The 144,179-nt window shown below is 42.8% G+C and overlaps 1 protein-coding gene across 1 annotated transcript; it reads right to left on the bottom strand.

The window, feature by feature from the left end:
* Positions 1 to 29,013: 29,013 nt before the first annotated feature.
* On the bottom strand, positions 29,014 to 118,990 carry zfhx3b (zinc finger homeobox 3b). Its single transcript, XM_056412684.1, has 10 exons — positions 116,507 to 118,990; positions 115,784 to 116,357; positions 112,714 to 113,210; positions 89,676 to 89,907; positions 55,610 to 55,717; positions 46,539 to 46,675; positions 45,777 to 45,977; positions 42,283 to 42,406; positions 36,184 to 41,736; positions 29,014 to 35,691 (listed from the first exon to the last, which is right to left on the bottom strand). The coding sequence occupies exons 1-10, from the start codon at positions 118,988 to 118,990 to the stop codon at positions 33,971 to 33,973; spliced, it is 11,631 nt and encodes a 3,876-aa protein (XP_056268659.1). The 3' UTR covers positions 29,014 to 33,970.
* Between the last annotated feature and the right edge of the window lie 25,189 nt (positions 118,991 to 144,179).

Genomic DNA, 144,179 nt, shown 5'->3' with positions numbered 1-144,179 from the left:
CACTGGAGTATTACTTTGCGAGTAGTTGCTCACTTCTTCGAATGTTCCCATCTCTCTCTAGTCTCACAGCAAGCCAAACTCAATTCACTAATTAGTTGACTCCAGGGAAAAAGGTAATATGATTCTTGATCTTTAAATGCAGGCAAAGCTTCTGAGCCCTGGTGTTCTTCAGTAATCCCATTAATCACCAAGATTCTGATAATATCAATTAATTCAGTAAACAAGTAAGTCTAGATTAAGTCCTTGCCCCTGACTCAATCCCTACATTAAACCACCACACAGATAGATTTAGCAGCTAATTGTTGTAAAATGGAGCTTTGTGGAGGATAATTCGGGGTTTATATACAGTGTGTAGTTGTGTTTATAAGGTGCAGTACACAAAGAATGATGGGAGTTAAATGTTAAACTAACAGACAGTCTTTGAAAATAAAAAATACATATTTCTTCGTTCAGTCCACCTGTGTTCTTTCATTGTATTAAGTTTTTATATTAAAATACTACTGTTGGTTTATAATGGCCCGAATGGTTTCGAGACAAAATACATTTCTGATAATGTCCTCCATTATGAAGCATCCAGACCTCTCAGGTCAGCTGGGAGCCCCCAGGGTCAAAACTAAACAGAGAAACAGCATACAGTTTTTATGCACTGTATAAAACTGAAGGTCAGCTGCAACTTTTACTTCTTTTAAATCAATGCTGAAGTCTTTTCCCTTTTTTCCCATTGCCTTTTATTAAAATATGTCTTACAATGCACTGTAACTTATATTCTTGTACCAGTCTTATTCTATTTAAGCTTTTTTTCTTTTCACTTAATTCTATTTAAATGTTATTTTAGAATGTTTTTTTCTTTTCAAATGTGTGGAAGAAAAAGCGTTTTGAATTGCCTTAAATTGGTCTTGCCATGCCCTTATAAGGGACAGCTGTGTTGTCAATTTGCCAATTAAAGATATCCCTCTTTTATTCACCACTGGGCTTTTTTTCCGAGTGAAAATAAGTAGGAATTTGAAGTAAAAACTAAAATCCGGCCTCCATGTTTATAGTTATATTAAATACATTTTAATATAACTAGACCTGTGGGTACATTTTAAGACCTTGTTGACACTTCGAAGAATTGCATCCTCTACTTTCTCAGACCAGGTTACTTAAATTCACACCGTTGCCCTAACGCAACCTAAAACATGTGCTGTAAAACTATTCGACTTCTTGGTCTCCAGGAACAAAGTTCAGGGCTGTCTGCAGTACTTAGCAGAGCAGTTTTTGGGGGGTTTTAACCTACCGTGAAAGGCATGCCTTCTCGTCTCAGTCCATTTGAGTGTAACACGCGAGGAATGCAAACTGACAAGCAAAAGTTGCCCAAAATACGTACTGTTGAAACCATTTGACTCCGAGGTCTTACGGTTAAATAAGAGCGGATGCAAGTCCGTTCTGCTAAATTCTGATGGCTATAAATGTTCATAAACTATACCACATCATTGATGACCACGTAAAGAAGACAACATCGTTTTTTAAACAGTACTCTGGCCGTAGAAATCATTCCGTCTGGTACTTTTTGCTTTAGCTGTGTGCGCTGCCGCGAGGTGCGTGCACTTCTCGGTGGGCAGACGGAACTGAGCACGACACCTGACAGCCCTGATTCCCACAGAGGCTTCACTCATCGCCTCCCGCCACACGGAGCAGTAACGCTACGCCTGGCGGTTATTTCCAGAGAAGGGCCTCTGCCACGCTTCAAACCCCTTGTCCTCCAACCATTCATCTGAAAAGGTGCATTTCCCCGTTAGCTAGGTAGCATCAGGGCATAAAGTGAGCATTGTGTAATGTCATCAAGCAGCAGCAGTCAGTGGGTCAACAAGCACGCAAACTCTTCTTCTTCTCAGATGACTCCAGAAAAGAATTACACAGAATCCCATACAGGCCTGTACAATGACTCTCATCACACAAACGTTAGCACGCCTCCTGCTTGGATACCTGTATTGAGAACTAAATGAAACGCCTCAGAGAATAGTGTTTCAAACTTTTTAAGGGCCTTAATTTACTCTAAATTGATTGACCAAGTTTTAATACCTTTTAAGACCCCTGCGGCAGACACCTTGCCGACAGGCCCTCTGATTCCCCGTCTTCATAGGAGAGGTATCCTATTGGTCCAATAAAGATCTGTTGGTTCTGCATGATGCCTTTCTCCAGCCGTATGCCGACTCGCGGGCTTTTAATTGGCCTCTTCTGTAGCTGTGAACCATAATGACTTTGTTCTGGGATTAAAAGCCTCCGTGTTCAGGCGAGGCGATTGCCTTAACCTTTTCTTGGCTGCGCTATCTCTCCTGCTACAACCTTCCCTAGCCCCAGATTGTTCTTACTCTCTTTTTCTTGTCCAGCCATCTCTCTCCATTTTTCCACCATCCTTTCATCCGCATTAACCCGTTACATGTTGGTTACATCTACATGTGTTACAGTTCTACCAACCTCCAATACAAAGTCACTTGACATCTTTTATTGCCAAATATCATTGCTCTATCAATATTTTTTGTTTTAAGTCAGTAAAAACAAATGTGAAATAGTGCACCTTAAAATAAAACATAAAACTATCAAATTTAGTAATTTTACATTCATAAATTAAACGTAAACAGGACTGTATATGCATAATGATAAGTATCATTTACAATGTAAAACAGTAGTTAAATAGTCAAAGGATATGAAAGGTGAAATGTGATGAGCTCAAGAGGACGATGCTCCCTGAGCCTGCTGCTGTGATCATCTGTGTAGTTTGAATAATTTAGTAATTCATTCAGTAATTTAGTTCGATTCTGCCACCAGGGGAATTTACGGAGGTTCTTGAGAACTGATTAAAGTACACAGTACTAAAGAGTAAAGGATAGTTAAGATTCCCCAAACACAACCAACATTTGTTTAGTGACAGGAAAAAAGACTGAAACATTGTTAAGTGTTATCCTGTGTGTATGTTTGTGATTTATTTTAAGTCAGGTCATTGCTTCAGAATGGCTGTCAATCTTCCTCAACGCCCCCCAACCCACTTCCCCTCCAAATGCCCAGACCTGGCCGGTGCTGAGTGATAGACTAATCGATGTGCAGCCTAATCAGCCAGCTTAACTCTAATACCCTGGACAGGTCCACATCATTATCATATCAGCCTCCGCACGTTTCGAGGTGACACGGAAGAGGCAAAAGATTAAAGACAATCTTGTAAAGAGGCAGCACAATTTTTAATGCGCTGACAAATCAAGAGAAGTCCGTGGAGGCTGGCAGCGGCAGAAGGAGCTTAAGGTAAAAAGGTAAAAAGAGAAACAACCCAAAAAAAGAGGAAACCCAGACAAAGACTTCAGGGAGAGGCTGCCACATTCTCTGTTTGAGGGCATCGTGCAGGAAGTTGAATATCAGTATTACTGGAATGCAACCACTTTCACAGGCACTGGTCCCTGCAGCCAGGCCAATGTAAGCCCATTACTGGGTGTCTATTAAAGTGAAGAGTTTGTATAACTTAAGCACATTTTTAGGAGAGCTCAAAGAACGTTCATAAATTATCTATAAACTGCTTTACACAAAATGTTTACAGGCAGTAAATGACGCATAAAAGAAGAAAGAGGTTTGAGGTTGACGCTGGGAGCTCGGGGCATGTACTTAACGCAATTATCTCACAGACCAACATGCGCACACACAACTTGATCTGGTGTTGTTTACACTTAGAAGTGGATGACTATAGACATTTGAAAAAAACTCAAATTAATAATGTGGACAGACACAATCTCTGCATGAACCAAACCTTATTTTAAAATTTCTTAAAGAAATCTGAACAATTTTGTTCATGCATAAATACGCAGAATTGCAAATCATCTTTAAAATGTGTCAACTTAAGTCCTGGTAAAAAAATAAAATATTAAACATTAAATTTAAAAAGAAAGATAAAATCCCTTTGGATTTGTTATATCATAGACAGTCAGCCCTGTTCAAATCTATATTTGAAAAATGTCAGTAGTGCTCCTATATGGGTGACTAAAGAAAAGTCCACAAGAGATGGCTGTTGGTCTTCAGGGCTTCAGGAAATAAAAAGCAGTATTACAAGTACGTGACGATAGCTATTGGCTGTTTTTGGTCAACGCATTTTTTTATGTTTCACTTCATTCAAAGTGCTACTATGTTGAAAATAAATGTCTCTATCTCTGAGTCAGGAATGTAACTCGAAGCAACGGCTCCACATCATCATTAATGTTTAAGATGGCTAACAACTGGGCTGTCAACAGCTTCCCAGATAATCGACATGTCAATCAATGACTGGTGTGAGGCCGGCTTTTAGAGGGTCCCTAAGGTGGCTGTTTAGAGCACGCTCAGTTTAACACAGTGGCAATGGGAGAGTGTAAACAGCGAAGAATATAGACTCCAGGATTGACTGGCTGATCAATGCCATTGATCATTTCGCCCACAGTGCCTCCACTTCTTTGCATGGGCTGCTCATTTCCCCCTCAGCCATCCCACTCTCAGGCGTAAAGCTCTGGATCACAGCTACCCTCGAGTCCGTGACAAACTAATGTAGCCTGCACACTAGAGGGAGACAGAGAGGGGGGGGCTCACACAAAATGACCATTTGGTTAACGGAACATGGCTAAGATATATTAAAATAAAATATTAAATACACAATATATATCCACTGCTTGTTTTATATTTTATTTTTTCATATTAGAACTATATGGACACTCAGTGATGGGATCAAAAGAGACAGATATTTTTTCTCAGAGTTGGTGCAGACCAAAACAGAGCTAAAAGGAGTGTTTTCAGTTTGTTCTATTGCACCCAAGTGGTACAAAATTATTGAATCCAACTGACAGTGTGCTGCACATATTTGTGATACTTAAAGGTCATCAGTCAAGGTGTTCTGCTGCTGAGCTTCAGGCATGAAACACTTTTCTTCTGTCTTCTTAGATGTTGTCTTATTTCCCCTTTAAGACTAACAATATCCCAATAGCTTAGAAGTCATTCTTTCCTGCTGCTGTCATACTTAAAAATACAACACTACTTCCAGTAGAAAATGATTGAATTTGCTCATGCAATATCAATGAAACTGCTCAATATCAATATGTTCTTGATGTGCAATGATGTAGATTCAACCGTTCGGTTATTTTCTGCAATTATCTTTATTTATATCGAAATTCTCTTGACATCCCGGCAGCGTTCAATAAATCAAAAGCAATGTCAAGAATAATCCGGTATGTGTGGCTGTTGCAGGTCTGTAATAATACGATATGTTTAGCGATGACAACAATGCTTTAATGAATAACTAAAAAGGTAACTAGGCTTCACAAAATAATGAGAACATTTATAGCGATGCTGATGTTAAGGATGCTGCCTGTAACTGAGTTTTTCACACACTGATAACGGGTGCTAATTCCTGCTCAGGATTGTTTGTCCTATCTGCAGGACACGTTCACCATACTGCGTTTCAATTAAGTTACATTTAGTGTCATAAAAATGACTGCTGCTCTGTCAACAATCAAGCAGAAATGTGTGCTAAATGCTCCATGTCTGAGAGGTATTTGCTTTTCAAAGAATCTTTTAGTGTTGTGGAAATAGAGACAAACTCAAAGTGACAGTTGGTACACCTAACTTAAACAACAAGGCAAACCTATCGGTTGGATTCTGCCTTGATGCCAGAGAGAGTCCACCACCTCAATCCTTGTACAGGCGGATATGTCCTGGCAGCATTCTCTATGAGCTGCAGACCCGACGTAAAGAAGCAAACACACAGCTATTTTCCCTCTTCTGATATACTGGTGGGGCTCCTCTTTGTGTCCGCAAAATTGGATAGTATATATAACTAGTTAGTGACACAAGAGTGACACCATCACCAGTTGTTTTTTAAGTAGACATGCCATCATCTCAGAAAATATGTGGCAGTGAGAACAGCAGGAGCATATTATGATCTGATAGACCGTTACAAATCCGAACAATCCAGCTGTGAACAATTTCACCAAACAATTGGTCTGGTCATTATAAAAATACTGCAAATAATGGCACATATAATACTCATAAGATCCATTACTAGACAATCAGATGGAGCCAGGATGGTGGCTATATATGTAACTACACAAAGTTTCATCAGTTCTAAATTCACGCTGAATTTTTATTCCTGCTCTTTTCTCGACGCATCCATTTCAGATGAGATGAAAAGGTAATATTCCAGCAATAAAGCTTGATTTACATCCCCTTCACTGTTCCCCCTCTTCCTTTTTTATTTTATCATTTAGCCAGGATCATATAACTGTATATCAGACACAAATGAAATCAGGTCCTATGCACATTAAGGCCATGTCTTTCTGCAGCTAACATCCCCTCCAACCCAACCACCCAGCAAGCCAAGGGCAGAGTCCCATTCATTTTCAGGCCCATTTCCTCCGATGATTAGGCGATCAATCAATCCCAGCATTCAATCTCATCAAGCAGACGGGATTATCTGCCCATCTTCCCCTCTGCCTCTTTCAACTCACTCCCTCCCACACACACACACACACAGCAGCACATTAACATCAGATCAAGTATCACCCAACACAAGCAGTCGACCACATCCTCTGACCACAAACAGACAGCTTCTCATCTTAGCCATATCTCACTCATCCACTCCATCTCCTCCAAGTGGCAGTGCTCACACACACACACACACACACACACACACACACACACTTTGTGTGGGTGCAAGGATTTCCGGCATCCTGCAAGATCAAATGTATCTAAAGTAGAAATGGTAGAGGTTAACTGGTAAGAAGTGGTAATGCAGCATGATATGTCTATTAAGCCTCTTGTAAATGACACTTCTAATGTTGTGGTTACTATGGTTTACCAATTGAAGTTGTGTTGTTGTTTATCTATCCATTGCTTGTCCGACCATTTTAAAAGTCAGATTGTTTTCAATCCTTTCTTTGTTGATATAGCAGGGCAAGCCGTGCATGCTTTTATAGCATGTTATTGCATTTGAGTGTGCCCCAATGGCTCGCTCAGGGCCGCCGCTCTGCACTGCTCTCATACAGCTGACAACGCCGTCCAGACTAACAGCGTCTCACACACTCAAGAGACATTTTCACAAAATAGTGTCATGACGAGTCCACGAGTGCTCAGCGTCTCCTCTCCACATCCATCTGTGTGTGCCACAGTATCGATGTACCTCAAAGCCACGTTTGCGGCAACATCTAAAGGCTGCAGTCTACGGGCCTCGGGAACCTTCTCACCAGCACTGCACTGCTGCGGACCTGACTGCAGCTCGTGGAGGCTTTCACTCTTTGCCCTTCAGGCCCTTCAGGCCCGCATCTGTTATGTTCCGACATAAGCAACGCCAAGTTATGACATCTCCATGACATGAACCGGGAAGGTCTCCCCAGACAAGTCTGTGTTCTTGGCTGAGATGGACGACATAGCAGTTAAATTAAAGACATACATTTGTACGGATTCTGGTTTTCTACAGTGTTGTTGTTTGTATCTGTATTTGTTTCTTGAATAAAACGCATTTTCGAATAGGCTTGGTGTGATTCATGCATGTTTGTTATCCTGAGGGGCTAAAGAAAAGGAAGAGGAAAAAATCTCTTTAGATCCCTACCCAACAAATGAATAGACCAAGAGTCAAATATTCGGATCAAGCCCAATTACTATGACACACCTAACTAATCACTGATGAAACCAACTGTTATGAAATGACTTAAATTAAATGCAGATCAGCGGTCAGTAATCAATGTGTGACAATTGATTTTAGGTTAACATAATTGTATTGTAAGGGCAATGTGTCCGAGAATCAATATTTTGCCACGAAACACACCATGAGGATGAAGGAACATTCCAAGAAACTCTGACGGTTTACTTAAAATCACTAAACAGGGGAAAGATATAGTGAAATAGGAAAAGGCAGCCACCCGACTGAGGTCATAATGAGCACAACACCAGATCCCAAAGCCACCAATATCATACGCAGACTGAAAAGACGGAAGTCTGCTCATCCTTTTGTTATTCTCTAGTGGAGATGATTATGGTGAAACATCAGATTGTGAAATGTTGAGGAGAACAAAATGAATTAGTAATAAATGTAGAGTGACTAAGAGCACCCACAGGAAAATGAAATTACTTGTTTTGCCATCACTAATATTTCTAGTTTTTCTTCTTCAGATAAGCACTTGGTAAAAGGGACATTTGGCTTGAAGCTAAAATATTTAATAATTTCTCCTTAATGGCAAAAAGCTTTTTGATGTTGAAAAGCTAATTTGTGAAACAACACTGGTGAAACTGTCATGCTTTCAAGACAAACTACCTTTTAGTAACCATGTGTTAGATTAATAAAGTGTCACGTCTGAAAGGCAGCATTAGCTTCCTTGCTTGTGCCGCATGAAGACAGGCTGCAATACCCCAGAAACAAGACCTGTTTTTTGCTTTTAGCAGGTTTAACAATACATTTCCCCGACCAGGCAATTCAAGTTTCATCTACTCTCTTAACAGAGAATCAGTATAATATCGGCGTGTATTAAAATGTCTGTGTTTCTGTACAAAGTTTGATTTCGAATCCATTTCTTTTCTTGGTGCAGTGTGAGGTCACCTGTGAAGCATCAATGTTGTGGGTCATCCATGTGGTCGTTGCTTGGCAGATCATCTGGAAGTCCTCCAGGATGTTTCATCTTTTCTGGTCACTGAGTGAGTGGCAGGATAACACTGATGCCCTTCCGACAAAAACATCAACATCACAGAAATCGGAACATCAAGACAACATATAATATACCTGAGAAAACACAAATAAATGATCACAAAGAAACTTGTATCCTATTGCAATAGCAGCCATATTGTCAAACTCTCTTTGGGACTCGTCACTGTCCAGAGAAGCTAAATCTGCTGCAATAAATGGCTTCAATAATGCAACTGAATCCTCCTCAGGCTTTGTTCTAATGCCATTGTTTTCTATAATGTGATGCGACCAACCAAGAGGGGCTTACTCCATGTTGCAAGTCTTGGTTTTTCCACTTTACCTGCAACATTTAAATTTCTCAAAGTTTCTCTTAAAACACCATAAACCGAGCCACAAACCCTGAAATTCAGATGGTGGAATTAGGTGTGCTATTGGGCAGTTATTTCTGACTGCATGGGTCTCAGGATGCCTACACATGATAAGCCGTCTGATCTGCACTAGCCGCTTGGTTAAATGATAAATGGACTGCGCTTTTCTAGTCTTCCGAGCACTCAAAGCACTTTAACACTACTTTTCATCATTCACCCATTCATACACTGATGGCAGGGGCTACCATTCAAGGTGCCATGCAAGGTGCCCATCAGGAGTATCTACTTATTCATACCCATTCATACACCGCAGGAACAGCCTGCGGGAGACATTTAGGATTAAGTGTCTTGCCCAGAGAGACACAGACATCGACTAGCGGAGCCGGGGATCGATTGAAGAACGGCCCGCTCTACCACTGAGTCACAGTTGCCCCAGAGGTTTGGCACAGAGTCAGTGCCCAGAGCTAATCTAAACAGTAATATATCATGGAACAATTTATCAACAAATAAAGAAAAACTGTATAATTCAAGCTAAATCAAAACAAAAGAATGTATCATTGTTTCTAAAATAACCCAATAATCAAAACAGCTCAGAGATTTGCTCTGTAATCTGACCTGATTTTAGAGGTCAGTGGTGAATTGGTTTGGATTGACTTGGTTTAAATAATATAACTTTGAGCCCAGTGGAAGGGTGGACATTCACAGCAAACCAGGCCATATTCCTGCCAAAGCAAACTACTGCAGATGATCATGTGTAGTTGTTTTTTGTACAGGTGGATGTGCTTATTTCCTTCAGTGTGGGTGGCTGGCGATAACGCAGGGCGGGGTGGGGTACAGGTGAGGATGTCAGGAAAAAAATGTGTTTGGCTGCATCACATCCTCTTGCAGAGCAGTCTTGACCTGCTGGGTGATCTTGATAGAGCCATGGTCTTTTTAATTCAAATGATACACCAACATCCCGCAGTATGCCTTATCTCAGTGAGGACCCAGTAATGTATTTGGGATTACAGAGAGAGAGAGAGAGAGAGACCTTATCACTATTTAACCTTGAAAAATGTATAACTATTGTAAAGAAGCCTGTACATGTAGCTAACTTACTTTGTACAACTCTGACTTTGTGGAATGAATAAATTAATACATTTCAAAACAAAGTCGTAAGCCTAATTACAAACTGAGTGTAACTGCATAGGTTAAAGGCAAGGGAAAGTTTACACACTGGCTTTTTTTAACATTTTAAAATCACTTAAACAAACTTAAAACAGCACACCAAGAGTCACATTTAAACAAAATAAGAATACTGATTTAATAACGCGTTTACTGTTTTGCATTTGGCTATCACATAAAACAGTGACGTTCCAATGCCGACGTGTGTTGTCGGCAGTGAACGGCGCGTGCACGTAGCCATGTTTTAGGTATTACTCTTTCATTAGCTGCTAGCTCACAATCACCACCGAGTATCTCTATACGCTTACCAATCGACGTCTTCCGGTAATATTGTTGCTCGGACGCCTTGACATCGTCCAGCCACGTGCTGCACGTTCACCCACGTCACCCACCGGTTCCGGTTCGGAGCTGCGCGCCCCGGTGCATTCCGGTCAGAGCCTGCGTGGGCCTCGTGCAGGTAGCTAGCTTGCCACCAGCAGCTAGCTGGAGAAGAGGGATGCTACTGCCCAAGGGCGGTTTCAGACTGTGCCCTCTTAGAGAAAGAAAAGTCCAATTAGCATCTCGTTTCCTGCCTTTCTATATTAATTTAGGAGTGTGTCTATTAAAATGGCTGAATATCTAAATGTACATACATATACATTTTAAATGTCTTGTTTCTTGATAATAATGAATAGGCTGCTGATGGATACAAATGAAATCATGACTTTAGTCATCATATTTTGTGAAGAGGAGTGTATTCCTTGGGGACAATGTGAATTATCTGGTCAGTAAAAGTGGCTCATAATGCGACGATGACGTGGCAACATCTTTGTTACAAACTAAGATTATTAAAAAGATGTCCCTTGGCAACTCATTATGCCATCAGCTCAGGCCATTTTCTTCCGAAGCCTTTAATTAAATTTAAATGATTAGCTACTAAAGTACAGAACAGTCAACAGTGACATGACTGAGCTTTTAAAAGTGCCAGCAGGCAGATGACTTTTTTTAATTTATTTTGTTCCTGTCTTGCTTGTTGGTCTTCATAATCTCTGTAGGCTACTCTCCTATTATTCTGTATAATTTCAGCTGCATTTATGAGTCCGATCATCTGGTGACATTAAAGAGGTTGACAATTGTAATGGTTAGACAGTCATCTAGTGTATACTATTATATTTTGGCATAGAATCAGGCTTGCTCTCATTTTAACATGTTCATTGTTTACAATTATGTTGATTTATCAACATGTGAAATGCAACAATGAGTCTAATTAGAAGATGCATCAGAAGACTCCACTTCCCCAATAAGGAAAGGAATTTCATAAAGGACAGAGTTTTTCTTCTTCTTTGTTTCCTACTGACTTGCTCCTAATGGATGTTAAAGCTAAACAAGTAATGTCAATATCTACATTAATAGATATGGGTAATTATTGGGCAACAATCGAACCAGGCCTGCTTTCATCCCACCTTGTTCATTGTAAACACTTTTTTTTGTAATTATTAACATGTAAAAGTTACCTCTGAATCCTAATAAAGATAAGTCAGTTTGTCAAAAGAGGAATGTGATAAAGCACAGATGTAGATATTATTCTGCTTTGAACCCACCACCACCACCTTGCTCTTAATGGATCTTAATTCTGAAATATGTTGGAATTGTAGCTTTAGTTAAATGGATAGACATGCGGAAAGGAAGCAATGTTTAGGTAACATCTGATTCTCGTAGGCTTTTGGGAACTAGAAACTAAAGTAGCAAGACATAAACGGAACACAAAAATAGTGTTCAGCATGTGAAATACAATACCATCACAGAATGTCACAGCTGAAGAAGCAATACAAAATACCTTTTAAATTAGGAAATGTGCAATAAAACCATAACGGGACCCTTACAGCCACGCTACAAATCGACTACATTTCTACCGCTGGCAGGCGCTCCAGACCACTTTACAAAGCGAGCAGTTCGCTGTCACAAACCATCAAAATCCCAAACAGTCAACTCAGCAATGTAAAGTCTCAACTTTGTCTCTTGCATGTAAAATCCCGGAGCAACTGACAACTGAAGTTAGATTTATTTCAGTATGTGTGAACGTATTTGGCCATTAAACTTGAATCTGACTCAGATTTCTCTATTTATTAATGAGTGTGAATGTCAAAGACAATATTTTGGGGACCAGCAGGCAGGAGATAAACCATCATGGGTTTGATGGTGGTGATGAGGAGGAGGCACATTATCTGTGCCTGTGGCTGGTTAACAACAAATAAGATGAAATAATTAAGCAGGTGACTTTGTGAGTCATGCTTGATGGCAAGATGTGTGAAACCTAAGCTCTCATTTTGTACCTAATTTGACACACAACTCCTTACAGACAGTATATAACTGTCTTCTGATGAAACAGGTTGTTTCACCACTTGTTTTATTTACATAGTGATATATATTCGCTTGAACAATAACATTAGTTTAAACATCACTTCAGGGGCACTTGAATGGCACTTACTTATGGTAATTTTGTAGTTTGGCTTTCTTGAAGAAACGTTACTTTCTTGATTCTTGTTGTTCTGAGTTTGTACTCATGGTTGAATGCACTTATTGTCAGTCGCTTTGGATAAAAGCTAAATGGCATGTAAAGTCATGTAATCTAATCTCTCTTCAACCCACAATACTTATAAAACACAGTTTTCCACCACACTAGTGGAGGTGCACAGTCACGTACCACACAATCATTGTGTCCATCCAAAGGAGGCACCGGGAAAAGAATGCTAAGAATTTAGATTTGTGTGATGAAGAAACAACATCTGTCCCGTGCATAATGTTCGGGGCTGTCTGCTTCTTTCCACGACATAGCAGGAGAACACGAGGGAATTTAGTTAAAACTTTGGCAATATTTTGGCGTTAATTATGTAACATAAACCTAAAGCAATATATATTGAAGCATTGGTGACATAATAGCTTTCTGAAGCCACTTGTATTGTAGCATTTAGATTATGTTACGCATCGTGTATTACTGTCGCCATGAATTTAGCCAGATGTTGGCAAAAGGGACGAAGCCTGTAGACCTGAGGTGAGATGAGCAAGTCCGTAATTGTGTGAAAAAACGCAACAAATCAAGCACATGCAAGAGACCTGACTTCTCTTTAATGGAGCAATGACTACAAAAATACAGATTTATTCTTGAAATTTTTTTTTTGAGGTGCTCCCTATTGACTTTATCATAATCACAGATTTTGGAGAAAGCCTCCAGCTGTCATTAGAAGTACTGCACCTTCAGGCACATGAGCATTGGCTTTACTTGGTTGTGGTGGTCGCTGCTCGGGCTGAAACATAGAGCTGAAACCAGCTCAACTCTGGCTGCTCATGAGAAGATCTGTGGTGGGCAGAGGTGTGCATGATATTATTCACAGCTGTGAAGAGTGTGACATTAGCATCAGCTGTGGTGGATGTGGCTTCAGCTGTTACAAGTGTGCATGGCTGCAACTGCCATAGACGGTTTTTATGTTCGGCATGTGTGCTTTTATGTGCACTTTGCAGACAGTTTGATTTGAAAAGTGTGAGAAAGACGATTTGTGTCACATTATTGAAAATTTACAATATTTCAGTTATTTGGTATGTGCAATGCTAAATATAAGCTAATTCACATGAGAGTGATGGAGAGCTTTAGAATTAGATAAATGTAACAGATTGTACTGTGTGTGAAAGAAGGGTGGATTATCAATCTGCTTTATATTTGAGAGTAATTAGAATTCTTAATTTCTCTTTGAAGCCCTGCAGAAAGACGCAGGGTGGTGGTGGGGTGACAGGTTAATTGAGGAATAATACCCTTCAGAATGATGGATTTTGGTGACTTGAGATGTCAGAATCCATTATAGGAAATTTAAATTTGCAATTAAAGTGGGAGGTTGGGTGAAGAATTCTTTCATTTTAATTCCCCCTTGCTCCCTTCTCTGTTATTATTAATGTTCTGCATTAAATGTCCGGGCCCTCTGTTCTCTGCTTTGGCACTCGCCCACCATCCTGCACAGTTTGCCAATATGAGGCTTAATTAATGAACTCATACATACAGTAATTCAAACCGTTTTTTCTTCTTCTTTCAGAACCATATTCCGAACTATGGGAACATTTCATGAAATAACTGAAAATATGCACCACCTCACGTTAACCTTTTTTTCTTTCCTGTGTTGAAAACTTTTTGAAATGTGATATTTAATCTTAGTCAAGTTTTCAGTCTTCGGCTACATGAACTCACTTTGACAAGACAGATTTTACTGGTAAATGACAGAGACTGTAATGTGATGCCGATAAGCAGTTGACTTCTGGTTCTGCAACACTAGTTTATTTACAAGGACATTTTGGCTTTAGGTGATGTATGACAACACTTGTGTCAATAAATTACTAATGTCAAACCTTTACCACCTGCCACACACTAAATACTGCCTACACGTCCTCTTGCGCATCTGATTCTTCTCCACAAATTGCAGTTCTAATTCAAATTCTCCAATGAACGCTTCGCGGCATTATCTGTTATCCACAGCTTTCTGAAAAACTATAACAAGATTTGGTAATAGTCCATAAAGACATATATTGTATGACCAACGTAATAGGAAAACCGTTTACATCAAACCTGAACTCATAGATTCAAAAAAATTGATTATTCAGTTGAGTTTGAAAAATCCAATATTTTAAGATATCATTTATAATATAGATATGATTAAAAGTTTATAATATAATACAGATTTCAGAGTTTTTTAAACTTTTAATCTTAAAAAGACGATATTTGGGAAACATTGTGAAAATTGGTGCAGTGGATGAATACATTCAACCTCTTTTCTTCCCTGTGAGGACTATCGGAAGCAGCAGCACATTTATGCCACTATCAGCTACTATATCACCAGTCAAAGTGACAAATGGTGGAGAAGCACCTCTCAAATATTCAGGGAGGGTGGAGTAGTGCAGAGGTGGCAATGGGTGATAGGGTTTTTCTCTATTTGACAGGAGAACTTGATGGAAAATTGGAGGAGAGAGAGATGGTTGGAGAAAAAGTGGAAAAAAGCTGTTTGGAGTCCGTTTGAACGTCTACATGACAATGTTTTAGAACGCAGAACAAATTATTGTCTTGTTGTCCTTTCCCTGCACTCCCCTCCCCCCACACACGCCCTCATCTCCCCCATCATTCGGACAGCTGGAAACAGAATTCATCCGATTCGTTCTGCTGCTTTTCTCTCTCCCAACTGCCCCGTTCCCCCCACCGCTCCCCAGGCCCCCTCACTGTCGTAATAGGATCTGCAGGAATCATTCAAAGGCTAGATATAATTTACTGCTTGCCGTGCACAATACCCCCTCCCGGTCTCACCCCCTTTCTCAATCGCACAAGGTGCCCTGCGGATGAACTAATCATACTTGAAATATTATTTCTGCTTCTTATTCCTATATTTTATGAACACCTCCTTTTTATGGTGCAATGGATTTAACCCCTGCCTAGTCACATACTCACTCCAGTCTGTGGAGGAAGAAAGAAGGTGGGTGGTTTGGTGTGGGTGGGGAGATATTGTGTTTTTAGAATAGAATAGCTCTTTATTGTTATTGGGCTTAGAACAATGAAAATATGTTTAGCCGCTCCTCAGCAGCAGTTTGCAACATAAAAGTGCAAGTAAATAAGTACCGTATCGTAAAAAACTTCAATTAAATAAGTACGGAATAGAAGCAAATACAAATTTCAGAAAAATTTACCCAGACAATCGATAAAAAATTATATGTCGATTTATTTTTCTGTTTACACTTCTCCCTTCTGTTTGTTTTAATAAATTCATATCAAATCGTAACACACTAATACCATATCCAGGAGCTTCAACAACAAAACCATGAAAAAATAAAAAACCACAGGATTCTTTCACCCATAAACTTCTTGCTCTCTTTAGGCAAGCCACATATTTGGACAAGTAACTCCTCTTCATTCATAATATATACAGCACAGTAAGTGCTCTCATGCAAAACCGCTAGTATTAGCATAGGAGCTATGCAGCTGTTTAAAATAAAAAAAGAAGCTCTCATGTTAAACAATGATGCATATACAGGACTGTCTCAGAAAATTAGAATATTGTGATGAAGTTCTTTATTTTCTGTAATGCAATTAAATAAACAAAAAGGTCATGCATTCTGGATTCATTACAAATCAACTGAAATATTGCAAGCCTTTTATTCTTTTAATATTGCTGATTATGGCTTACAGCTTAAGAAAATTCAAATATCCTATATCTAAATATTAGAATATCATGAAAAAGTATACTAGTAGGGTATTAAACAAATCACTTGAATTGTCTAATTAACTCGAAACACCTGCAAGGGTTTCCTGAGCCTTGACAAACACTCAGCTGTTATAAATCTTTTTACTTGGTCTGAGGAAATATTAAAATTTTATGAGATAGGATTTTAGAGTTTTCTTAAGCTGTAAGCCATAATCAGCAATATTAAAAGAATAAAAGGGCTATTATTTCAGATGATTTTGTAATGAAGAAGAATGACATTTTTGTTTTTTAAATTGCATTACAGAAAATAAAGAACTTTATCACAATATTCTAATTTTCTGAGACAGTCCTGTATATAGCAGGACCTTCCTTCCCTCCAATATTGAGTTTAATATTTTTTTTCATTTGAGGCACTTGACAATATGATCTGGTTGAAAGTGTGATGAAGAAAGACAGATCATAGTCCAACAGAGTTGGGTGAATGTGGAAAACTGAAGGTGACTTCTCTGGAAGTCTATTGATTTGGCACTTCGTCCATTGATCTTTTGTGGGACGAGAAGTCTGTATTAAGATGAATGTCCTTTAAACCTGTTTGGGATCTGATATCATGAAAGACTTTTTTCCTCCAACTTTTTAAATTGACTTGGAGGGAATGGATTCATAACAGAAACATGATTGTTTAGAAAAGAGATCTGCATGCAAATGTATTTTCTGGAGTTCAACATGAGTTCAATGTGAGAGCCCAAAGAGAGTAGTCTACACATAGCAGGTAGGAAAACAGAGGACCAAAATGCAACACACTTGGGTGGTAAAGGTACAGTTTAAAAAAGAAAAGAAAAGACAAATGAAAACGGGATCAGGTACACATGGATACAACCAGGAAACAGAGTAAACCAACAGGAAAAGATAGAACTGTAAATACACGGGAAACCATTCAGACAACAGGAAACAGGTGGACAGGAACACAGGTGACAACCAGGCTAAAGGGAGACAGGTGAAACTAATGAGGGTGGGTACTCACAAAGGCGGGAAAACACACAAAGGCGGGAAAACACACAAAGGCAGTCAAACGCAGCGCACATTTCAAAGTAAAACAGGAACCAAACAAAACAAAGCTCATGACACTACGTCAAACTAGCTTTTGAAATGTCAAGGGTTATATAGACAACAGCAATGAAAATATATTGTTTTTGTATCATAAACTATTCAATCATTGGTTTCACGATTTGGGTCATCCGAAACCTATTTTCCCTTCAGTTTACAACACCTCAGAATATTATTCTTATGAAAAAGGTCCCAAAGACAGAATATAAAGGGTACACCATATTTTAGTTTGTATTGGTTTAACAGTGGGTCATCTGCCCTTTCAAGCTTAAACTTGAAAGAGATGGGTCGGTAGGGATGCTCAAATTCCCATTCATGTGATTCCTGTCTCTACAAAAGGATTCTGCTGCATTTTCAGCGGCAACATCAAGAAGGAATATAAGAACATTTAGAAATCTATTTGACAATTTTGCTTGCATATCATATCTGGTCTGTGTGAGCAAATTGTCTTTGGTCAGTCAGTAAAAAAAGAAACCTGTCCCTAACCTATAAGAGACCTATACATTGTAAAGCGTTAATCCAAAAGAGATGAATACTTACAATTAACAACATTGGCTGTTATACTGTAATTGGATTTTGTACAAATCCGAAACATTGGTATTGGTGTCAGCTTTCAAAATGGAGTATCTTTCAAACGTTACTATCTAAAGTGCATTCAGTTTTTGAATTGCTGAGAGCTTTATAAGGCTTTTGTGCACATTGAATAGCGAACATATTAATGCTTCCTTTAAATATATTAGCACCAGGTTTCTCATTGTAGTGTCAGGGATTCAGAAGTAGCCGATACATAAAGTTAATCACAGATATGATGAAGCACCTGGACATCCAGCTGTAGGCCAGAAGCCAAACGGATATTGTCATAATATCCTTTTCTGGTCCTGTGTTCTCTCTTCAATGACGGTCTCCTGTAAAACTAATTCTGAACAGAATGTTTTAGTTTTTTATTTCCTTTACATTCAACACATTACTGCTTCCAACTGTGTAAAGCGCAAATATTGTTGAGATGTTCCACAGCGTGCTTTTTAAGCACTATTTATTTCTGCTAATCTATACGATCAATAACAGTCAAATCAACACTGCAGAGTGATTGTAGATTAGTGTCCTTCCATGACTTAAATGCAATTTAGAGTGTGCAGAAGGATGTATCTCACCAATGCATTCCCATGTCTTTAACATTGGCTTAATACATCGACTTTTCAAGTTGTTGTCCTAGTGCTCTAAACCATATACCAGTGGGGAATACAGCAATTAAAGATCAAAATAATGAGTGTATATGTGATTTGCAGCATTTCTGTATTTTTAGCAGTAATTATCTATTCTTAGGAATCACCCTGCTTGATTAAATGGAGTCTTAGGATAATTAGCCAAATGGCACGTTTTTTTCAAAGATGGCCTTCAACCTTTTCAAAGGGTAACACGAAGAAAAGTGTAACGCCTTTTATAATGTTCACTTACCACTTTATCTCTACACTGAACTGGCATCTACTCTAAGAACAGACAACATCATTACACTCTGTGCACTCACACAACCGCACCTGTAGGCAAACACATTGAATCTTTCTTTGTTGAGTATATGAACATATTGTCTGCGCAGATAAAGAAACATGTAAGTGAAAGAAAAGGTGGAAAGGGATAGAAAAAAGTAGAGGGGAAAAGAGATAAAATGGAAAAGCGAGAGAGGTAGACAGAAGGCAGCTACAGCTGTTCACTTGTACTTAAGGAGCACATTTACTTTCCATTGATTTCCAATGCTTTAGTCAGTTTCCTGCCACTTTTCATTGCAAGTACATGTGATCTCAGTTTAGCTGCTTGCAACAAAAAGGAGAAAGTCCAAAATGGATATTTTAGAGTCTAACACAACTGCTACAGGCTGTGTCTGCGACATCTTATATTATTCTTGGCAAGAGTATATCAAGAAAAATGGCTAATAGGCAACACGTTATTATTATTGAGAAGACAATGGCTTGATAAAACAACATGTGTCAAACTAAATACAGTAAAAGTGAAACCATACTGAACAGTTCTTCTAGCGGATCGTACCAGATGAAACTCATATATCTCCATACAAACACTGACCAGTCAACAGACAGCTCACTAACAGATGTGGTGTCCGACAGGCCCCATGAATCACTAAACATACTGTAGCTCTCACAAAAATAATGTTTCTACTGTTTTTTTCTTTACCTTGGATTCTGCCTCTTTCGTGACTATTTTCTGTGCACACCTCATACAGGTTTGATCTGTATCCCATTCCTCTTATTTTTCAATCTTCCACACATTTCACTGTTTTTCTTTAATGCAAATACTCATTCACCTCATTTTTATTTTGGTCTTTATTTCTGTTGTCTGCCTTCAGAGAGCATTGCCAACTTAATATTCAGTTTGAAATAGCACAACTCCAAACAAAGGGCATTTTCCCTAGCACATCTGCTTTCAAGGCCTTAACACCTGGAAGTAATAAAAGACCAACACTGAGAGAGAAGAAATAAGGTAGGATTATTGTTCTGTGCGAGGAAGAGATTCTGCTCAGAGAAAAGACAGCGAGGCATACGGCTACACTTTCACCTCAAACAACAGGCATAGAAAGCAGTCGCTGATTAACACTAAAATGAGAGGAGAAAGTAGATTTGAAAATGAGGTGCACTTTCATGCCGAGACAACATGTAGAAAGCTTCATCGTAAATGGAAATAAAATAGACGGGAATATTCCAAAGCTTCTGCGGTGCTATTACTCAGTTACAACGTTATTATTTTACTCCAGCTTAAAATGATACGAACTGAGAGAAAACTGCGTGGCATTTGATGAAACTCATTTATTGCGTTTTCTTTTTTCTCTGCTCGGCATTGAAGATGTGCATTTGTCTGCTTTCTGCAATTTCATCAGAGTTGTTAAGAAAACGAGATGCACAGGATGTCATCTGACTTTCCATCATAATTATCCTAATTAACTTCCTTTAATACGGATATTTACTATAAACACCGTACACATTTTTTTTAATCTTTGCATTCTGAAGCACACAGTCAATTTACAGAACGTATAGGAAATGCATTTCTAATTATTGAAGCGCCAAGAAAAGACAAGTAGGAGGAATGGCTTGGACAGGTAATTATTCCTTGAAGTCCAGACCCCTATTTCCATTTGGAGGCCAACTTCAAAGCACTGGGATTCGAGAAACATACAAAGACAACAGTAAATGTGCCTTTCCCTGGGTGTATGACCCAACAACGCCCCTGCACAGAGTATGCTGGCCCATAACATCCAGTACTATCCAAATAATGCACCCAACACTGAGGAAAGGGAGTAAGGGATCCAACACAGTCTTGCCCTTTCTCATTGCTCTCCCTCATGTTGACTGGAATGACATTAGATGCCAGCGCTTGTTTGTGCTCTAATGACAAGTAAGAGTGGACTGTTGTCTCCATGGCAACAGCCAAGGCTCAATACATCATACCTCGTTACAGTATCGTCAAGCTGGGACATTTGGTCAAAAATGAATACATCAAGGGAAGGGTAGAGGGAAATAGTGCGTTGTGGGAAGATTGCCCGGCATTTGTTATACGAGTTTGATAACTGTAGCATTTTAAATGGTGGTCTTATTAATTTCAAGCTGCAGCAGTTGGCAACAATTTGAAATGAATGTTCAGTGACCTTGGCTTGATACGCTGAGAGTACAGTATGATGTCTACACAAGGAAGATAGAGGGAAGGATAAAAAGGCAGACCAAAGGGAAGGATACATGTAGTTGTGTGGATGTGTGGATGTGTGTGTGTGTGTGTGTGTGTCTGTGTGTGTTGGGGGTAGGGCTGGGCTTGAGGCAGTGTGCTGCAGATTAATTGCATATGATTCACAATCATAGGAATTGTAGCACAACAGGTAAAACCGCGGTGTTTGGCTGACTGCTGTTAGCATGTAGGTTGTATTATATGAGCATAACAGTGTGCTCGGAGAATTAAAACAAAAGAATGAATGTGTTTCTCACGCTGTAGGACAAAAAGAGACACAAGGAAATCGTTTGGGCCAGATGCATGACTCCAGCCTTGCCTATATATCAAAATATTGCATTTTTATCAGACTTTTAATATACATTCTTTCCAGACAGGTCAGGTGCAGTGGCAGCTGTGGAGGAATGAACTCAATTCTTTATAGGCAAATTAAAGGTTGAGTTGTTATCTGAAAATAAGCTATTGTTAAAAGGGCCAGTCTCTCAGATCCCAACCTGACAGAAGAACCGCATTTGCAAAACAAATTTTTGCACAACAATGTAGGCATGAAACATAATCAAACACACTTCCATTTGCTTATTTCCCATTTGCATTTCACTTAAAACAGGCATTTGTGTCTCCCCTAAACATATCTGGTAAACATAATGACTGCTTGATTTCCAAAATATGAAAATACATTCTGGCTCATAACATTAGCCATCCTGAATTATGTTTAAAGAGCCAGACAAAGCAAGTAGGAATGTGCCTTCCTACTTATTTTATGGATTGACTACCTTTGCTTGCGTGTTCATATGGCAGGCAGAGTGATTCCCCTTCATTCATGTGGGAATAATTAGTAATTCACTCACTTGACAAAAAAAGGCCTCAGTGGGACCCTGTTTGATCTAATTATGGGATGATCTCAGGAAGACAATAGTCAGTGATGATAAGAGAGTCATTACTATTTTTATGTAATCAATGTTTAATATTTATCATTCAACAAACTCCTTTGGAGAAGGCTTTAATGAGGACTTATCTTCGCTTGAGTCCCTCTTCAGCATTCTCAACTCTCTCCAATTGACATTGACTGAACTCCTGCAGAAGACAGAAGTGTGGAAGGCTTTCTCCCAGAGGATCTGCATGAATCATTGAAATCTGTTCTTCGAGGGTTCTTGTTAAGGGTTAAATTGTTGATGTTAAATGGAATGTTGGATTTTGCTGGCTGCCTGCTAATTAGATTGTAATTACAGCAGAGCTTTGGGAGCCTGTCTGTTCCAATTAGAAACACTTTTGCAGCCAGTCTGCCTGACCTTTCTTTTTAAACTTCTCTACTTCAAATTAACGAATGATACATGCTCAAGAATAGTTCAATTTAGTATTTGTATCTAAACCGCCAAGACAACTGTGAGCACATTATTCATGTGAAATATTGATTTTCAGCTCACAGTCTCATAATTTATAAGTACAATGTGTTTTTTATGAGGGGAAAAAGGCAGCTTGGCACCTGTTTTGATACAGGTGAACCACCTGGTAGGTGTCCAACTTCAAAAACGTTAGCATATGTATTGAAGTAATGACTAAATGTGTTTTTATGCATATATTTTAAAGAACATCTGAGTGAACATATGGAGTGAGGAATTGGCCTGTGTCCCAGTCCATTTTGAACAGTGGTAGTTTGCCCTCCCTCTCACTGAGAGGAGCTCTCAGACTGAGGAGTATCTCAGGCATCCCCAGCACACCTGGTCTCCATTATCTCTCCATTTCACAGGCTTGCACCCCCTAACAGGGCAGCCTGGGAATGGGCCTGGCTCTTTCATCTTCCCATCATTATAGCAGCCAGCCCAGGGTCAGGGCCCAGTCTGACAGGCATTCCAGCAGCAATACACTGCAACTGATTTAGGTTAAGGTTTAAAACATACAAAACCCAAGTCAGAGAAATATTAATAAGAGCAAGACTCAAAGCAATTATTGTATTAAGAACTCCTTTCAGAGTTGCCATTCTCCCCAAAGCTACATGAAATATGAGGCTTCAACTTAAAGCTCAAACCCAGGCCTTAAACCCGAGCCTCTTTAGTGGCACATGTGCTCCGTCTCGCTAGAACATACAAAGATAGATAATTGTAAAATTTGTTGCTGACCAACAAAAAGGAAAGACTACAAGATAACTTTTTTACAACTAACTTCCCATTATGTGTAGTGATATCATGCGAAGTGTTAGGTGAATGATAGATGTACTCCCTATCCCTCTTAGATCTTGTCTGCAGAGGGACATTTGAAGTCAGATCAAGTAGAAGCCAAATTCTCAACTTTTTTTTTTAACTGTTAAAGGGATTTAACAGACCTCTTCATACAATCTGTGAAACACATTTGTGGAGAAAGGATACACCACCTGATGTTTCAGATCTGACATGGTCCACCCACTATCATTTTGCATATGGGAACAAAATGAGGTGTGATAATTGATCTCCCATGTACTCCAGTTCACTCTCTCACGACACTATCAGCACAGCTTTGTTTTAAGGCTGAAAACACTCTCAAGCAGAGCTCACCCGAAACCTTTTTAAGGCATCATCACATTGAGGTTAAAGAAATGACACCATGAGAAGCACTTTAAAGTGAAGTAAAATTACCCCCACAAATGATTTATTAAGGGTGAAAAATCGGGGGGTGGGGGGGTCGGACAGGATAAGGGCCGACGAAGAATAGAGAAGGACAAACACATTCCCAGCACATATTCTCTTCATTACCAGTGAGAGAGAGGGGGGGGGAGCCGATCATTCAATTACCGACTGCCGTCACAGGCTAATATTCCTGCCTGTCAGGGCCCATTCTGACTCAGTTTTGGGCAGAGTTCTTCTGATGGACCTCATTTCCTGTTAAACAGAACCAGAAGGTGCTATGAAAATGGCGAGACCTGATCCTGTGTTCAGGAGATGGGAAATGCTTCGGCAAGGCCCAGAGCCTGCCAAGACAACCTCCACACCTACCCCAGCAGGAATCCCATGTGGGTGGAAAGTGGAGAATAGGCAGATGGGTTTATAAGCCACTCACCAGCACAGGTGGGGGCTAACACTGATAGGTATATATTTTTTCTTGGCAAAGAGTATAAAGTGATGGCAGAACGTGTCGACCCACCTTGATCACGAAACGTAAGGTTATAATTCTAAAGAAACTGGGTTTTTCCTTTTTAATTTTTTCATCCCTTTGATCCTCACTCACCCATCATTTTATCTGACAGATTAGATTGAATTAGTCTGACCTGTCCTCAAGGCTGTAGTGTAATTTGCCTTTGACATTGAAAGGGGAAAAGACGATGTGGCCAGGCGCAGAGGTATATGTGGGGGTGGAAACGGGGGGTGAGTGGTATTGGTGGTGGGGGATCGGGGTGTGTGTGTGTGGGGGGGGGGGGGCTTTCAGGTTTGGTGGTAATATTCCTGTCTGTCAGAGGTTAACTTTAGACAGTGGCAGTGCAAGCTGCTCATGTGCAAAGGAGATTAGTTTAGCTCTGTCTCTCATTAGCTTAGTCGCAAATGTATCGAGTATGTCCACAGTGACACTTTGTTTCTTCAATGCAGTTCAACACAATTTTACACACAATTCTACATCCAATATGTTCCAAAAGCCTTCAGCAAGTTTAGAAATAGTGACAACCAGGGACGTGCGGTCAGGGGAGGCAGAGCCTCACCTGTCATCATGAATAAAAAAAGTAAAAAATAAAAATAAATATATAATGATAACATCAAATACATATTAATATTTGTCCACCGATCTTTATGTATGACTAATTTCGAACATTTTATAGTCAAAATCGCTGAATTTGCCTATTTCCTGTTCAAACACAGGATGAAACGAAAGTTGAGGCGACGAATCGAGCCTCACCTCTGATTGCGCAATCCATCACAAGCTGGGTTGATGCATGCAATTGGCCCGTGCGGGTTGCCGTATCTCTGCATGTCGCCAATATAATGTTTGCAGATATGTTTATTTGCCCTGATAATCCACAGTCTGGCTAAGGTCTTTTACCAATTACAGTTTAATGTTTGTAAGTGACATATTTAGATTTGCTGATGGGAAATAAAACCGCAGTGAAAAGGCGCAGGGTGAGGCAGATACTACTCTGCCTCACTGAAGGGGCGCTCGTGAGCCAACGGGTACTTGTTGCTGCTTCTTCTACGCTGAGGCGCCAGGCGAGTCAAGTCCGTTTGTTTTTGTATTTTGTTACGCCAGACTGCCAACATGGAAGAGGATTATATATCTAAGCTTAAAAATGTCTCAAAACTGGACTTTCAGTCAAAAGTGGACGTGATTAACACAGGTAGACCAACGCCGGAGTTAAAAGGTTTGCTTCAAACTTGTTCTTACCTTTACGTATCTGTAATATGTACCGTGTGCGTGTGTGTGTTGTGTGGAGAATGCTGATGAGACATGAAATAACCAGGAGCCAATTGAATAAGCTACCCTTTTGGGTTTATATATTTGTAAATCTGACACTAAAGGAGTCAGTGCCTCACCAACCATGAACCTCACCGCACGTTACTGGTGACAACGCTTGGTTTAAAGTTTTGCAATATTTCACCCAAATCTTTATCATACTGTATGATGCTATAGACACTTTTAGGTAGTTTCATCTCATCATGTTTTGTGGAGTTTGTGAACGCTGTAGAATAAGGCAGATTGGCGGGGTGACCCCTATCTTGGCTAAGATGGAGGCAAGATGCCCTGACTAGAGCAGTGTGGAATTGGATGCTGGGATATTGCGGTTCTCCTTACAGCTTCTGCTCGTCATTTTCTGCTCTTGTTGTGTCAAGTGGTGATCCCAACTTTATGCTGAACAACCATCAGAGAGCTATGTTTTTTAAATTTAAGACAAGGCCCAAGATGACATCAACACAACCACAGCTCTTGTAGTAACTTTGACGAGAATCATCCAACATTTGCACCATTTATTCCCTGAAAAGGTTCAAAACAGATACTATAGAGCTTTGAAACCCCCCAAAAGCCATTATACCAACACGGCAAGAAGCATGGTAACAGCACACAGATTGGGTTAGAGTTTACAAACAGAGTCTCTAATATTCTATCCCACAAAGCTGTGCTTGTCTTATATGTGCTACGAAAGAAGTAAATGTATTGGTATATCGAGGGCTATTTGGGATATGTAAAAGGTTGACTGGTCAGAAGAGACAAATGACTCTAGGAAGCTGTCAACTCCACCTCTGACTGAAATGACCGAGTTAGTGAGGTGCATTGAGAATGATAATTAAAGATGGGGCCAAAGATTGGCATAGTGGGTCCTGTACCTTAAGGCCAGGGGAGAATGGGTTTGGAAGCTCACATTGCCCAAGGCCCATGTTAGACTCAGGCACTAACCCAATTTCACACTGTGTGAGTGGGCCTGGCCTGTTTCAATGCAGCATCTGAGTGTGAGTGCCATCTGGTTCAGGCCTGTGAAGGAAATGGTCTTGCTTTTCTCACTGATCGGATTAGGGTGTTTTTAATTCATTCGGGATGTGCCCTTGCGTGTTAATTGGCTCAACATGGCCAATAATTCTTGCCTGTTGCTGGACACAGGATGGCCTTTTTCCTTAACCCTCCTGTTACCTTTATATTTACTGACATATTTTACCCTTGGGGTCAATATGACCCCAGCTATTAAAATCTCCAGAAAATTATTAGAATTAATATTGTTTTCCAAGTTTAAGTGTGAGGTACTTTATGTTTGTTTGTTGACTACCGAAAGAACACCGACATTAAACATTGAATCGGGTCAAATTGACCCGAAGGCGGCAGGAGGGTTAAATATTGAATCGGGTCAAATTGACCCGAAGGCAACAGGAGGGTTAAACTCCCTTTGGATGTTTGATGCTCATCAGATTGAAGCTGTTTTCATGGTTCCATTACAAGGTGACGTGATTTTCACAAAGTTCCTGAGTAAGTGTTACATTTATAAAATGTATTAATCAATTCTGCCATATTCTATGAGCAATAGAGCAGTTAAAAGATCGCAGACACTCCTGGATTACAAACCTACCTGAACATCATCTGTTACAAAATAAAATTGTCTTCACTTCATTGTTGTTTCTCCTGATTTCTTAACTGTATTCCCATATTTGTTTTTTATAAGAAATATTATGCAAACTCATCTACTTGACAACAATGCACATCAGTTAAAATGCTGAATTCACAACCACTCCCATTCGTGAGTAGTCATTAAAGTTGTGCCCATACTTGGATGAATACAAAATATTATTATTTTAAGATCGGATTTCTAATGTACATTCACATAAATTAATTTAAAAACTAATAATTCTTACTCCTCATAATAAATCTAATTTTAGGTTCCCTTTCTTCAAGCCAGAGGTTGTACACAGCCACCTCTAATTCAGAAGAAGTTCACAGTTGCTGCTCAACATGTATTAATTAGTCTAGGGCATTTACAGTCCCTACCAGCTGTCTGAGTATAAAGCGTAGGTAGATATCATTTCAGAGGCTGAAGGGATCTGAAAAGATCACTCTACATGGCATTGAAAATAATGTTACGGCATTCTAATTCAAACACTAAATATTTATATGCACAATCGGTAATATCTGACTTCTTCTTGGTACAAATTGACCATAACATATAAACGGGGGCTCACAAGTGCTGCTGATCAATGCCAGTCGCTCTGTTACTGCACCTCAATATCTGTTGAGAATTATAATGCATTTTGCCTGAAAGGCAGAGCTGGACTGACTCTGTTTTTGTTGGGAATGGTCCAAACTCCCAGGCCCCCTGAACTACCCACTACCTACTGTGCATGTTGTATTGTTTTCAAATGAACATTGGTGCAGCATTTCAAAGGTGGTGGGAAATTCACACTCGGAAAAAAAGGCACTGAATTTGTCAGACAGCTGAACACAATGATGTAGCTAATGTTAGCCACCTAAGCTAAACTTGTTTTTTTAATGTGATGTGCAGCCCAGCAATGCCACATATGCTTCAATTTTACACACATCTTGAAGGACTCTCAGTGGGCTCGTCTTGCAAGCTGTTTGCCAGTTTATATTGCAATTTAATGATCCAGTGCAATGCCTGTCCTAATGCTGCTTTCACAGCGGGAACAGCTGTATGGCTGCGTGCACCTGCTTCAAACCAAATGGGAAGTTGAATGGATGAACGGTTCTCGAAATATGCAAAGGACGCACACAAAAATAAAGGGACATCTGAGATACATTAGACAACATAACGATGCAGCTATGGGCTTACTTCTTAGGTACAGACAGTATAGGTTAGCTAACAGGCTGCAGGCTTGATATTTTGCAGGTGAATTTTTTAAATCATCATTGGAAATTGTGGAAGGGACCACACCACTGCTTCAGTTGTAGTTTCCAAAGCTTGCCACTAGGCGTTACTAGAGCAAGTTTGAGTTATTTTACTGATGACGTCTTTAAATTAGTAAACGAATATAATAGAAAATACAAACTCAACAATGCTAATTGTGTCACAGAATTACACACACTTCTGTGTTCTGATGTGATTCCTTGTAAATGCATCATCAGCGGTCCTTTCATCCTTAATGTGTCTACGGTTATTTTCCAATATTTGTTTTATGAACTATTAGTTGTAAAATTGATAACAAAAATGGTCTTTTACAATTTTTATATATATATATATATATATATATATGTGTATATATACACAAATATATCTGTAATACAAATGGAAAAAATGTAAGAAAATAACCAACAGACAAATAGTTTTTCTTCAATTCGCAGTTGAGAGAAAAAGCGGTCAAATCTCAAACACTTATCAAAGATGAATCCACACCAGTGCAATTTATGCTCATACTTTTTTAATGTATCACAATGAGCAAGAAACATACTTGATGAAATATTTTCAAAGGAGTATATTCAATTACCATCTACAATCAACTTAACTAGGACAACAAGGTTTTGTGACAAAAGTTTCTTTAAAAGTCTGAAGTTCCATGTGGTTGTATGTATGTTAGTTTCCATGTAATTTGGTACAGTTTGGAAATCTTCATCATATAATTACAGTAACAAAAAAGCTAACAAGACTACAGTATAGAAAAGACATCAAGAACAACATTTTTGGTTTAACTTGCTCTTTTTTGTACATTGCAAGGCTGTTTTTTTCTACCCTCGGATGGGCTGCCTGGAGCCACAGAGCCATGCTTATGAGGCTCGAAGGAGGAGTAATTCAAGGAAACAAAGAAAAACTAAAAGCATAAAAAAACATTGTGGCACCAGAAGTCACAAAAGGAACAGAGAGCTCCAAGTAACAGTTCATCTTTGAAGTTGGAGCAAATGGTTGTTTGGTTGTTTGTTTGGTTGTTAATTTTGGTTAATCCGCTTTTTTCGTGTAACTGCTTCTTTTAAGAATGACAGCTTTGAGAACCCATCCCCTCTCTCTGTTATTAATTTCACTTTTTATATAATCAACAGAGAGAGGGGTGAGCCGCCATTTGACTGGAGAGCTTAACTTGTCAACCAGAGACAAGCACAAGGAAATGAAACGGGTAGCAACATGAACTGGCAGAAATGAAGCAAGCGTGTCTGTCCATCCTGTCCTGAAATTTGGAAAATGTCCATCAAAGAGCAGAAGCAGAGGCAGAGCTGGAGAAAGAAATAGACAGACAGAAAGGAGAAGGAGGCAGCTGGAGCCACTTAAGTTCAGTTTCATCTAAGGACTTTCCTCTCAGTGTCACACATGTCCATTGGTTCCAGAGTCCATTCCCATTACAGAGTTGTCAGTAATCAAATAAGGAGGTGGTTTTAAAGCTGTTTTGAGCCTGCCTTTGGCTCCCATGCCCAGTTTTGGTGCGTCCACAGTCTCTCATGTCCTCCTAATGGGATCTCAAAAGTTTCCCAGAGTCCTTTTTTCATTTTTCATTCCTTCTTCATCTCAAAAACAAACAAAAAAAGTTGATGTCTTGTTTTAAATATATCTATATCTGTATACAGGTACACGTTCGTTTTCACAGTGGGCAAAAGATGACCTCTACAGCAAAACCTTGTCTTTATCTCTTTCTTTGTAAATGTCCATTAAAATCAAGTATTCCAATGTAAGTCAGTGGATCCAATTATCCACAATAGCATTTTGTGCCACAATAAAATATACACTTGTCTGGGGCACAACTTGGAACTTTTTTTCTTTTTCTTTTTGTTTCAACTGCATAAAGCTTTGGCCACATTCATAAATTCAATCAAAGTAAAAACTGCTCAGTGCTTCGGTAACGTTTCTGATCATTATCTTTAAATTTTGATTTTCTAAATTTCGGTTATTCATATTCCAGCTTTGTGGTTCAGTTTGTTTTGGTGTGTAACATACTTAAAAAGGCAAACAAGAAAAAATTGAATTGATGCTGGCTCTAATGAAACAGACAGACACACACACGCACACATACACACATACAAACTCACATACAGTCCATGCTGGCAGAATCTGATGTCGAGACCTCAACTTTGTCTTCCACATAAGAGCCTAAAAGATTACACTTTGGAAATAAGAGAGCAAACAGTATCTTCGAGACAATGAATATAAAGAACATTATCACACCATAAAGTGGCCAGGTCATATTTTTTGTTTTTGTTTCTTATTTCAGCAATTCAAATTAAAGTTAGTGTTAATTTATGATAATAAGTAATATACAGAAACTACAATACAAATACTTATAGGAAAATAACAATACATGTCTGACATTGTCTGAAAATGCAAAAAAATAAATCGAACATAATTAAGAAAACTGTACAACTTAAGAACTTTCCAAAACAAAGTACATGTGAACAGTATTTCAGGGAACTGGACTTTAGAGAAATAGCAAGCTTGCAGACCAATTTTCCTGACTTTCAACAGCATGCTGTAGTATTAACACCAAATAACATTGCTCTGCAAGACGAAGCACTTGAAACACACTTCTGAGATTGTGCCTTGTAATCATTAGGGCGAATATATTGACTATACAATAGTGGCCAAAAAGTAGTTTCAAAAACTAAATATGACTTCGTTGTGGTTTAGAAAATACAAGTTTTAGTTCATTGGATCATCAGTGAGAGGGTGAAAGGGTACCTATGCACATCTATTTCCATTGCAATACAATTAAGTGGGTGACTTCTTTGGACATGAAAGCATCTTTACTATTTGAAATCAAGGGACATCTTCAAAAATTCTCCTACTTTTTCCAGAAATAATGCTTTGGAATGAAGATATCCCTTAAAAACCTGTAATCTATTTGTGGAAGTGGCAACCTGTAGACACATGGGACAAATCACTAGTGGATTTTCCAGGAAGGGCGCATCGACACCACAGCAAAACAACCATCATTTCCCTCTGACACTAGTTGTATGTTGACTGACATAAATGTTACTAAACCTATGAGACGCATCAGTACCAGATGTAATATATACATTTTTTGGTAACCACTATTACTTGCTTTAACAAGTGAGCAACAACCTTGACTGGGTGGAGGGATTTTCAGCAATGTTCCATGCCAGCACAAAATGACATATGGAGGTCATGTTGTTCAACAACCAATGATGCAAAAATGTACAAAACAGTTTACAGTCACTTTAAAAAATAAGAAAAAAATAGATTGTGACAAAAGCAATTAAATGAAATAGGATCAGTCCTTGCTTAAGAAAAATCCATTGTGATATTTGGAATGCACTGTTCTTTACAAACGTTATAGATCATTGGCTTTAAACATGGGTCTGTTCAAAAACAAAATCGGCAAAATGTACTTTGGAACATATATTCACAGTCTTCAAAGTTCCGTTTTTGCAACAAGAAAAAAAAAAAGGTGTTGCAGAGGCAAGAAATTGGTTTATTGTTTGTTTTAGTTAAAGCTTAGCCAAAAGCTAAATGAGCATGCATCTAGTTATTTTATTTTATTTCAAAATTCTACATTAGCAGCAAAACGTATGTCCTTGAAGACCAGACCTTATACATTTTCTTAAAAAAATGGACATTTGAATGTGACAAAAAAAAGTCAAACAAAGATTAATAACCTCTATCTTACAAACTGCAATGGCTCTGTAACGGTGCTACTCCACAATGCAAGGACAAGGGCCCTTTTTGGTTTTTGGTATTTACGTAAAAAAGCCACCTGTTTGCAAAGAAGCAAAAACGGCAACTCTGATGCGTACGCCTTTATCTTTTAAAACTTTGTTTTATTTCTCTAAAAACAGCAACAAATTCTCAAGTATAAAGAAGCCTCTTTTCTCATATGTATGCACCAATGGTGAAAAGTGTTTAGTCTTTGGATTTTCTTTTTGTCTTAAAGCGTGAGAATTATTATTAGTATTCTTTTTTCATTTTCATTTATGACAACAACAATGTCAAAGTGAAAATAAAGACTGTAGCCACACTACATGAAGAAACAAAAGACCTGCTTTGTAGTGTACATATCTACAAACACAGGAGAGCAGAGAAAAATAAGTGCGAAGAGAGGAACAAGTTGAGTGAGAAATAGGAGTCAGACAGTGATAAGTGCACAAAGGTAACACACAAATTAAATTAAATTAAAAACTTTCAATATTTCACCCAGGATCTTTTTTGTGTTGGTTAGCACAATACCAATCTAAACCATAACATTTAAATAATTCTAAAAGAGGATCCTGCCTTGTCAGGAGGGGCATTTGGGTGAATGTTTCCCAAGAAGTTGAGAATAAGACAGAAACAAAGTTGAGATAAATTACCTGTCCATAATCTAGTCTATCGGAATGACCAAGACAACATCAAATGAAGCGTCTTAAAGTTGGACAATACAAAAGCTAAATGTACACAAAGTTTTTTTCAACCTACCATACTGTTTAAATTCATTTCCAATGCAACAATCTACTTAACACCAACAATGTTCATATCTATCATAAATACAGGAGGTTGTTTAAAAAAAAATCAAAATTCTTTTCATTGCCCGTTTTTATGCCTGCATTGCTCTCCTTGTCTGGGTATAATGGGATTGCGATTTCACCTCTTTAAAAGGATTTCCAATGTTAAAATCAGCAAATCATTTACCCTTTTTGAATGCCCAGAAACAATGCCATATTAAAATTTTTATTCAACTTAAAATGTACTGTTATTAAATGAAGTTATGAAAGAAAAAAAATGCTTATTTCCTGTCGGAAACAAAGGTTTAAAACACATATTTCTGTAACAAAAAAAACCCCTCTGTGAGCTGTTGACCTGAGAATAAAATAGACATTACATTATTCTTTTACTTTTGCAAGCCATTGGTATCTGAATGCTTAAATAGCAAGAAAACGGATAGACTATTCTCCCATACAGTACATACTGGCTTATTGTGACTGTGCTATTTATTAAGTAGAAATTATTACAAAACAAAGGGACAGCTTGTTGACTTGTTTTTCCTCAAAAGGGTTCTTGGGCCATTTGTCAACATTGAGGCAGTCCATTGCCATACAGTACAGCATTCCTCGACTATTACCCGAAACATAACTGCGGTGATCTTATTCTATTCTCATATATTAGTATGCATGTATTTCAGTTGAGTAAAACAAGAGAAAAGAAAAAAAAAGAAACAAAACGAAAACCAGCATGTTGATATGGGAAAACAATCCACTAACATTAACATTTTTGGTTACAAGCTTTGGAATTGCAGTTAGTCTTTACACATCTTTTTCTGAAATTGGTTTGTATACTTTTAATGTATTTTTAACATTGCTGCTTTTTGTGTTTTTTCCTTTTGTGGTTTTTTTTGTGGTTTTTTGTGTGTTTTTTTAAATATTGTCCATCACTGAAAGCTCTTTTACAATCTGATGGAGTCTGTTCCTACACTAGCAAGATTACTACTACAACTACTACTGTCTTTGACAAAGCCAGGCTGCTGCGGCTCCTCTGCCGTCCTGCTAAGCCTGTCTGCTGACTTCTGACTGCTGTCAGAGTCAGACTCGTCGGTAAAGACGTCTGTTGGTATCGAGGTCTGAACTCCTGAGGTGCTCAATGAACTTGAGGTAACCGTTGAAGGTGAGGACATTGGAGGAAAAGCGGAGGAAGAAGAGGAGAGACTGGCATTGGGCTTTCCAGCTAAAGCTCTGGAGAAAGGGGCCTGGGGCCATGGTTTGCCGGCAGCTGTGGTGTTGAGTGGGGTAGTTGAGGAGGAGCACAGGGAAGAGGAGACAGCAGAGAATGGCATGGTGGCTGATGTTGTTGGCGGGGGAGGAGGGCTGCTGATGGGATGACTGGCAGACTGCGAGGTAGATGCGGTGTTAGGATTGGGGAGGCAGGCTGAAGAGTGAGGTAATAAACTAGTAGCGTGCTCTTTGGCATTTCTGGCTGATCGCTTGATTGTTCTGTGTTTGTGCAATGCCGATTCCAGGTGTTGACTGAGTGCTTTCTCCCCATCCAATGTAGTGTCACAAGCCAGGCAGTCATAGAGACTTCCAGCCCCTGCACCTACGCCACCAGGGACACGCATCAACATATCTTGCAGGTTTGCCACAGGCTGACCGAAAAAACAGTTAGATTTAAGGTGGTTAATAGCCGATTCTTCCTTGGTGAAAACTATTTGACACTTGCGGCATGCCAGTTTACACTGCACCTTGGGGACGATGTACTGGTCTAGATGGAGGTCTACAGCTTTGCCATCCATCTCTTTCTGCTCAGAGGGTACTTTATTATGAGAGGATGAGGAAGAAGAAGAGGAAGTGGGGGGTTCCCTATGGTGTTTAGCCTTTTGCTGCTCTTTTTTCACTGGATCTTTGGCAGATTCTTTGCGATCCCCCAAGGGTTGAGAGGGAACTGGAGTTTGGCTCGCCTTGGGTTGCTGGATCTGCTGAAGCTGCTGCTGCTGCTGTTGCAGTGCATCCTGCAAGCTCTGCTGATATTGCTGGTAATGCTGCAGCAGGGATCCTGGAGACAGGCCCATCAGTGCTTGTGACAATGCTGGGTTGTAGGGGAAGAGACTTTCCATACCATACATAGGTTGCATGTAGCCCCCTTGAAGAGCTCCGGGGATCTGTGGGGAGTAATATGGGGAAAAGCCAGGCATGAAGTACGGCAGGAACTGGTTTGTGAGAAGGGCTGTAGGGTCTGATGCCAAAGCTGCCTGCAGCGCCTGAAGCTGGGCAGGGTCTACCACATACTCCATGCCAGGTGTGGGCATAGAGGTGGCAGGTACAGCTGGGTCTGGTTTCTCCTTCTTGGCGCTGGCAGCAGAAGTGGAAGGGGCAGGGGTGTTTCCAGTTGATGATGGGGTTGAGGACTTCTCTGTCTTTTCCTTTGACTTCTCCTTCTCTCTTACCCTCTCAGCATCACGTTCTTTGGGAGGCTCAGTTTGGGTGCCCGACTGGGCGGTTGAGGAAGTGGAGTTGGATGTGGAGGTGGGGCTTGAGTGGGAAGCAGACATGTTTGTCTGGGCTGGGCTGGACCTGGCAACAGACGATGTGGAGGGGGGCTTGTTGGGTAAGCCGGATGTGGGAAGGCTGGGTGAGGGAACACTGGCACCAGGCATGGTCAGGAGGTTTGTAGCTGAAATTTTTTCAAACACAGAGAAAAATGTAAAAGTTTATTTCTTTGATGCACAATTCATTTTGAAAGATAAGAAAATAATGAGATAACTTTTGTAATAATATACATACAGAAGAGGTTAATGGAAACGATAAGAATCGATCATGTAATCGTCATAAAGCCAAAGTCAGTCAGAGTGAGCCATTTCTTCCCTCTGTTGTGACATTAGTGGGCCTAGCAGTATTGACATTTAAAGGGATTCTGTACTTAGAGCTGTCAAAGATGGCAAAAGGCCATACTATTATGCTACACATTCTACAGTATTAGAGTGTAAATGACTACAAGTGACAGACTGGTTGATTGATTGATGAGAAGTATTGTGTTGTACTGTTATTACTAGGTTTCACATGTAAGTACAATATGTGATTACTGTAGGAAGTTTGCATTTCAGTTTTAAAACAGATCTGCAACTCTGTACCTCACAGTTTTGCTTTTATCCGAATGGATACATACCTGAATTAGATGAGTTAAAGCTGGAAAGAGAGGGGCTGCCAACCCCTGGCAAAAGGACAGGTGTGATGCCTTGCAGATTTGGATAAGCTGACTGTAGATTTAAAGCTTGCATTGCAGGGTTATCAAACAAACCCTGCTGCTGCATGGCCTGCTGCTGGGCCAGTCCCAACACTTCATTGGCCTTTTTAATGCGGTCCATCTCTTGCTGGGCCATCAGTTGGCGGACAGTGGCTGGATCAAAGTATTCTTTTTCCTTATCGATCTGGCTTCCAATGGTATCCTTCACCTTAGAGATGTGTTGTTGGGAGAAAATGTGATCACGAACCGAGAGGCGAGCACTGTACTTGACACCACACAAAGTGCATTCAGTCTTCAGGCCCTCATAAGATGTATGATTTATTCCAAAGTGCTTGGCCATGTTGAGCTTTGCCTTTTTCTCCTTGGCACGAGCATTTTGAAACCACACCTGAACCACTCTCTTTGGAAGTCCAATGTCATTGCCAAGTACCTCACATTCCAACATAGTGGGAGTCCTGTAGTCGATAAAGCAGGATTTCAAGAGTTTCAACTGGAGGTTCGACATCTGGGTTCGGAAGCGCTTTTGGCCAGGTCGATCTCCGCTGTCGATGCTCCTGGTACCTGAGGCTCCGGGACTTGGGGAGCAGGGATCTCCCATGCTTGATGTCTCACTGTGCTCAATTATATGTTCATTTTCATAGTCCTTAGCATAATAGCTTGTTGCAGGGCTTACCAGCCCAGAGGACATCTGGTCATCAGTTTCAAGGATGGGGGGTATGCCCCCAGACTTAGATAGGTAATCACCGCAATTTTGGCCGTGCTTTGCATCAGCACTGTCAAGATCAGCATTGGCCTCATCACCTGTGGTTGTGTCAGTGATGGCTGTATTCACAGAAGAGCAGTCATCGTTATCCAGTTTGCTGTGATCAAAGCTGAGGTTCACAGAGGACATAGTTGCGCTCTCAAAATCTTCCATTCCTTCAACTTTAATGGATGATGGACTCAGTAAAGCTCTGGGAGACAAATCCATGCCTTTGTTCACTGGTGACATAGATGAGCTTTGCCCATCAGTGTTTGTTGGGGCCAGTTGGGAGTAGCTTGATGTATCTAGAGCATCTATTTTTATTTGCATACCCTCCTGTTCAGGTAACATACCAGCAAGAGCTAAATTATATCCAGCACGTTTGGCTTCATGCCAATGACGAGATCGAATGTGTGCCTCTAGGGCAGTTTTTGCTTTAAAAAGAGCTCGACAAAAAGGGCACCTACGATGAGCTTGAGCTGGCCCAACTGCTCTAAACTGACCTTTTCTCTCTCTAGCTCTGGTATTTTGAAACCAGACTTGCACTACTCTTTTTTTTAATCCCACCTCATGAGCAATGTGGTCAAGCATTTTACGAGTAGGATTTGAATCTAACAAATACTTCTGGTAAAGAATCTCTAGCTGCTCAGGTGTGATGGTGGTTCTGAGCCGCTTGTCTCTCTGTGGTTCTTCCCCGCTATTTGTGCTGTCGTTCTCTCCTGGACTTGTGCCCGCTTTCTCCTCTAACTTCCTCTTCAGGGAGTTCATGGTGGAGGTGGGGGTTGACGGAGAGGTGGCAGAGCTGCTGGGAATCTGAGGCATTGCCCCAGAGAGTAGCTGACTTGCTAGTAGAGGATTGTTGGGATCAAATAGCATGAAAGACATATCAATTGGACGGTCTAGGAATTGAGGGTGGATGAATTGATTTTGCACAGAAAGGAAGTGTAATTGCTGGTGTTCCTGCCAATGCTCAAAGGAGGGAAAGCCAATCTTGCACTGCTCACACTGATACGGGATCATCTGTTGTGCAAGTTGTTGTGTGGCAGAGGACAGGTGTGCACTGAGGCTCACGTGAGGGCTTTCTGATGAGGCCTGGCTTGTCTGAGAGGCTGAGGGGCCACACTGCTGTTGTTGCTGAGAGAAGGATGGAGATGAATGTTTGATGGGCTTAGAACTATCTTGAATCTTCTCTTCTCTTTGGGATCTATGGTGTTGTGGTTCAGACTGGGGTGGATGAACAACTTCCTGCTTAATGGAGGTTTGGTGTTCTCGTGGATCAGCAGAAATAGCTGGTAACTGCTTGGGTTTCTCATCATAGATGGTTGAAGTCGATGCTGGTGAGGCCTCCTCTTTCTCAGTGGATGGGAGGTGTGAGAACGCTGAAGTGGAGGGTGGAAGTGGGCAGAGACTTGAAGAGGAGGGCAGTGGGGTGTGACAGGAAGAACCAGAGGGAGTATAAAATTCGTTATAATCCAGTGAATCCTCATTTTGGCTGTCATACTGACCATCCTCATCTTCATCTTTGTAACACAGCTTCTTTTGATGTTTTATTAGATCAAATATACGCTGGAAAACCAGACTGCATTTCTTGCACTGGTAGTTCAAATTTGAAGTGCGGATATAGCGATCGTTTGACAATTCACGTCTTTCGCCTTCTTTTGCCCCTTCACCCTGGTTTTCATAATTTTTCCTGGCCTTCTGGCGAGCATTTTGGAACCACACAACAATAACACGAGTGGGGAGGCCTAGTAGGTTGGAGAGCTGTTCAAATTCATCGTCTTTAGGATAAGCATTGGCGTCAAAGAAGTCTTGTAGCACTCTTAGCTGGTAGTCAGTAAATCTGGTCCTGGATGATCTCTTACTTCCATAGTATTCTTGTTTCTGAGGTTCAGGGGAAGGAGGTTTTGAGTCAACCTTTATGTCCTCTAAAGTTGTTGTTGGTGGGTTATTGAAATTGTATGGTGAGTCTTTGTTGCGCTGTCGCTCTTTAAAAAGAGTGTTTCTGAACCAGTGCTTGATGACTTTTTGTGGTAGTCCTGACTTGTCTGCCATCTCTTTAATCTGATCCTCATTTGGCGAATTGTTGATATCAAAGTACTGTCGCAGCACCCTAAGCTGGTCATCTGTGATGCGTGTCCGTGGCCTCTTGTTCTGTTGCTGCTGCTGTAGCATGGCTGGAGTAAGCTGTTGTTGATAGAGCTGGGCCAGGTCTGATGCCAGGTTTGGATCAATAGATTGTAGGTGAGGCTGCAAGGCCTGGAGAGACATGCTCTGCATCATGAGCGGCGAGAAGAGGGGCAAATCCATTGGTATGGGAATTTGTGCCATTTGAATTTGCGGCTGTGGTGTAGATACTGTTGGAGGTGTGAGTGAGGCAGCAGAGACAGGAATATTTGGTGTGGGAGCTCTTTGGGGTGGAGGAGGTGGAGGTGGAGGAGGAGCCTGTGGAGGAGCAGGAGCAGCCTCTGGTGTAGGTGGTCTCAGTGGATAGAGTTTATCATACTGTTCTCTGTATTCCTTGGCAAATCTCTCAAGGGATCGAAATGGAAAGAAAGCCTGGTGGATATGCTCCTGGTGACTCTTTAGAATCAGTATGTTTGAAAACAGCTTCCCACAGGCTTCACATTCCAGTTTCTCTAATCCCTCAATGGGGTCAACCACTCTTGTTATCCCACCTGGACCACTTGATCCTGTAGGTTCAGCTGTCTTTTTCTGAGCTTTCTGTTTGTTTTCATTGTACTGAATTACTAACTCAAACCCAAAATTTTCCAGTAAGGCTTTGGTTGCATTTCCTCGAGCATCTGAAGCAATTCTTGGTGGAGGCAAGCCAGTATCATGGTTTATGTTTATTGAAATATGCTGAATGTCCTTTTTTTCTCTTGGCTTACTGTCTGTAGAATCTTTGTGAAGATATTCCTCATTTTTGTCACTTTTGCTCTTCTCTCTTTGTAGCTCTCGATCTTTCTCATTCTGAGAGGAGAGCAGTCTCTGCTTTTTTTCAGCCTGCTGGAGAAGAGCTGCACTCTGCTGCAGCAATGCCATCTGCCCCTGAGCCTGCTGCTGCTGCTGCTGCTGCTGCTGCTGCTGTTGCTGCTGTTGCTGCTGCTGCTGTTGATGCTGCTGCTGAAAATGGTGATGCATCAATTGCTGCTGCAAGCAACTCTGCTGAGCCTGCTGGGCCGAGTTTTTTAGATCTTCCAGCAGTGATGAGGTGGATGATCCTGCAAGGCCAAGTGCTGAGGCATTGATGTTGATCTCCGGGTTCAGCTGAAATTCTGCTCCAGGGATGTAGAAAGGGAATAGCAACTGCTGCTGTTGCAGGGGGAGAAGTGCATCAGCTGTCATTGGGAAGTGCTGCAGAAGTGCTGGGTTGAACAGCTGTGATTGCAAAATAGCAGCCTGCTGCTGAAGCTCTTGTTGAAGCTGGGCTTGAGCTTGAGCCTGAGCCAATTGCTGTTGCTGCTGATGCTGTTGTTGTTGTTGTTGTTGCTGCTGCTGATGTTGCTGCTGTTGTAGCCCTCTAGCAGACAGCGTGTCAGAATATTTTGACTTTTTGACTTCATGGTTCTCAGATGCTAAGGAACGGCAGCTCACTGAAGAATTGCCCAGGCTTTCAATGCTGTGAGTCTGGCTCATATGGTTTCCTCCATGAATACTCTGACCTGTTTGAGGCCCAGAAGAACTGTTGTTTGTAGAGCTAGTAGTTGAGTTGCTAGCTGGGCTTGGATTAGATGTTGAAGTGCTGATGCTGGACCCCCCGCCACTTAAACCAGTAGCACTTGCAGAGCTAGGGATCCCTCCTGCTGCTTCAAGTTTGGCTGCCCTAGCTTTGGTCTGGTGTAGAACAGAGCGCATGTGGATCTCCAGAGTAGAACTCTGGCTATATGCCACATTACAAGTGCTGCACTTGAATGGCTTGTTGTCAGGGCTGCTGGTAGGCTCAGGCTGGCCAGTAGTGGACTCCTGAAGAGCCCTCTTCACCTTGTGCAGGTGGGAGACAGAGTTATAGTGGACCAGAAGAATGTTCTTCTGTGTAAAAGACTCTTTGCATACAGTGCACTTGAAAGGACGAGATGGATCCAAGAACTTCTCCATGGTAAAGTTGGGGCCCTTTCTGAATGGCAAAGCACGTTTAGGTTCAGATCCACACTCCTCTTGCAGTGAACCAGAGTCACTGCCTGTTGGGCTTTGTTTTTCCTCTGGGTCACTTTCATCACCCTCTTTATCATCTTCTCCCAGGCTTCCATGCTCTTCTCCAAGGGATGGGTCCCCCATTACCATAATTTCACCATTCACCAATAAGCCCCCATACAGCTGCTGGATATCAGCTTCACTCAGCTCCAGGTGGCTGGATTCTAAATGTTTCTTCAAGGCCTGTAGTGTTCTGAAGCTTCGCTGGCAGAGGCAACACATGGTGGCTGCCCTTATCACATGGTACTGTGAATGGAGCTGTAGTTTCTCCACAGTCTTGAAGGCCAGGCTGCATTGGTTACAACGGTATTTGTAGACATGGCGGTCTGACACAGGCAACTGGGGCCTTTTGTTGTGAACTTCATTGAAGTGCAACTGGAGGGAGTTGGAGGACTTGAACACTTGATTACAGCCTTTCTTCCAGCACAAGAATCCTGTTGCATCAGCCCTCTCCGACTGTTGATCTTCCAGAGGGGACTTACGAGCTTCAGCTATTTCTGTAGCGATTGACACTTTCTTCTCTGGGTCAGCATCTGATGCATCTGTGAATACATTAACCAAAAGAAGAGAGCAATTCATTAAGTGCCGACATTTGCAATTTTACATTTTTCCAAAGTAGGTAATATAGGACAATAAAGCAGTCATTGTGTTGGCACTCTTGGGAAAGTGTAAACTATGTAAGAAAATGACTTATTACAAGGTGCATGAATACCATTGTTAATATTGTCTTGTTGTGAACGAAGGCTTTAGCATGACAAAAGTGCAATGTCTGTCATATTACTGTCTGACCAAAATGTTTATATATGATTTTGTAAAATACTAAAATACCTGAATAATGCTTCTTTATTTTCAGACTAAGTACAAACAACTTACTTAGTATTGCCCCCATTGTATGCATCCACTTATAAAGGGATATTATTGAGTTAATCTCCTTTAGTGTACACTCAGCAATATGGTGATAATATGGTCATTACAGAAAGTATACATTACTACTGTAATTGATTTATGTGTTTAGAAGAAGAAAAAAATTAGCAATAATTTGTATGTGGAAAAAGTAATCCCCACATCTTGAAAAGTCAAATACTAACCAGCTTGCTTCTTTGTATCTTCAAAGTTAGAGTTGACTGTCGCATGAGGGGTGCTCTGGGACTCTCTCTCTGGACTAGGTACAGGTATGAACATGCTGACTGGCAGTACTTCAGATGCTGTTACCTGGAAAAACAAGCAAAGAAATTCCAGTGTAAATAATCAAGCTTCGTGATAATGCCGTTGACAAAAAAAAAAGTTTAAATAATTACAGGAAAACCACAGACACAAACAAGAGGATACACCAATCAGTTACCAAGAAGGTGTTAGACAAATCAGAAAGCTCAAAGAGCATTAGCTCGAAATGTCACTTAATGATGTGAATGTTAAGTTTCACCGTCCTGTGCTTTAGCATGCGCCTATTTCTGCTGCTGCAATTAGGATGAAGGACCTCATGTCATACGATATCTCAGCCGGCTAAAAGCTTCATGAGGGAGACTAATACAATTAGACCAATGACATTTAAAACAAAATATGACTTCTGTAATAAAAGGAGAAAAGTAGGTAAACTAAATCTAGCCATTTTAAATCTCAGCTTTAGCTTCAGAATTTTAAGTCGTAGTTATAACTGCAAATATAAAATAAATAATTGCTCAATTCGACTGTGTGCTCCTTAATAAAACAGTATAATCGAAACAAAAAAAGGCATTGCTGATAATAAGGTTTGCATTTTAAATGAGCTAATTCCAATATGTCAAGGACGAATAAGTATTGATTGAAAAAGTACAGAGAACACCCAATATATTCCCTGTTCTCGAAATAGAGTCAATCATTTGTGACAGAAACCTCTGTTAATTCTTGCTGCCCTCCCCTAACTTTTTTCACATGTCTCCTTCTGATAACTTCTTTTTACCCAAACACTTGATAATTCATCAACATCATTAATTAACGCTCCCTATATTTACAATAATCCTTGGCTGAAGCTGGGTGAGGTTATTCAGCTTCACTCCACATGCTGCATTTCAATTCATACCGTTCCACCATATCCCTCCTCTTTGCCCTTCTGTTTCAAAGATGAAGCTACATTTAAAGGCATTTTTCACATTTCACTCATAGCTTTAAGACGTATAGGTAGTCTTTTCAGGTCATATTTAAAAAATATGTCTCAAGTGATGGCAAAAGGAGAAAAAAAGAGTTTAAAAAAGATTTTTTTTAAATAGCTGACTAATTCTTATAGCTCAAACTCTGTTGTTTAATTTTATGTGCAATATTAATATATTATATATATATATATATATTTGCTTGTTTTTTCTAGCAATAAAGTCCCATGATCCCTGATGGGGTCTAAGGCTTCTAAGAGGTAAAGCAGTTCTCACTTTCCATCACATAGTACAGCATTGGTTTGGTTAGTATTGTCACAAATTTGACAGAAAATATCCATATTTCGTTCTTTGTTATTGCTACCTCTCTATCTCTTCAAAATGAAAAGTAGAACATGTAACAAAAGTCACAAAACCAAAAAGCAATGATTTACATTACAAAGTGGACAACGACTTCATTAGGCGATTAGTAGAAAGTGCAGGCTATCCCAAGGTCACTTTTAATTTGGACCGCCTAATTGGCAAACATAGTTCAAAATGGCTATCAGCTAGCCAGACTCAGAATTAATGAAGGACAATTATTTTTATTACCCCTATCTTACACAGACAGAAAATGAGACATATAGTGAGTGAAGAGGGAGGACTGTGACTGCATATATATACATGCATATACACACACGCACACACACACACACACGCACACACACACACACACATACTATATATATGTACTGCATATGAGACCGGCATGAGACACATGGGGTGGAGAGGAAAGGAGGGAGTGCAAAAACGAAAGGTGGATGAAGGGTTGGAGGGTGAACGCATCATTATGCATGCTTGGCAAGAAATAAAGGTAACCTATATCAGAATTAATTAGGCTGCTCTCCTTAGACATGTGAAAAGGATAAAGTATCTTTCCAGTTATAAAAAGGTGCTATAGCTTTAATGTGTGTTATATTACCTCTGTTCTATCACGGCCCTCTTGTAGTGGTTCAGTACATTACTACCTCTATAAAATAAATACATATCCCATCCACCATACTAATGTGCTTGCCATTTACTTTCTAGATGAGGATGAAGATGGCTTGGAAAAAGAAAGAGTAATGTTTTATTCTGTGATTGTCCAGCGGGCTATGTAGCTTCACAGCATAGAACAGAGAAAAGATTGACTCAGTGATTTACAAGCAGACAGGGTAAATACTATTTAATTTCCCTTTGATTAGCATTATAGGGAGCAAAGAAAGTTTTCTCTCTCGGTAGAAAATGGTGCCCCAGTGCATTGCAGCTAAGATAAATCTAACTTGAGTCAAATACCACATGACTCAAGCTACAAACAACAAAGAATCCTGCATGTTATTTCCCGTCGGAATGGACATGAACATTGACACTTTTTTGAACAGTGATTTCTTTTCTGCACAGTCTATAAATAGGTCAATTTTTAGACAAGACCTGATTTGTAGTGAATAATAACATTTCCATTGCTTCTGTGTGAATTTCATGAAGTGGGGAAACTGTTCATACCATTTTCATTAATCTGTGTCCCAATTATTTCAACATTTTCATCATGAAAAGCTTTGTTTTGACAAGTACACAGGTGATCAAAGACGTGGGAAGAAGTCAGTGTAGTAATAAATTAACTGGGAGCTAAGAGACTTGCTCATCTAGATATCATTAAAAAAATACAAAAACAGATTATGAGTTCCCCTCCCCAAATGACTGTGATTAGAAAAGAGCTGGAGAAAGGCTCTCAGATGATGGGCACATTAAGACAACGAAAAGAGAAGAAAAATATGCGTCTTAAAAAGGGCCAATCATTTTCAATGAGCCAATGGGATCGCCTGCAGCCTTTTTGCAATTAACAGCATTCTTTGTGTTTGATAAAGGACTGAATGTTGGCAATTTCGAGGAGGGAAGACAGGAATGACAATTGTTCTCACAGCTAGGCAGCCACTCAAGAATGAATGGTTGAGGAGCTATCTTCTTGGCATTACTGATTCCTTTCACTTGTCATTGACCTGACCCATTGTCTGCAATCTGACGGCCATGTGTGAAAATAGCAATATGTTGGGCCTATACAGCACATCTTCAACTGGCTGTAGTTTAATGTAAAGGACTTTGACGAAATTGTAATCAAATCTAAGATTGGTTCTATGTGTACAATACATCTTACCCAGACAGCATACATGTGTTCATCTATTGTGCTTTTTCCTACACTGCATTCCCTGACTTAAATACACTCTGGATAATGCATTTCCTTTCTCTTTCCTAAGGCGCTGGGTGACCAGACAATGTATACTTGCCCAACCAATCTAGTTATCTAACAAAATGTCAGGTTACCCTGAAATATGCAAGTTGGTAATGCAAATTATTCAAAAGCAAGAATGATAATGGGGTTAACACACCTCCAACCACCCGATAACCAATTGCATGCAAAATAAACACAACAAAGGACTTACTGAGGCAATAAGCTTCTCCACACAGTCAGGAGCCACACTGTGAAGGTGTGTGAGGTGGAACTGCAGGTGGGTCTTGTTGTTGAGCATGTCCTGGCATAATGGGCAGCGTAACATGGGTTGGACCGAGTGCTGCGTCATCACGTGCATTCTGAGACGATTCAGGTCTGTGTTGGTAAACTTGCAGTAGGGGCACTGGTACATCTGAGTGGTAGCGAGACGAGACAGAGAAGGGGGAAAAACAGATTCACAAGGGGTTAATGGGGTGAAATGGATGTGGTGAGCACAGTTGGCTTGCTTGAAGAGAAGCTGTAGATCAGGCGGAAGATTGGGGCCCCGCTTCCCTCAAGCAGGCAGATCCCTCTGATCACAGACAACTGTGTAATACTGAGCACCACTGGGTCTTGGCACCTACTTCAAAGTGCTCTCATCTGTCAAATACTATATTGATTTTCCACCTTATACACAATTAGCAGTGCAACTAAAGCAGAAAGGCTAACATATTTTTGAGTAGATTTAGAAAAAGAAAACCTGTATAATATAAAAAAGGGTCAGAGATAACTAACTTAAAATGATTAGAAGTATATTTTTACATTTCTTCTTTTAATTGGTGTGTAACTTTCAAGCTCATAATGAGGGTCTGGTATTTGAGGAAGAGATAACCTTTAGCAAGAGTCCCTTAATTCAAAGAGTTTAAAAAAACAGAGTTTTGAGAACATCTAAAGACATCAGTAATACCAACACGGTGTGGTTTGTAACTCTAACCTGCTCCGTAGCGCTCTTCTCCGCTGTCCTGGGACGCTTTGAGGAGAGCGGACTCTCGGACGTCTCAGACCGCGAAGACGGCCTTTTTGAGGGAGTTGGGGAATCGGACTGGTGGCGTTCCGAGTGGCCAGACACTGCTGCAGATTCACACAGAGGAACACAAACAGAGAAGGAGTTAGAGAGGAGAGCAGACATGTCAAGGCAAGGTGAGGACTCTGCACCCTGGGAGCAGTTCAATCAATAAAGGGCTTTGGAATGCCTTTCTTGAATGTGATTCAACTGTATTTAATGGGAATTGAGCAGATAAAGTGTTGTTATCCAACTCATGTCTCCCCATAAAAAAACACCACTTTTCTCTTGTCTTCCCATGCTGCTGCAGGGGAGCTGTCTCTTTCAATGCAGGCTTGTCAAGATATCAGGCAACTCCATAAACCACAAATGAAAATATTAATTTGCCACAGGGTGCAACTTTAGGTTTCACCACATATTTTCAGTCCATGTGAGTTTCTTAACTTGAGACAAGGTACATAAACATCTTGCGACCCCGTCATACAGCAAGAAGGGTAAAGAGATCACACCAGACTCGACTACACTACTTGTTTCTGTAATTACTTTTTACCTGTTTGACAGTTTATGGGCATTCATATTTCACATGCAAGTGACGAATGTCAGCTAATGTAAACAATCAAATGTTTGCAATCATGTGTTTTGCAATCAACTAAATGTTGTCCCAGTCGTCGCTGGAGGAATCCACATAGAAGAGTGAAAGAAAAGGGTCAAATTCGATCAGTTCTGCATCTGCAATATTTGTTATAATTTGAAAAAGAGTAATCAGGACATTTTTAAGGGATCAAGAAATAAATGCTTAAATCAAGCAGTGCCTGCAGTTTGACCCAGCTTGTAAACTCCTCAGTTTTTTGTCTCCAAAAGCGGAGGATTGCCAGTGAAATTCTCTGTTTCACTGGCATTTCTGTAACCAGCTAATCCTTCTCCTGTGTGTTGTAGTTTTGTGCAAGTGGGCGGTAACAAAGAGAATGAGAGGAAAGAAGATTAGTAAACCTATTTTCTCAAAGCTAGGTCACATATGACAACAAGCTTTCATTTAAAAGTTATTCAAGACATAAGAACATGCCATTGGGCTCAACGATGGCATCAGATTGAAGATTAGTCATACCCCAGCATATTCACAGGATACAGAAATGCTTCCGTGCTCAGTCTGTGGAAATGTAAAAATGGGTGACAGTTATTGTCGGGTGGCTGACAATCTCTGAAAAGATTTCCATTATAGTCACCAAAACAGCGACTTCAAGTGTTTTACTGAATCCCATGGCTGATCCTTTTAATGCAAACCGCACCAATATTAACAAAATATCATGTCTGCAAAGCAAGGCCTCGTGCAGGAGCCCCTGCACACCACATTCAAAACCACTCCAGAAACTAAGAGTTGGCACAAAAAAAGGCATCGCAGTTGAACACTCGGCTAAGCAAGGGCTTAGCAGAGGAGCCAGCATGGGGGAGCTGCAGTAACATCCCGCTTTGTCTCCAGTGGAAAGAATTCACTGTGAAACTTAAGCAGGTGTCTTCCCCACCCCTAACAAGCCCATAAAGAGTTACATTTGGCCTGATTTGTACAGTCCTGAAAGGGCCAATTGAGAACAGAGGGCATTGGTAGGGAAGGGGTTGTTGGTCGGGGGGGTCAGGTTAAGCAGGTCTGACCACGCTTCTGCTCCAGACATTAAAATGTCAGGTCTAATCAGGGTGAGGGCAGTTGAGCTGAATACCCAGTGGGGGACGTGGCCTTGGACAGAGCAGCCTGCGAGATCTCCTGGAGACACTGGGATCGGCCAGGGAGGCCCTATTAGGGTCCAGTCACAGGCAATCCTATTAAACACACCCGCCAATAAACAATGGGAATGTTAAATAAAAGGAGCCTCCCATTCCCTGACATTAACCTCTCAGTCATGGCACTGTCCTCCTCACCAATTCCTCCTCCTCCTAAACTCCACTTCAGTCCACTCCTACTTCCCCAGAACTCATCTCTCGAGGAAAACTAGGATGGTCATCTGTGGTCACCTTCACAGCTCAACAATCTGGTGGATCTTTTGACTGTTTACATGTGTGCGGGTGTTATACTTTTATTTAATAATGATAGTTTTCCCATTAGTTAGGAAACACTAGTTTTTGCATTTGTACTTTTTGTTTCATTTTCTTTTTTCATACAGACAATACAGGAGGTAAGTGTGGATTAAGTAGACACAAGCATCCTCTGAGTCTCCCAATTAAGAGGATAAACATAATTGATTATCAGTATATTCCACTTTTACATAAAAAATTGTGAAAATAAGCGAATACAAGTGTCTGTTTATGCTAAGGCACTAGAGAGCTGCTGTAGAAGGGGCCCAAACCGGCTCCAGCTCAGGATCTGTTATGTTTATGTTGTGTGTGTGAGTGTGTGTGAGAGAGAGAGAGATGAGAGAGAGAGAGAGAGAGAGAGAGAGAGAGAGCTTACTCAGACAGTCTTTCTCGTCATGGACAATTAGGACTCTATAAATCTGATCAATCGCCTTCTCCTGAGAATCCTCCAACCCGACACCATCACCGGCACCGTGACTAACATCCAACTACCGTATCAGTTTTTTTGTGTCAAAGGTGATGAAAAAGATGACCGCAACATTGGAAAAGCTTGGGATGAAATAGAGATTTTTGTCATCAGACACAGTCTAACATGGCGTATTGGAAACGTGTGTCCGAGCACAGCTTCGTAGATGTGAGACATATGGATCTACAATAAGAGCAAATCACCAATGACCAAAACATTAGATCTTGATGGAACAGGATGGACAACCATCACAGGAGCAAGGAGAAAGAACAGAAAAATGAGATATGCTATGGATGTCAAGAATAGCTTCCAACAACGACATGTGAGGTCGAGTTTAACTTTCTGATGTGATGTTGGGAGAGAAAAAATATAGTCGCAAAAAGTTGAACAAATGGGTATTGTTGATTTTATTAAAGAATAATTCCTGTTGTTTTTTCTTTCATAAATACTATTGCTGTAACTCTGGCAGAGTTCTTCTTGAAGTTATAGTCTCATCAATAGACCCTGTATGACTGTAAAGGAACTTTAGGACCTGAAACCACAGCACTTCACAGCATTTAAACCTCCGTGGTTGGCTAGATTACAAATGTCCCATTCACAAATCGTCCTCCACAGAGACCACTGTGGGTTCCCCCTCTGTCAGCGACCTTAATGTCTGTCAGGAGTCCGTCTTTTAGCTTGACCTCTTCTCCCTGGTCATTAGACACAGATCCCCCATCCACACCAAACCTCTTCTGACAGATACACAGGGTGGACTTTTGTTTGAAAGCACAAAAGGCTGGGCAGGAGTGGAGAAAAAAAACCTAAGAGCCAATTAGGTGATTATTAATTCATGCCCCTTTTCCGTAAACCAGAGGCTTTTGTGCTGTCAAGTCCCGTAAGTGAATTGGACTTTGGCACCTTGTCTCACCTCCCATAGCTGGACTGTATTATTCAAGCAGCAAAGGGGCTGTCAGCACACTGCACCGGTCTCTGGAGCAATCAAAGCCGTGTTGTGCTTTTAAGGGGAAAAAGATGCCTGCTTGACAGAGTGACTGACACAGCACGGACTGAATTAGACACAATAGGTCATCTGCCAGGGAAATCTTCTCGCAGTGTGATCACAGCTGCCATTAATTGTCTTTGTCCTTGGAGGAGGTTATCCATATTCTAAAGTGTGAGTTACAGTAAACTATATTTAAAGAAGTGAAGGATGGGAAAAAGCTTCCTGGTGTTTTTTCGAAGGGGAATTCCCCTCCTACTGAAAGATATGGGGTCCTCATCATCTGCGGAGCCTCTGCCCCCTCATTACCACAGTTCCTGTCTCACAGAGGCAGCTTCAGACCTCCGGTTGTAAAAAGCGTAACCTATCATCCAGTCCGTCCACGCCAGCGAGGCTGCATAACTTTATTGTCAGTTTGCCCAGAACAGCTACAGCCTGCCAATCACTTTAAACTGAAGCCAGTCCCAAATTCCTCTACATATAGAGAACCCAAAGGACCCTCAGTGGTACACTTTCTAAAAAGTGTGTCCTCTGTTCCCCAACTCCCTAAAACCTTTCCCCTTCACATCGTAGAACCCCACGTGATGTAGAAACTCCTTACCTCTATTCTCTCGGCAAGTTGGCCATTAATATGGAGATGATCCAACTCAGTCTCTGTTCTATGCTATCAGAATCAGAATCAGAAACCTTTATTTGCTACGTGTGTTGGACACAAAAATAATTTGACTTGGCGGCTGGTGTGTACATTAGACAGAAAAACAAAACAACAACAATCAACAGTCAACATAGTGCAAGAATTTAAATATTACATTTACAATGGTATAAGATAAAATAAAGTGCACAAACAGATAACAGTGCTATAGACAGGGTACTGTAAGTGTGTGTTAAAGTGTAATGTGTGTTAAAGTGACATGTGAAATTAGATGTTAAATATTAATATATACTATATTATACTATGCTAAAAATACCTTAATATTACCTTTTTCTCTTTCCATTTCTATCAAACATTTGAATCTATAGTCTGTGTCAGAGCCCAGAGCATCAAAGGGCAGCGTTCCATTTCATTTTATATTTCTCAGGTAATTATTGTGCGCAGAAAGAAACAACAGGAAAACTGAAACCTTGGACTAAGAAGCAGATATTGAAGCTACATATGAAATAATGTACTATTATTTATGAAGTTCAAAAACAAAACACTAAACTGTGTATTATAAGGATATTATGCAGTCTTACGACATGATTGCAAGAAAGACAAATTATTCTCGATGAAATTAAAAGGAGGTATTAATTAGCTGAAGCATTATTAATGCGCAGAACAACCGGATGACATGGCGTTCACCTGAACAGGGCGCTCTGAGACAGAACAGCACTGGTGCTTGCCTATAAGACACCCTGTGGTAAAACTTATAAACACCGAGCTTTCAGGGAGTTGGCTCACAAACAAGAACAATTTATGGCCTATTATCTTCAAAGACAAAAGGAATTACAATTTGAGGGATGACAAGCAATCGAAAGACGTGATATGAATATGTAAACATTTTCACTGCTTTGTCTCCGCATTTCTCATCTTACTTAGGGTTTAAAAGCAACAACAAATCACCACTGCACTGAATGTCTACCAGTTTAGAGTAACAATAACATAAACTTGAATAATTTGATTGTAACTCACCAGAAACATTAAATCTACATATCTGCATCGTGATACGGAGAACAATCCGTAACGTTTTACACACACAGTCTACGGTACACGCCTGAAATGTCGGCATGGCAATCGCACAACACCTACGCTGTGTTCAGTCTGAAATTCATAAAGATTTAATGATGTGTAAATAGAGATTTCACATATTTTCAATTTATTCATCTTACTCAGCACATGAGTGGCATAAACAATGCTCTCCAGTATAATTAAGTAAGAAAATAACATAATATAGACTATTTGTCCACAGGAAAAACCAGCAGTTAATCGAGTGCTGCATGTGACTAAAAGGTCGGTGCTCCACAAAATGCTCAAAATACTCCGACATACTTTAACAACAGTAACATTTGAGCCCGCTAACAAGGACACAGTCCAGCATGGCAAGTGATGGGGAAAGGAGATTCACTGCATACATACAGTACATGTGCCATGCGCACACAATATGTCCATGTTTGAATAAAGAAAGGCTGTAACATGGCTGAGATGATGGCATCTAAAAAAACAAAACAATGATTAACATTATAACCATAAATAAAAAAATCCCAATTTATTTGGCCTAAATAAACCCCAGCCTTATATAACTAACTTAACTTGGTCACTTGGGACGGAAAAAAATCGAGAACAAAAAGACAGAATAATTTACCTGTTAATAACTTTCAATACAACCTGTCTCAAATTCATGTTGAATGTGTCAAATCAAAGTGTCCAAGTCTGCAGATGTATTAACAATTCCCCTCCTTCCTCCTCTTCCTCCTCTTCCTGCTCTCTCCACCTCCACCCTGCCTTCCTCCTGCTGCATCCCCATACATTCAGCTGCTGCATAAATAGACCACCTGCCTTAATGAAGGATCCTGTTCCTATGCAGAAGCTCTTCCCCTTTGCCAGAGAGAGGAAAGAGCCTCATGACTATCAACTTATACATATTTCATACCGAGCAATAAAAATGACCCTTTGCATTACTAATCATGCTCAATGATAAAATTGCAGATATGGCCAACATGTACATCTTTGTCCAAATACATTAATATTTTAAATACTTCTACTTACTTTAACTGTAAATTTGTGTTTTATTCTCTCAGGATATATACTTATAATAATATACTGCATAATCACCAAAAAGTTACACCGTTTTACTTACGGTGTTGGGAGCATATGGCATTTATATATGTCTGAATGCCTGTACATGTAAATGTATGTATCATCTCTGAGATAAATAAAAAACAACAGAATAATGAAGGCATCTTTCAAGAGATGACAAGCTGAATACATATGCATTTTACAAAGGCGTCTGATGTACCTCTAAATGATTGTAATGAATACTGAGGAGCTGTGGAACAAGAAAGAGAAAATAAGATTGACAGTGTCTTTAAAAAGGAGGAAGCCTTTTTTCTGTGTTCACTAATGCTGTCTGTCTGACAGAAACTGTCATTTGTAAAGGTTCAATGTCGTGCTCCGCTCCAACAGCTACATGACAACGATGAGAAGAAAAACCTCAGTAGTTCTAATGATAGACCTTAGAAACAGCTCAGCCTCAGACAGAGGGAGACCGAGCACCTTTCAGATAAATAACAGGTTGGCCAGGACGCTCACACACACCGTAACAAACACACCTTTTGTGTGCTCGATGCAGAAGAATCTTCAGACAATCACTTGCCCAAACAAGCGCTCCTCTGTTTACCAATTGCATTGTGAGTCGTCCCCCCCCCCCCCCCCACCCCCACAAGATGTTTTTCTGCACTTGCTTCGCCTGGGTATTGCAATCACCAATCACAAAAAGTTTGAAGTACAGAAAAGGGGACCCTACCATTAAACTACAGCTGTCAACCTTCCGCTGACAACACAGCCTTGAACCCACCACCCAAACCCACACACCCACCTTTTCACTGACATCAAACAGAACCTGGTTCCCTAATACACATGCTATTTTTAACGAAGCGTTTCTAATAAGCTGCCGGGAAGCTGTACATTTTTCATATGCGAGCACATATTTCCTTTGTGAAAACACAGAAACACACTTATTTGGTGATTAGCGACTGACAGAGGGGAGGAAAGGTACTGAATATGCTTGTATCAAATTGCATGCCTTTCAAAAAGGAGGAATCCTAATGCGAGGAGTCGTCTTCCTGTGCACCACAGGTATGAGTGAATTATTAATCGGACAGCTCATTTTAGTGCTTTTTAAAGTGCTTTATTTTGATGTGCTAAAACATACTTTTAGCCATATTCAGTCAGACATGCATATCATTATTTCTTCCATCAAAGAAGAGTGTCGCCCTTTCAAAGAGCACAAACAACTCAGCCTCATTTAAAATAGAAGTTTGAATATCAAAGTCATTTTACAAAGGCTGGACTTCAAACACTGTGATGAAGTTTTTTTTCTCCGACACTTTCAAAGAAACTTAGGTATGCAAAAGGTCTGAATTGTTTTCCAGCTTTTAACCTGACTCGTGTGAATCAAAACATCCTGCAGTAACACATCAAGTTAGACAAGTGAGAAGCATCTCCAGGCCTGTTACTGTTCAGTGTCATCAGAACTCTCCTCTATTGAATTAGAGATGTCTTATCTGCCAACACACAGGCGTGCAAAGTCAATTGTGCATACAAAAGGAAAATGTAACTATATTTAATTTTCACAGATGTTTCAGATACCTGTCATCGGTCTGTAAACATTAACACTTTATATATATAACTAGATGCAGTGATGCACATACAGTGTACGATGTCGTGCTTTAAATTTTCAGACCATGTTGCATTCATGGCGAGGAGAGAACGCCGGGCAGCACAGCTTGAAAGGTAGCCGTCCACATCCTGTGTTTAAAGAAGTGTCAACATCTTTCACACATCTGACAACCATGGAAAACATATGGAAAACATATGAGCTATTCTTCTTTTAACAATTGTCAAAGAACTGCTCTAGTTTGAGTATCTTTAGTTATAGTACCCCCAACAACAGTACTGTGCAACACTGCTAGAAGAACCTTAACTGGAAGTGTACTTCTACATCATCAGTGATATCGTCTTTCATGACAAAATGTTTTTTCTGTTAAAACAATATCGGGCCTCCCAGACCATAATCATACCAAAATACCAAAACATGACTCAAAGTTTATAATTTGTTTTCACCATGTGGTGTAGTGATTGTCATAATAGGGCCAACAAACAGAGAGAAAACAATTCCACACATGCTGAACCATTCAAACTGGAATAACAGCCTAATTCTGTTTGCTCAAAATGAAATGTTCTTTTGGGACCCTGTGACCAGAGATTGTTCAGGCCGAAAACTCCTCCCCTCACCTTAAGCCCAACCCCCTGCTTAGGATTCACCACCTACACCTGTCAATAAAAATGTCGACAGATAACACCATCCTGATCTGATAACATTAAACACAAGTAAGTGTCGTCTGTGTGTGTGTGTGTGTGTGTGTGCAAAGTTGGGAAAAGGGCATTGCTATCACATGTGCAGGGCTCAACTGGAATTATACATGCAGGCCCCTCTCTTTACATCAACTATTGAGCAAAGACAAAACATGGGTCACATGTCACCTAAGCATATTATCTAAAGCGTAGTTGTTCCTAACTGTATCTGATGGGGTGTAATGCCTTTAAACCTGCAGCAGGAAAGTGGGAGTATTTTAGAGAGAATGTTTAATGCTTAAAAAGCCTCTGAGTGTTTTGTTAAAATAGGTTTACTTAAATCAGACACAAGTGCGGTTGTTCAGCACCATTCAGGTGCAGGGCCACATGTTTTCTGTGAATAGTTTCCTAAATGTGTGTGGTGTAAATATTGGCCTTACCTGTCCCTTTGGTGAGCTCCTTCTCCCCCCCACTTTCTCTGTCTTTGGTTTGGTCCTCCTGGTTTGTGGTGGTCTCACGAGCAGCCTCCACATCCTCACTCAGCTCTCCTGAAGGGGGAGGGAGGATGGGATATGTAAATCACCACACCATCAGAATTGGTGGAAGCACTTAAAGGGACGGCAGCGTTTTTTTCTATAGGAGCTTGCAACAATTACATATGCTGACACACAGTTGCAAGGCTAGCAGACAAAGAGGGCATAATCTGCTTTCTGTCCTGTGCCATCTGATCATCAATGTGAAATTCGTTTTGACATGTATTATAAAATCACAGTTATATCATCGGGGAAGATTATTGGCAAATATGTATTATTATAAAAAAAATTATATATCATTTTCATATAACAATTTTATTATTAAGTATGTATTGTATTGTATATTGTATTGAAATTAAATATATGTATCCATGTATTCAAGACCAGGCCAAAAATATGGTTTCCATATAAAAGACCTCATCTGAAGTGGGCAGATGGAAAAAAAGAAAGAATTAAGCAGTATCCTTCAATCTTATAGACAGGCCTTCATTTCCCCCTCACAAATAAACACAAACATTCATTACCATCCTGATGCACTCTGCTACTTTAGTTGCATATACAAGCATCATTTGACTTATCCATCTTGTTGTTGCAACAAAAAAAAAATCATAAATATTTAAAACTTTCAAAGCCACCATTCATTTTATTTTTATGCCACGTCAAAGGCAGAAATCCCCTGTAACCACCTTAAAAGCCTCAGCTCGATACATCAGACCATTTAGGATCATTGAAGTCCAAACAATGGATATCCGATAATGCCATTTGTAAGTAACACAGAGGAAAGATAGCAAAAACAGATAATAAAAAGGGCATCAATCTTGTTTATTTCCCTCCAGTGCCCCCTGAACATCCCCTTTGCCTGTTAAGTTTGTTTAAAAGTAGTGCGACTTGCATGCAATCGCATTGATTTGACAAGAGTAAACTAGGCCGCAGTCAATAGGCCCTATCAGTTATTATACACGTCAGCTAATTCTCAGCAAATGTACTTAAATGCTCTTTTGAAAATGCTTTCATGCTCAGGTCTCTACTCTATGAGTCATTGATATATTGACAATGCTACAACAGCTACTGAAATATCCTGTTCAAGTATTCCGGCCTGCAGTCATCACACATCCAGTCTTACCACTCCACATGACTACCCACAGCCAAAAACACTTTTACGACGTTACATTATCCGCAACCGTCACTGTTTATCCCGTCAGTGAAATATTGCATACATCGTATATGGAATTTTGACATAGTGTTCTCAAACTATATGTCATCATCACGGATACACTTTGAACGCTCACACATCTCTGAACCACAGCAAATGGTTTTCTCCACAACCCTACCCTGATGGATTGAAGTCTCACTCATAGAATATTCAGAAACAATTTCCTCCGAAAGATGTAAATAGAGATGCCTTGTGAAAGTAAATTAAAGACACATGGTAGATTTTGTTTTTGTTATTTGACATTTCATTCTCTGCCGTGTATGTAAAATGAAATTTTCTCTGTAGGCCCAAAATATCTACAACAAGTCTGCTATTTAAGCACATATAAAACGGTCTTGCCTGTTAAAGGTTGACTGAATACACACTAGGGTTGAATAAACATACAAGGCATTATGCATGCATAGGGGGTATTCAGTTTAAAAAAAGATGAAAGTCAATGGAATTTGTATTATTGGCAGGACAGGAGCAAAATCTTCCATTTCCTGTTGCTGATAGAAATGCTGTAGGACACAGCTTTCTGAGCCGAGTGATTGGTGCATGTATTGTGTTGTTTCACATTAAAGCTAAAAGCTGCTCCTGTGATCCAATGATCCCGTCTTTAAACAAAAATATTTAAAAGGGAAAACTGACTCCTTGTAAAAAAGCAGATTTAGGTGTTCTCTGGATCCCACACACATGAATACATTTTATTCTTTTATTTTCAACCATGTTTCTATTATGTTTCCAAGGCAACTCATGACTTCCATGCGGTGCAGCCCGTCCCGTGCTGGTGAGGCGGATCTTAAACATTCCAAGAAAACCAAGAGAACTCCTACTGAGTCCCAAAATCCCATCTAACTCCTGCCCGCATACATATCCACAATTGTGAGAATTAGGATACTGTAGAGCTGCATAGGTGCTCAGATTACACAATAATCCCCAGGTAAATGTGTTTACCTTTAAAAAAGTGGGGCAAGGTGTAATTTCTTGGCTATGTGACACTTGTAGTGAGACTAATTCCCCACCTACACATTAATATACACGTTATGCTTATTATTAAACATTACTGTGACAGACAGCCAATATTCTCATTCTGTTTATCTTCCCTCACCTACCCCAACTTCTTGCTCACATGTGCGCTGATATTTCTTCCTGTTTTCAAGACTTCTTTATTTAGATGTTTAATCAACGTATATGACACTTTTAGCACACACACAACACCCAGCGTCGTCTATAATGGATGCAGAAATGCAGACATTTAATTCCAGGAGCAGCGTTGGATCTTTAAGTCGCAAATCGCTTTGCCTATTCTTCATCTCATCTCCAACGGTGTTACAGAATGATTAAAGCCGGGCCGACCATAACTAATGAAAGGTCATGAGTGGCCTAAGAGTAGGATGCAAGTGAAAGAGACACTAACACTGTAGCCAAAGATTAACTCTGAAAATAGATGAGGAGAAACACTCAAAGCTATGGCAGCGGGCCATTTCTAACCCAAATCTGAGAGATGTTAAGGACAATAGCCTGAAGGTTGTCTTCTAATTAATTGTCTTCATTAACCATCCTAATACAATGATATGAAACAGTTCCATAAATCTAATCATGCAAGCTGAATAAGCCCATTGCTGACACAGAGATTACACTCATCTGTTCTGAGCATATACATATCAGCTTTGCTCTGCCGTACTCAGTGGGGACAGTCCATGGGCTCTCTGTTCCAGCATCTCACACACAGACACGGGCAGACGGACGTACGCACACACACACACACACACACGCACACGCACACGCACACGCACACGCACACGCACACGCACACAGACACTTAGCAGCCTTCCCCTCTTGTGTTTTGCCAGTGAGTGCAGATGCTAAATCCGGCCCATAGGTGTCACTCTATACAAGCTGGGAGAGAGCAACTTACACACACACATTAATGAGGTGTTGGGGGGGGTGGGGGTTGGGGGTTGGGGGGGGGGGGGCGAGCAGCAACAGACAGAAACACACAGGAACGGGAAAAGGGAAGAAATGTGTGGAGATGACAAAAGCAGATGCTATGCAAGAGAGGCGTCCGGTGAAGATGAGACACTGAAAACGGCAAGATTACCTTCAGATGCGAGATAGCAGCCGTCCTTTCCCCTGAAGAGCAGTGATTACACTAATGCTAATCAGACTGACAAGCACAAACGGCCTAATAAATAATTGATAGTAACCACTGCACTTTCCAGTATTCCTTCCGAGACTGTAGAGAAGAGCAGAAGCAAGTAATAATAGTCACTGTAGATATCTTTCACGAGGTCAGGCTCCTCCTCCATCCTTGGCCTCAGCAGAATACACTGCTATGATGATCACTGCCTTTTTTTTTAAAGTACATAATTCTAGTCCTACCTGAGAATGACTCCAGTTGTCCTCAACCAGCAGTGACGGTCTGCTCTTTTTATTTTTATTTTTGCATATGTACAGCATCTCATTCAACAACACCGTCTTGTCTGTCTCTCTTGTCTTTCATAAGTCCTGGAGAAGCAGCGCAGGGGGTGAGCGGAGCCTCTCGAGTCGGGCTGAGACCTGCTTCTCTCTCGCCTCTTGAGTGGAGCTGTGTGTCGAAGCTCTCATTACTCTCATTATGATTATTGTGGCTGTTGTTATCCTTTTAACCAGGTTTCACCGGGCCGCACTGCAAATCAGAGAGGTGTGCTTCCTCCCGCTTTATCCCGGGCCGGACAGCTTCCTTTTCTTTAACGCTGCACTGTCGGATAAAAAGCAATCTTATTTCACACTTCACAGACTATCTTTCTCCCCTACTTTTTTTTATTTTTAAATCCCCCCTCTTGCTCCCCCTCATCATCTCTTGCACCCCTTACTTGTATCAAAGTTGGCCTGACTCTGGACTAGAGGGTGCCAAATGAAAGTGACAGGAGGGTACCAGGGGACAATGAGACACGGGACCCATGCTGAGGGCTTTCATGCATTGTACGCTCCTCATATCAGCACCTCTGCGCCCCATACATAAGACCCCCCTTTTTAAGCACAACACACAGGAAAACACTGTGACCCCTAAGAAACCCCCTCTGCCACACACACACACACACACACACACACACACACACACACACACACACACACACACACACACACACACACACACACACACACACACACACACACACACACACACACACACACACACACACACTGACTCACTCACTCACAGAAGCTACTGCCTTATGCCCCTCATAAGCTACCTCTCATAAAACCACAACAGAGCAAAACACAAGCACAATCTAGAAGGGCTTTTTCTTATGAACACGCAATAAATCCCAACATGGTTCCATCAGTAAGCACACAGGCCACTGCACCATAAAGCATGACGCTGAGTTCAAATGTGGACACACGTTATGTTGGCCCAAAAAAAAGAAGCTTTTTAAGTAACATAGTGATTTGTGTGTTCATCAACCTGATGGATTCCAGATGTATTCGTTCATATGAACGGAGCGATCAATTCAAAAAGGCAAACAGTAATATTTAAAATGATTGAAAGTGTAGTCGAATACACATTATTGCTTATTAGAGTAGGAAAATGCCAGAAAACACATACAAACTCGAGACCTGCCGCACACACACACACACACCTACACACACACACACACACACCTACACACACACACACACGCACGCACACACTCACTCACTCACACCAAATGAAAGTGTATCTGCCGCTGTACTACTTTCTCACTCGTGCTCCCGCTCCCTCTCTCCCACACACTTTCACATTTTGAAAGGAAACAAGAGTCGGCTACCTCGGCGCTGCAAGTCGGAGTAACGTGTTAGATTCCTGACCTGTCTATGGGGGGACTCGCTGGCCTCTCCCTGCTGGCCCTGCTGTGACCTCAGGATCTAAATGTGAATGAATACTTTGTGTCTCCATGGGGCTGAGGGCAGGAGGGGGAGAGGAGGAGGAGGAGGGTAGCAGAGGAGGAGGTGCAGGAGATGGAGGAGGGGTACGAGGTTAGGGCAGCTAATAACTAAAAAAAACTTTAAACGGCAAGTTAATCACAAACAGCAGTGATAGCTCACAGTGCCTTAGAACAATATGAAGGCTTCCCCTCCTCCTCCTCCTCCTCCTCCTCCTCCCCCTCCACTCTCCAGGTGGTGCCTGCTCATCAAACCAGCCCCATAGGTCTTCCACACAACACTTAATTTGATCCCCCTTTCAAAGTCACTGCACACTTTAAAGGACGCTCAGCGCATTCAGGTCACACCGAGTCACACATAGCAGGCATGTATTCTTCAACAGAAAGACAATACATCAATGTGTCTCTTAATACTCAGTTCGTCAGAAACTGTTATAAGCACCGTGCGATGTATTAAATACGTTCCCGAACGTGTCATCTCATGGGAAATAATACTAATTAGAAATAGTCCTCGTGATAATGGCATGTTTAGATACATTGCAAATAAAGTGGATGAAGTAAGTGCCGCTCCAGTTCTTTTCTCTTTGTGTTTTACTTGGGTGATGAAGGAGAGGAGGATCTAGGTTAATGTGGCTACACAGGGAGTGAGCATTCAGGGACTGCTCACTCTTCTGTCCCTGCAGACCCACACACACACACACATACACCAACACGCGTATACACACACACACTACATCACGACTTCCCTGAGTGTCCAAGATGATGACCGCTCGATTGTACAAATTATGTCCACAATGGAAGATGCAGGCTGTACTTTTCCCTGCTAGGACGGTGGGCTGAAAGCCGGGATATAGGGCACACATATAACTGGGCAATACTCGCTCATCTACTCTGCCTGAGGGACATTGTCCTGCACAAAGAGTCACTCTGCCACTCTGCCTCTTTGCCAAGCCCCCCTCCCTCGCCCCGCCCCGTGCATCTATGCTTATTGTCTTCCACTGTGGCCTCCTCTTAAATCAAACTCCTTTTTATTAATGCATCTTTTTTCCCCTCCTTTTTCCTCCAGCTCACACTACAATGCCTTCACCTATTTGCAGCTATTCAAAGGGACACAACAGAATTGGGGTGGGTTGACGGGAGTGTGGGGGTGGCTGAAGGGGTGTCTGAAAAGAGAAGGGGGGGAGGGGGGGGGGAACCATCACCGCTGTCATGAAGGGCAATCACATCAACTCGGAAATATTCACCAGTGGGTTGGAAAATGCGATGGTACAGTTATGACAGGCGAACAGGCAACTCCCCCCACTCTAGACCACAGGCCCCCGCCCCTCTCTCCATCAGGGCGGAAGCACGGTGGACACTCTGAATATGTATAACCCGGAAAAAATTTATTGATTTTTCATTTGGCAAAAAAGGGACACAAAAATCCCATAACCTGAAACTGTCACAGCTCTTTTGTTCATAGCTCCTCTCTCCTGATGTTTGGCTTTTGCCACAAACTCTCTTTAATTACCAGGTACAGCGAGCTTCAGAGTCTCCACAGAGACACAGCCACATACAGCCTGCTGGGCTTAACAAGACAGCACACATCTATTATATATGACATACACCCAGCAGCTTTTGGTTCATATCTGACTAATAAGCACACTGAATATGACTATACCCACAGTTTGTTTTCTTATTAAACGCACAATATAGAGCAACAATCTTTCCTGACGAAACCCTTGGAAATAAAAATTAAAGCATGCCACATCAAAAACAGCACGTTCATTTGAAATACTGATGCTGGATTTTATTTGATGTGCTTTTCTGAAATGGTTCTGCCTGACATGAAGTTCTATAATCGATCTGGGTTTTTCGAGGTACGGGCAGGTGCTGGTATGTTTGTTTGAGTGTGCACACTTGTGTATGTGTGTGTCCATTAACAGGTACTTATCTGTTTATCTCTCCTTTTAGGCACTGCAGACCAGTACAGTGGACTGTCTGAAAAAGATCTCTGCCTGTCGATTTATTGAATGTCCCATTTGCATACCTTTGTAGTGCATCCTTCTGCCTGTGGACTGTTCTGTGGAGGTATTAGCTCAGAAAATCAATGTTGCCATGGTTGGATGTATGTAGCGCGTACCGTGGCGCGTGTTAGGAGTCCGACTCACAGCTCCCAAATGGGTCCTATTTAAATAAATCCTGCCTGCAGAAGCGTTCCTGCCAGCCCTCCAATCTTTGTAAACTTAAAGTACACAAACACGTTTCTTAGCACGCCCCGTCAGAGTGGGCTGGTATGCCGTTCTCCTCGGTGGTCATCTAGGTGCCTCCCCGTCTCCATCCACAGCCCAGGGCTTAACCAGATGTTTGTTTATGAAAGCGTACATCCAGATGAAACAGAATCCGACAAGGTTATGAATACCGATTTTGCTAATCAATTATATTCAAAGTACAGGGTATTATTGATGTGTGTTTAACGGCCTGCTAAGTTTGAGATTTTTCAGCATAGTTGAGATGAGAGGTGGATGGTGGGCTATCTATTACGCTTATTTTTACAGAAGTACCTCGAGCCAGTGTGTCTCGGGACCTCACTATAGATATATATATATATATATATATATATTCTTCTTTTCTTTTTTTCTTCTTCTTTTCTTTCAGCAGTGGATACACTGGGCAACTTTTCTTCTAACAACCACCCCGGCTGGTTGCTCATAGCTAATTGCTAAAGAAATCCAATGATTACATTGCACAGGCACTTTAAAACATCCATGAGTGCTACCACTTATTGAAAAAAAACAAAAAAAATCTTGCTACCTCTATCCATTCAGTTTCTAATACAAATCTAACACGGGGAGCTTTCTTTCACCATTTGTCTTTCTTTCTGTTCCTCTTTGCATAGCCCATCCATTACTTTCACATGAAATATGAAAAGGCAATATCCTCTCTGTGTTTGTGCTGAAGCGTAATGCGATTGTGATATCATTTATAGGAAATAATCGCAAACCTCTGTTTCATTTTCCAGTTCAAACAACCATGAAAAATTAGCCTTCAATGTCAGGGAGGACAACAAAGGGATGCACACAGACTATTGCTTCACCACTGCGCTTGACATTTCTCCCTAATAGAAAAATGGGTGGTTGTTTCTATCTTTCTTTTTCAATCTTTTCATTTGCTAACCCCCTTTTTTTCCCCCTAATTAAAAAGTTTCTGCACTCAGATCTTTGTAAATCCTTCGCGCGTCTTTATTCAGTCGGGCGGTTTAGAGGTGAGGAAGGGTCGGAGGGTCCCGTACACATTGCACCCTGCTCATTAGCACCCCTACCCTCTTTCTGCTAATGGCTACTGTTGGATGGAGATGTCGCCAGACAAGCACTACGGGGCCGAGGTCGCCGTGACTACCGTCCAGCAGCCTGATAGATAAATAATTCAAGACCTATCAGACTCCCTGGCAGCAGAGCAGTCCCAAAAACACACACTTAGGACACGGCTTGTAAAGGCTTTCCTAACCGATCAGCATTTAGTCTTTACAAATGATGTACAGCCAGATGTCTGGACAAGACCCCACGCAGTTAACCTTAGCAGAGGATCTTTTAAATTTAGAGAAATCTTTATTATTAGTGTGAGCAGCAAAGTAATGGTAATTGCTTTCTGTATTACTGCCATTAAAGGCTTAATAGGCAGGTTGTTTTCCCACTGTAATTATGTACAAAATAATCAACGAACTTTGCAGTGCAATTATTGGAGATGTGTTTAACCAACTTAATGTTTTGCTTGCGACAATAGGTACGGAAAAAACGAACAAAACAGATTATCAATACTGCAAAATACTTATTATTTTAGTTTGTGTGCAGGAATAGTAGACTACATCAACACTATATGCTCGTTGATACACCTTTATGTCTTCATATGTTATTATCAAGGCAGAAATGTCAATATTTATGTCTCAATCCAAACTGAAATTAAAACATTTACACGGAGAGTCACGTTTTCAGCACCTTTCTCTGGGTTAGAAGACATCAATGTTGTACTCTGTTCCTACTTTTTACTCTTTGGAGTAAGGAGATGTCTATTCAAATGACTTTTACGCTTTTCCTAGCATAATACTTCAGTCTTATTTGCATATTTTTAAAACTGGATTTCAGCTGGCAGTATGGCTTGTGATGCATATAATGAAATTTCCTTTCAAAAGGCTAATGAAAAAGACTCATCTCATGCAATTAGCCGCTCCTTTATTCACTTCTTATATTATATTAATTTATTATCACATAATTCTGGCAGCATCATTTATTTATTTATTTGATCATACACACACCTTACAGCCTTAATTACAAAATAGACTTGGAGCCAGATGATGGGATGCAATGGACCAACTCAACCATCATTTAAACTGGTTATCCCTCTAATCTCAGTGGTATACCCAGCCTGTATTAATCTGAGCCTAATCAGTATGCCAAATTGTTTTAGGATTTCAATTTTACCTGAGATTAAAAAATGCTTGACAGAGCACCCTGCATGACAGCTCCGTTTAATGCTGTAAAGGTTATTCAAATGGCCAGTTCAGTTGCGCCTACCCTCTCATGGTGGGTCAAATTGTAACTCTTTCTTATCATGGTCAGATTATTCGAAGATAGAGCTATCCAAACAACATCAAACTATACACTTTAAAGGCATGTGTGCGTGTGTGCAGTACACAAACTTGTCTTTGCCTGATTCCTCATGAACATGTCATAATACTGTGAAAGTGGGCTGAAAGCTCCTCGAGGGGTGGAACCGCGCTGCCCGCTGTGCCGCTCTCCAGAGAAAGAGACTCGGAGTGATTACAGTCAAACGCCGCTTCTCAGTTATCTTTGGCTCAGCCACCGGAGAGGGAGAGGAGGAGACAGGCATGGGAACAAAATGGAACTGATGATGTGGCTGAAATATGGGCCGGCTATTCTGAAATGACCAAAATGACTCGTTTGTTTGATACTCCTCTTGTAACATTTACCCCATGTTTAAAAATAAATAAATAAGAAAAATGAAAAACCCATGGCACTCCAGTAGCAATCACTGAGGCCAAGAGATCATAGGATGAGCACTGACACCGTCTGATGTCAACTGGCAACAAGACAGCAGTTTACAACAAAGTACATTCCTCCCCAAACACTGTCAAGAACCGCTCTGTAGGGGACGAGATATTATTAGAGACATTTCAAATGCCCTTGGATTCTGAAGTGGAGGCCAATTAAATGGCTTTGCAGCATCCATTTTGTGCCAAGTGAACAGGTATAAGCAGGAGGGGGAGGGGGAGATTTGATGGAAGCCGGGAGGCTGAGGGGAGAGAAAGCACTGGCAGGTACGCGTGGTACCTGATCGGCTTATCAGCAGATTCCACTGAATGCAATTTTTGATATTTTTGCATATTTGTGAAACATTACGATGACACAACATCAGATGATTTACGGTTACTTTTACCTTTACAGGAAATGCTTACGTTAATGTTGGATCCCATCTGAAGCAATTGCAACATGTTTTTTCTCACCCGCCTGCTCCTCAGTGCAGTGCTGACCGTGCATGTAGGCATGGAAATGAGCAGGTTGGTCAGAGACGTGGAGTTGGTAGCCTCGCTAAGGCATGGTCATGGATTAACAACCCCTATAGAGACCACGCCTGCTGCTAAATCGGTGCCGTGCTACACCACATCTCGCATTTCTATTGTATGCATGGCTGTGGTTGTTAGTGTTGCTGTTGTTTTTATAATAGTGCTGTTATTGTCCTCGCTGCAGAAGCCTCTTCTCACTCATTAGCCAGAGGTTGGCGAGTTAGGGGTGAGAGCCCGGTAAGGTACAACATTAATTATTCAGCTCAGTGGTTGATGCTCGGGTGCTGCGATGTGGCTGAAAGCAGCGACTCTAACTAGCAGATGTCTGTCCCTGGAGGACTTCTGGAATACATAAATTGAAAAAAAATTAAGTCAAGCCATGGGTGTCAGTTATCAGGAGAAAGCCAATGCTAATCACCAAACTAATCATTAAAACAAGTTGCCCACATATAATATGTCTCTCTGTGGATTCTTGGTCCCTGTGTACTGATCCAACATCCTAAAGCTCCATCATGTCCTCAGTAGATCCTCCTCCTGGCTCATGAATGGGCCCAGATTCAACCCCCTGCGCTCCATTCAGCCATGGCTTCGGTTGGCTCCATGCAGCCAGGACCAGTGGCCTCCTGAGAAGGCTGTGATAAGAATTCATTTCTTCCTATTATGTGCTCTTGTCCACTGCCTCAGTTCATCAGTTCAGTGCAACCAAGTCAATGAAAGGGAATGTAATGAAGCAATCAGATGCAGCGTGGTTCTCTGGGCCCAGCACTCCATTTTCCACTCCCAGACCCTAGCTCCCAGTGCAGGGTGTGTGTTGGTGTGTGTGTGTGTGTGTGTGAGTGGGGTGGGGGGTGGGTCGAGGGTGAGAATGGACACAGTCTGCACAGAGGCATTAATTCAAGACCTTGTCTTTCATAGACTGGTGGATAAGCTGCTCTCATATGTGCTTCACACCAGGTCTGCTGTCTCCCGTGGATTCAGAGAATCATCCTTTTTTAGAGAGCCCTGTTAGTTTAACCAGGCTTCAACATTGCCAATTAACCAGCCAGGCAGGTTTCTGCTAGACTCTCTGCTGTGGTTACCAGTGAAGGTCGTTTGGTGGAGCTCTCTTTCTGCATCCAACCTTTTCTCTCAATTGTCTCCACTGCCATCCCGTCTCTCTCATGCCTCCACTCCTTACATCTCTTCAACATGTGGAAACTATTATGGAGAGTTTAGGAGAGGAATGCATGTGTTGAATCTTAATCAGCGCCTAAAAGTAGAGGATCCATGGTCTCCAGTGTCTTGTAATGCTGTGAAAGTTTCATTTCAAATGATGATCTACCTAATATTGTTTACTCTCCTTTCAGGGCTGTAAATGGTTGGTGTTATCGTTATCTTATCAGCCTAACTTCTTTATCCTCTCCTCAACACATACACCCACACACACACACACACACACACACAAAAACACCGACACACACACACACCGACACACACACACACACACACAGTTTTAGTGTGGTCAGGATTCAATGCTAGGATGCCATGGCTTGTTGGGGGTTTCTGGCACAACTTCACCTTCTTCCAAGGAAGAGTAAAAGTCTGAAGAGTTCAACACCTCAGTAACACTTGTAGTATATAGAACAGCTTTATTGTAATACTAATACAAAATAACACGGGTCAAAAACTGATAAAAAAACAACTATGAGGCGTTCAAGTCGCTAACAAACCTAATGCAGAGGCACACTTGTAATCTTTGCAGCTTTAAAACTAAAGGGTTTCCCCTTCCTTCTCTCCACCCGTACCTCCTTTTCCACCCTCCACAGTTCACCTGCTGCCAACTTTGGCAGAAAGACCCCGTGGCTGGATTCTACCTGACAAGAGCTCCTTAACAAGCAGCAGTCATTAACCTCAGGAGCAGGCAGCTGCCATGTGATGTAGTGCACTCGGCCTGCTGCAGAAGGTTCCCTATTGATCCAAGACATACTTGGTGCCTTCCTGGATGTTTATAATCAATATGCAAATGGCCCTCGGCATTGATTCAATATTAATTTTCAATTAGAGAATTCTCGGGGGGTCCTGAGGGTTCAATACAGAACTATTCAGAGCAAAGGCTTGAGCAAGTTGCAGGCATTGACGTTCCTCTGCCTAAGACAACTTACTTACTGTTTATTTAGCCCGCCCTGCTGTAAGTTCCGATTAAGGCTTCGGATAATGGGCTGAGAGACAGATGGGCCTTCTGCACTTCTGCAACACCCATTACATAAACTGGATTTTGATGTAAAGGGCTTGTACTAACTAATAAGTCATCACCTCACACTTAGTTCTGTTTCTTATTTTATCAAGTCTGTTTTATACTTGAGTATTAAAGTGAACTTTTCCATTAACGCATTATACGTATTAAATTCAGTTCTCCCCTACAAGGTCAGCAATAGGTGTTTTAGGTGTGTTTTATTTAATATGCAACACAATTAAGTTAACACATTCAAGTGATGTGTGTGCCTTACACAGCTTAACAAACACATTTCAGAGAAGCTTCCATAATTAATTGAAACCAACTGCAGCCGCCATGTAATGCTCAATGAGTGAAAAGCATTTACTGTAAATGGGCAGAGGAAAGCATGGAGGGTAGGGCCCTAATGTAATTTACTTAACACTTTATAGTCAGGCTTACTATACTTAGTTCTTTGTTCCTTAATAAGAGATGTGGACTAAAATGCAGACAATTCTGTTTTATTTACAGCATATGAGGATGAGATGAATAAAAGTGTTGAGCAATGAACAAGGTATTGAACTCCAGGTAAGACACTTTTTACTTTAAACCATAAAACAACAGCATTGATTTATAAACCTGCTATTTCTGATGTACAGACAGTATGTCTATCGGAGGGAAGTGTTTGTTACTTGGCTCGGGCTGTCTGGTTTGCTCTTTGTTCCAACTGTCAAGACATTCAGGCATTTATGGCCGCGGACCCACACTACAGACATACTGCATGCGACATATAGAATTAGAGGTGTAATAATATGGAATTACTGGCCAATAAATGTGTTTGTTATCGTACAGTCATCTGTGCTATCGGTTAATTGTTTTGTTGCATGAACAGTGGGGAACATTGACACCTTGCTCCGACTCTGTACTTCGACGTCTGCTGTACAGATAGAGTTTGAGAAGAAGAGGATCGAGGACTGAGAGAAAGAAGAAGAATCCTCACGAAAACAATAAGGTTTTAGCTCTGCAGCATGAATCCTCAAATAATGGAACAAGATGAAGAGGATTAGGTTAGAATATGAATCTATGAAGACAAGGCAACAATAATGTATGTATGTACAGTATATATATATATATATGTGTGTGTGTGTGTGTGTGTGTGTGTGTGGGTATGTGTGTGTGGGCTGTAAATAGACTTGGAGTGCAACTTTACAGCCATGTTAACTCAAAGAGCAGTTAAAAGGCAGCACGATAAAATGGCAAAGAGTAAAAAGGAGATAACCTGGTTGGACTATTTGCTGCGCATTTTTGTAAATGTATTGCCTGAGGTAATTGGTTTAGGGATAACATTAATTACCACATTGCTCATTAATGGATGAAGCCTTTATTGGTTGCATTGATCAGCAGGACCTGTTAGCCGTCATCCTAAGCAATGGTGGATGTAACAAGCTTACATATTGGCATATCAATTAATGCAATCAATTCCTGTCTAGCAGTTGCCATTCCCACCAGTCTACCCCGCCCCCCTTCCTATCGCCCCTCCTTTCTCCTCTATCATGTATCTGGGTGGCCAGGACAAAAGGCTCATGTCAAACCCCAGTTCATTAAGGGATTTCCTAATTGTTCCTTAAGCGGAGCTCGTTGCACAATCCTCCGGTCGAGCTGATGATACGATGTCGGGGCAAAACATTTCTCTGATTGGCCACTAGTACGAGTAGTGCAGTGCATGGAGGAGGTGCAACATACCAGCTATACACTACTAGGAGAAATGAAGTTCATCTGATCTGATCACGCATGCCGGAACAAATGTACGTTGATACTTCAACTGCACTTCAGCCTTGACTTCTTCTTTTCTTTTTTTACGCAGTTTTAACAAATGTCAATTATATCAACATACATTGCTTCTCAAGTAATTAACATTCAAAGTAACTGCATCTGAAAACATTAAACTTTTGGAGTAAGTCGTTATATTAAAAGACAATCCTAAAGTGATGGAAGAAGCTGATCAATACATTTTATATTTAGTAGGGGACCTACTCCTCTATTCCTATTTGCATCACACATTGAGCCTTTAAATCTACTCTTTAAAAAGCCTGCTTAGTTTTCAACTTCCCTTTTTTAATATAAGACCAATGCACTTTTTGAAAGTGTCATTAAGTACAACTTGGAATCCTCCTTGTGTTACGCCTGCTCCAAAAGGGACGGCTAGCTTCAAATACAAGGCTGCAGTGCCCTGGTATAAGACGGTGAAATGGGTAGAACATCAGGAATGAACGAGGGAGCGATAACCGAGAGCACACCGTGACAAAGTGGAGGGATTTACCGTTGGACCCGCAGCACTTCATTTGCTCAATAACAGATCATTCTATAAGAAAGTGGCTGCTCTGAGTGGGATGTCACCCAACGACGATGTCTCAGTTGCAGAAATTATATTAGAAGACAACACCTTTTGAGCCCTCCTCCTCCTCCTCCTCCTCCTCCTCCCCAACGTGCTAGACAAGCCACATTAATATGATGCCCTGTGTAACCTTGCTCTTTCTCCTCCAACAGCAACAACACTGATAGCCATGGAAGGAGGGGGGGGGGGGGGGGCATTATGTTCTGACTCTGAGCATGCAACAGGAGGGGTGGTGTTGAAAAGATTTCTTATAATACATATATCGTGAGGTGTCACAAGTACAACATGGGCGGGAGCTACGTTGGTTTTCTTCAAATAATGGAGGGAGACAATATTCAGAATTAGAATCAGAATTGTATTTATTGCCAAGTAGGTTTACACCTACCTGAAATTTGTTCTGGTGTATAGGTGCATACAGTGAACATAAAATGAACATAAAACATACAAACACAATAAGTGTAATATTGACCTCTGTGATGGTCATCCACATATTTATCGAATTTATCTTTAAAAAAGCTTGTGTTTTTTTTCCAGCGGGTTTGGTTTCACTCACTTCTGACTCCTCTCTCACACAGGGTTCATTACATCTGTGGCTGCCTGACCAAATGGCATCACATATTATATTTCAGAAGAAACAGACAAAAACAACCAAGGCCAGCATACGAATAGTTCACCTAAAATCATCGTAAGTATACTGCAGATAACCATACAAATAAGATTTCCTGTCTCTAAATTGTGTTAACTCAACATCTTTAAAGGGAAAGCCTACATTCCCGCCTTGCCTTTGATTAACGATGTGACGAACTAAACTAACTAAGCTAAATCCATGCCCACTCCCCTGTTCACAAAACTTGCTTAACAATTACATATTCTCTTGAAGCATTCCATAATTCTTAAACACACTGTGTAGAACGAGCCTCTGGTGATTGCCACAGCAATGCGAAGGTCATTGAGGGGAGACAACATCCTCGTTGGACAGACAGTGTTATGTGTCGTGTGACAGACCAAATGTGCAGGCAGTTAGTCGGACAACCCTCACGCGCTCGATGCAGGACCTCCTGGAGGCCCCTGTCCCCTGAGCAACACACAAGTGGGCTGAGCAATTAACAATTTCATGCTGATTGCCTGAAGCATGTTTTGCTATGCCATAAAGATAATAGCATGAAGGGTGCAGCGGCAGCAGCCCCCTCGCCCCCCCCCCCCCTCCTCCGGTGATCCTCTATTGCTTCCATCTCTCAATCCTCTCCCGTGCAATTCACATGTGAGAATGGCGCTCTGCCTGCTCGCTTTATTAAAGACACTCTCCCGGCTTAGAGGGCGCATTTAAGAAAATATATATATAAAGATGACTCCCTGAAGAGTAAACAGGGATGATTATTAAAGGGAAGGAGAAAACTACAGTCTTGGTCTCCCACTGGCTTCTTGATTTGAAAGTCTAATTTGGCAACTGCACACAACAGGCGTGCAGGTAGACAAAACAAACAGGTTCCATTTCCCCAGACAAAGGGAGCATGCTCAGAGGGGCGGCCGGTGACAGCCCTCATCTTCCTCATTCTCTTACCCGATATGTCATGACAGCAATCCGCTCTGACCATGGAGCTCCCTGCGATGCAACAGGAAAATCTGTGCGCCATTAAACCTGCTATTTGTCTGCAGAGCATCTGTGCAACTCACTGCGAGAATGTGCCGCGGGACACGAGACCGTTCACCTTAAAGTACAGTTGTAGTGTGTGTGTGTGTGTGTGTGTGTGTGTGTTTCAAGTTTCAAGTTTCAAGTTTCAAGTTTTTATTGTCACATCCCCTTTTATACAAGTATAATCGGTTCGTGAAATTCTTATGTGCAAAACACCCGACAGCAGTAGCAGACTAAAAAAAGAATAAGAATGAGAATAAACTATACAATATCCACACACAAAAAAGAAGAAAGTATTAACAATATATATATAAAACAGTGTAATAGAATATACATCATGACAATATATATATATAAAACAATGTAATAAAATATACACTTTTTGAGACTATATATATATATATGTATATACATACAATATATATATACAATATATATATATATAAACAATGTAATAAAATATACACCATGGCCATAGATATTCACAGAATATGTTCTGGTGTGTAGTGTTAATGAGGGTCTCAGTCCTTGTTCAGCAGCCTGATGGCCTGACTGAAGAAGCTGTCCCTCAGTCTGTTTGTGCGGCACTTGATACTGCGGTATCGCCTGCCTGACGGTAGAAGGGTGAACAGTTTGTGGCCGGGTGGTTATTGTCTTTCAGCATCCGTTTGGCCCTGGCCACGCACCGCTTGGTGTATATGTCCAGGATGGAGGGAAGCTCACCTCCAACGATGTACTGTGCCGACCGCACCACCCTCTGTAGTGCCCTACGCTCCAGGGCGGTGCAGTTCCCGTACCAGACGGTGATGCAACCTGTCAGAACACTCTCGATGGTACTGGTGTAGAATGTTCTGAGGATGCGGGGGGCCATGTTGAATTTCCTCAGTCGCCTAAGGAAATACAGGCGTTGTTGGGCCCTTTTCACCACGTGAGTGGTGTGCGTGGTCCATGTGAGGTCCTCGGAGATGTGCACGCCGAGGAACTTGAAGCTGCTGACCCTCTCCTGCAACTCCGTCTATGGAGATGGGGGTGTGCTCTCCTCTCCGCTTCCTGTAGTCCACGATCAGCTCCTTGGTCTTCTTGACGTTGAGGACGAGGCTGTTCTCCTGGCCCCACTGTACCAGTGATCCAACCTCCTCCCTGTAGGCTGTCTCGTCGTGCCGGTGATCAGCCCCAACACTGTTGTGTCGTCAGCAAACTTGATGATGACGTTGGAGCTGTGCATGGCCGTGCAGTCGTGGGTGTACAGGAGTAGAGAGAGGGCTCAACACGCATCCCTGAGGGGCTCCCGTGTTGAGGGTCAGCGGCTCTGAGGTGGTACCGCCCATCCTCACCACCTGGCGGCGGCCCGACAGGAAGTCCAGTATCCAGCTGCACATGGTAGAGTGCAGGCCTAGACCTCTGAGCTTGGTGTCGAGCTTGGCGGGAACAATAGTGTTGAACGCTGAGCTGTAGTCCACAACCAGCATTCGCACACAACAGTTCCTCCTCCAGGTGGGAAAGGGCGGTGTGAAGTGCCATGGCAATTGCGTCGTCGGTGGATCTGTTTTGACGATATGCAAATTGCCATGGGTCCAGCGTGGCAGGCAACATGGAACAAATGAAGTCCTTGACCAACCTCTCAAGCATTTACTGACAATCGAGGTGAGGGCTACGGGTCTCCAGTCATTCAGGCAGGTTACCTTGGGGTGTTTGGGGACAGGCACAATGGTGGACATCTTGAAGCTCTCAGGAACAACAGCCTGGGACAGGGAGAGGTTGAAGATGTCTGCGAAGACTCCTGCCAACTGGTCTGCACATGCTCTGAGGCGCGCCCGGGATGTGGTCGGGACCTGCTGCCTTCCGGATGTCCACCCGCTTGAAGGCTCTGCGCACGCCGGCCTCTGAGATGGTCAGCAGGCTGGTCTCCTCTGGCGGCGCTGCCTTCGCGGGCTGCCGTTCACGTCGAACCGAGCAAAGAATGTATTTAGCTCGCCTGGGAGGGAGGTAGAGGAGTTCTCTTCACCGCTGGTTCTCCCTCTGAAGTCCGTGATTGTCTGTAGCCCCTTCCACACACCTCTCACGTCATGGCTCTTGAGCTTCTCCTCCACCTTGTTCCTGAACTCCCGCCTGGCAGAGCCGATGGTCTTACGGGGGTCGTAGCGGGCTCTTTTGTTTTCCGCCATATTCCCCGAGTCAAAGGCGGTGTTACGCGTGCGGAGTGCAGCGCGAACATCGCCATTTATCCACGGTTTCTGGTTGGGATAAATCCGAACCGACTTGGTAGGAACAACGTCATCTATGCATTTCTTGATGAACCCGGTGACTGAGGACGCGTACTCACTGACGTTGTTGTCCGACGCGACCCTGAACATATCCCAGTCCGCACGTTCAAAACAGTCCTGTAGCATAGACTCCGATTGGTCCGACCAGCGTTGCACTTCCTTCACAGCGATTGGTTGCTGCTTAAGCCTCTGCCTGTAGGCGGGGAGTAGTTGGATGGAGCGGTGGTCCGATTTGCCGAACGGTGGGCGGAGGAGGGCTTTGTATCCATCCCGGAAGGGAGTGTAGCAGTGGTCAAGAATCCGCTCCCCCCTCGTGTTGCTTTTTATGTGTTGGTAGAACTTCGGGAGAACTTTCTTCAGGTTCGCTTTGTTGAAGTCCCCCGCCACAATGAAAGCAGCCTCGGGGTGTGCCGACTCCTGCTCGCTGATCGCCCCGTAGAGTTCCTTCAGCGCTATGTCCGTGTTAGCTTGAGGCGGAATGTACACAGCAGTTACGGTGACTGCTGTAAACTCCCGCGGTAGCCAGAATGGTCGACACATGAGCATTAGGTACTCCAGGTCCGGGGAACAGAACGACTTGAGAGTATGTACATGACTTTGGTTGCACCAAGATCTGTTTATCATGAGACATACCCCCCCTCCACGATCTTTACCAGAGAGAGTCTTTGTTCTGTCCGCGCGGTGGACGGAAAATCCTGCCGGCTCGATGGCTGAGTCGGCAACATCCTCCGACATCCATGTCTCCGTAAGGCAGATGATGCAGTTGTCCTTAGTTTGTCGGTGGAATTGAATACGAGCCTGTAGCTCGCATAGCTTATTGTCCAAAGACTGTACATTTGCCAGTAAAATGGTGGGTAGTGGGGTCGATTGGCTCGACGTCTCAGCCTAACCAGCACGCCAGCTCGCTTCCCCCTCCGTCGGCGACGTTTGCGTGAGATCGCGCCTAAAATGGACGGAGATAGTTCCGCTACTGTTCCTGGCGGGACGTCCGAGTAAGAGTTGAAAAACTCTGGTAGGCGGCGAGCAACTGCCGATCCAATCTCCAGAAGTGTGCATCTGTCGTACGTTAACCGGCTGCTAACGTTTTGTGCAAAAATAGTCGCAATAAGAAGAATAAATATAAAAAAACTGCTACAAAATCCGGGAGCTCGCAACACAGCGGCCATCACGTACGGCGCCATCATCTGTTAAGCTTAAATGGTGTTTCTGTGAAAAATACAAATAAAATCGGAATATGTTTTCACCCTCCCACAATTGGTGACTAAAGATTCAGTATGTTCTATTGTTAGTCAGTATAATAACATACATTGTGCATGAAGTCAATCAGACAGACACACACACAGAAGAGCCCAGCCACCATTACTAATGTGTGGACAACACTGTCCCCAGCCTGGTGAGTTCACACTACCCATAGAGAAGCCATAAATCATCTAATTTCTAAGCTGAAGAGCTGTCTTGATGCCACTAATGATGTTCCTATGTTAATGAATTCAGATTGTATGAATGCAGTGTCTTTGCAGATAATATTGCCAATGTGAAAATTTATTATTTTTGTCTCCTCGTATGAACATCACAGAGAAATGCATAAACTCCAAATACTGAAATGTAAGGAGGTGTCTTGGAATCACTGCAGGTGTGTTTTACAGTGTTTCTATTACCCACTATTACTTCAGCTCACTTTGTCACTAGTATCATCGTGGCAAATAGCCTCTGGATCCAATTGGCATTTCCTTTTCTGAATATGGCAGTAAAAGGTTGATGAGAGGATTCATTCTTGCATTGAAATACACTCGTAAATGACGGCCTGTATTAAGTCTGACCGCCTCACTATTCAGACGGACGCCATATCAACAATCCACCCCCATTGTCATTGTTTTTATGATGTGAAAACAGAACCTAAAGACATAAGGAGGAGCTGTGGACAAAGGGTTGCGCCACCAGCCCCCTCTGCCCCCTCTGCCCCCATGCCCCGCCCTCTCTGACCCCCCTCACCTCCCAGGCTTCTGCTTGCCCTTCCACCCCCCGGCAGTGTGTGAAAGTCCAGCTGGCGCACTGACAGCCACGACATCTCAGCTGAACGTGGCTGTATTACAGGCCCCACATTGTTTATGATATGGAGCCTGTCATTAATTTGCATTAAGTGGCAAACACCCACACACACACACCCGCACACACACACGCGCACAATAAGGAGGAACATGTTTTTGCGTTAATTCATACGATACAATGTCACCCCCCCACACCACAGAAACAACAACAACACAGACACACACACACACACACACACACACTTAGAAATTGCAGTCACATCCCCCTGCTAGAAGGGGATGATAATTGCAGACGGCCAATAAATTACTGCTGCCTCCACATCAATTATAAGCATCACGTCTGGCAATGAGGAAAATGAGATCTTGTGGCAAATTTCATGAGGCCCGGCTGCCCAGCAGCCTTTCTTAACATGCTACAGATAGCAATCCCTTATCTAGCCTCTGTAATGGGGAGCTACGGGTAGAGAGATGGAGCTGCAGCCATTTAATTAAAAAGCTGGGGGTAGGGGGTGGAGAGGTGTAATTCATTGAAAAGGCACAGGAAGGAGACAAAGCCTTTGTCTCCAATACATATTTTGCTCAAAATTGTCACTCATCAGAGGCCAAGCTTGTATCTCCTCTGACAGCAATTCTGGAGATTCTTCCTGTCTTTGTGCTCATCGCTCCACTGTTTCCTTCTCTGTGTCTCTCCTTCGTCTTTCCCTGTTTTTTTATATTTCCCAGGAGTGCACTGTTTTCTCCAGTGGGACAGCTCCAGCGTTTTTTTTTTTACGAATGACTACGGCGGACAGACAGTGGCACTGAATGAAATGGCCCCTGCACCTAATTGTATTCCCACCTGGGAAGGCAGGCCAGGGCGGAGGCTTCAAGCACACAGCAATGAGGATTTATGGCAGATGGAGAGACGGCAAAATAAAACACCAAAAGGGATGGCTCCTAAATCTCATTCCCAGTGTAATATTCATTGTAGTTGCAATCGAGTGTGCCGATAGAGCATTGAGGAAAAAAACGACCGCTGTGTTCAAATTATGGCGCTACTCTCTACTAATATTTAACATCATTAGAAAATCATTAGAAAACCATCATAAAACCTGGGATTATGACCAGAGCATTAAACACAATGATTATTCAGTGTATTCCTTCTCCGCTTTGCCTTGGAAATGAGATTTGCTCTGCTGCGGCAATGTAGGCTAAAAGTAAGAATATTTTTCATAATTACTGTAACATTTGGAAAACATTGGCTTGAATGAATTACTATACCATTATGCAGTTGTGTTTGCCTGCCCAAAAGCAACGTTTTCAATGAGGCTTTGCACGGGATATCGTTAATACATTTTCATGGGGCATCAGCCAGTATTTTACAAAACCTTAAACACTTTTACCAGTCATGTGGGTAGCAGGGAGATAATGATTGATAGCATGCATAAACAAAATAAATGCAAATAAAAACAATTTAAAAGCACAATGTGAAGAACACAATGAGTGAGACTGCAGGGCTAAAGGTGGTGGGACAAAAGAGGGACAGCAACAGCTTTGATGTGGAGAAACCACAAACCATTAACCGAACTTCAGTAATGGATATCAACTGCGTGAGGAAAATGTTTACAAATAATGCACATAAGAGTGTATATATCTTCTACTGTACTCTGATGTACTACTCCACTTGAAGAAAGGGAGGGCCAATAGTGTCAGAGGTGAGTCTTTACTTTTTGGGATTTCTCGGCAGCCCCATTATCAAGAGCAGCCATCAGCACAAAGATAAAAGATCCTAATGGAGCTGGCCCTGGTGGAGATGAAAGGTGCAGAGATGGCACACTGTTATGAATCTCTAATGCAGCGCATGTTTCTAATGACTCTCAGGCCTCTTTCACAGGCTTCCCTGCGTCGGGGCCAGGCGATAAAGGTCTTCTATTCCTTGTCACTAAGTAGTAAGGCAGTAACCCTGTGGCCTTTGCTCTCATTGGTTATGGAAAGCATCCGGAAAAGTTACACAAAGTCTAGGAAATAAAGCACGTCTGTGTCAACACGGATTGAATCTGATTGAAAATCAGCTAAAAACAGTAGCAAGGTTGAAAATAAAATTTCTTGTCATCACTGAATTTGACTTATGATGTGCGCTACTCTTTAAATGAATGGTAGTCAGTTTGACAACGATGAGAAGTGGCGGTACTGTATGATCAGAATAAACATCTCCCTTCCTTTGTACTACACAGAGGACAGTAAATCTGTTTCATACGTTCAGATGCTTGTTTACAGTAGGTCACTAGGAACAATGTGTTCTTTTGGGGTCAAGATGAGCAGCAGACTCATGGAAGAGCAGTTCCTTGTCAAGTTGTACAGAATAATTGAACTGACAGTTATGAAAAGCAATGTTCGTTTGAATGCATTACTTGGCAGATATTCTGCCTTTTGTCCCTTAAACTTTGCCAACAAAAATGATGCCATTTGAACAAAAGGGAGAGGCGAAAATACATAGTGAGAGAAGAGCAAGTCTCCCCCCCCCCCCCCCCCCAGTCCCTTTCACAGAACCTAATGGATTGTGAGCACTTAATGCATTAATCAATCAATATCTCTCACTTTACATCAACAACGCGACCAAGTTATGAATGACCTTTGGAACAAAAAAGGTACACTTTAATGCACACAAGATTGCTCCTAGGTTAATAACTTGGGCACATTTTTACTGCGCATGATTACACCGTGTTACGCAGAGGGCCAGTGCACCAAATACACCGAGGTTAGTTGATATACTGTTTTCACAATGCTGTGACAGACGGATAATTTATTCAACTGCTCGTGAATATCGAACATGTCAAGATGTACAGATTTAGAAATATTTAATAGGGGTTGATATCCTCTTTCTATATCATAACAAGGCCATGGATATATGTTTGCTTATTGTGCATTATAAGTCTCCATACAGTAAGAAGCAGGCTTGGTCACTAAGCAACACACGCATTGCTCTGGCTTGCTCGGAAGAAGACACCATGAAACGTAAGTGCTCTTCTTTGTAGAATGGCTCAAGTACTAATTCAAAGATGGTTCCTATCTTTAGATGAAATAATATGAAGCTCTCACTTGAGAGGAATCATTATAAGTACTGGAGTATATTCCAATAGTTGCCCATTGAAAGTAATGTTCAGTAATATGCTGCTGTCAAAGTCTTTGTAGTCAGTCAGTGAGATGTACAGCTGTATCTTATTGGCTGATAGTGAAACATGGCAACAAAAACAACTAAAGAATAAGTGTTACATTTATATTTCATGATGCATGAAAAATAACTTTGGTTTACGACTACATTCTTGGCACACTTGCAAGACCTCGTGGCTAGTTCCTCTGTGAACTCATGCTGCAATCAATTTGAATAATAACTCATTAAATGATTGGATTATTTCAAATTGATGACAAGAATATAAAGATCCTCATCTTGGGGCAAAAGTGGAAAACTGAACTACAGACAAAGGTCCCCCCCTTCCCCTCTATCTGTATATTTATAATAGCGTGGATTAGAAAGCAGGACAGGAAGGATTGAGTCTGGTGATGGTGGGATTATAGCGGATAGGAGGAGAGTGAGGTGGAGGTAATAGTGATGGGGGGCATGTTTCTGAGTCCCTTCCTGAACACTGGCGGAGCGTGGAAGTGAAGCGTGGAGACAGAGTGGAACGGACAGGAGCTGACTGCAGAGAGGTGGAGAAAAGAAGAGTCCAGAACAAGAGCACAAACTAATGCTATTGTGGTCAATGCACAATGGCTCCTGCAAAGTGACTGCAGACGGCCATTAAACAAAGAACGTTTCGCCATTCGCTCTTCCCCACCCAATTAGATTCTATTGCCCGGTTTAACATGACAAAAACACAGCCCATTTTTCCTAATTCTGGCTGTCATTCCGGCCCCTGTGCCACCTTCAATCGAGTAAGCCTCTGCGCGCTGGCCTGTCCGTTGGACTGACAGCGACTTGTGACATGGATTCAAACACATCCACTGTGTTCTCCACTCTACATCTCACACGCAAATATGTGCCCCGTCTCAGCTTTCCCAAGAGCTTGAAACATTCCCCATATACGTTAGAGGAACTCATTTCCAGAAAAGCCCCAGCCATTGCTGAGGTTAATCATTTTCAGTTCTCTACTTAGTTCCACAAAAGAAATACCTGACTTTCTTATTATGTCCCCACGCAAAATAAAGTAACAGAAAGTGAAGAGAAAAACATGCTAAAACACAAATGAGTCGATGACCCTATGCCTTTAAGTAACACTACCATACCCTCAAGTAGCAATACACAGTTAAACTACAGTACAGTACAATTCATAGATATGTTATTGCGTGTGAGTGTTTTCTTTTTAAATGGTTGTTTCTCCATCACATCATTTCAGATCACACACACCTGAATACTTCTGGGCAAACAATAATATATTCTTTCACACTGGCTATTCAAGTGAATATTTCCATATAAAAAAAAACTGACTCCTGAGTGGAAACTGGAAAATGTTTTTATAGCAGCACTTGGTCCACATTTTAAAAAAAAGGACACTGTCGTTCCTCCTTGACTGTGCAGCGCAGCTGAATGGACTCGATATGCTCTCCTGTATGCTTACGGAGCAAGCAGCATGGAAATTGATATTTGCTTGCTTACTAAATAGTGGATTATTCATCTTAATGCTTCAAATTGGTCGGGGTGTTTTTCTTCTGCTGTTTCCAACTTGTTTGCCTTCTCTCTTATTACTGTATATTTCGGTGACAATAAATATTCCAAAGAACACTAAGGGATGTGGGTCATAGGATGTCTTGCCAGACAGTAAGGCAGTACTTAGACAATATTGAAAGTGCATACAAAAAATTCTTAAAAGGGTTTCGATTATGGGTCCAAACCTCAGATACTGCTAACAAAAATGTTTTTGGGTAATTGGTTAAATTTGTATTGTTGCAATAAAATTCCTTTTCCCTCTTTATGGTTGTTGTGGAACTTTATCTGTTGAGTGTGTGCATTTACAGTGTAAATGTTGGCTCCTCATGAATTCTCCTGTGCCTAAATATTGTTCATCACTACGCTCATTCAAGCTCCATCGCTCAAGATGGACAGTAGGAAGAAAAAATTCCCAGACAACTTTTAAAACAGCAGTGACAGCGGCAGACAAAGAGAGACTGTGTGATGTAGGCCATCATTTGGATCAGGAGGGTCACCGTGAATCTGAGTCAAACAGCAAGAATGTCACAAAACCAAATGAAATTTGGTCTCAGTGTCACTTGGCAGGCATTCACATCTGGCTCAACAGAGTCGGGCTGTGGGCAAATCTCTCCCCCGAATGTCCTTTCTTTAACAAATAGTGCCTTCGCAGGACGACCGCTCAGCCGGTAGCCACCACACGACCAGAGACCCTGTGCTGCATGTGCTCCGCTCGTCAACCACGGCGTTCTTCACAACACGCATGCCGAGATAACCGATGTCTTACTGTGTGTCGGGTTTACAGGACAGTTCTTAGGCCCCAGAGCTGAAGGTGCTTTGTAATCAATAGCAGTCGACTGTAGACTACACTAGTGCTATCACACTCGACATGGTGTGAGAATGTCTGTCTGTCTGCTGATACCCAGCTGCATTGGGGACAATATATGTGGAAACTAGACAAATCCAGAATAATTCCCAGTATCCATCTGTGGAAAGTTGCCCTTAATGTCACACACACCACCATCACCGACACACGGCAGAGCCTTCCTCCCACTCCTATTATCCTTCGGTGTTTTTCAGCAAACTCATCCATTTCTCTTCACCCCCCCTCCTCTCCCCCTCCTCAGGTGGTGTGTAGTGTACTGTCAAGCACAGTGTGAATCAATGACTGGCGCTCACGCCCACAGGTAAAGGTTACAAAGGTTCACTATTGAATTATTTCTGCACTTCTCTCATTGCTGCCGTATGCCTGGCTGCTTTTAGTTGATGTGGGTGAGGCACTGGAGGCGACTCTCTTTGCTAATGCACTCCAAACATGGACGCGTGTGTTCCGTGTGTTTCTGTATGGCCTTTGATGTAAGAGGAGATTTCTTCGAATGAAACTAACATAATGTGCATTATCATATTGAGCAACATACACACACGTGCACTCACACACACTTACAGTCTGTTCACTACTCTTGCTTTTCTATCGGAGAGTGGATAATGAATCGCAACATCTGTGCTTTCAGCCGGTCTTTCTTTTATCTGCCTTTATTCAAATGGAGCCTTCGGAGTGTGAGGGCAACATGCTGCTGGAGAGGGTATCCTTCACTCTCTGGTTTTGTTTTGCTGTCAGCGAGGGCTATCGTCTCTACTGGACCCAGGGTGAACTCATCCATAGCACAGATCATGCCCTTTGATCCACCAGCTCTCTCTAGGGGTAAAAACAGCCTTATTAAAAATGGCTAAATAAAACGTTCCTATAGCCTCGACTCGATAGTTGCCAAACTTTACTCTTGGTTCTTCTCTGACGGTGCCGATGGTCAAATTGAGCTCCCTAATTCTACAATGAGCAGCACTGTTCACGCAACACCAAAACATTGAAACAAATGAAGAAATCTGACAATGTAATGGTTCTAGTTCCAAGACTACCGAGCATACGCTTGCACTACAGACAATATTATAGATGAGAACATGCGTCAGATGATAATATGCGCCTTAGGCGGAAGTTCAAGTAAGGAGCGGAGCAGAAAACGTATGAAGAATAAAATATGAAAACTATAGAAAAGTCAAACAAAAGAACATGTATCTGCATTGTATTGTAGCAGGATGCGAGTACATTGTAGAGTACAATGTGCTGGGTCTGGATTCTCCGACAAAGACAACCAACTAAAGTGTCTTTGATAACGAGGGACAAACACAACTGGCTCTTTGTAACTGTAATCAAACTAAAAGAGTCAGTGGAGACGTGCTAGTTTCACTTGTGGAGAAGTATTCTTTGTCGAAGTATGTGTTGACAAAAGCCAGCGCCGCATTCTTGAATAAGAAAAGTCAGCCACTCTGAGCTCAGCATTTCTCACTTAGCTCGAACTGTACTGACAATATGTTGGACATGAAAACAAAACTTTACTTTAATTCGATGCTCTGTCGAACACATCACGTTTAAATCCGTCATCAAAGAGAAGGAACTATGTCATGCTCCATTGTCTTAAATGGACTTGTTTTCCTCCTTCATCTCATGTACCTGTATGGCAGTGACACGTCTGCTGCTATAATTAAACCCATCACAACCATTATGTCTTTGTCACCTAATCTATCCTCTCCTCCACTGGCTGCGTCTGTCTGGAAACCACAGACTTCCCGCCCTCAGCTCTGACTGACAGCCCCTGTGGAGGCTGTGGTCACTCCGTGTGAGTGACATGAGGGGCAGCAGGGCTACTGCATTACCTCCTTCCCCTCCCTCCCGAGCACCTCCTAATCCTGCCACACAGCACCTCACACCACCTCTGCTCCGATATCCAGCAGCAAAGCCTCAAGGCCTGGAAATAGAACTCATTAACACGTTTAGTAAGTACAAATGAGATGACTGTCTCCTGATGGACTGTCTATCTTTTGGATCAGCTTTCAAGGAGAGTGTCTGGTAATGACAAGAGAGGAAGAAACCAATATTATAATGTGCTGCAAGTCTCCTCTGAAAATGGGCTTGATGACAGGCCGAGCCTCTCGCACACACACATGTCCTGATTCTTAAAGTGGACACCTATGTGCGTACAGTTTATGGGTATGCGAGTTTGCAAAATAAAGTCTAGCGCACATTTACACCCACATGACATAACTGACAGTAACACCATACATGGGGCTTAAAACATATACAGTACACACAAGGTGAACTCAGCAAAATGCTACACTAAAAAAGCTTCACGGCTGGATTTTGAGAGGCTGTAGTGCCTTCAACTTGTCCTCATTGACTTTATCACTTTTCTTATTGTCTGGTTGTTATTATTTGTGTGTATAAACACTCAACGTTGACATTCATGCCGGCCCTGTTCTCCTCTAAGCCGGATCAACTGTACAGGCTGCCACAACCAGTGTCCAGCCACGACTGGCTGAGCTCGCCAGTATTTACAGAATGAGGCTTCAGTCGGGTGGGGTCGTAAAAAACCTGGACAGAAGACATTTTTATTCACAGTCCATCCTAGAATAGCGCTGGTGGCTTTCTGGTCAATTTGCTATTACAGGATGAGCCAGCAGAGGAATTCAGACCGGGCTGGTCCATGAAGCAGGGGGCAAAGGGAAAGAAACGACTTGATTGTGTTAGTTAGAGCAGTATGGTCATATGAATACACAACTGGAAAATCTATAAAGCTATCATTTTGGCTTTTTAATAAACGTCTAGTCTTTTGTAATATTTTCAAAATGAAAAGTTATGTATTTATGAATTTCCTGGCACGTTCTGTGGACAGCAAACAATTTCCTATGCTGCCGTGATGCCCTTCGGACAGGGATTAGAAGGCAGGCGACTGACGGAGGCCTGACTGAGCTGCAGGCCCTCTGGGGCCAGACTCATCCGGGCCTGCACAGTCCTCATATCCACTCTGCATCACCGGGGCAATAACCGCCTTTATTAAAAGCGCACTGCGGCAGTGTCTGTCTATACAACTTACTTTCAGATTGGCCATAATGTGGCATGTTAGAAAGAGTGGTTCGGGGCTACAATATCCTGTTTCTGGAAAGGTTTACTTTGCATTGCAACAAGCATAAATAAAGGAGGACATTCCAGAAATGGCTACCGTCTGTTTGGCTCTCGCCCGCGGGGAGCAAAAGCTCAGACTCTGGCTATTGCATGCCATCAGAGCGTGGCCTGGCTCACCTCTGATTCTACCTGGCTTTAGCAGCTTTAACTTAGCCACTGAACATGCAGATAGCGGGGCATGATAGAGTATGAAAGCAGGGGGAGAGTAAAACCCTGTTCATAAATTGAAAGAAGGATACGCCTAAAGGATGAAGGCATGGTTCAATATAGTGCATTAGATATTAGGAGGAGTACTTTTTTTTTGACGGATTGGATGTCAACATATCCTGTCTGCCTTCATCAAATCTCAACATGAGCTGCAATGTGTCGTGCCAATGTGAACATACGAGTGACTTTTCTCTTTTTGCTTTAATAGTGTCACAGCCCATTTTCCAGCTTTTTTCAGAGCATCTCAGGAATTATGCATGAGGCAGAGAGGGAGGCATTAGGGAAGGGAATAAAAATGCCTCTGTTGTCAGGACAGGCCTTACTATTAGGTGTGTGACCATGAAAGCACACCCCTTTTAGCAAAACAAACAATGGATCTAATTTTGGATACCACTATTATGCAGTCATTTGTATGCATCCTTTCGTCTCATTTCATTTAATAATGCACACGGCTCCCCTGCTCAGTTACTCAAACTGGTCATTAAAAGTAACACTGGTCTAAACTGGAGGCTTAAGTTGCACTTAGAAGCGCTCCAGGTGCGGCGGAGGGGAAACAACTGCAAAAAAGTGTCAACGTAAGTTCACCCCTCCACCAAACCAGACTTTGCCCTTGAACAGCCGGGCCCGTACGTCTACACAGACACAATGACTGCCGGCTGCCCAGGCGGCCCCGGCCCCAGCCTTCTCCTTCCCAGCCTCCTCGACTCACACACAGGGATTTCCTCCTGCGATGAGAGCCAAGCCGTCACAGCCCAGCGATCAAGGGCCTGCCATCTGTGACTGAGGCAGATTTACAGCAGGATCTAATCCACACTGTCAGCCACGTTCGTTCTCCATCTCTGCCTGCGCCGTACACAGAAATGCACGGACGTTTACCACTGAGAAATACCAATATTTTACCCATATAAAATGTTCTTGGCTGAATCTCGTTTTCTCAGTCTCACATGCACGCACACACGCACACACAGAACGAGGGGGAAACATTTCTCGCAGGAGGGCATCCACCGTTAGGTGCAATTTAACGTTGATCTCATTCTACGCTCCCAAAAATTACTTTGCTAATTGTTCAATAATGCTATTTAAGGTTAAGAAATGAGAAACCTCAATGTGTCATGGAGTTGTATGCCCTGGTGAACATCATTCATATGAAATAGGGTCATCAAATGCTCAAGTGTCACACCAGCTCTCACACACAAGCTCCCCATATGTGTACCCCCCCCCCCCCCCCAATTTCATCCACTCACCATTTCCTCTTGTTCTCCATATATCGGTCACTCATACACAGATATCCTGATGCTTAACGTTGTCAGCAGTCTCCATTAACCCTCCGCTTGACATCGACATGACACTAGATTATACCTTTTCTCTGTAAGCACTAAGCCCAAAATACATCTTGTCCTCATGCTGTCAAGCCAGCTGTCTTTACAAGTAAGTGCTCTATGGGAGTTTTAATATTTCCATCCCGCCTTCTCTGTCACATACATGTCTACCTGCCACCTAGTAATGAGCTGCTATCCTAAAAACGAGAAGACTAGCACTGGTGCAGACAGCACATTGGTCAGCGCTGAGCTTGATTCAGTGAACTCTGCACACAGGGCAGCTGTGTGGGGCTGGGGTCCCCTCTGTGGTCCCTTTGTTTCCCCACGGATAAAGGGTTAAAGACAAATGGAGGCGGGGCCACACAGCAACATGCTTAAGCAGCACAATTTCAGAATGAGCAAGAATTAAAACAATGCAAGCCTTTTATTTCTGTGTTAGTCTAATTAGAAAAAAGACTCCACATTTCTGCTGCCCTTGCTCTCCTTGGACATTCAGCCCAGAGGAGATAAGTGGCAACGAATCCCTACAGTCTGCTGCCTCCACATAAGGGGCATTAATATGCAGCATTGTGAAGTGTAAACCACATCACTTCATGGAGGAGCTCGCCAATTTGAATTCCATAGCTGTCATAGAAAGGTATCAGTTGACTTGACGTGTTTGTGGAAAGAGAAGACTTCATATGTTTTGCAAAGAGAAGCTCAGCCCCTTGACCAGCAGAGACCACTCGCTGGACCACAGAACAGCAGCATGCGAGGGATTTACTGTGTAGGTGACCCAAAAATCCAGGGGGCAAATTTGTTTTAACAAGCCAGAGAACGTTTCACCACTTTAGCAACTATGCTTCAACCACACACAGAAAAGAGCCCTGGCTGTGCCACCGAATAGGAAATTAAATATTACGCTGGTAGGGAATATTTCAGCTCTTGTGAAGGGGAGTGGCCGGGAGGTGGGCCGGCGCAGCTGAGGCTGTTGGAACAAGGCATCTGGGCTGTGAGATGGTAGTAGAAGTGAGAGGTCAGCTATTTTAAAAGTAATGATTACAGACGAAGAGGTATGATGATTACTGAGGTCATTTGATCAAATCGCTTCTTCTTAATTTAAATTCGTACCATCTGAAGAATCAAATGGAGGTACTGCTGGATTGAAAACAATGTCTCGGATCTAAATAATAATTGGTCATAATCACTGATCTTCTGTTTATATGTTTGTCTGCAGCTCCTTTTACATTTTGTTGAATACTAGTGGTCCGCTCAAGTAAATGAGGGTTTATTGTAATTTGATGATGCTCTGCAGGGGAGTAACTGCTGTGTGTGTGTAATGATACAACCCACACACAGCCCCACTGCAGGGGCCCATTATCCAACCTAAAGCTTGGATACCTCAACCTGGCACAAACATGGGCATCTAGAAAATCAAAGGTTAAAAGAGAAAAAAAGGATTGATAAACCTAACATTTGCACAAAAAATAAATAAATAAATAAACATTTTGTGACAAAGAACAACAACTCTAAACACAAAAATAGTAAATCCCCAACCCCCCAACCCTTTTAACCTAACTCGCCCTTCCTCCTGCCTTTGCATGTTCGCCTGTCCACTGTACTGTAGGCATTAACATATTTTGAGTGCAGCGAGCAGAAAGCTTAATTGTCCCTAATTGCTCGGCTAAATATGTTCTCTAATGATTTGCTTCAGATCTGTGACTGCCTTTTGCGCAATTTCCCGGCCGCTGGCTTCATTATCCCTGCCTTCTTGGAACAAAGCATCTTCACAGGCTGGACTCCCCCCCCCCCCAGCATAACATAGACAGCGAGTATGTGTGCGAGGGAAGTAATGGTTGCCTCTCGGAGGGACACACAATAGAGCCCCTTTGTCAGGGCGAAGGAGTTAAAGCGATTGCAAAACCAAATCTCTGCAAAGAAAGAGTGTTAATTGACCCCAGCTCACTCTTCCTAATCAGTCCATAATAAATGAGCAGACACTTTGTTTCAGTCATGCTACTGTTGTTGTAGCTGCGTTCCTGTTGTTGTTGCAGCTGCTGCTGCTGTTGTTCAGCTCCTCCTTCTCTGGCCTTAACGCTCCGTCTCAATATGTCTTTGATGGCTGAAAAGCTCCCATTAACAGGGTTCACTGCTTTTGCTGCTGAAGGCAGCAGTATTTTTGTGTGAATGAGATTGTGAATGAAAATGTTGTAAATATCAAAAATACAAGTTATTGGAAACGAGATTGAGGGACATACCAGGGATGTTGTCTCTGACAATGGGAACAAGTCAAACTTAGTGGTGTAATCTGCTATTCTTCTTATCTAATAGTAATGTATATTTGAGTTTCGTACTTTTGTATTTTAATTATGGCTAAATCATACAAAAACAACCACAAACCCCACATCTATGGGGAAGTAATTGTAAAATGAAGAGAGTGACAAATTGTGAACGCATATTTCTCAGCGGAACGATGGACTCGTGTTGATGTGTTCAAGAGACAGGGCAGCAAAGGCAGAGAAGACCAAGAGAGTAAAACAAAGGCAGAGATCATAAAGAGACACCAACAAAAAAGACCCCACAGGGGGCAGTTTCTGACCTGTATCTGAAGAAGAGCATTTGCGGATGGTGAAGATGGAACTGAGGTCCTCGTCCTCCTCCGGCAGGCCCTTCTGCAGGCGCTGGAGCTTCCTGAGGCTCTCGCTGCGCTGGTGCTTCATGGAGCGCACATGCTGGATCAGGTTGAGCTTGGCCTTGGTCGAGTAGTTACATAGCACACAGTGGTAGTAGCAGGCATCACCCTCCACCGCATGTTCGTGCTGCTGCAGGTGCTGTGGGAGGGAATGAAGGGAGAGAGAGAGAAAGAGAGAGAGAGAGAAATGAAGATGGAGAAAGAGAGAGCGGGAAAGAGAGTGAAAGAGGTTATTGTAGATGGCAGATAGCTGGCTAGGCACCACCGACTCACTTTCACTCAAACAGTTGGCAAATGAACAAATCAATTCCCAATCACAGCCCTGTTGTTTAACATCCAGACCTCTTCCACTTCAGGACAACTGTTTGGACTGTGCACTTTGTCTGCGTGAGTGTGTGTATCAGTGGGCTAACAGGACAGGAGAGGCCTAGGACGCACACAAATCTCAGGGGCACGAGCACGGGCAGGAATCGCATCAGCCACCCTTCAGAAGCCGTGGGTCCGCAGCCTCGCCGACGGAAGGGAGCATTGATCCCCTTCACTCAACAGAAGCCTCCCGTCTCTGAAAAGGAAACTCCAAACATCTGCTTGTTTCACGCATGGAATACTAAATATTGATCACAGCGAGTTAAATCCTCGCTCCCTTGCAGAGAAACGGAGGCAAAGTGAGCCAGTGGCGAGGCAGGAGAGGGATTTAGTGCACCCTGAGGGAAGCTGGGGACATTCCACAACAGAAGGGAAACCTTTAGAGGACGGGAAATCAGCACTAGTATTGACCTGTCAACCCCAGCACTTCCTCCAAGACTCAACAGCAGGCCTAGTCCAGCCTTCAGCCCATCCTCCGCCGTGTCACAACATGCCTAACATCCCGTAGTGACACCATACCGCCACAACCTCTTGTCACACCACAGCGCTCCAATCTAATTACCTCCTGCGTGGCTCAATCAATGATGCAAGGCCAACACAATATGGCTGGGCCTGGTGTGAGCATCAGAGTTATTGACCACTATCCAAAAGCATCACACTGATTGTTTCTGCATGTTTACAATGAAAGCCCCAGACTCGGTATGGCCACTTGTGTCTTGCCTGTCATGTGCTGCTCCTAATCTCAAAGTCTCGCTGTGGATTTCTACGGCTGCGATCAATGCCAATCACCAAAGGTTTTCCTCTTTTTCCTCATCTCTCCTCGGCGCCCATGTCTCCTGTGAGGCACGCTAAGAGAACAACATAATCTAGCGTATATTTAAATATGTTATGTACGTCCGACTCAATATTTTGAGTTTAATAAATACGTGTAAATGAAAGACCATTGTGAGGAATATTAACCTGTCATAAGAAGAGGATAATTACTGAAATCATTAACGGTGCTGAAAGCTTGTGATTAAAGTAGAGTCAATCAGGTTGTATTACCAATTCTGCAATTCAAGAGAATAAACCTCCCTGCGTTCATCAACCTCACACATCAGGCTAACATTTCGATAAAGATTCAGAAAACTGAACCCTTCATCAAGAAGAAACTGAGCTATCATCCTGCGGTGGATGGCCTGTTTGGCGGGCTGTAGAGGGTAAAAGTGTTGGGAACATTAGACATTTAACCGCATTACATCTAAATCAGGTGTTGACAGGTTAGTGGGGGAAAAAAGTCATAATAACATTATGCTTCCCTGAAATGCTCTTGTCCCGTTCTCCTAATGTTTAATTTTCTGGCAATATTGTAATATTGCCATGGGGTTTTCTGAGCTATTGTGTTTCATTCTCTTTGGTTTCATATTTCTCACTTCTACACCTAAAATGTGCATTTAGACACCGCTTCCAGGAAAAGGAATGAGTGTTTTTTTTTCTTCTCTCTCTCCTTTTTGTGAGCCCCACAGCTCGGTGTAATAGAGTTATTAGGTGATTGTGTCTCTGTGTGCTCTCCTTTCTCGCCTCGTTTTAAGCCATCCATGATGTCATGAATAGGTGTTGCGGGATATTGTGGGAGCCCTCCTCCTTCTCCTCCTTTTCCTCTGTGCACCAATATTGCATCAGAACAAAGGTAGAGAGAAACCTGAGAGACAGATTCAGTTATAGATAACACCAAATCCATCATGGAAACTGCTTTTACTCAGAGCAGATGTCTCGAATTTTTTAAAAAGAGAGTACTTGTAGCGAATGACTCAAGGCTCCAAAAAAAAAGAAGGCGAGTTAAAAAAAGAAATGAGAGCACCTGACCAAAACTTCAAAGATAGTCCCAGGAGGTAGAAGAAAAACCCTGGGAGTTTTATAGTTTCCCATAAAAAGCACAGGGTTTATATAGGAGTGAACCGGAGACCACATGCCCCTGAATCGACCATAACTCACTATAAACCTGACTGGCCAGGAAGATGGCCTCAACAGAGCTCCAATGTGCCTGTCCCGGTGCTTGTAGCTTGGTCTTCAATGTCAAATGGCTACACCTGTAAACCACCACTTTCACCATCTCTGCAATGGCTATGACGCAATAAAGTCTGGGACATTTTAGAGGCCGTGAACGAGGTACCAATGAGTGATCAGTGAGGTGGCCCGTGCTCATTCAGTATTCCAGAGAGGATGAAGCACAACTATAACATAGTGCCTGGGAGAACAGCAAAGCTTAGCTCATGAGTGCAAAACCCCTCTGATCATCACACTCACTAACACTGTCCAACATAGATTGACACTGGATCCCATAGGAATTATCCATAGGATTATAGCTGAGAGGCCAAACACAGTATGGACACAGGACACTTGCAGTCCAGCCCCCCCCCCCCCCCCCTCCACACACACACCCACACACAAGCACTTTGAAACATAATAATGCATGAGACAGGGCCTATGTCTGTTTCCTATGAACCTGCATGAAGCCCCTATAGTTGATAAATCACCTCCAACTGGAGTGCAGGAATTTGGCGGCTTAATGAAAAAGTCATGTTGAGCTGGGAGGAGTCGGTCGGCCTGGCTCTGGGGTTTCTAAGCGCCCTATCGAGGCCCCAACAGGGGGGGGGGGGGAAGCTGGCGGGGTCAGTGGCATGGATTCAATACCACTGCACTGTCTGGGAATTTACAGCAGTCATATGGGAGATCCAGCTGAGCAAGAACAAATGTGTAACTGCCTCGAAGACCGTGACTCAAACGCATGGGAGACATGCTGTGTGCATTTGAATGTACTGTATGTGTGCTATGATTTACCAGATTAGATCACTAAAACACATTGATTGTCGGTACAAATACATATTTTAGTTATACTGCAGTGTTTTAAAGGAAAGAGGCAGTCCGCTGCAGTTAAAACTGTGGCTGGTTGATACATGTGTTAGCTATAGATTTTAAAGATGTTATTAATTACATTTAACATGAGAGATCCCCTTTAATCAGTTTTGTCCTGCTGAAACACCCAGTTATGAACTTGGTTTTACACTGCCGTGATTTTCATATAGTTTAAAAATGCAATCAGAGTTGTTCAAGCCTCTCTCTTCCATGGAGCACCTTATCTCTTACTGTGGAGGCTGAAGCAGTGCTCTGTGCTTTTTTAGGTATAGAGGGACCCCATCCTCTCTCACACAACTCTACAGTGCACCTTGCCCTCTGAGTGGGCAATTCACGCCTGTATCAGTTTCACCACCCACCCAGAGCATTGCATACATCTGCATTTCCATCCACTTAAATGCAAAGTAAAAGTGCACCTTTAACACAAAACTGTGTGGTTGCTGAGAGAGTCTAACTAACACAAGATAGAGGTGGATATTACTGGAAGGGTGGAAGGGAGAAAGAGAGCCAGTAATTCCAAAGAATGGCTCCCAAAGGAGCAGTATAGTACAGCATGTACACGCAAGCAACATGTACAACAATATAGACAAAGAGGGCATCAGAAACGGACACACACAAACATGCACATACGGTCTGTCACACACACACAAAGCCACATACCATTACGATCCCTCCCTAATTTCCACCATTAAATTTGGCAGTGCTGTTAATACAAAATTAATGCATTAAAACAGATGACTATCCGTGAGCTAAATAGCTATCAATTCTAAGAGGGCTGCCAAATTCCCTCTGTGAGAGAGGCTGTGAGCATAGTTTCGAAAATTGCACCTGACGCCATGCAATTCATTGGATTTATGCAAACCTGCCTCCTTATTTGAATGATACGATTGTATCCTGTAAAATCACAGAGGTAGGAGTGAGGCTGGAGTTTTCCCCTGGGAAGAGAATGTACAAACTATAGTGCTTGGCTTGAAATGTGCTAGAATAAGTCAAGCAGAACATTTGTTATTTAAACATAGTGATGTCATGGCAGCAATCATAACCAGTGAGGTAACTGTTTCATTCTGAAGGGAAACAATGTAATGTGCCTGAAAAAAACACTGTGACCAAAGGGAGAGGAAACACCCTTGTATGGCTTAATCACTGACTGACAACTGTGGCCATATGCATATTAGCACATGTATATATCTTACTATCCTGTTGTATCCAAAAGAGAACATACAAAAAGCAGTTAACTGTCCAAGCGCTGCCTAATTATGAAGGTTATAAATCAGGATAATGTTTGAATGATGAGGATTAAGTTTGGGGTTGGGGTCTAGACGGTGATAATATTTATATTTAATGACCTCTGTCTTCCCAGCAGCTGAGTATGTGTACATGTGCAGAGGTTTGTTGCTCATAAATCTGAACTCTGGGGTTCCCCTGGAAAGTAAACAGGTTATTTAGGAAAGCAAAGCAGAGTAACTGAAGTCAGCGAGAGCTCACAGTTTGGCCTGTGTTTCCCTGTCTGCCAGCAGCTCCAACCACAGGCCCCACTGGGTGCCAAGTGCGGTGGCTGCGTTGAATTAGCCACTGCAAGCTGCAACATGCCTAAAATTGAGGTTGTGGATTAAGGGGGCCATGTATTTCAGGCTCAAACTGCCTACCTACTGCTTCCTGAACCTTATCCCCACCCTTGTCTTTTCTTCTCCTTTACCCTTCCTAATCCCTGCCACCCCTCCACCGCATCCGGTCTGTCTCAAACCCCCATAATGGCCTACGTTGCTCTCTCTACTGCCTCGCTGTAGAAATGATCCATCACTACCGGTGAATAAAAAACAGGCAACATATTTGTCTCCGGGAGGGAATAGTGAAACAAAACGGACCTCTGTGTCGGAAGGGAGGGCAGCGAGGTAAAGACGGATCGCTGTAGGTGTCCTCGGAGAGGATGACTTAACATAGGCCCGTGAAACAAAGAAGCCGGGGAGGGGGTCATGGAGACACTTAAAGACAATATAGCTACTGGTGGTCCACACCCACCACTCTTACTTACTTTAACATTAAATAAAGCAATACTTATTGAATTCCGTTTGAATGAGTAAGATGCTAGAAAGTAAACAATGGGAACATAATTGCGGAGAGAAGGCAATCAATGCAGGCAGTCATTTGGGCCATGTTGATTGTGTAGGCTGCCGTATGTGTTCAGTGCATGTGTACGTGAGTGCTCATTCGTGGAGCCCTTGCAAACTAAGGTGAGCTAAGGGGAGTATGTGCAGTGACAGGGAGCTGAGTAATGCACTCTCCCGTGCGCACGCACAAAACAAGAGTTGGGTAATCCCTCCTTCAATAATGACCCAGGGCTCGAAACAATAGTTCTCAATCCGCTGATCGATGTGTCCACATAATTCATGTGCGAGTCACTGTCTTTGAAAGGGGAAGAGGAGGAGGATAAGCAAGCGGGCGGTGGAGAGATCAATGCCCTGTGTGGTGATAACGAGCCTGGGCCTATGCCCACAGGAGCCCAACGCTGGCGTCCAGGGTCTCTCTCATTAAGAACATTTGGATAAGCATGGCTATACATACATAATGTGCACTTCTCATCGTAGCCAGATAAACACATTTCCCCCCTTCTTAATGAGCTCGGTCCTGCTTTTGTGACACACAGCGATGATGGGCAGGAAATGATGTCAATATCCAAATAAGAAAAAAAAAGAGGAAAGCAAATTAACAGCAAGCTGTTGGCCTCCTCTTTCAGTAGCTAATTAACAGCTTAACCTCCTGGTGCTTTATGAAAGCCATGCTGGGCGGAGCCTGCCAGGATTGCAGTACAATGAGTCTGCCTGCAGGAGGCGAAAGCAGGGTGGAGACATGGGGGTACCCAAACAACTGTTACAGACACTTGATGCCATGTGCATGGCAAGGTACCATCTGGAAGCAGATTGGGGCAAATCAGGACCTGCCTCGGCCCTACTCTCCATTACCCAGAGCTCTGAGTCAACATCACAACCCCTCCATTTTGGACAGCAGTGACAATAATTAAGGATACATTTACACATCATCATTTAGCAGCTTTATTTTTCTATCCTTAAGCGACTTACAATAACCTTCAACCTAGGTACAAAAAAAACAAACAAGAATACAGGAACATTTCCTCAACATCAACATAGTACAAAAGTACCATAAGTAAGTGCTATCTAAGTGCCACTGAAGTGCTAATCTGTGTTTTAATCCAGATATAGTCGGAAAAGGTGTGTTACAGTGCTAGGGAAGATTTTTATTTCATTTTAGCAAACAGAAGGCTGAAGGTTTCAGGTTTTGAGTTTGAATAACAGTCAAAGCATCAGTGTCTTACTGACACTCTTATCACAATAATAAAGAACATGTCTTTTAACTGTGATCTTGTTGTAAAAAAATGAATAAAAAAAGCGTAATACCTCTAAAACTCTCAAGGCTACAATGACATTTTCATGTAAGACACAGAAAACAAGCAGGTCTGTGGTCCGGGTGTCTGCACCAACCTAACCTCACCATCCTCTGCCCTGGTATCTAAGTTCTCTTCACAAGCAGACAAGATGACTGCATCCAAAGGCCATTAATATTACTCTAAAAAACTGGGCCGCCATGCAAGATTTAAACCTGAGTCACGGCCAAAGTGACAAGTCGTACACTCCTGTTGCAGTGTGGATCCTGTGTTAAAGTATGTGTGTGTGTGCATAAGAACAACATGATGGACTCCCTAGATCTGGGCTGGGCTGTATTGTAGGTCACTGAAGCGTTAGTAGGCTAAAGGCAGAGGCAGCCCTGAACCCACACAGCCGACAACTGACTCTCCTTTGTCCCATGCCAGGATGACAATGGCAGAATGGCAGAATGTGGAGCTGCCACGAATGGCAGATGAGGGCAAAGGATGAAAAAAGAGTTTGGAGAAGACTGAGGTGTAAAGACCCCTCTACGAGTGAGGGAGATGGTGAGTCACGGATAAGGAGGGTGTTGGATTGAGATACAGGCAAACACCACTTGTAATGATTAATGCAGTCAGTGAGAATTAAATTCAGAGCAGGAACATCAAGCAAACACAATTAGTCCTCAAGAACACACATCACACTCTGCTGTGAATGCAGATTCATTGCCATATTATTATGAGGGAGTAGCCATCAGAAGTCAAAAGGACACGCATCAAAAAACAACTTGACTTCCTCAAGATTATGTGTCCCCGTCTCACCTTGTGGGGTACGGTGATCCAACCAAAGCCCTTAAATGCGCCCACTGCAGTGGGGGTGACCACAAGCTACACTTACTGAACTGCAGGTCTGCCCACGCTCGAGCTTCTAAGCCTATTGTCATTAGCTGATCTCCTGTTCCACGTTTTCGCTGATGTACTGGCAGAGAGGAGACACAGAATACAGTCTCCTCAGGCTTGTATTATCTAGCTTTCACCCCTGGCGTACTCCGTTTGGTAGTGTAAATATTTAATTACCACATAATTGGTTGTTGCTTCAGGCTACTGTAACACTGTATGTTTTATAACTATCCTGTATCCTTTTTATGTAAAATTCATAGAAATGTGTTTTGGGGGAGAGGGTGTTTGAGATCTCTTAAGGGGAAATCTTAGTTGCTCATGCACTGCCCTCGGACAAGCTTTCTAGAGACACAAGCTAATTAAGAACAGTGACATTATGCTCACCTAGTGTCAATATTTAACCCAGTCTTGCATCTCTATTAGAAGCACAGCGCCGAAGGAGCAACGTGGCTTTTGAGAGTTCCTCTTCTTAAAATGACGAGTAATGAGTGGGGTTGAGTGGAGGTGAATATACAGAGTGGGTCTATATGTGGGCTTATTGGCATGGAACATGAAGTACCTTGTTGGAGAGAAACTGCTGTTGAGGGTTCTTCAAGCAATTCATGCACCAAACACCCACATGATTCACCTGCCAACTCTCGCAACTAAAAGCTGTAATGAGTGAAACCCTGACATCACCCTTTGGGTGTTATAAACTAAAGCTAAACATTCAAGTGTAGTGAAAAATACTATTACTTCCATAATTTGGATCAAATATACATCACATATCCCTGATAGTCGTTAAGCTATCACCATTATAATTTAGAACCCTATCATTAAAATACAGAAAGACACAGCTGTTGATGCCCCCCCCCCCCCTCCTCATAGGGACCTCTTTTCCCCCCTAAAACCCATCGTAGCCTATGACCTATGTCCACAAGGACTTTTGATGAATGTTGCTCTGTGCAGCACCCCTCCTCCTTCCCATGAGCACAGCCAACTCTATCACTAAAACACATGTGACTCGCTAACACAGCTATCTTTACAGGGTCATTCTGTTGGGCCTGCTCATTAGCCAAAGAAAAAGACATTACTCCTCTTTCCATAAAAAAAGAAAAAAGAAACAAAAGTTATCATTGATCAGGGTGATCAATTGAGGATCAATAACCTAAACCCTCATCATTCCCAGTGCAGCATAATTGCAGCTGAGATATGGTTGTCATCACTAAAAATCAAACACAAACCAGACTAATTGGATGAAGCATACTGTGTAGCTCACGCTGGCAAAAAGCTATACAAAGCCATAAAGACTTGGGATGGCCGCTCATTGGAGCTTCCTAAAATAACTGCTCATGCCCGTAGCAATTGTCCCCATGGAGGTCATTGTGCTGGCTGCCCATTTGGAGACGTTTAATACAGGGCATAACAAGCTACCACTCAAGAGAGCTTTATATCCCTTCACATTTCACTCTTGCACAATGTATAAGATCAGTCCAACTTTTATTGCACAATTTGTGATTTTAATCTAATATAATGTGTTGCTGACCTCTGTGTTAAGCAGTGGTCAGAAAAAAGAAGATGTCATTTTCCACTCCAGTAGTTCAGCCCAGTGAAGAGTCTCAGAGAGCTGGTAAAGCAAAGAGGCGTGTCTGATATAATAGATATTTTACAGACTGGCATCGCGGCCACGCTGCCCTTCCTGGCTGCACCATATACACCGCTCAATCGTGCAAAAAATCTCAAACTATACTTCAAAGCCTACCACTTTTCCCCTTCCTGTTTATTGATTAGATAGAGCTCTTGTTCAGTAATTGTGCAGTAAATCAAGCATGGTGAGCACTAATCTCAAACCCGGGAGGAAAGTGTTAAAGGTAAAAACCTGCTGAAAAGTGCATAATTACGGTGCTGTGCTCCGCCAGCAGAGAGGATACGCTCCTCCCTCTCACATTTCTTGCTCACTGCCTGCCTGCGCAACCAGAGGCAGTGGGGAGAAGGGTTGGCAGAGGAGCAACGGGAAGTGTATACAGTTTCTAACCACCTCTCACTCCCCCCCTCACTCTTTCAATCCTTCTTCCTCTCAATGCATTCCCAACCAGAGCGCCGAGGGCACCATGCTTGTAAAGAAACCACAGCCTTTTGAGTGCCTCTTGTATTTACAAACAGAGGCATGTTGGAATCAAAGGCATTACCACATGACATAACACATTAAACAGCTGGCAGATTGAGAATTTATAGACTGAATGAGTGGGGTAAACAGGAATTGTGACATTGTTGGATCAGTTATCTAGCTATACTTGGTATGAGAGCTAAACTTACCAAAACCAGAGGACAGAATAGGATTCAAATGCAGCAGCTCACTCCTCTCCCTTGCTTTGCCTTCCCTCCTAGTACACAGCGCAGGCTATACTCCAGGTGGAGACAGCTATCACTTTCCCATCAACTTCCTGTTCCTCATGTCTCTCCTCCCTTTCTTTTTCTCTTTGCTCTCTCGCTCCCAGCTGCACAACTTGGTTTCGGTGCCATGTCTGAAGGAATACAAAGCTGTATCTTTTCCCCTCATCTTCTGAAGATCTGCGGTTAAGAGAGATTTTCCTCTCCTTATCCCGTCTTCCTTCATCCTCCTCCCCCAACGCTTTTCTCCGTGTTGCTGTTCTGCATAATCTCACCTCAGTTTTTATTTCACCCTCATCAGCAGGGACCTAAAAATAAATGATAAATGGAATATGATATGTTAAAGTCTTATCTGGTATCTGTTCTTACAGGGGAATAATAGGGTAGTTCATCCTGCAGATCCTTCTCAAATTGATTAATCAGCACATGCGGACAATCAAATAAATGATTAATATTCTCCAGTCCTGTGGTCGGACAGTTACCTCTGAAACCATCAGTAATAATTCAGTAACCCTTCCCAGACCACAGGCTGCAACTAGTCAGCCTCACTCAGCATCAGCCCTCTGATGTTCAGCAGGACTTTGAACTCAGACTCACCAGGAGTAAAACAATCCGCAGTGTACTGTCTCTCTCAAACCATTTGACAATGCCTGCCTACCTGATGAAACACACGCCATATACAATATATAGCATCGAATGGAGGATGGAAAGCCGAACATAAGATAAAGGATGCTTCATCTAACTGCTGTTCAAGATAGCGGCACACCCTCACACTACTGCGGGAGGCTATGAAAACAAATCTGGATTCTCTTTGACTGTACCAATATGCTATAAAACAAAGAGTTCAAATATAATACAGAGACCAATTATAAAAACTCGCCATGCCCTTGAGCAAAAGCCAAACCCATGTGTTATACAAGCACAAGGTGATGTGCCTGAAAAAAAATAATGCCACCGTGTTCCCACAGCTAGAGAACCAGATGTCTCCAGGCACTCACACACAGACAGAGAGACAGACAGACAGAGAGACAGGCTGTTTAGCTGCAACTCTCCCAGGCCTCACCAAACTGAGCACACCCTGTCCTGCTGGTGGACAAAGGGGTGAATCTCCATTGAAACGGGCCTTCTTTTCTCCACCGTTAGCCATGCTGTTCTCCCTCATACAGAGGTCAGCGAACAGCCATCTTCATGGCGCTCTTCTGCATCTGCCAGCGATAACCGTTCTTAATCAGAGAAGCTGGGGAGAGCACATGTTGCTCCCTCGCATTTGCACCCGAACCGGGAAATTAATGGTCGGGATGGGGGCTGGGTTAGGGTGGGAGAAATATGTGTGTGACATTTGGAGGGGCAGGAGGTAAACGCTGCTTGTAGGTGTGGAATGTCTGCTCCGCTGCTAACAGGCCTCGAGTGCTATGGTCGCTGGTTTCCGTGTCTGCCAGTGCTTGGACACATGAGGCCAGTACTGTACTCCAAAACACACACACACACACACACACACACACACACCTACACACACACACACACACACACACACACACACACACACACACACACACACACAGTTTCACCCTAATCCCTCCTCTCTGTCGTACAGGAGGCGTGGCCTTTGTATTGCCTGAATCAGCATGTGCAGCTGTCTAGTATGACGAGCACTACTTTACGACTAGCTGGACACGGTGACTCTTCACTGCATAGCTATGTTTTAATATGGCTGCCTCGCATTATTACAGCCATTTAAAATCCACCTAAGTAGCCACTGACCTCGGGAGAGTTTACACAGGCTAAGAGAAGGTTGAGTTTTAGCGATATCACACATTGATGGCCTTTAACTAGTGTTTGAGAGACTTGAAATGATTGGCTATACGAACTAGAGTCACAACCGGAGGACGACCTAGCTCTAAAGTGAGTGGCCATTCAGTGCTCTTGCCAATATGCCTCATGATATATAGCTTTGTCTTTAATAGGCACGGGCACGGTGTGTAAGGGCAGTGTCGTGAAAAAGCCACAGTATTATATAAGCGTTACAGTTCACTTTGATCCGTTTTCTTGCTCTACTGTTTATAAATCAGCCACACAAATATTTATGAGCGAACGAGGAAAATAGCTGGTCTGGTTTGTATCTCTGCCCTCCATTCCTCCCTCCCTACTGTGTTCCCTCCCTCTCTCACCGTGGCTGATGTGTGGATGAGGCCACCGCAGATGCAGAGCGAGCGCATAGGCCCCAGGCCACATCCATCATATCTGTTCGGTCTCTGGCTATTGTGTGGCCTAAGAGGAGGCCGATCCAACCAAAGCAAGTAATAGCATAGTCAGGCATAAACACACATATGCATTAGTGTCCCTTACTAACGCATCACTAGTTCATGAGCTTCAATGCTGTATTAACTATTACAGCCACGTTCAAAAAGATGGTCTCTGTCTCTGAGTTCATCTGTTACCACCTACAACACGCACACATTATGACAGCCCCAGAGCTTCTAGATCCATAAGCTTTAATTGCTCCCCTTGCCCTGACCTTTGATCTAGATCACTCTGATATATAGGATCTCTATTAGATTAGGAAGAAGGTAAATATTCTTCTAATGACCCTCAGTTCTAGCGACACCATTGAAAATGTAGAAGAAGAAAAAAATCCATCTTGTTTTTTTTCCTTTTTGCCCTTTGCCGACTCTATTAGTTCCCTTTTTATCTGAGGGTTGACTCCAAAAATGTGGCGGGAGAATGGAGTGTCTACTCTCATTTTGACAGGGCAATGGACTTTACTGAGATGCATTTCGGTAATGAGGAGATTACAAACCTATGCTCAGAAGGAAATATCTTTTTAACGAAATCTTGACTGTCCTTCAAGTAACACATTGGGTTTACTGAGCCAATAAAGAAATGTCAGACACCCTTTATCTAAACCGAACAGAATGTTGATCCTGCAATCTAGACGCGAGATAATTTGAAAGATAACACGGTTCAAGCGGGGAAAGAGACAAACTTCACCAAATGTTCCCCATCACGTTGTGCGTGGGCACACAGAGATAGTGGTAAAGGCAAGGCCATGTGCACGTGTATGCGTTTGTGCATTTTTGTGTGCACTGTACAGTAAAAGTCAATGAACTGTATGTGTGTGTCTGTGGGCAGGGGTGGGTGGGGTTGACGGGGGCTGGTAGTGGTGGACTGGCTTGTCGATCGATGCAGTGATTGGCAGTTAATGGCTTTCCCTGTTCTGCCTTGGTAACCCTGGCCTGATGGCTGTTGCTTCTGATCAGTGGTGGCAGATGGTGTTTGATTTTCATATATAAACCCCTGACTTGGTGGAGATGGCTTCATCATTTTTAATGATATAAAAGTTAAGTTGAATACGGGAAATACTCCAATGCCGGATATCTCATCTAAAAAAGGACTGATATCACGTAACTACATGCGCCACTCGTGGTTAGTATTTTTCTATGAGCCAACCAATTCTTCAATGATAATTTATTAGAATGAAATTGGAAACACATACTGTATGTCTCTCTCTATTTTATGTTGGTCTTGTTTTACAGGCTGCTGGGTCACAAACTTACTCCTTATCTAATACGACCACTCAAAGAAACAAAGAGCCCAGAAGATCACAGACAATAAACATCCAAGGAACTATCACTAAATCATACCATCCCTTCCCCCCAACCACTCAGAAAGTGCAGACTAGAAACTTAGCTTAAGAAAAATGAGAAAAAGTTGTACATTGAGGAAACTTGAATGATAAGCTCCATTTGATGTGAAAGACAAAGTACTAGAAAAGTACTAACAGAAGGTCCTGAAATCTCTCTCTTTTGTTCTCAGGATAATTCCATGTTCTGAGGGGTTCACCTTTATGTGGCTCCTCACTCAACCAGTTTTATCTGCTTATGGCTTGAGTCAGTGGTTTAAGTCTATTTAAAGTCCAATAACCCCATTTTGACATTTCATCTCGCAATAAATTCAAAATAAACTGATTGCAAAGAAAACTAGGAGATCTGTACGATGAGGTCCATACTGCCTATAGATCTCTAAAGCTGCTGTTGTACTCTTCACACCTTCTGTAAGTCATCTGTAAAATGATACTTCCTGAGGAACAGGAAGATGTGTCTGAACGTTGGTGAGCACAAAAGCATGTTGTGTGTGTGAAAGAGAGAAAGATTAAAGTCACACTGGGACTCATAACTTCAAAATTGATACACCCTCACTCCTGAAACATCAACAAATGATAAAATGCATTGCTTTACAGAACTTATTAAGATGCCTTTTCTCTCCCTCACGCCTCTCAACATGCAAATGAATACATGTATCATTTGAATAATAATTTGCATTCAAGATCTCACAATTTCATGTTCAAACTTTAATAGCTCCCAGAGTTCTCACTGAATCAGTAGCTGCACAGACAGTCTGTGTGGTTCAAATGATTTCTACATAACAATTCCAACCTAACAATCATAAATTAAGGACATTCCTATCTAGTGACGGAGATAGGACATCTGAAGGATGGATCCAATTTTGATATATTCAGCAGTCCTTCATTTTATGGCTCGTGTTGATTGAACGTCGTGACATTATAATAAATAGTTTGGGGGGCTGGCAAGGAAGGCAGTGAAGGAAGAAAGTCTATGATCTGGGACTGAGCCTTGGAGTTCAGTGGCTATGGAGACTTCCTCTTCTGTCTGCTCTTCTAAAGAGAGCTCAGAGGAAAGAGGCCTCTGTGAATCAACATGAGATTGAAAAGGACTTTATAAAACAAAAATGTTTGGAGCTGCTTTCGCTGAACAAAAGCCTGCACTTCAGTCCTTCACTTTCACCAGCTTTGGCTAGTAAAAGGAACGTGTCAGACCCAGAGATTTGCCACATAAACGAAGCAGGGTGAGGTGAAGGTGAGCAAGCCACAGAGATGATATGTTGGGGTGGGGCTTAAAGGCTTGGTAGTTAAACTCTTTTTTTCTCCTCTCCAATGCCACACTGTCTATTCTGGGCATCAGTTTGTCATGCAGGAATGTGGAGGCCATAAATTATCTGTACCCTTGAGAAACTGAAGAGCGTTCTCGTCCCCAACTCTTAAAGCTGTCTCTCTCTCCTTTAGTCACTATCACTTTCCACAACTCACTCCCCCTCTCTCTTAGTTTAAAGCAGAACACAGGTGTAGAAGATGGCACCCGTGGGAAAGATAACATTGGGGAACATTCCTGGGGTTAAAAAAAAAAGAAAAATCCTTGATATTCTTCATCAGGGAAAACGATGTAATTGCCTTGGTTCCATGACTATGCCTTTGTCCCCTTTGTGCCTCCATCCCACGCTCCTCATCACTCCTCTTACATCACTACGTAGTCATTTCCAAATGCAGTTTCAACAAGAGATCCTATTCTCTGCTACTTTTTCAATTTTTTCGTCTTTCCATTTCATTCATCTTTTGGATTGAAGAGTAAAAGGCATGATGAGAAAACAAGGTGCAAAATGATCTTTTCCAGATCTCCCCAATAAAAAACGCATGACACCCTGGGCTGCACCGCTTAATTACAAAAGGATGAATTCTCTTCTTCTTCTACATCTGGAGAAAACATTGTCTGCATAACACTGATAGATTTACGGCTCCCAGTTCTAACCCTGGGCTCAAGCACAGAGCAATTACGCAAAACATGGATGGACAACCAGCGCCATGAAGTTCAGGAAGAGATGGCTATTCTTTCTTGGCACTAAAGAAAAGGCCTCTGAGGACCAACTGTTTCAAATAAAAAATCATACCCAGAAAATGAACCTCAGGATGGAAGGTTAATCTTTACGCAAGCCTTGATAGTGATCACAGAGTGGTGATTTGAATTTTTCTGTCCACTTTAAATCACATTTGGCTCAAGATAACCCATCCAAAATAGACTTATTTGACGTTAGCATGCATGCAGGCATCAGCACCTCTCTAGCCTATATCCCTAACAACAATGAAATTCAGTCGAGAAATTGAGTTGTAAATCAAACATCAGTTTTAACCAAGCAACTTTCTAACAAACAACAAATCCAACAAGTTGTGATATAAACTGAATGTCCTTACTGATAAATACATGGAGATAACATGTTGATAATAATTATAAATGCTTATAATGTTGTGTTTAGCAACTCAAACATCCCTTTGGAGTTACAAGTGGGAATGAAACAATAGCCAGTGCCCATATCTATCATTCTGTAAATTGTATCGGTCCCATGACTCTACTCTGTAGGCCAAACCCAAACAGAATAGAGGTCCCTGTGTGCTCATCCTGGTACCTAAGACCTCCTCCTCCCCTATATTGCTTTCATGTACAGCTCCACTGAACACAGACCTCAGAGCTGAGTAGTTTTGTGGCCCTGACCACTCGGAGGCCATTAATCTGGTGGCTTAGCCACTGATGTATTGATGGCACAGAGCCGGTAAGCCTGCCTGCCTCACTCTCTCCATCCCTTCAGCTTAGGAGCTACACAGATTCACAGGAGCCTCCATCTTGCCTTATCAAAGCACTGTTTACCTGCCAATTGCCATTGTTAGTCTTTTAGGGGCAGTGGCTATAGGTCACCAGATGTATTGACCAGTTGGGTAAAAAGACCTGTGAGACACTTCAGTCAAGCCATAATAGCCACACGGTGTGTTTGTATGAACTCAATATACATCAGCAGCTAGATTTAATGTCTTTGAGTGTTTAGAACTGCATTCACCAGCTTTCATCTTCCAACTAACACTACAGAAAAATAGAGCATATGTTAAGTTGCTCTAAGCAATATTATCCCAAAGTAGCATTAGTGTTAAACATATAATTCCAGATATATTTGACCATCAAACAATAAAAATAAACGTTGTTGGTGGGGGGGTAACTGCAAAACATGAAACGGCCGTAATCAATCATTTCAGCCTGGGTTTAAATTGGGTTATTTGTGTGCATGTAAATGTACGGCATTCAGGCTACATGTAGTCTCATTTTACTAGAGTTCAACTCCCAGATACATATGTTATCCAGTGGATACTGTAAAGGTCCCAGATTTCATGGAATTCTATACTTTTTGAAGACAAGGAAAATGGGATACCATCTCTCTGGCATCTTTACAGTTTCGATGGTAAGAAAAAGCAACATGCCTGTAATGTCATCTGGACAAGATAGAGGAGGCTGAGCAGAGGTACAACACCGATTAGATACAGAGACCCTTCACTTTCACCAGGAAGACATTTCTCCAAGATGTAATTGTCCCCTCAATACTGCCCCAATCTCCTAAAATCACTTTAAAGGAAAGAACTTTATCTTTCCATTTCTCATAATCACACAATTTAAACACAATATCAAGCCTGTAATGCTTTTTGTGCCCTCTTTTTTTATGGTAGCTAGATCTGTTGATCTAATAAGAGAATCAGTGTGTTGACAATAATGTTAACATTACTTTGGTCTCAAGGAAGGAGCAAGGAACTTCTTACAAGCTGAAGAGTAAGTAGAATGAGTGGGATGGGGCACGCAGACAGAGGATGTAGCTGGGGAGAATGTTTAGTTTTCCAGCATGGTCGGATTAAAGACATCCAACCTTAAGCAGACCCCCATTTTAGACCACCCACTGATTCACTAGCCATCCTGGTTTGTTTTGTGGCTCATTCACACCTAGTTGTTAAGTCTATTAATAGTGTGGAGTCAACACCAAAGAATAGGAAAAGTGAGAACACAATATTACGTAGACAGAGGCTAAGGGGTAAAGAGTTTAGGAAGTTTGGTAGTTATGTTTAAGAAACTGTTTATTGTCTGTCAAAAGGGGGGATCTGGTAGGAGGTACACACATGTGTAACTACACCATATATTACCTACAGTGACAATGTCTCCTCCTGTACACAACGTGTAAGTTGTTTCTGCCTTGAACTGTTATGAACCCAAGTCACAACCACTGATGCCCCTTATTCATTTCCTACCCCGAAAAAAGCAATCTGCCTTTTCCACTGATCCGCTTGGAGATAACAGGATCAGCAGCTTCCTTGCACATTAGCAGAAGTGTGCACTGCTGCTCTGGTCCAAAAACAAAAATATCTAATCAAAACAAACTATAAACACAATGACCAAAGAGCTCCAACGCCAAGCTGTCGACGTAACACATCAGAGCTAGAAAAGTTGTGAAGCTCTTGTACCCTACTTCCCCCCTCCCCCCCCCCCCCCCAGCCTGACAACCGCTCTTTCACCCTGCTTTCTGTTGAATGCCACTCCTTCCTTGTTCCACTCACAACTCAGAGCAACTGAGGTCAGTTGGAGGTAAGACACGAGAGCTCAACGTCCTGCAGGCCACCACTTATACAAAGAGGGCACCGGGGGGGGGGGGGGGTTCAGGGCCATGACCGTGCTACCGAGATGGAGAGGTGTGACAGGGGAATATACAGAATTGAAATACTTCCTTAGTGTGATGCCTTAATCACACATACATCACTTGTACATAATCATATTATAAGAACTTCTCTTTGTGCAATTAAAATGGTGCATTTCATGAGCCCTATGTTGTCATCTGCTGGCACTTTAGATTTCAAGATTGCTCTGCATTCACACGGTTGTGCATGTGAAAGGAGAGAATGGGCTGTCTCCCAGGATGTGCAGCAAGCGCTTTATTAGAGCGGTAGTACCAGTAAATCAGAGCTCAGCTCTTCCTGGAACTGCTGCAACCTTTCCCACTGAGCACTATTACTGAACAATCATAGGCTAGCCATGATAATTAGCAGAGTATCTATCCTTCCAACCCTCCTGTCGCCCCCATCCCCTCTCTCCTGTCTGTCTCTCCATCCTCTTCCTACCCCTCCTCTTCTTAGAAATATCTGGTGGGTAAGAGGGTAAGGCCAGGCTCCCACAAGACGTCTTTTTGCTTGAGGATATCTTACAATACTTGCCGTAATATTTGTCTTGAGGTTAGCCAGAGTGATGACATTGGCTTGTTCATCTGACCACAAGGTAAGACAACCAACAAATATCAAGAAGTATCAACACATTCCAGAAAAGCCTGAAAACTCTTCAGGGATACTGACATCAGTCATCCTGTCATCTCGTGGGCTCTTGGCCGAAGTCTTAGTCAGCAGGACTCATCTCCTGCATGAGTCTGAAGAACACTAAAGAGCTCGATATGATTGATATTTTTCTAGAGCTATGACCCATTAGTGGTTGTACCCCAACAACAAACTAGTGTAGAGCCCCAGAGAATTAGATTCAATCCTGCTAGTAATGATCATTAATGGGCAGGGGTCAACACAGTTTGCATTCCTGAGACTAAGAAGCCAGTGCTTCTGCTGAGTAGGATCATCAGCGAGCCACCTTAATGCCTTTTCATGTAACCACTAATCCCTTCATTTACATTACTGCCTCTTTCCCTCTTTCATGTTTCATTGTGTTTATTTGCCTTCGGCAGAGTGGAGACATTTTCTTTCCTCAGCGTTCACTGATTCTTTTGGATTGCACTGAAGTGTAAAATAAGAGCAGTAACTTCATCCAAGATACAGATGTATTGTGTTAGTTAATGGGCCTTAATGGGCCAGCCGCTGAGCTCCATTTAACACGATGTTCTCATATAGGTGAGCAGCAGACGGCGGATGAGACTGAGTGGCTAAGGTGGAGAGAGAGAGATAGGTGAGAAGTTTGTATAGTTATGTGTGTGCTCAATAGAGTGGGACCAAGACAGAGGGAGGGGTGTCAAGACTTTCTTGGTTAAAGATTCCCCATCTGATAGTGACGGCACTTTCTCCCTTTCTTTCCATAGCCAAGCGGCATCTGGAGTGGATTTTGTGCTAGCAGACACCGAGGAACATGATTACATTCGGCTAACTGTGCTCTAAACTGATTATGCATGTGCCAAGCTAATGGACTACATTTGCAAGAGGAAAAATAACATCCAATCAATCTCAATTACCGCCGGTTGCACCGGCCCCCGAGACAAAGAAGGTAGCCAGCTAACTCCCCATGCTCCTCCCCTTTCCCCCCCACCCTTGACTGGAAGCTGAGACCTGTGGCTGAGCCTGGTTAGGCCCCACCCTTTCTGTCTGGCCAGAACGACCAGGGCCTGGGAGCTGGATTAGCTCCACTCATCTCACCTCCGCACTAACACATCGCCAAGCCCGGAGGTCTTCTGCTGCTGGTATAAGGGCTATCATATTCACACACAGTATTACGTAGAGACAAACTGAAAAAGGAGAATGGAAGCTGGGTTTTTTTCAAGAAGAAGAGAGAATCTCAGCGGAGAGTTCCATGTTCTAAAAACATACATTATACACACAACTTTTTGGGATGCAAGAGGACTCATCAGTTTGTGCTTAGGATTGACCATTCTTAGAGCAGATGAGTGGCCATCATGCTGTCAGCAGAGCCACTATAAACCTTATGGAATCAGAGGAAGTAAAAGTTGGTTTCAGAGCAAAGGGGTGTGCTGGACACAGCGCTCAGGAAGGGTATGTCTCAGCTGAGAACACAACACACTAGGGAAGACAGCATCCCCCCACTCCCCCCCCCCCCCCCCCCCCCATCCTGGTCTGTGTGGCCAGGATGACTGGCAGGATCTTTCTGCGGTCTTTCGGAACATTCCAATAGTTGGGGTGGTGGGGGTGATATTTTTAGAAAGCCCTAATATGGGCCGCATACCACAGACTCTCAAATTATCCCATCCAGCTTAGCCCTCAGTTTAAACCTTCCTTTTTAATTCCAGTAATTACAGGCTCCAATTTATATGGAGCTATGCACACAAAGGGCCTGTTTAATGCAAACCAGTTTGATTTGGGTGAAGTGTCCCAAGCATCTCCCACATCATACAGCCTGTTTATGCTGACTTGATGATTTATTTTCTCCCCAAAAAGGTTAAAAACAGTGCTATTTGCATCAGATTTCTTTTGGGAAGAATAAATGAACGGTGATTTTCCCTTTTTTCGTCTTTGAATAATATACCACGATAGGTTTACAGGCGTGTGGGCCACTGTGGGTTTCAGCCTGTCAGTATCTCTACCAGGCTAGTAAATCAAATGCAGTATGACAAATGTGACAATGTCAAGTGGGGAGCCTTTGCTGCCAAAGAGGCCTCAGAACCAGGTACTTGTTGTCTGCTAATCACATTTGTGAGTCATGAAGTTGTAATTCTTGTCAACTCCAGAACATCTCTGTTTTTGACTAGTGTCTGGAAGGAGAGTTTATGAGAATCTCAGTATTCTCGGGTTGGGAGAGCAGGTAATTTCTGGACAAATGCACACACTCTTACTCAGAAGATCAATTGGTTTTAAGAAATATGGAGCCATATTAAGAGGCTTAAGTCATAAAAAATGATCATGCCTGGATGTGTTGTACATATTTAATCCCCCACAGTCTGAGCTGCAGTCTGACATATGTCTCTTCTCTAATAAAAAACTGTGCAAAAAGAGAGACGAAAGGAGAACAAAATAATGTTTCTCTTCAGGCTTACAGCAAAGTGGAAAGCATAATGTATTATAAAATGTACCCTATTCGGTGAGACAAAAAAAAGGTCTCTCTCTCCAAAAGGTGTGAGGAAGAGAGAGAGAGTGAGTATGCTAGAGCCTGTCTATTTTGGTCTAATGTGATACTGTCATTGGAATGTGGGCCAGTAAGTCCAGCAGCAAAGGCCAGAAGAGGATGACCATGGAATGAAGAAAATACAAGGATAACTGGCTATGCTTTCCTGCTGCCTCACAACTGACTCAACACATTTGCAGATTATGTCGCATATTTGCATTTCTATACATCTATAAATACCCCATGCATTTGAAAATGTCCCCACTCGACACCCTCCTGTGTCCCCTGGCCCCTTTAACACTTTCTCTCATACTGTGATTCCAGTACCGAGGCTTTGTGGACAGGAAGCCTGTCTGTTATGCCAGTGGTTCTGAGGATCCGCTCATAATCCTGAAAGGTTTTCAAATAGACACCCCGTTTGAGGACGTTTAAAATGGACCACTTCACCTTAGTTTTTAATGTGATTAAAAAACATCACGCTTGAAGCAGCACATATTTTTCCACAGCCTTTTAGTGTCTCCTTTCTAAAAGACGCCCCACTATAAAATACTAAGATACCAAAAAGGTGTCAAGCACTGATTAAATAATTTGTGTGTTTACTTTTTAAGTTTCAAACACTTAAAAACACAGAATGGAGTGGACTTATTACATATAAAGGCAACATCTATAGGAGACTAGCATATTACAGTTTAATATTTTAGATTTCGTCGATGTGCATGTAGTATATGCCGATAGACAGGGAGTGTATGCTGTCACTTTTTGTAAGTGTTTTGTTGTATGTGTTGTAGTGTTGTATGTGTTGTATGTGTTGTAGTGTTGTATGTGTTGTATGTGTTGTAGTGTTGTATGTGTTGTATGTGTTGTATGTGTTGTAGTGTTGTATGTGTTGTAGTGTTGTATGTGTTGTATGTGTTACATGTGTTGCATGTGTTGTATGTGTTGTATGTGTGTGTGCATGTGCAGCTATGCCAGTTTGGGTTAAGCGCAGAGTGGCCAAAGCCGCAGACGCACAGGATAGATACCTAAGTGGAATCAGGCCTGTTAGATTTATGGCCATTTGTTCGGAGAGTGTTCATCCATTGGCTATTATGGAATGATTAGAGGAGAAGGTGAAGCTCCAAGTCCAGCAAAAATCAATACGGCTGTCGAGAACGATTCAGCCTTTCCCGCTCCGAGGAGTATAAGCACCAAACCTCTGTCTCCTCACACTTCTTCATTCGTCTCCTACTGATTCCCCCCTAAGCCTCCAAACCAGCTTCACCTGCCATGTTCTCCTCATGGCAGCACTGTGACTCTGCCTCTATATGCCAGCTTGGAAGGTAAGAGTTACACAACAAATCTATCATTCATGCCCTGGAAAAGTGACTGGTTTAGTGGTGTGGCCTACTATTACTAGAACTGTTACATCAAATTAGCAGCCAGAAGATTAAGGACACATTTTGCCTTTGGATAATAAATCCTCCCAAATATGATACAAACACACTTCTCCTGGCAATATATTGAACATTGTCATGACAGTGTTGATTGGTGGCTGTGAGAAAGGAGCTTGAGGACCACTAACCTTGTAGAGTTTGAGGCTTGCCTCATGGCGGGTATTGACAGAGTGCATCCTCAGCTTCTCCAGGCTGTTAGTGTAGTAGTCGCAGGCGTTGCACTTCAGGTGCACCGGGTTGCCTATGGCCACACATTTCAGGCGCCATTCATTGCCTTTGCCCCCTTCTTTAATGTGGGCCACAAGCTGGTACTTTTGCACATGCTTGTCTGTCTTGCAGTGTAGCTGGAAGTTGGCCTTAAGCTGAGTGGTGTAGTGGCACAACTTGCACTGGTGAGAGTCGCCCACCACAGCGCGCCACTCTTCCTCCGGTAGGCTGCGTTCAGCTCCCATATGCATGCCAAGCACATCCAGGTTGTCAGTGGTGAAGCGGTTGCATACGGCGCATTGAAAGAGCTTGAGGGAGGGGTCGCTGGTTTGTGATAGAGTTTCTCCGAGCGTCATCAGTTCTTCGTTCACCAACTGCCCACCGCCCAGCCGCACGTCCATAGGGATCTCCCCACCTACTATGATGCGCATGGAACACAGAGACAAAAGAAAGGGAAAAAGAGGAAAGAAAGGTATTTAGAGTGCTGCATGAATACACTTATAATTGTGTTAGACAGGTTCAAAGCTTAAAGTCTAAATCAGATTCATAAAAATCACTATATCTCTCTTTACATCTCTGTTCAGCTTTGAAAAACCCCACTCTGTTGGTCGGTATGATATTGCATGGAGGATAATGTGCATATATGTATTTATGGCCCTTAAGCTATCCTTGCTTTGAGTTGAGAAAGAACAAAGCCTGGACTTTATCAAAACCCAAAGACCAAAACCTCACACTGCCAGATAATGAGCGAACACACTGCCCTGTTTGGGCAGGTGCACTTTCATGGCCTGCCTGTAAATCAACTCGAGAGGCCACAGAAAAAGCAAGTTATTTTATCATTACTGAAGAACGAAGGAGTTCCCAAGCACACATTACTGTAAATCAAATCCATCGCCCTTGTTCACTGAATAATAATATTTTTTAAATCCTTCTCTGCTTGAATTCTTTTGCTCCTTTCGTTCCGGATTGCCTTTAAATCAATATGGACACCTAACAGATTAATTCTGCTTCGTATGATGAAGAGGGGGAAAAAAAGGCACGGACATATCCTATGACAGCAACCACAGAACTGATGTCTATACAGTCTGGGAAAGCTGAAAAAAGATTATAATTTAAAAAATATGAGGTAAGAGCAACCACAGTTTTAGCGTTTGCTTGCTGATCTTTAATCGTTCCCTGCCCAACCTGAGCATGCAGGCTTGACCCTGCCTGGCTTTACACTAAATTAATTCCAGCAGCTTCTTTTTATTTATTGCTGCAGTATGCAGCCTGCTCTTGGACTTTTCTCAATTACCTGAGTTTTTATAGGAGAGGGAGACCTTTGAGAAGCCCTTTGAAATCACTCACAGACCAAGCTTTCCAGTCATCTTAAACTCGGCTATCACTGTTCTGTCTTTTCCTGCACCTTGCATCTCTCATTTCTCCCTGGCTCTCATGCTCCATGACTATGCAGATTCAATGATTTACAACAGACCTGGATGGATCATGTTCTTCACTAAATTATTGTTGTAGAACAGTAGAACCGAGAGCTGGATTTGTAGCTTTGCTTCGGTTTTCTTTTTTATATATAGAAACCAGGAACATCTGAATCCATCAGGATGTTTTAAAGTGAATATCTGTGTGACTTTTGTGCTGTTTCACGGTCAACGTGAGACAACAATTTCCAGCACAAATAGCTAAAAGTCACATCCCCCTGCCTTCACTTTTACTCTCTTGCACTCCATCTCATATCTTCCTTTCACTACAGAAGCTGAGTGTTAGGACGAGGATTACCAAGAGGCTGAGTTCATGTGTGAGTTCAACATTTGTTATCTATCGCTTTAGCAATACACGTAAAAGTAAAAACAAATCCACAGTGAGAGCATGAAAGAGCATCTTTAACTTTAACCACCTGGTCTGAGTTCTCCTAGTGATGGCCGCATCTTTCAAGAGATTTAGTGTGTATCATACTGTAGGATTATTATCAGAGTGTTTGTGTATTATAGCTTTAAGAGTTTCTTAAAGTGTGACCGAGGATGACACCGCTGTTGTTTACTGTGTCATCATTGCCTCCCTTGTAACATGCTTATTACATCTCACAAAAACATGAACCAGATGGCAGAGGGGAACACAAATTTGTCACAGCAATCAATTGTTGTTTGTGTCTTTGAACTGGTGACAGTTGTAGACAAGTCTGTACAAGCTGTGAGGTTGTAACTGGTCCACCAAACACTCTGTTATGCTGCTGAATCTACCCATGATAAACACTCTAACCTCCCTTCTTTGACCAAGATCAAATTTATAGATGCAATTACACATTTTGAAAGAGTGGAGAATTCCAGTAATGAAGTTTACCAACAGTTTAGGAATAATGACTGAGACTGGCTGTCTGAGGGGAGGAAAAATAGATGTTCTGCCCCAAAACTCACCTTTCTTTCGAAAAATTGGGTATTACAGATTGAACTTTTAAATTCTGTCATAATCAAAGTGATACAGTGTCACTTAGATTTAAATGAAAGTAACTAGTTGACTGGCATTTGCACAATAATGTGTTTCTATGGATGTAAGATTAAGGCATTGAGCATAGACCTTCTGTCGTGAGGACTATTTTCATGTCCACTAACAGGAAGGGCATATGGAAAGGGGCTGGGCTAAGCCCCGTGCTGTTATCTTTCTTTCACCTTTCACATTTATTTCTCTAACCCTCTGCTTGAAACATTTTAGAATGATGTCAAGTTAACTAGAGCAGGCATATCTTAGGGCATGGGAAAGAAAGGCAGGCCAAAAGTAAAAAAGTGTTGGTAAATTCCCTAGTATATGTCGCAGTGGAGAAGGGCAATATGTGCATATTACTGTTCATAATTGTGTGTACATTACATTAATGTTCTATGTTCCAGTAAAGTGATGCATTCAGAATAAAGACAAAAGAAAGGAACATCTCTCAACTGAACTTGGTGATTTTGTGGCAACTTGGGGCATTTCTGAGAGCAAAAGAGACAGAATGGAGCTCACCAAGTGCAGGGGCTAGGGCGGCCATGTTGGGATCCAGGTGAAAACTCCCCATCAGGAACTGGGCCTCGGCTCCAGCTGGGTCTATCTTGAGGCCTGGTGGAAGGCTCATATTCTGCGTCAGGTAATATTGATAAAGCTCAGCCTCAGAGGGAGAAGGCATGGCGCCCATGCCAAGCCGGCCATGCTGCATCTGAGTCACATTCTGCTGGAGTAGCATCATGTTGTGCATGTGCTTCTCGCTGGTCATGTGGATACGCAGGTTCCGTGCCACATTGGTCTCGTAGTCACACACCTCGCACCGCCAAGTAGGTTTGCTTTTAGGCTTGGTTGGGGAGGGGGCCCCACACGGTCCAGCCATATGGGTGGAGGACTGTGTAGGATGGTGGTGGGGAGGGTGATGGCTACTGGCCTGGGTCACTGAGGGGACAGCCACCACTCCTCCTGGGGTATGTCCAAACACCTGCTCTGCGCCAATGGTGCCTCCATTCTGCAGAGTCTGCATGTTGTTTAGGTGCTTGTCAGACTGCATGTGGATGCTTAGGTTGCCCTTAGTGGTGGTTGAGTAGTTACACACCTAGAATATAAAGAACATTTTCTTTTGAACTGCATAAAAGTGATACATATGTTACTTTGCAATATCATACTACATCTAACAAAAGCCTAAAGGGCCCAACAACAACACCAACATGGATTGAGTATCGCCACATTTCTTTTGCTACATACCTCACACCGGAAGGGCTTGTATCCACAGGTGTAGCTTTCTCCACGAGCCAGACGTGGGTGGCTCTGTCCACTGGTGCAGTATGAACATGTGCCCCCAGAGTCTTGGTGCTTCTCTTTCATGTGGGCCTCCAACGTCTGCTGGTACTTGTAATGCCAGTTGCATTTCGGACACTTGAGCGTCTTGCATGAGTTGCGTGAATGCATCATGGTCATGTGACCGCCCAAGGAGCGTGAGGAACCCAGAACGGTGTCACATTTAGGGCATTCTACCCCACTTCCTCCGCTGCCACCAGGCCCATGGTTCTGTGAGCACTCGCCCATCCCCGGAAAATCACAGGATCCCCCTGGAAAGAGGTGGGAGTGGCCATGAGATGAAGAGTGGAGGTGGTGGTGGTGCATGTGGTGCATGTGGTGATGGTGCAGAAGGGCTCCATTTTCCTCCTCTCCCTCTGCCGGGCAATCATTTGGTTCTGGAGCTGTGGCACTATCTCGATTGGCACTTTCATCAGCAGCAGCATTGGAGGACAGAGGTGAGGAGGAAGTGCCGGCAATGTCATCCTCGCTCCTTCTGACGGCAGCTGCCGCCATTGCCGTGGGAACAGTGAGCCCCTGGCAGTTAAAGCTCAGAAGGAGTTCTGAGGTCCTCCCCCCACCGTCTGCAGCTGAACCCTCTTTCTTGACAGAGGAGAAAGTGGAAGCAGGTTCTTTGCTGTTGAGTGTGGAACTGACCGCAGAGGTGCAGGCAGAAGGCTGGAGAGCGCTACTAGGCATTAATAAAGAAGATTTGGAAATGCTTTGGTTTGAGACAGCTGGTTCCTCCGCTTCACCCCCGCCACTGCTACTGTTACCACCACAGGCCACTGCAGAGCTTCCTGCCTCTACCTCGTCTTCCTCCTCCCCTAATAACAGTTCCTCTTCTTCTTCTGAGTCCCCCATCTGGCCTGAAAGGTGCGCCTTGTTTTCAAGTTCATCAGTGTCCCCATCCTCTCCCTTGCATGCCAACTCTTTCCCAGCAGGCTCCTCTGTTCTCCCTCCCTGTTTGTGCAGGGCACTGGAGTCTTTGGCAGGGCCTGGGGATGAGGTAAGAGTGGATGCTTTGGGAATGCTCAGCCCTCCAATAGAGAGGACTGAGCTTAGCGGGGTTTGTTGCTGCTGCTGTTGGTGGAGGCCAGAGTCAGAGTCTTTGTTGAGGAGGCTTTCGCTTGCCTTGCTGCTGCTTCCAGGCTCCAGATGGACACCACTAAATGTGCCATAGAAGCTCTGGCCAGAGTTAATGGGGAGCAAGGTAGGTGGCAAAGGAGTGCTCTTATTTTTTGGTTCCAGGAAACTGATGAGGGGCTCTTTGTCCTTTCCAATGCCCTGGATGATGGCAGATGCCTGTTTGTCCCCTAGTAACTGCCGCTCGTCCTCACACAGTGTCATGTGGTGATCATGGACGGCATGAGTTGCAAAGGAACGCACATAGCCAAAGGACAGCTTGCAGATAAAACACATGAGAATGGGCTTACCCTTGCCATATAGAGCTAGCCCATCAAATTTGGAGAAATCCACGTTGTTGGGAACATCTTTGGATACAGAGGACTTCTTGGCAGACCCATCGCTGTTCAGGTAATCCTTGTTGCTTTTGTGCCGCACATCGAAGACACGGAAACTGTGCAGGACAGGGCTGAGGCCTGCCATGGTTGAGGTATTGGGGAAACCTTGGTCTGAATTGCCAAACCACTTCCTGAAGGACGAGGCTATGTGGAACGTGTTGATAATGTGCGGGTGGACTGAGGATGAAGTCCCAGCAGGCTCCCCCGGTTTTTCACCACCGGTGAGAGAGTTTGTCGGAAGCAGGCCGGGTACCATGCCGCCACCACTTTGGATCAACTGACTGAGGTTCTCTACAATGTAAGCCGAGCCATCAGGCTGGTAGATTATCTCTCCAGCTAGGTTCTCCACATCACTACTCTCCTCTTCCTCTTCCTCCTCTCCTTCCTCACTTCCACTCTCAGATGCTCCCTGCTGGCGTGTGGGCTGATGTCGCAAAAGAGTGGGCATGCCCCCTCCCACTGAAGCCATTGGCACCCCAGGGAAGGGTTGAAGACTTGGGAAACAGCTATCAATCTCCATTTCATCCAAGTCCTCAGATTCGTCCTCTTCCCCACAGCTTACTCCTTCTTGCTCTTCTTCCTCAAGCCCTTCTCTTCTGGGATGCAGCTGGCCTGTGGCAGAGCTATCACGGTGGGCTTGGGGTGATGTTCGTTTTGGCTGCTGCTGCTGGGACTGCAGTTGTGTCACCCCGTCATGAGGTGCACTAAGATTTTGGGGTTGAGAAGGGTAGGGAGCAGAGAGAGACAGGGGGTCCAAGGACGGTGCCTGGTTGGTGCACGGGACCTGTGAACTAGAGTGATCGTTCCAGGGCTGTGGTGGTTGCTGCTGCTGGGAGGAGCCGAGCCCATCGTCTGTCCCAGAAACCACAGGAGACTCACAGCTGTCCATGCTGATGCCTACATGAGGCGTTCATCGCATCCAGGCCTGCAGAAACACAAATTGGTTGATATGAGAATACTGTTGTATGGTGGGTGCTAAATGTAAAACTAGACACACATAAATAAGCACACACAACTTGTAAATTACCATGTCAATGTTGAAGACATAAATGTTTATATTTCCCTAAATATAACTATCCTTATTCAGAAACGATCAGATACAGAACATATGAAAGAGTCACTATGTAAAGGAACTGTATAAGAAGAAAATCCAATGGATATTGCATTGGGTCAAAGACAAAAGTCTCAGATATAATTGGAAAAACGACACCATGCTCATTACCCTAGATTAGGTACTTTAACACAATACCTGAGACAAGCACTAATAAGCCGTCCATGATTCATCTTTCTGCCATATCAGGAAGGAACCATCTTTTATCTTCACCTTCCAAACAACACCCATAATCTTATATTCTGCAAATCCTACATCCGTTTTTAATTAACTTGCAGTCAGAAAAAAGGAGAAACAGGCGAATTTAATGGATCAAATAGATTCCTTGTGAGATAATTAGACACTGAGAAGCCACCCGTCAGCCCATTGAGCATTTACACAACTGGGAAAAGGAAAAACTGCATCTATAAAAAGAAAGTATCACCACTATCATTCCATCTTCAAGTTGTGTCAGCGCATATAACACGAACATAATACATGTGCTCTATTGATATAGATATGTATGAACTTTAACAAGAGCAATAAAAGGCATTTTTTTATGAACCCAAAATACACAAGCTGGGTTGGGACTTCACTGCAGCTGTGTTTAGATCCCGCATCCAATAACCTCTACGCTCAGTCTGGTTTCAAACACTCCAGCCATCCAATGCCTCTAAAATAATAAATGGGAGCTGAGCTTTCGGGAGCTGGCCATGACCAGAGCATCTGAGAGGCTCAACACAGGCTGCAATTTACAGCGCAAAAGAGATAAAATGATAGCACAAGATACTGCTGAGCTAATAATTTTATTAAAGGGATGCAGCCAACATTGATTAAAGGGGGCAATCGGGCTGAAACCAATAACTCTGGGCTGCCCTTTAACCCAACAGTCCTGAATATTACATGAGCAAAGTTTCCCGGCACCAACCTCACTGCCATGGTTGATTAGCACATTCACTGCTTGCACTTGATTTATTTACTTATTTACTTAGAGATGCAAATTGTATCTGTGATCAGAATGCAGTCCACCCCCACACCCTAACATATTAACCACTGAGGGAGCGGATAGGTTGATAATGTCTGTCTGCGCTTTCATGAATGTCTGATGAAGCTTGCCTCCCACACAAGATACCTGGGACCTCCCCAGTCTTTTTACACTTAAACTTAAAAAAATAAAGGACTTCCATTTTAAAGATGTGTTTTCGTATGTGAACTTCGGAATAAACAACGGCATGCCAGAAGAGCATATTGCTGGCACAGTAACAATAACAAAAGAGATAGTATAATGATAAATCTATAGCGTTGGTTACATTTCTAATATGACTGCAAAGATGATGTAGCTGTTATTGTCATAAATACCCGGGGACATTTTCTGTCAGTATGGTCCACCTGATTGTTTTGTTTACACACCACAGAAGCCAACCCTGATGACCCTTGCCTTGCTTTGCATACAAAATGAAAGATATTAGACTGGCTGGCTTATTAACACGATTGCTTTATACAGCCAGACATGATTTATAGACGACTGCCATCTTGAGTGAGGGGATACTAGCCCTACTGGTCTGTATTTATTATCTGCTCCATTAATAAGAAGCTATGAGCTCAACAGCCATTTCACACAAATAGACTGAGGGCAGCGGGTGTAATGCAAGAAGAAGAAAAAATATGCCACATGTCAAACAGACAATTATTCTTCAAAGTAAAAGCATCTGGATGAACTGGACAAAATGAAACGGGGAGGAAAAGAGCTGAAAATGGGAGTTGCCTAAAAGGACAGCCTCATTGGAACAAGTCTCCATGTGTCCTGTCTGAGCATGGAGTGTTTCACACCTTGTTCCGGTAATCTAGTCGATCAGCCCCTCCTCCAGATTCCACTGCCTGTCACGACCAAGACTGAGAACACTGAGCCCACATGCACAACTACTAGTTAAGATTGTTAGTTCACAATGACTTCCAGAGTTCTCTACTCTCATCTTTGCATGGTCTTGAGTCTGCATACAGTGTATGCAGTGTACTGTACTGAGTGTATGTTCCCATCCATTCCTATTACTGCTGCAAGATACCTGCAGCAATTATCAGTAGACAAGATAACAAGATGACTCTTGATCATTGCTGGAGCTCTGAGCCAGCTTGGTGTGTCCACTGCTTACAGAAAACAGGATTGCCCTTTAAAATCAAGATGGTGTAATTTAATAACCTGCAGTGGTTACTGATGAGCAATGGGATTGTCTGGAGTCAGCAAGTCGCAGATGGGCCAACTGATACAATGCTGTTTGTCTCTCGGAGGTCTGCCTGGCTCAGTGACACCTGTTTAAAGCAGGAAAAGCTTTAATCTCTGGGAGGCACTAAACAAGTCGGGGAGACAGACAAAGAGACGCGGTCGAAGAAGAGGGGAAGTGGAGAAGGCCGGTGTCTCTGTGTGCTGACTGTGTTAATAACCACAAATCAGAATGATGGAGCAGCCCACTAAAGGTGACGACTGCTGAGTGGTCAAATACAAGGTTATATACTGTACTACGTTACTGTAATAAAGTTTTCTAAGTTTCTTTTGCATACTGGCACTAGTTCTGATTGCACAAAACAAGTACTCCTGCCATGGCCGTTGCTCTTGTGGTGTATTGTAATTTTCAATGTGGGTCCACTGAGTTGACAATAAGCAGGCTGTATGCAGCCAAAACAAGTCTTAGCTGACAATACAAGATAATCAGAGGGAAGAAAAGGCTGGATTCCTGAGCTGATCTCAGGGAGAGCATGCCAACGCACAGCTTCTGATGGTAGAACGCACACTCCTGCAGCCACCTGCCTTCAAAGGCTTTATGCCAGGGTCCCCCTGCTCTTTCTTTATCTCTCCTTTGACAAAAAAAAAAAAAAAAAAGTCATACTCCACCTCCTCCCACCACCCTAACTAACAAAGCAGATAAGGTTGACTCTTGTGAAAAGGTCTCAGTCTTAATGAATACTGTCAGAGAGTGGGTCTGGATGTCATTTGGTAGGGAAGGAAAATGAGATAAGTTATAAGTTATGGGTCCTTTCATTAGTTGGGATTTACCGGCCAACTGAGGGAGGAATTAAAGGCTAAGGAACCGTCTGATTATAAGCATGCCTGATCACCTGCCTGGAGGCCTGGCCTTGCCTCCAGAGGACCGTGCTCTCCAGGGTTTCCTGAGGGAAATAGGTCAGACTCAACCCTCGCTGTGAATACTGTATGATGCAAGCTTGACCCTTATTTGTATTTGCATGCACGTCAGCAGTGAGGGAACACCTCTTTGAAATGTGAAAACACAGTGTCCTAATACACCTGGAGGACCCCTAACATTACACCAGATCTCATTTTCAATTGTCCCTCAGTGATGTTGCCTGTCTGTGTCTGGTCTCTGAGCCATCACAGAGCTTGGCCAGCCACCGCAGGGTAAGGGGCGCTTATTGGAAAATCAATGGCGTGAACGCTAAGCAAGTTACAGGAAGATGTGGGAAGGAAGGGTTCTTATTGATAAAGCAGGGGAAGGCCTTTGATGTTGCACTAGGGACATGCTCATTGATGGGGGAACCATTGTAGTCCTCAGGCAGAGTGAGGTGGGTTTATCTCCTATGTTTGTTCCAATTAATCACCAATAATGGGGGGCATGCATTGCTCTTAAACATAAGTCCATTTTAATTCCAAACATGGCTTATAAAATTCTGGATTTAATGCTGTGATCTTATAGTCAGGCAATTCACATTTCCGACAGTGCAAGACTCTTTGTTTTCCTTTTCTCTACCCTGCAAGCCTATATCTAAAACAATACATAGTAAAATAACATGAGTGTGCAAGTGTGGTAGTAACAAAGTAGATTGCTGTCACATGGACTGTACAAAATCAAGAAATAACAACATAAAAAATTATGAATATTTATAAAATATGAACTGTATTAAAACTGTTCATGAAATAAGCAGCGACAGCAGATCGTGTGGGGGGAAATGCATCTTTCAGTAACTTCGTCATGGAGTTGTAAGACAAAAAAGTTAGTCAACTACTGCTAGAGACGACACACCATTATAATTATATTAAGTACACAGAGTTCTTGTTCTCTTTGATCTCCAACACTGTAAATCAGACAATTAACCATGTGCAGCATTGTTGTTTATTGTGTGCCGTAAATATTCTGTCTGTTATTCTGCTAATGCAGACATAAGGCTGCTCCAGTATTGCTCCGACTGCAGGAGGCAAAAAGTCACCTCAGGTCGATGGCACTCAGCCTGTAAACAGGGCTTCCCGTAAAATCAATGATCTTCAGTCGGAGCTATCAGTCTGTGGAACAGAAATAGCCGTGGCTGTGTTGAGTCTGAGGCTGGGAAGAACAGAGCTGTGTGTTTACATGAGTGTGTGTGAGGGGCGGAGGGGGGCATGCCACTGGCATGTCTGGGAGTATTTCTCAGAGATAGCAAAACTGAGGCCTGTAGCTTCTGTCATGTTACAGCCAGCAAACACCTAGAAGCAGAATGTGCTGGAGACTACGACTGCAGAACACAGCTTTTATTAAAATAGTCTTGCATGTGTACTGTAGGCTTAAGACTAGTGTTTGAACAAATGTATCTCTTACAGCTAAAATAATTCTTGCAGATTACAATATGAGCAATTCAAATACCCAAAAGGCAATGTCCTGATTGTTTTAGTTTCATAGCATTCAATTTTCTTAACCATTTTGCACGAGTAACACCGGCCAGAAAAAAACGAAATTGATATGTTTGTAGTATCAATTGCCTCCTTTGTTAATAGACTTGAAATAGAACCTTGAAAATGATTTTACCCTTTACGCAACACCATCAAATTCTGCTAATCCATTCCATATTGCAGAACAGAAGAAAAGTGATTTAAGACAGAGCAGCAGTGAAATGTGCAGAACCGTATGGTTCTCATGCACAGGGTCGGATAGTGATCTGATTGGCGCTCAGCTAACTTCCAAGACCCTCTAGTGGGGATTTCCACATGGCACTGGAGTCTTTCCTCAGTTTTGGAGGGTGTGATAGAAACACCGTGCTGGTATAATTAGAAGTAGTTAATTAGCTGTGGGTTAATTACTGGGTTCATCAGAGTGTTGGTGAAAGAACTGGTGGGGTGGCAAAGCAAAGGGAAGCAGCGAACACACAGCAGGAAGCTCTCAGTCTCCCACCAATTAGCAACCTCCATGGGGCGGTGTGTGTGTGTGTGTGTGTGTGTAGGGGGGCTCACATTCTCTATGAATGTAAGAAGGCTCATACAATTTCACTCAAAAGTCAGTACAGGGGAAGATATAAAGATGTGAGCAGACGAAATACAATCTATTTAAATATGCATGTTGGTAGAGACAGTTTTATTGCTGTTTTTGCAAAGAAAAACACATTTGCCAAAACATTGGAGTGCAACTTTAAGAGTGATACTAAAAAGAAGATGACAGCCAGGTTTCTGAGGGATGCCATTTTAAGATTAAAACAAAGCAGGGGCTATTTTAATGACTACAAAATGAAGTTCTTATTAAGGCAGCCAAGCTATCTTTCTTCATTTACAAACCACACTGAAGGACTGCACTGTATTATTTTCCTGTTATGTCCCATGTGGTTTGTTTAGAAAGCTTTGTAATTTATAAGAGCATTAATTATCCTTGGAATTAAGGTATTGATGTATAATCAGAGAGCGGCTATTGGGCACAAGCTAACATATGCCCCCAGGCAACTCAGTGCATAGAGCACACACTGTATGCACTTGCACACAGTGGGGTTTCTGTAAAATTGCAAGACAGATAGAGAGAGAGAGAGAGACACAGAGAGAGACAGAGAACTTCAATCTGTGTCTTTCAAATTCGTATCAGATTATTTAGATACACATCCCCAATTCCACTCAATTTTAGACCAACAGACACGGATATTGAATGATTTGGAACAGTCTGACATGGATCTTCACATCCTTTTGCATGCTGTGCTGACTCTCCTATAGTGAGGAATGCAGAAAGGCTAAAAGAACACTCTGTACACTGGTTGGTCTGGCACTCATCAATCGGAAAACACTCTGATTATGATCCTTGGGAAGATTTTGAGATGTAAAACATTTTTGAAATCCCATAAAAGAAATATCTAGATATGCAGTATGTAAAACTGTGTTGCTGTAGTTTGCAGATTAACAGGAAGGATAGAGAAATAGAGGAAGTGAGATTGAGATATCGAGCCAGAGAGAAAGTGAGAGAGCTAAAGACACATGTCCAATAGAAGGTCAGGGACACATCTTTGAGCCCCAAGACCTTCATTTCAACTAATTATCAAATCTGGCCCTATTTATATCTGCAGAAGGCAGAAGTTCTCTCAAGAGAGGGTGGGAGTGGAAACTGCTAACTACAGTGCTTTTGGAGCTACTGTTTGCACACACTTCATTACATTTGTTTTATAGTAACAGGATGAGGGTGGTAAAGAGAACCTCTGACAACAACTTATTGGGGAATATCGTTGTTGAACAATTTGCTGAGCAAAATGTGAAATATAGGGTCACTCAACTTTTGGATGGTGGGAAACTGATTTATGTCAATCAAGAAAATGATTACCTAAAAGGCAAAATCGAATGGTGCCACACACACACATGCACACACAACTCCCTGCAGCGTTGCAGTTAAGGCAAGCCAACCACAAACACAGTTGTTAAAATGATCAATACCATTGAAATATTAAACCTTAAGAAGCCGCATTATTGATCGGAAGCCCAATGATAAAACGGTTTATTATCACAATTGTGGGGCTGTATGTAAATGTTTTGGAGAGACCATCAGCTGTCCAGCATCCAATAGCTGTGGCTAAATCACCCCAGCCCCCCAACCCCACTCCACCCCCAACCACAAACACACATGCTCCAACAATCCAATCACCACTCAGCTCTGCTCCCTTACACGGCCATCCAAACCCCGAGGAATTGCAGGGATCGGGGCGAACAGGGAGATGTCATTACCGCTACTTCTACTTCCATTAAGGATAGCTGACACTGATCAGCATACCAAGCCCCTGTTGACAGAGAGACGGGAGAAGGGGAAAGAACAACATGGTAGCTCTGGGATGTGGTCTAAGGAATCTCCAGCAGTCATGACAGCAGACAGGAGCATACAGTGGAGAAGGATTCAGGCTCCATGCAGGGATCATGTCCTGACAGACGGATAGGGGACATGGATAACATGTCTATAATCCTGGGTCTTTCTTTGTAATCTGGAAAACAAATACCTTAGTAATGACCTAGACGTGCACCTGGTAAAACACAGGGTTCACTAGCACCTGGAGAGAGACACATATCCGCTGCAGAGCATTCTTAAAGGGACACACTCCTTTAGCAAAACGCTCAAGTTTTTCGAAAACCCCAATGTATAAATTAATGGAGTATTTTCTACGAATAATTTGTGCACTGCCTTGGACCTTACAGCTAACAGAAATCAGCAAATCTATAATGTGGTGAAGTGGTTAAGATGGGACATCCTCTGAGGTGCATGGAGTGGTATGATGAGATGGGTTAAGTCACACAGCCTTGCAGTGCGGCCGTGAGGCAGAGCCAGCAGCCCAAGGGTCAGGCCCGAGTTCTGAGTTAAGTGTCTAAACCTGAGTCGGGTGATAAGATCCCTTTTAGAAGCCATGTGACGGACAAATGACCAGGAAACACGAGTAATGTGGGTAAAAGCTGTCCCGGGTGAGAGCAGAAATGTGGAAAGTCATGCTGTGTTATGTGTGGGAAATTGAAACTTACTATCTCTTTTACACGCCTCATACTGAGGAGCGGTGCAGTCCCATACACATACATGTGTATGTGTACATATACCACCACACACACACACACACACACACACATGCACACATACTCACACAAGCAACACACACACACACACACACAGAGAGCAGGGATTGGTGTCCCAATGAAACCATTCTGTGGAAATTATTTCTTTGCAGAAAAAAAGGGCATGAAAGCCAATCGTGACCCAGCCTCTAATTCTAGAGTAGGATATCCTGGATAAATAATTAGAGGGTTCCTTTGAAGACCCTGCACAGGCGAACCATTCACAACCCACTTCACATTTGCTAAAGTCATTAATGACAACGATTTTGAAGGGAAAAGAGAAAATCTTTCTGGTACACAAATACTTTTTTTTTTATGAGGCCTGGCCCAAATTCCTCTCTGCTTAGCTGAAGCCCTGATCCTGGAAAAAACTGCACCCGATTTAAACAAAAAACCTCAGGGGAAAAGTGTGGTCTATTGCCCCCCCCCCTTTCCACTGCTGATCTATGACAGTTCATAAAGTTAAAAGAATAATGTGCCCTGTGTTTTTAAAAGAGGAAGTGAACAACAAAGGTTGGGACACTGGCTGTCAATAGACAGTCAAATCAAAGCAAAGAGAGACAATAGGGTCAAACTCTAAAAACTCAGTTGTATGTTTGAGAATGACAAAGGAGTGAGATCGCAAGCCTGTTAGGAATATTAAAAGCCTCCCAACCTTAATGAACATCACTGACTTCTCAGACATGGATATCCTTGAGCCAAAGTGACATGCGTCAGCAGTTAGTGCTCCCACTCACAGCATGCAGTGAGCTGTGTGGGTAACCACCATCATTCATTGGGAATAAACAGGAGGGGATCTGACAGGTGGAATTACATTCATCACATACAGATTGGTCTCATGCCCAACAAAGGAAAAGAGACTCATCAAATTGTACTTTAATTCCTCCGTATACTGCCGCGGCGTTTGAGAGGTTTTTTTTTAAAACATAAAAAGAAACGGTAAATCTGACAGGAAGACAAACCCACTCCGAGTCCTTGTTTACATGCCAAACAGGATGCCTCATCTTTACACTGTCAGTTTATAAACAGGGCACTCATAAATCACATTTTGATGCCATTGTCATATTAATAGGAGAGCAGAGTTTGCCCTACAGTTTACAAGGACAGATTCCAAGGCAAACCTTGGAAGGTGACGTGCATTCCTGCTGAGTGGAGCAGCGATGAGGAACTGTCAACATAGGAAAAGGGAAGAAAAACTCAAAAGAAAACAACTTATTAAGTGTATAACAAGGTGGCCTGTAGGGCAATGCTGAAAGACACCTCAGCACTTGACTCTGAAGTGTGCGAGGAACATCAAGCAGCATTTCTGTAGCTACGCTGAGCACCGACGCAGCCGGCCACGGTGTTCACAGACCCTCGTGTGAGGAAAAATACGACAGTTTGGCAGGAAATGAAGAGGTAATTAAACCAAACTAAACGACGAAGAGACAATAGTTCCTCATGTAGTAGTAATCAGAAGTGTTCATATGAGCTACAGACCTCCAGGGAGACTTGTCCGACATGAGGGAAAGCTGCTGCCATCAAACCACTAAACAGAAACAGAACAACCCCATTTTAAAATACAATTGCCAACAATGAAGCAGTCCCAAATAGATAATCCCTATTCCTGCATTGTATAGCTACAAGGTGTGTGTGTGTGTGTGTGTGTATGTGTGTATGTGTGTGTATCTGTGTGTGTGGCAAAAAGAGAGATGACACTTGGGGGGCAAACAGAAGGAGAGTGAGGGGCAGAGTCGAGGCATATTTACTGCACAGCAGCTGAGAGAAAATCAACAAACATATGGTTATTAAAGCTTTTGGCAGCTCAGTGCTCGCACCAAAACTTGGCACAGTGTCTACAAGTGTCCAATCACGTTGATGTGCGGAGGCAGATGCCCATGTGCTGGAAACACATTCAAACATCGTCTCTCTGTGGGCAGGGGGAAACAGACAGAGGAAATAGGCAGAAGCACAAACTGGTGTGATATTTTGAGAAATGCCAAGCGGCCTGGTCTGAGTGTTGTGACAGCTATAGTGTCTGCTGAGCTATATTTGAGAAAGACCAGCCTGCTGCCCCTCATCTCCACACACACACACTGCAGCCCTTGTTCATCTGCCTTAATGAAATGGCCACATGCCTCCTCTCATCCCAGAGCTGCTTGCACACTAGCACCTGGTAGATATAAATCAGCCCTACTGAGCTGTATTTGGGAAGTGAGGCATTAAGCATGACACGGGCTGTCAAAGTTCACATCGCACCGACCGCAACATCTAGTTGAACCGCCGCGGAACAGACCCGAGACCAAGGAGCGGGACTGCCATCGGCCTCTTATCTTCGGCCTCCCAGCTCCGCATGACATGGCTGCCACATCTGGGCCCCAGCTGGGAAGCCTACTGAGCACAGCGTAGGACAACCAGGGCTTGGTAGGGCAGCGCTGGAGCACCCACGCGTCATGAACTCATGGGATCAACAGCAGAAGAACAGTCAAGATTTACATGGCCGTTGTCTGCTGCCATGTATCATTGGGTATTCTTACTTGTGAGTTCTGGGGGCTTGTGGGTATTATTTTAGATTTACGTAAGTGAGTTATATTTCCGAGCAAGATGATCAAAGCCGAGTTCCTGTTTGTTGTGTGAGGATACTGTATGGGACATATGTGTGTATGTGTGAGCGGAAAATTAGTCACGTGAGCCCGAGGTCTGAAGGTCAAACACGGCGAGAGAACACACATTCCTCAGAGGACAGGCACACATCCAGATGCATGGACATGAGAAGGTTTACATTTACTTGGAGGCATTTTAAACTAGTCAACGCACCAGTTTGCCCACCACTCCACCCTTGGGTTTTATACGGGAATATTAAATATATTCTCAATCTGGGCTTTACCTATATGGGATGAATCATCAGGCATATACACAAGACACAAATGCATGAAGACAGAGCCCTCCAATAGAAAAGCTCTGTGAAAAAATGGAGGGAGATGGGACAAAGGGAGCTAAAGGGTGAGGATAAATAATTATCATCTGCTGTGGATTTGGTCCTAGGCTTTCACAGATGGGGATGGCAAGATGTCATGCCCTGCCTATGTAAAAGTCACAATGGAGAGCTGAGGTGGAGCAGGGGGGAGGGGGGTATACAGGGAAGAGAAATAAGGACAAGGAAATGGGGAAAGTGTAATTTACATTGCTGGTTAATAAGCTTCAGGATCAGGGGCTTAAGTCAATGACAGATGCCTCTCTCAAGGAAAAAGCAAGCATCCGAGGAGGACCACAGCATTACACATGTGACACATAACATCCATTGATTCAGTCAGAGGGAGCATGTGTCAAGGGCATAACAACTGCTATGTGCACTGTACAGAATACAGAAAAATTCATTCATGGATTTCAGGTTATCTTTGGCAGAGGTGAGTAAAGTAGTCAGATTCTAAATGCTGGAAAAAGAAAGAGATCCTACAACTGACATCTGCTGGATGTTAAGTAAAGACGTTGTTTGTAAGTGGATACCATTGTCTACATTGTTTAACTTTCCTTCGTACATTACATCATAATTTAGGAGTTAGGCAGCCGGTGGCAGGAGTGATCATAGGGAGAATATTAAGAAAGAAACAGAAAACATGTGGCCACGGACAACTATTAGCAAAAATACATTTGCATAATATTCATATAATATGAATGCACTGACAAACAATAAGTTGTTTTTCCTAAAAGCAAAATAAACCTCTCAGTGACAGTGGGTTCAGCACTTCCTAGTGGTCCTTCAGAACTGCACATTTAATGCAAATGTAATTAATGATGTCATTGTTTTGACATTGACAGAGCATGCCAGCAAACAAGATAAACAAGATCGAGCTCTGGGAAGTGTGTTATCAGAATACTAAAGAAAACAGAAAGCTGGGAGATCACAGACAAAGCATTTTGAATCTTAACCCTGGGCTCTTGGACAGCTCCATTCAATCCCCCCATACGACGAGGGAATATTTTACACTCAGCACTAAGCTCTGTGTGTGAACACACACACACACACACACACACACACACACGTGTGAGGTCGTATGTATCCATTTGAGACGAAATAGCAGCCAGATACAGTGTTAAATTGTGAATGAATTCTGGCTATAGGTTGGTGCATTTCCACTCAGGCTGCTATGTCAGTGCACTGGGCCTAGATCGCGAAGAGTCTTTACACATGCCAACTAGAACTGGGAATGAAGCCATAAGGCTGGGAGGACAGGCATAAACACTGCAAGACACACATACACAATACAATACAACATCCACCACATACCACAGACAGAAGCAAAGCGTTAGTAAACATAGGACAACATTACAAAACACACAGTCATTCACCGGAGCCTAAGCAAACTTATTTATCTACGTTTGTGCTATGGGCGCGACTCTAATTCTCACGTCCTCGCAAACATTTTTTTCTTGCATGTCCAAGGAGGTGAGAATTAGGGCCCACTGGCTCACCCTGAAAGTTCAAGTGGAGTGCCACAACACATTCCAAGTTGACAGCTTAAATAATTCCCTGTATGCATTTCTTACAATGTAAGCGCATGTTGGAGTGTGCTGAGACGACTGTTTCCAGACAGGTGTTCTGGATAAGTTACGTATTTACACGTCAACCAGTATCTCTTCCGAAAAGAAAAAAACAAAAACAGAAAAAGAAAACAGCGGATAATCTCCCTTGGGATTTACTGACCAGCAACTGCCCCAGACCAGCAACCTCCCTCATGCTGTCAATGATAGGACCCTCTGCCCCATCACCAACAGATGCCCCCATGTTTGAGCCGCGAGGAGGGAGAGTGATAGGGCCAGTGTAAAACGAGAGGGTGACTAATTGGTTCATAACCTGTAATTGGGGAGATGTAATTGGAGTGGACGCGCAGATGCCAGGTGCACCTTCAGGAGGTGGGGCAGCGGTTTGCCCTTTAAGGGAGTGTGTGTATGTGTGTGCAAGGGGCCAAGCAGGATTAGATGAAGGGGGGAAAAACGACACTTCTATAGCGAGGGCCCCCAAAGAATATAGTTTAGGTGTGGCGTGTGCCTATTAGGTCCTTAAAACCACATGAAAGCGTATGTACTGAAACCTGTCACAACACAGCACGGCCATGCCCAAATGGGAAGAGGCACACGTATTTAAAAATGCACATGCAAACAATATATACACACACACACACACACACAGTCGACAACAGCTTCATGTCCACTGGCAATGTTGTTCAATCCACTGTTGGGAGTAAGAAATCTGCAGCTCAACATTTTCTCGTGGTTCACATGGCGGGTCAATGTGATCAATGTGCTCATGGCCCACCTAGCCAATACCACACCTCTCCCAATCAATGTAATGGGGGCTCAGTGTTAATTGGGACAGAGTAAGAGGAGGGTGGGTGATGGAGTGCAATGGGCTTTTTGCAGAAGCATCAGAAATGCTGTACGGGGGTCTTAATGAAAGCGGCTTAATGTTGACAGCGTGCTTGTTTAATCGCTTGGTTAAGAAATGTGTTTGAACAACTAAAAGAAGTGAATGGTGTGTGTTGTTGAGGTGTCTGGAGAGAAGTGTGTGTGCAGGAACATCTGTTTGTCCTGCCCATCACCTTATGATTGTCGATAATTAACGCCTGCAGTCGCATGGGTCCAGTCATGCATTCCCCACTTTGGGCCGGTATGTAGGGAGGACTCATAAAACATACTACCTACCTCTTGTCTCCTGCTGTCAGCCCCCTGCCTTCCCCATGAGTCACACTACTCTGCAAGCAGGCCTCTCTTTAGCATCATTTTAGGAACTACCAAAGAATCATGTCTTCTATTACAATTGACTGTTGTAGAAAAAGAGGGTTTCTTATAGACACAGAGCTCAGTTGTGACAACGTATTCTAAAGAAAGGTGGACTCACATCTCGCTTTGAAGAGGACGACAGTATCCACTTCAAACGGAAAGCAAATCAACTCCTCTCCCATCAACAGCCACGCTTCACATTTACTGGGTGGGAAACAAGTGCTAGAGATGGTGATGCAAATTAAATCTGCATTGTAAAGTGGGAAGACGTTTTTTTATGTTTATAGGTAGAATAGCTGTGAAATGTGACGCATCATAAATTGTCATAAACAATTAAGCGTCGACTTTGCCCAATGTAACTTTTGATGTTGGGAAACTTCCACTAAAGAAATTAATGAATGAATGAAAAGAGACAGTATGAGGGGTAGATGGAATAGGCATTAAATAATAACAGTTTACCCAGCTCGCATCGTGCATGGTTGGTTTTTCTGATGAGAAGCTGTAGCTGAACTAACTAAAAAAGGGTTTTAGAGCACAGGAAAACCTGCCTGACCGATATTCTGTCTGTCAGCTAAGTGGAAGTAGGAAGTGATGGTAGAGGAAACAGCCTCGACCAGAGTAAAGGCTGTTTCCCTTGTGCTGCCTGTTGTCTCCCCCTGTTTATACAGGGCACAAGGTTAGTCAACGTGGCATCCAGCCCAGAAAAGTGCTGCACCGCACACAGCCCCGTAAGGGTCCACTTGTTATGTGGAAGTCCTACAAACAGACAGTCACAAATAGAAAATACTTTTCCATATACCTATATATTATTAGTAATGAATAAAACCTTTTTAGCAAAGCAAACTATCAATCCCATTCTCCATGAGACATCTATATGAACCATTAGCTGGAAGTGAGGATATCTGATATATTGATTGTTCTCCATTTCGGTGTAATTTGGTGAAGATGAATTAACATTTCCCGGGCTCTGCCTATCTTGCTGACACAATGAACACAGTTGGGTCAGAGTAAGGTCTACAGTCAGGACACAGTCAGCCTAAAAACAAAGTGGCCCCCGCAAGACCCTGGCTTGCCCCCTGCCTCTAAATTACCTAGACTGACAACAGGGAGGAAGACACATAGGCCCACTGCAGCTCTGTACTCAGGCCACTGGCTGAGCAGGTCAATACCCCCCCCCCCCCCCCCCATTAACGAGCAGGTCAAAGCCACATAACTCTTTAGCTAAGGTGAGGGTCACTGCGATGCTCTGTCCAGCCAGGGTCAACCAGATGTCTCTGGCCACTGAGGTTCATGGCAATACAATAAAGTAATCAATCTAGCAGCTAGACCCTGGTCAATAATATACTCCCAGGCTGCACAGGGTCACCACCTGTTCCCAGGCCTCTCCTTGGACTGTCCTGGCCTCCTGAGGTGCTTTGGTTTAACATTTCACTGTCCTGAAGAAAAACTGGAAAACCATGGGAGACCGTAATCAAACCCTGGGTTTAGTCAGACACTTTGGCGAAAAACCACGACAGAGCTGATGTACAGGTTATCAGTAGGCATCAATGGAAAGAAACAGACTTTTATTATTATGCTACCAAATATAGTCAACTTTGGTGTCAGTTAATATCCCATAGTGTGACAAATGTGGACTTTCTTTCGATTTCGATGAACATTTACAAAGATCTAAATATTTCTTTGCAGGCAAAGTGGATTATATATCCTTTATCAGAATACAGTCTAGACAACGCAACATAGATGGGACATAAAATCTACACTACTTACCAATAATGTATGTATTCTCTCTGAGGAAGTGCAGCCTTGCATTGTTCTTCTATTGTACAGACACAATCTCCAAATACACTTTCGAGATTCAGGATACATTCTTCTTAATGCCGCTAATTCTTCTTTCTTCTTCTTCATTTTGTTCAGGTTTTTGTGACAAACACTGTTTCTTTGCCCGCCCCTTTCTGTTCTCTCCTCTTTGCCCTCTCATGCTCGCTATGAATGGAGGCAGGCAGCATCCTTGGCCGAGGCCAGGATGAGGCAGCAGTTAATTCTTGGCTGCCCTCCCTCTTTGCTTACAGGCAGGTATAGAGTTTCCAACAGCTCCAGCTGGCTGGAGACAATGGAGATCTCAGTGCAGGGGCAGAGTTCCAAGCAGGTGAACTAACCTCTCCTCCTTTTACTTCTAGCCCTTATCAGTCTTCTAACAACACCCCAACAGCTCAGACTCCATTAGAGTTTCCCCGATCTTGTTCAAATTCCAACCAGCCCCACCCTTAAGTCACACCTTCCCTGGCTGTCAGTCACTGCCCCCTTTCTTGCACATCAACACACAACGACACTAATACAATCTGAACTAGGATCTAACGAGCTAATGAGCAGTGCGGACTCAAAGCCCCAAAACACTGCTTAAATATAATGCTTTAAGACAATGGAGTCAACTAATTTACAATGTATATGTCTGAACAGCTGCATGTTTTAAACATTAGACAAGAGCATATTTTTGACTCATTTTGTATTTCCTTCCACCTCTCTCTCCTGCCAACAACATGGCATGTCATTAGGCAGTATAATCAACATGCTATTTGCATACATCTGCTTTATTTTATTGATTGCTCCTCATTTGTTAAGATTCAGGGTATATAATTAATGACCAACCCCCTGGTGCCACACCCTGGGGACAGCTCATTCCACTGCATACTAAGGGGATTTCAGCAGAGGGCACAAGTGGGCTCGTCACCACGGGCACCGGGCCAGTATCCGTCCCGGTCCCCTCCCTGCCTCCGGCTGTCCTTGGTCCCAGCCAGCTCCTCTAACAAGGAGAGCCCTTCCCGGGCCGCGTTAACTAAAAGGACAATTATCTCGAGAACAATGATGCTTTTCACAGGGGCTGTGTTGTCATTAATGCAGTGGATCTGGTTACAACAGCCAGCTTAAGCTAATTAAGTAATGCTATCTGTGGACTCTCATTGCTTCCTAATTAAGTCATATTCATTTTAAAAAGGGGAGAGACACTTTTTTTTCTCGAAGGGGTGGGATCTTGTTTTACCTTTGAATTTGTTGCCATCAATTAGCTACCCTGTACTTTTCTAGCTGTTGCCTCACAGTCATATAAAACAGGTTATGTTTCATTACCTTTGTTTGCCAAACAGTCAATCAAGGGATCTATATTAATTAAACCAAATTATAAAATTCTTGGAAGGATTAAACAGCAGGTTCTCTAATATAAGTAAGGACAAGTGTTGTTAAGTAATAGCACAACAACTTCCATTTCCTGTCTGGGGTCATAAAAATGGTTCATTCCGTGAAGCCCGAGTCGCCACAAGCCTCAAATGTCTCCTGTCACAAACACCAGTGAGATCCCACCGTCTCACCATCCTTCTCCACCATTAACAGCATATTCTGATTAGAAATGGCTGACTGACGGATGGACAGACAAACTGAATGCGCGGGGAACAGTTGCTTTCCAAAAAGACAGCTGACTCTTTCTTTCCAAGGAGCCTGCTGACCTTTCACAGGAGAGGGCTGTTAGTCACCAGTCACTCAGCACTGACTGACAACATGGGGGAAACTGAATGAGAGGGAATGTTTTTGTCTGTGTGTGTGTGTGTGTGTGTGTGTGTGTGGCAGGAAACCGAGAGAAGTCAGAAGGTTCTGGTAAGATACTGCAGAATTCTCCACATCTTTGGCTGCTCTCTTAAGACGGACGGACACATGTGCAGTGGTTAAAATGACACATAAGCCTTTTCAAAGCCATTGCATATCCTATCAAATGACACATACTTTCTGCTGTCTCAGGTCTCCAAGACAATAGCTCTGGTTCACAGATGACAGGCAGCTAGTCAACCAATCATATGCAACCTAACATTATACAACACTGGGTTATGTATTTTTGGTATCTAAGGGGGGTGTGGTGGTTCACGCGGAGAGCAAACGTGTAAACACAGACACACATGAGTGCATGGATCTGGTTTGGCAAGTATATATGTCCTTACTGGCTGGGTATTGTGAAGGAGGTTACAGCTGTTGATTGTGATTCAAATGGAAACAAAGCTGAGTTCAGAAAAAGGACAAGTATGTGAGTTTGAGAGTTGACTCACACAGTTCTCCACACCTACTGAACATTTATTTTCCACACAGCCTACAGGCTTGGCACCATCTGAAACATGCTTAAAAACATACAGTGTATATTGGATCCCATTAATCATCTTCCAGACTAGACTGTGAATCTTGTTTGGTAGGCAAAATGTAACATGTTGAGGAAATGAAAGAGTGAAAACATCGCTCCAACGGGAAACGATGAGAAACAGTTTCAGGGGATCCTCTACCAACTTGCACAACACATCGACTCAAAATGAGGATGTATATCTGGTTTGTGGTGCCTATGGGGTCATCCTGACCCCATCGTGACTGCTCTTTGCATCAACAGCAGCGCTGCTTCTTCCAGTTAGCCTGCTTCTAGCCTCTCAACAAGAAAAATGTACTGTTGTAAGTAATCCTTATTTGTACTGACTGCAATTGATTGGGTAATCCTGGTTTAACATGCACTAAAACCAGTGCTTAAGAATCTATTAGAAGGGCTAGTGGCTTAAAGAGGCAGGATCTATCTAATGGTGATTTGTAGATCTGTGTTTCTGTGCCTAGAAGTCGGACACGTTTGACGACCCCTTCTCCGTTGACCCACTTTGAGCCCCATCACATGGCCGCCTCAGTTCTTTTCACTCTGTTTTTGTACCTCTCTGTATGGCGGCACAGTGATACATTCATTGCCAAGGTTTATCCACTGAACTCCACCGGCAAATCTCTTGGCATCCTTCCATCTACACGGTGACACAGTTCTGGTGGTGTTCAGGCCAGCTTCACCGAGAGCCACAGACCCTTCTCCACAGATAACATGGCAAAAGTCCCCGTCAACTCGACATGACACACGCCACGCTGCACATTCATCACTGTGACAACCCTGTCATAATCAACACAAATCTCTCAGCGTCAGCGGGAGGAGCAAAAGGTATTATGGCGCTAGAAGAGAGGGGAGGGAAGAGGGCAAAGGGAAGGCAGACACACTAAGTACAGGTCGTGGTGCTGTCATCTCATTGGCTGTGGGATCCGGCAGTCAGTGTGAATGTGACTGTGCACACAGGACAGTCAGATATGAGGAAGGCTAATGCCCGCTCTACCCTCTGCCCTGACTGCTGTGGTGTCTACGTGACGCAGGAGGAGTTGGATAGGTCTCACTCACACATACAGGGGAAATAAGAGAAGGGGAATAATCCCCATCAAGACCTCTGCCCTAATGGGGCCCACTACTGTAATTACAAGGCACAGATTTCAGATCAGGCACTTAAGTAGCCAGCTAAGAGTGCCCAGAAAACAAAAAGCTCTGTAATTATCGTCTGCCTCCTCTCCCCAGTGCAACTTCAGTTACCTGCCATGCTGCTGTTTTGTCAGGAGTCCGTTGTTTCGCGGACTCTCCCTAATCCATGGCTGGAAGCAGCCCTGGCAGTGCGCCTGCCTGTGCAAGATGCACATTTCAGCTCGCGGGGGCGAGTGACGACATGGCACACAAAGATAGCAGAAACCTGAGTCCTCGCAGCCCCACAAGCACATGAATGCATTTTTTTTACAAGGGAGGAAGAGAAGGAGGGGGAGTGTTCAGTTTGCTCGAGACAAAAGGTCCATTGTGCAGTGAAACTTTATATACATATTAGAAACTCGAAACCCATAGCCTCTGCAAGCAGGATTCTTGTAACTGTGAACAAGATAACATTACCTACCATTCTTTCCTTCTGTCCACAGAAAAAGAAAAAAGCTTTCAATCCTACTTTTCTGCAAGAGTCTTATTCTTCATGATGGATTCCTGTATATTTGCGGGGTCATCTAATATCAGCGATAAGAGAGCAGTGGTCTCCAGGCAGTTTTGTGGCCCATTAGGTAACACATTCCCCAGGTGAAGCAGGGCAGGAGGCACAGCTTGTCGACAGAGATTTGCACTCAACATTCTCTTAGCTTGCAGCCACCATCCGCCGAACCTCTCAGGTGTTGCAGGAGGAATGTTATGTCCATTCCGAGACTTGCTCATTCGCCCACTTCAGCCTGGAATGCATTCGACATGTACTTCAACTTCTGCTTCTTCAGTTATACTACTCTACTCCTTTTCAGGCAACCAATATCTGGATATCTTTTTAAATACTTGTATCATCTGTATTCATTGAACAAAAAGGTCCAGTGGGATATTTAACAATGCAAACACACGTGTGTTTTTCCCCGATATCTTTTTTTGGCACAAGTCCATTCTCGTTGGAGTTGTTGAGCTCCTTATCTATTTCTCAACAGGCAAGTTAATTAACCACATACACTGACTAATACATTAAATCTGAGACATATTTTAAACATGGGCTGCCCGGTGTAGTGGCTGGCACTGTCACCCCACACCAAGAGGGGCCTGGGTTCGATCCCCGATCCCGGGAGGTCCTTCTGTGTAGAGTTTGCACGTTCTCCCCGTGTCAGCGTGGGTTCCCTTCAGGTTCTCCGGCTTCCTCCCACAGTCCAAAGACATGTCAGGTTAATTGGACTCTAAATTGCCCGTAGGTGTGAGTGGTTGTCTGTCTCTATATGTGCCCCGTGATAAACCGGCAGCCTATCCACAGTGAACCCGGCCTTCGCCCGGTGTCAGTTGGGATTAGCTCCAGCATACACTAAACATCAGGAGGACGGCTATAAGCAGGCATGATTCTCTGGGGACGATGATGAGGAAAAGTCCTAAAATAAGGACTTCTTCTTGAAAAATTGAAGGAAAAATGATCCACAAAAAAGATAAACAAATTAAAGCAGCTATCACAACTTGGAGGACCCAGTCCAGCTCCGCTAAGTCTGTGTCAACAAGCCGGCAAAAGGTTGCCAACATGGTGACATCATCAACATCAGACCTGTAATTAACCTATTGCAGCCATGAAGTCAGATGGGAGAACGGACAGCCAGACTCATAATGACAACCCTTACAACTTGTAATTATTTTTCAGAAGGGACAAACGCATGCACATATACAACACACACACACACGAAAAGGAGGGCCTTCAGAAAATAATGCCTACGAAGACAAGTTTCAGCACTCAAGAAAAGATGTGTAACAACTAATATGCAACAAGGGTGACAAACACAAATCATGACACTTATCTTCTAACATCTCATTTAGGTTTAAAGTGCAATGAGTGTGGTTTACTACAGAGAAGCCTGACAGCATAATTAAATCAAGTGCTGGACAGTATTTTGGTGTTGAACATAAATTAAAGCTTACAACGTAAAGTACATGTTCAGTACAAGCAAGGTTTTAAACAAATTGCATAACTATGCTTAACACAAATTTACTTAACTGCCTTGTGATGTTTTATTGCTTATTTCTATACGCTGCTTGTGCCCTAGCTATATGAGGGGCTTTGGTAGGCAATAGCATCCACTGGAATGCTAACCCAGTAAATGGGCAGCCAGGCCTAAAGGGCAACTCGGCTCTCTGAAGATACAGGACAACGACTGAGAATCTAAATTTAAAAGTTACTTATAGGTTAGGGGGAATAGGTCAAGGTATGAAAACCATCCGTACAGATAATAAATCATGAAACCCTTTATAACTAGAGACAGTAAACATGGGAGTGAAGTGACTAATCCTGACTTTTTCCATTTTGGTTCTGGCTTAGCCTTTCTATCGCAAAGACATTCTGGGAGTGTTTGGATAAAAGACAGCTTCCATTTTTAAGTTCTATTAATATGAGCTCGAGGTAGATGATTAATTGTGAACCAGATCTGGGTTTTGTCAGCATAACTTGCTCTATGAATACAGAGGTTAACTTTTTTCCACTGATTGAGATCTAACTAATAACAACTATGACCAGCACACATTCATTTTTTGAAAACTTTATTGTGCCCTCGTGAACTCACTGTTCTTTATTCCTTTTTGCATGGAATGGTTGTGCGTGCCAGGAAAAAACATATATAAAATCACTGAGCTTAACAGAGAATTAACCACTAGTGTATATGATTTGGGGGCGTCAACGGCTTTGCATGAAGCTGCAATAGGTGACGTCCAGTCAAATGATGTAACTGGCGCCTAATGTGAGGAAGCGTAGGTGACCCTTTGTTATCGCCCTCTACCATGGAAAGATCATGTCAAAGAGTGGAAATCACAGAGATACCGTGGACTTAAAATGAACAGTGTCTTTGTCTTAGCTCATTCTTTATCTCACACGGGGTTGGGTCAGGGCCGGCTGCACTGTGATTGTGTCGGCTGAGCTGCATCGAGCCGGGTTTGGTGTGGTCAACTTAGACCCAGGGAGCCTTAAGAGTAAAGAGGGCTCCAAGTTAGTTTTAATAGACACATTATTTCTGCCCCTAACACTTGCACAGGCCATACACTCTGAGCCACTGGCTGTTTGAAGTTGGTAACAGCTGTAGTGTTCCAGCCTTTATTTAGAGGTCAGCACACTGACTTCACTTAAAAGGAGAGTGGGACTAAAGGAGAGAAAGAAAAAGAAAGAAGAGTAGGCAGTGGAAGGAGAAAGAAAGAACAGAGAGAGAGTGAGAGGTGAAAGAATGAGTGAAAAAAAAGAAAGAGTTACTAGTGTGGCGAGGGATTAACTGAGAGAGAGGTTAAAAGTTTGTGGAGTTGCATCTGGCCTCCTGCCTGCTCTGTTGTTTATTGCCGCGGGCCTAAAGATCTGGTGCCAAGATTAACCGCACCTGAACCACTCCGCAGCGCGCACACACTCCCAGGGACACAACAGGAAGAGACAGACACAGACGCCTGTCCTACTCACCAATGCGCTGGCACGTTACGGGTGCCCCTTTTCTTTTTTCTCTTCGCTATACCAAAGTGTGTGAGTGTGTGTGTGCTTACGCTCGGGTGTGCCTGGATGTGAACTACACTCGCAGATGCCAAATCATTCTTATTTGTTAATAATACCCCGTCGCTCCCATTACCCTCGTCTTTCCCTTTCCATCGTTGTGCTTTGTCACTCTGGATGACTGCCTGGCTGCAAAGCCCTCGGCTGCCTCCGCCAAATCTCTCAACTTAGTCTCCCGAAGCCTGGCCTGACAGCAGCTCCGACTCTCCTCAAACTTCCACAGTTCCAGTGAACTCAAGGCAGATGGGAGTTCTCATGGTTCTCATATAGTGGCTCTATGTGCGAAGAGGCAGTAATATAACACTGACACAAGCAGAGAAATACACAGGGCCACTGTGGGCAGAAGTCACACACAAAGAAGAATGCTAGGATGCCACCCACTGCACATCCAGGGGGACAGACCCCTCTCTGTTCAACTTCTCTCTTTCATCGGAATTCCCCTTAATAATGTGCCAGCTTACACAGTGTAGCATGTACATGCACGTGCGCAACACTTGCGCACACAAGCACGCACACAGACACATACTTTATTGCGGGGACGCAGGAGGGCCGTGGAGAAAACAACGGGGGTTCGGAAGAGGACGGTTGGAAGACACTGGAGCTGTTGGGTTGTGAAAAGGGTATTCCTTCTGCCCCAGGCAGTAGAGACAAGCCTGGCAGCCAATTAGTGAGAGACGAAGCCACCCCCACAACCCTACCCCCCTCGCCCCCTCCCCTCTGCTCAGCAATGCCCTGCTCTTCTGAATTTAGTATGGTCAGGGCTGGAATGTTGAAGCAGGTCATATTCACATGCACATCTAAAGCGATTAAGCACAAGCCTCCTGGATTAAGATGAGTCTGTGGACCTTCACATCTTGGGCTAACCTCTCATGAGCACTTGGCTTTCTCCTGCCAACAGTATCCAAGTTCATTTTGGCCTGACGCAGGCCCCTCCGTTGCTTGTGGAAGTAATAGCAGATTACAGAGCGACTGTTGTTAAAAGTTGATATAATGTGTTTTTCTTGTTCTTTTTCCCCTGCCTTTGTTTGTACAGCTGTTCTTTATCAGCGGGAATTCGGGCTGTGCTGCCCTTGAATGGTTTACTTTGTGCAAAATTGACATCTCATTTCAGTTTAATATACATGAATGACATATAACACGAGGCTGGGAAAGGGAACTTCTTGAGCTGATGAAGCCTGTTGAATTGTATTGTTCATTGTTTTGCACATTTTTCTATCTTTTCTCCTTCCTTCCATCTCTTAGCTACATCTCAGCGGTGCATGGTTTGGCAGACGCTTCCTCAATAGTACTGTGAGGGTTAACTAATCCCTCTGTGACTCAGGTATATGGGACATGTCCTGACAGGCGACCCGCAACTCCAACACACAGTTCTGGGATCTGCACAACCCACAAAAAAAGGGGGATTTTCACTAGAGCAAGAAGGTCTAAGAAAACAAAAGCAGAGGGAGGATGAACACCTCCTTGACAACATTCTTTTCTTTGTTGAATCAAAGTAGGTGAGGAAAAGAAACACCCATCAAAAAAACCATTCATAAAACATACCACCTTTAGGTGCTTGCGGTGACAGGAGGGGGGAGCAGGCTGAGAGAAAGGATCATACACTGGTCAATGAGCGCAGCAAAGTTGGAAAGGATATACAGAGATGATATACAGTGTATTAATTGAAACCGGCACTCTACCTCTCTTACTCTACCTCCTCCATCCCTCACTCCCTGTGTGTGTACATGTGAGGACCCAGCAGGCTGGAAGCTCTCCCAGGGCCCAGATGCTCTCTGTCAACACCGAGATTCCAGAGAGGAAGCAGGGCTTTACAGCAGCAAGCTGCACACACAGCCAGGCCCGGCAAAGACCAGGAGCCAGGAGAGGACAACCTGCTCCACATAAACACAGACCTCCCTGTCTCCTGTCTGAGACACTGGTTCTGCTTCCTGGCTCAGGATGGGCTTGGTTCAGACCAAGCTAGTGGCTGTGAAGTCCTGGGAGTGGGGAATGAGCCACAGAGTTCCTCTGGCCAGGCTGGGCCCCCTCTCCGCCTGCCACCGTCAAGAGGTAAATAGCTATTGGCTGCTCAATAAGTGGCTTCAGTGCGTTGGAGTGAGGGCCCGTTTTCCCCCCACACTCTCCCAGCCTTGACAAGCATGTATTGACAGAGCAGTTACACACTAACCCATTGGGGGAAATCCTCCACATTGTGCCCCAGGCAGCTGATAAATGGAACCATACAGTACCTGTAAGCATGATCTCCACACATGGTCACGCAAAAGTGCCTTTGCGCAAACACACCGCTCGATACTACCATACTAATGCAGACATAAGTGAGGAGAATAAGGGATTATGATAAATAATGCAATAAACAGATAAAGCGGTGGAAAAGTAAAGAGAAGAAGAAGAAAAAGGGGTTGCCGATAAGTGTGCAGTGGTGGTATCTTTCGTTTCTGAATCAAAGCTCACATTGTGTCTTTCTAACCTATCATACAACTCAAATCTACGGGACTGAGTGACCTCAGGTGGCTGTAGATTACAGGATGAGTCA

This window comes from Pseudoliparis swirei, chromosome 4 (assembly GCF_029220125.1).
Source record: "Pseudoliparis swirei isolate HS2019 ecotype Mariana Trench chromosome 4, NWPU_hadal_v1, whole genome shotgun sequence".
Lineage (NCBI taxonomy): Eukaryota > Metazoa > Chordata > Actinopteri > Perciformes > Liparidae > Pseudoliparis > Pseudoliparis swirei.
This window is presented reverse-complemented; position numbering and strand designations above follow the sequence as displayed.

Excerpts from the sequence above, each read along its gene's own strand:
- zfhx3b (XM_056412684.1), bottom strand. The coding sequence starts at position 118,990 with ATGGACAGCTGTGAGTCTCCTGTGGTTTCTGGGACAGACGATGGGCTC. Across the intron at positions 42,407-45,776 it reads TGGAGAAGCTTATTGCCTCA|GTAACAGCATCTGAAGTACT; the intron begins GTAAGTCCTTTG and ends TTGTTTTTCCAG. Across the intron at positions 41,737-42,282 it reads AGATACAAAGAAGCAAGCTG|ATGCATCAGATGCTGACCCA; the intron begins GTTAGTATTTGA and ends ATGTATTCACAG.